General features: G+C 39.4%; 4 protein-coding genes across 14 annotated transcripts; 2 read left to right on the plus strand and 2 right to left on the minus strand.

Annotated features, from left to right (window-relative positions):
* The first annotated feature begins 2336 nt into the window (after positions 1–2336).
* LOC118845741 (60S ribosomal protein L14-like) lies at positions 2337–2971 on the plus strand. The gene has a single exon (XM_036753749.1). The coding sequence runs from the start codon at positions 2337–2339 to the stop codon at positions 2967–2969; it is 633 nt and encodes a 210-aa protein (XP_036609644.1). The 3' UTR covers positions 2970–2971.
* An 8855-nt stretch (positions 2972–11826) lies between these two features.
* On the minus strand, positions 11827–13464 carry LOC118845743 (60S ribosomal protein L39). Of its 2 annotated transcripts, none has more exons than XM_036753756.1 (2): positions 13026–13464; positions 11827–12140 (listed from the first exon to the last, which is right to left on the minus strand). In XM_036753756.1, exon 2 carries the CDS (start codon positions 12101–12103, stop codon positions 11948–11950), a length of 156 nt encoding a protein of 51 aa, XP_036609651.1. In that variant the 5' UTR covers positions 12104–12140; positions 13026–13464; the 3' UTR covers positions 11827–11947. The 2 variants fall into 2 exon arrangements, with proteins under 2 accessions (XP_036609651.1, XP_036609650.1); XM_036753755.1 differs by having other exon boundaries at positions 11827–12124; positions 13026–13449.
* A 458-nt stretch (positions 13465–13922) lies between these two features.
* LOC118845742 (GON-4-like protein) lies at positions 13923–57412 on the plus strand. Of its 5 annotated transcripts, XM_036753750.1 has the most exons (11): positions 13923–14196; positions 16987–17118; positions 46202–46416; positions 46870–46956; positions 48099–48297; positions 50986–51130; positions 51446–51596; positions 52190–52306; positions 52995–54644; positions 55444–55686; positions 56561–57412. In XM_036753750.1, the coding sequence occupies exons 3-10, from the start codon at positions 46330–46332 to the stop codon at positions 55645–55647; spliced, it is 2640 nt and encodes an 879-aa protein (XP_036609645.1). In that variant the 5' UTR covers positions 13923–14196; positions 16987–17118; positions 46202–46329; the 3' UTR covers positions 55648–55686; positions 56561–57412. The 5 variants fall into 5 exon arrangements, with proteins under 5 accessions (XP_036609645.1, XP_036609646.1, XP_036609647.1 ...); XM_036753751.1 differs by lacking the exon at positions 16987–17118 and having other exon boundaries at positions 13978–14196; XM_036753752.1 differs by lacking the exon at positions 16987–17118 and having other exon boundaries at positions 14030–14181.
* Positions 57413–66341: 8929 nt separating this feature from the next.
* On the minus strand, positions 66342–120214 carry DAP3 (death associated protein 3). Of its 6 annotated transcripts, none has more exons than XM_036754814.1 (14): positions 119003–119319; positions 116465–116604; positions 100569–100615; positions 82088–82210; positions 80756–80857; positions 77938–78046; positions 77734–77826; positions 76642–76772; positions 76217–76297; positions 75974–76132; positions 74947–75006; positions 74181–74270; positions 73736–73853; positions 66342–66739 (listed from the first exon to the last, which is right to left on the minus strand). In XM_036754814.1, the coding sequence occupies exons 3-14, from the start codon at positions 100611–100613 to the stop codon at positions 66654–66656; spliced, it is 1197 nt and encodes a 398-aa protein (XP_036610709.1). In that variant the 5' UTR covers positions 100614–100615; positions 116465–116604; positions 119003–119319; the 3' UTR covers positions 66342–66653. The 6 variants fall into 6 exon arrangements, with proteins under 6 accessions (XP_036610709.1, XP_036610712.1, XP_036610711.1 ...); XM_036754817.1 differs by lacking the exon at positions 116465–116604 and adding an exon at positions 118420–118538; XM_036754816.1 differs by lacking the exon at positions 116465–116604 and adding an exon at positions 118399–118538.
* Between the last annotated feature and the right edge of the window lie 23965 nt (positions 120215–144179).

Genomic DNA, 144179 nt, shown 5'->3' on the forward strand with positions numbered 1-144179 from the left:
ATGCAGTTTTGAGTCATATGCCACACTAAATTATGTGACATTGTTTGGTACTGGCAGTTCATTGTCAGCTGAAAGGCACTGAGACTAAAAATCAGTAAGATATTCTAACTTTTATGGACATTTTTACAAATTCTAGAGAACAGTGATTATCTCTGTGACTACATGATTACTGATATGATTTGGTGAAAGGTAAAAGCATAATTTTTGGACCTGGGGTAGTCGAGGGGAGGCTAAAATCCACGCTGAACTAATTACCTACTCCTTGTATGGCCTTGGGCAAGTCACTTAAAACTTCTGGGCCTCATCTATATATAAAATGAGGAGGGTAAATTAGATGATTTTTAAGGTGCCTTACCACTGTAAATCCTACCAATTGAGGTGTCTGGGGAGTTCAGGGAGGATTAACACCTCTGGTGCGAGGGCTTGCTGAACCCTTTTCAGGGCTGTTCATTCACCTTTGTTGTCCATCTGTCACCCGACTCTCACCTGTGGCTCCAAGAAGCTGTAGCAAGTGCAGTAGCCCTGGTGAAACCATCTTGGCAGAAGGGCTTAACAGTAACCACTTCAAATCTGTTGGTGAGATAGGGGGACGTCTACCTCAAGCACATGAAGACTTCCTTGGTGGAATGAGCAGATGGAAACAATCTGTGGAACTCTTAGAGGTCGGTCAGACGTTGAAGACAACAAAGTCATCCACTGCATCCTGGACTGTCACCCAGGATATCACCATCTTACTTCAGTGACTCTGGAAGGCAGAGTAAGGCTGATGATTTTGTGCAACTCTGCTTTACTTAAATCCCATTCACTCGAAAGTTAAGAATTGTCTTAGATCATTGCATTGCTGAGAAGAGCTGTCTGTCAAAGTTGGTCATAGCACAATGTGGCTGTTACTGTGTACAATGTTCTCCTGGTTCTGCTCCCCTCACTCAGTATCAGTTCATATGAGTCTTTCCAGGTTTTTCTGAAGTCTGCCTGCTCATCAGTTCTTATAGCACAGTGGTATTCCATTACATTCACACACCACAACTTGTTCAGCCATTCCCCAGTTGATGGGCATCCCCTCAATTTCCAGTTCTTGGCCACCACAAAAAGGGCTGCTATAAATATTTTTGTACATGTGGGTCTTTTTTCCTTTTTTATGATCTCTTTGGGATACTTGCCTAGAAGTGGTATTGCTGGGTCAATGGGTATGCACAGTTTTATAGCCCTTTGGGTATTGACTAAATGATTCTTGACTGATAATACAGGGATGGTATCAGAGCTGATGGTATCAGAGCATTACTGTTGACTGTCCCCCATCTCTTCCCTTTTAAAATTTTTAAAAATTAATTTTTTTAGTTTCCAACATTCACTTTTATAAGATTCTGAGTTCTAAATTTTGCCCCATCCCCAAGACGGCATGCAATCTGATCACTCCCTCCCTAAGTCCTTAAGGCTTGCAATTTAAGGGTTATTTTTCATTCCTAAACTCTGTTTCTTTCTCTATCTCAAGCCTTGCCAACTTTCCCTTAGTGAAGTCTCTGGGGGTTCATCCCTTCCTCTGCCTTTTCAGCCTTCATCTCATATTTTAGGATTTTAAAAAATCTGAACATAGCAATCATCAGATAAAATGAATATTTCCATACACAAAGTGAGCAGAAAATGAATATCTGAAATCTGAATAGCTATTACATACAGCTTGCTTTTCCTTTTAAGTATAGATTCAATTCAGTATGTTACCACCAAAGCAGTCCTGCTCCTGTTTCCTAAAGAACTTCCTTCTGTTTGCTACAGTTCAATAAAAAGTTATCTTTTCTTCTTTTTTACTAGCATTATTGTTAGCCTCATTCTCTTTTAAATTCCCTCCAAATTGTTAAAAAAAAAGGGAAAAACAAAAACTTTGTAACACATATGCATATTCAAGCAAAACAAATCCAACACTTTGGCTATGTTTGAAGATATATATCTCATTCTGTATCCTGAGTCCATCACCATTCTGCCAGGAGGAGGGCATCATGTTTCATCATTGGTCCTCTGGAATGAGTCATGGTGAGTCATTTCATTGTTCAAATTTCCTAAGTCTTTCAGAGTTTGTTTTTTTTTTTTACATTGTTGTTGTTGTATAAATTGTGCTTGTTCCTACTTCTAACTTCACTCTGCAGCGGTTTATACTAGTCTTCCCAAGTTTCTCTGAAATTGTCCCTTATATAATTTTTTTTGGCTTGATAATATTCCATTACATTTGTATACCATAATTAGCTTAGCCATTCCCCATTTGATAGGTACCTCTATTTCTTTATTAAAACAAATTAGCTGAGTCTTCTGCAGGCCCTTCCTTCTCGTTCGGCGCCGCCAACATGGTATTCAAGCGCTACGTGGAAATCGGCCGTGTGGCCTACATCTCCTTTGGGCCGCACGCCGGCAAGCTGGTAGCTATTGTGGATGTTATTGACCAGAACAGGGCTTTGGTTGATGGCCCGTGCAGTGGTGTGAGGAGGCAGGCCATGCCATTTAAATGTATGCAACTTACAGACTTCATGCTCAAATTCCCCCACAGTGCTTGTCAGAAGTATGTCCGGGCTGCTTGGGAGAAAGAAAAGATCAATACAAAATGGAAAGCCACAAGATGGGCCAAGAAGATCGAAGCCAGAGAGAGGAAAGCTAAGATGACAGATTTTGACTGTTACAAAGTCATGAAGGCTAAGAAAATGAGAAACAGAATTATCAAGCATGAAGTGAAGAAGCTCCAGAAGGCATCCAACCAGAAGGGCTCTCCTAAGAAGGGAGCTGCCCAGAAGGCACTTGCTGCAAAGGTCTCCACCAAGAAGATCCTCTCAAAGAAGGCTGAGGGCCAGAAGGCAGCCCCTGCCCAGAAGGGTCAGAAAGCCCCTGGCCAGAAGGCCCCAGCCAAGAAGGGACCTGCCCAGAAAGGACCTGCCCAGAAGGCAGCCCCTGCCCAGAAAGCAGCTGCTCCAAAGGCTAAAAAATAAGAGGCTGCCAGAAATCAAATAAAGATTTTGCTGCACACACACACACACACACACACACACAAAAAAAAACCAAAACAAAAAACAAATTAGCTGCTATAACTGTTTCTGTACGTCTAGGGGTTACCCATTTCTTTGAACTCATTGTGATATAGGTAGAGGTGTGCCAGCTCATAATCAGCTTGGGAGAGCTGCTTATTAAATTTTCAGTGTGAACATTTATACCTTGGAAACTGGTGAATGCTACAAATTAGCACTTAATATATTGTTTTGATTGGCTAGACTTAAAGTGATGGAGAAAATTTTTGTTTGCTTGTTTTTTTGGAGGGGGGAAGGCAGGGCAATTGGGGTTAAGTGACTTGCCCAAGGTCACACAGCTAGTAAGTGTGTCAAGTGTCTGAGGCCGCATTTGATATCAGGTCCTCCTGACTCCAGGGCCAGTGCTCTACTCACCGTGCCACCTAGTTGCCCCCAGAAAATTTTAATAGTGAAAATTAAACTTAAAAGTGTGTCCTGAATTTTTATCAGGCAGTTGTTAAACATTTATCAATAACAATAAAAATCACAAGATTATATCAGTAGATGAAAAAACCTTTGACAACATATAACACCCACTTCTGTTAAGAACACTAAAAAGCAAAAGACCTCTCATTAACATGGCAAACCAGAGGTCCTGCAGTCCATTTAGGCAGAGCAGAAAGGGGTTCCCAGGGGCTCGGGCACAGTGCCAGGGGGTCTGCTTCAGCGGTTGGGTGCTCTATGGGGCTGCCTGGCTGCATTGGAGCCCTGGCTGTGTAGCTCAGTGGTATGGGTAGGGCTCCAAGCATTTGAAGACTTGGCAGGGGATCTTGGAGTCCATTTATCTTGGGATAGAGGGAGGATAGGACCAGTCTGTGACCTGCTATGATGACATCTTGAGGTCACTATCAGCAAGTGGGCAGGCTCCAAGCTGGCAAGGAGGGGTGCTAAGATCCCTGTCAGAATGGGAGGGGCTAGGAGCTGCTCCAGAGAAGCAGCTTGTTAGTTTGAGCCAGGTGGGCTTGGCTCCCAGTAGTTTCAGAGGGATCCCTGGGTCTGGGGTCTGAGTAAGAGGGTGGGTCAGGGCCTTAGCGCTTCAAGCACAGTGGGGAGGGTCCATATCAGCTGATGACCTACTTATGATGTACACAGATAAGCAAGTGATGTACATATGATTTACATGGGATAATCAATCAATGTGCATTTTTTTTAAGTAATAATTTTAAAAAATTAATCTGTCCCTACTACTTTCCTCCTCTCTCTATTGGGCAAACATATTAAAAATTCCTTAATATCTGTTTACATAATCCAGAAAAAAGCCCCAAATTCCTACATTGGGCATGTTGAAAAATATAACTTTCTGTATATTAATTTCAGCATCTCTGTCAGGAGGTAAGTGCTGTGTTACATCATCGTTCCTTTGGACTCACAGTTTCACACTGCACTGATCAGAATTCTGAAGTCTTTCCAAGTTGTTTTTCTCTGTAATGTTGTTCTCACTGTACAAATTCTTTTTCTCCTATTCAGTTAGCTCTATATCATTACATAGAGTTCTTCCCAATTTCCCCTGAAATTGTCCTTTTTTATTATATAATAAGAATATTCCATCATATTCATATACCACAGATTGTTTAGCTATCCAATAATTGAGCAGCCCCTCAGTTTACAATTTTTGTAAAGTGTTTCTATGAAATATTTTAGTATGTAAGGAGCCTTTTCTTCTTAAAAATAATTATTTGTGGGGTATAAGGTAGTAGTGGTGCAGCTGGGTGTGACATTATGCCGAGTTTAGTAATTTTCTGGGGATACTTTCAAATTGCTTTTTAGTTGCTGGGATCAGTTCACAGCTCCCCCAATAGTGCACCTCAGTATGTTTTTCCATAGCTGCCCCAACATTTTTCACCACTAACTGATAAGTGTAATACTTCAGAGTTGTTTTAATGTATATTTATCTAATTATTAGCGACTTAGATTTCTTTTATATATTGTTGATAACTTGGATTTCTTCTTATGAAAGCTAGCTATTTATATCTTTTGACCATTTATCTGTTGGGGAATAGTTCTTAGTCTTATAAATTTGAATCAGTTCATTATATATTTTGAGTATGAGACTTTTATCAAAGAAATCTACTGCAAAGATTTTTCCTGTTACCTATTTTTCTTATAAGTTTTACATTAGCTCTGTTTATGTAAAACTTTTTAAATCTTATGTAATCAAAATTGTCCATTTTATCTTGTGTGATCTACTCTATCACTTATTTAGCCATAAATTCAAACTCTTCTCTTATTCATAGGTCTGAAAGTAATTTCTTCCTTGAGCCTCTGATTTATATGACCTTTAACATCTAGGGTATGCATCGATATGGAGCTTATCTTGGTGTATGGTGTGTGGTGTTGTTCTAAACCTAATTTCTGCCAGGATGCTCTCCAGTTTTTCCAGCAGTATTTGTTAAACAGTGAGTCCTTTCCCCAACAAACTGTGGTGTTTGGGTTTATCAAACACAATGCTACTTTGTTTCTAATTTGTTTTAATGATAGACCTTTATTTGCCAGTACCAAATCATTTTAATGATTATTGCTTTGTATAATTTGAGATCTAGTATTTATAGACCCCTGCTTTCCTTCCACTTTTTTTTCATTATTAACCTTTATATTCTTGACCTTTTCTTCCTTCATATGAATTTTGTTGTTTTTCCAAGCTCTATAAATTTTTTTTTGGTGGGCATAGCCCTGAATAAGTACATTAATTTAGGTAATACTAATGTTTTTGTTATATGCTTGACCAACCCATGAGCAATTAATACTTCTCCAATTATTTAGTTCTATCTTTGTTTCTGCAAAGAGTGTTTTAAAGTTAGATTCATGTAGTCCCTGGCTGAATCTTGGAAGATACACTTCCAAGTATTTTATAGCTTCTGTAGTTATTTTGAAAGGAATTTCTCTTTCTAGGTTTTTCTGTTGGAAATATGCAGGAATGCTGATTTTTTTTTGTGGATTTATCTTATATCTTGAAACTTTGCTTAAATTATTTCAACTAATTTCTTTGTTCTCTAGTTATACCATCATATTATCTGCAAAGAGGGGATTTTATTTTCTCTTCGCTTATTCTTATTCTTATTCCATCAATTTCTTCTTCATGTAGCTATAGCTAGCAGTTTTAGCATTATGTTATATTGTACTGGTGAAAATGGGCATCCTTGATTTACCACTCAGCTTAATTGAAAGACTTCTAACTTTTTATACATGTGTGTGAATGTTTTCTCATGGATTTAGATAACTTTTTTTTTTTTTTACTATACTAAGGAAAGATCCATTTATTTCTATGATTTCTAGTGTTTTTAATAGAAATGAGTGTTGGATTTTGTCAAAGGCCTTTTCAGCATCTATTGATATGATCATATGATGTTTATTATTTATATTAACATGGTTTATTATATTTATAATTTTTTTAAGGTTGAACCTATCCTATATTATGAATATAAATCCAATCCAGTCATAGTGTATAACCTTTCTAGTATATTAGTTTAGTGTACTTGCTAATATTTTGCTTAAAAATTTTACATCAATGATCACTAGGGATAGTGGTCTGTAGTTTTCTTTCTCTGCTTTGTAACACCCTTGTTTTGGGTATCAAAACTGTATCTGTAATAGAGATTTAAAGGGTACTTTCTTTTCTTATTGCAAACAGTTTCTGTAGAATTAGAATTAATTTTTCTGTGAATGTTTGATAGATCACTTCTGAATCTACCTGGTTCTAGAATTTTTACTTTGGAAATTTATTTTTGGTTTGCTTAATGTCTTTTTCTTTTTTTTTAAATTTCTTTATTTATTTTTAGTTTACCACACACGGTTCTACATAGTTTTGAGTTCCAGATTTTCTCCCCTCCCTCCCCAAGACGGCATGGAATCTCATATAACTGTCATGTATAACTTCGCATTGAATTAATTTATGCACTAGTCAAGTTGTGGAGAAGAATTTTGACCAATGGAATGAATCATGAGAAAAAAGAAACAGAACCAAAAAAAAAAAAACCAACCCAAAAACAAAAACAAAAGAGAAGCAAAAAAGGCAAGTTTGTAGTGCGCCTCGATCTGTATTCAAACTTCACAGTTCTTTCTCTGGATGAAGACAGCATTCTCCATCTTGAGTCCCCTTAGGTTGCTGAGAAGAGCGCAATATGTTAGGGTTGGTCCTCACGGGATCCATATATCTGTGGCTGTGCACAACGTTCTCCTGGCTCTGCTCCGCTCACTCAGCATTATGTCGTGTAGGTTTTTCCAGGTTGTTACAAAGTCCGCATCATCCCCATTTCTTATGGCACAATAGTATTCCATCACCTTCATATACCACAGCTTGTTCAGCCATTCCCCAATTGATGGGCATCCCTTTGATTTCCAATTCTTGGCTACCACAAAAAGAGCTGCTATAAATATCCTTGTACATATGGGTCCTTTTCCCGCTTGTGTGATTTCTTTGGGATACAACCCTAGAAGTGGAATTGCTGGGTCAAAGGGTATGAACATAACTATAGCCCTTTGGGCATAGCTCCAAACTGCTCTCCAAAATGGCTGGATCAGCTCACAACTCCACCAGCAATGCAACAATGTTCCAATTTCCCCACATCCTTTCCAGCATTTATCATTTTCCTGTTTTGTTATTTTAGCCAATCTGACAGGAGAGATGTGGTATCTAAGAGTTGTTTTGATTTGCATTTCTCTAATCAGTAGTGATCCAGAGCATTTTTTCATATGCCTATAGATAGCTTTAATTTCTTCCTCTGAAAACTGCCTGTTCATATCCTTTGACCATTTCTCAATTGGGGAATGGCTTGTATTCCTATATATTTGGCCCAGTTCCCTGTATATTTTAGAGATGAGGCCTTTATCAGAGATACTAGTTGCAAAGATTTTCTCCCAATTTTCTGCTTCCCTCCTAATTCTTGTTGCATTGGCTTTTTCTGTACAAAAACATTTCAATTTGACATAATCAAAATTATCCATTTTGCATTTTGTAATGCTCTCTATCTCTTGTTGGGTCATGAATTCTTTACTTTTCCATAAATCTGATAAGTAAACTATTCCTTGCTTTCCCAAATTACTTATAGTATCAGCTTTCACTCCTACATCATGAACCCATTTTGACTTTATTGTGGTATATGGTGTAAGATATTGGTCTATGCCCAGTTTTTGCCCTACCATTTTCCAATTTTCCCAACAGTTTTTGTGAAATAGTGAATTATTAGCCCAGAAGCTGGTCTCTTTGGGTTTATCAAAGAGTAGATTGCTAAACTTGTTGATTTCTCCTACTTGTGTACCTATCCTATTCCACTGATCCACACCCCTGTTTCTTAACCAGTACCAGGCAGTTTTGATGACTGCTGCTGTGTAGTACAGTTTAATATCTGGTGTGGCTAAGCCACCTTCTCTAGCATGTCTTTTCATTAATATCCTAGACACTCTAGACCTCTTTTTCTGATACTGAGTTATTTAGTCTATTCCTCTTTTTAAAAATCTGGGTATTTCATACTTTTGTAAATTTTCATTTACTTCCTATCTTACTTTTATTGGCATACATCTGGGCAAAAGTTTCTGATAATTTCATTTTCTCTTCAGTCCTCTGCTGTTTACTGTCACCCTCTATATAACATCAGAAATCCCTAGAGCTTCCAAATTGATATTTCTAAGACACAAGTCCAACCATTTTATTGCTCTTTTCAAGAAACATCAATAACATATCCTGTTATCTCTAGGATAAAATATAAACGCCTCAGGTATTTAAAGCCTTTCAGAATCTGGCTCCAACCTGTCTTTCCTGGATTCTACATTGCTACCTCTACATTCCAAACAAACTGGCCTAGTTGATATTCCCCATACATATTTCCATTTCTATCTCTGTACCTTTTAAGGGGATATTCCTCATCGGGAATGTTCTCTCCTCTTATCCTCTACATCTTTGAACCACTAGCTCCCTTCAGTGCTCAGCTCGAATGCCATCTTCAAAAGGCCTTTATTGATTCTCATTCCATTATTAATTCTGACACACTCCCCAAATTTTTTCTGTTCTTACTTGTCTATGTTGTTTCCTCTCAGTAGACCATAAAGCCCTTGAGGGGATTTTTGTCTTAGTATCTTCCATGCCTAGCACACAGAAAGCCTTTAATAATGTTTATTGAACTGAACAGACACCATCCAATGAACCTGATTTCAAAATTTTAACCACATCAACTATGACTACTTTGAATTTGAGGTATGTTCTGGTTAGGAAATCCTTTGAAATAAGAAAAAAAAGACCCATAAAAACCTTAACCACTTCCACTTCTCTAGGGAAAGCTTAAAGGTAACTACTAAGTCTGACTTTCCATTGATCTAAGCACCCATATTTTCTCTTCATAGTAGGATGCAGAATGCAAGGAGATGAAAAAGACACAATGGGAAAATTGGATAGCATGGAAATCTGGAATGACCTACTTAGGATGTACACAGATAAGTCTAGAAAGACTCTTTTAAGTCAGGCTACTGCAGAGTTCTCATTATTTTGTTTGAAGTGAATTCTCAGTTGGGATGGAGCCAAATTAAAACAAAGTGCATAAGCAGTATCTAGGGGTAAATACAAATGATTTAGGGATTGTCTATGCTCAATTCCTTCCACTGGTGGAAATAAGGAAGAGCCAGTGGTAAAAGCTTTACTGTTAATTTGTAAAAATTTAACACCTATATTCTGTTTTTATGTCTTGGATATTCATCTGAAATCTGTATGATCTTATGGTAGAGTATAAGCTACCTGAAGGCAGGGTGCCATATACTGCTAATTGTCTAGTATAGCATTAGCCCCATGTCTAATCATAGGCATTTTATAAATCATGATGATACTATAGGAATTCATATTCAATTTTTATTAATTTGCTAGACTACTATTAAGAAATAACCCAGTGATTTTTTTCTAAGGTATGCCAAATTATGCCCATTCTTGTAGGTAAATATATTTTCTTTTCTCTGAGACTATGATCGGCTACCGTAATTAAGAGTATGGCTTATTTCTAGAGCTTTTTAATTTACTCAATTGTATTCATTGTGCATACTGTCCTAGTTAGGCTTATGTCATTGTGCATGGTTATCTCTGAATTGTCATACTTGTCATTTCTGACCTCATGCTATTTTCATTACATTCATATACCACTTTGGTCAGTCATTCTCCACTTGTTAGGCTCCTTTCTACTTCCTTGTTACCACAAAAAGTACTCTTCTGCATAAGTGACAAAATGAGTGGTTATGGACGGTAAATGCCAGGAGAGATTTGAGAAAGATGGAGACTCAGTTTGATACTTAGCACCTCAACTCCATCAAGCTCCCTCTCCCTTTTGACTGGAGGGCTAAAGTGTAGAGCACTGTTTGTACTTCTGAAGGGGATCTGGGATCTGGACTTTCTGGAAAACCACTCCCACCCCAATTACCCTTTTTGTGTGTAGACTTCACCTGACAGGCTATAACTCCTCTGGGGCAGGAACTTTCTTTTTCCAAATTGTATTCTCCAGTACTTAGCACAGCGCCAGGGACAGACTTAGTAAATGCTTAATAAGTGTTTACTGAATTGAATTGATAGGCAGTATAGAGAGGAATTAAAGATTTACCTTCTTACCAAAAAGATACATCCATATTTAAAGTTAATATTTGAGTAGTTTCTTCTCACTAGAAGTGTTAAGGGGTAGGGTTTCTAAACTTTGCCTCATGGACTTCTCTGGCAGTCTGGTGAAACCTGTGGACCACCACTAAGACTTTCCAAATACATAAATGATTAAAAAAAAAAACCAACTAAATTGAAATGTTGTTCTGTCCTCTCCAATTCTTTGTGACCCTGTTTGGGGTTTTCTTGTCAAAGATACTGCAGTGGTTTGCCATTTCCCTCCTCAATGGATGAAGGTGAGCAGCAGTTAAGTGACTTGCCCAGGGTCACACAGCTAGGAAGTGTCTGAGGCTGGTCTTCCTGCCTCATTCCAGGCCCAGCACTTTATCTAAATGTGCCACCTAGCTTCCCCACCACGTCACATTCATTGCATCTGTATTACCTACACCCAACAGAGTACCTGCATATAGCAGGCATTTAATAAATACTTGTATGTGGCAAAGCCAAAATGTGAACTAAGGTATAATAAATCACATCCAGTAATCAAAACTGAGCACTATTTACACTTTACTATGGTGCCTACATGTGTCACAGCCCTCCATTACGTTGTCAATTTCTGAGGTGTAGGGACTGCATCCTTCTCCCACTTAAAGGCAGCACGGTATAGTGTAATGAGTTGTCAATGTGGAGTCAGCAAAGACCTGGGGAGCTTCCGAATTTACATCTCTAAGCCTTTGCTTTTTCAACTGTAAAATGGGAACAATCCCTTGTAGCACTTAGCTCCCAGGTTCAATGGAAGGATCAAATGAGGTAATTGGATACTCTGAAGATGCAGACTTCTGCCCATCCCAGGTGACTACTGTCCCAGTGATTCTTGCCAAAATGCTTGGGGCCTAGTTCCTAGGGCATAGGATCAATAGCAACAGGGCACCCCAGCTGTGCATGAAATGTTTCTTCATTTGTACCACTGGCTGCTTTCTTTTCCTGCAATAACCTTCCATGGATCTCCTTTCACAGCTTCTCCTGTACTGTTCTTGACTGATAATGTGTTTCACCCTCCCCATGCCAACAAGTGCCTCTCCTCAACTTTAAGTCTTTGGACCTTTCTGAAAATTGAGTCAGTTCCTGACAAAGCACTTTGTAAAGTTTAAAGCTTATGTAAACGGCGGTTAGACTATTAAAAATCATATATTAAAGAAATAAATGAAAACAAAAGGGCAATCTCTTTAGAAGAAGTTTCTTTATGTCTGCAGTTTTGCAATTTCCAGCATCAGGGCGGTGGCATGGTAAGGCCTTTTCGGACTAGGAAAGAGTAAATATAAGCCACCAGGGCAGCAGTTCTTTATAAGCCCAGCTTGGTTCTTCTCCAGTGTCTCCTTTTGGAGTTGTATCTGATCTTATTGCCAGTTTTCATTCGGATCCACTGCGGAATGGGACGATTTTGCTTCTGCTTCTTTGCAAGGAATCTCTTGATTCTGAAAGTCTTGTGGGAAGACATGGTGAGGTCTCAGCAGGGCAGCTAGAAAACAGCACAACTAGTGAGAGAATATCTTAGTGTTAGTGACCTTAACAGTCCCCAGCACAGGGCCTGCCACGTACCAGACCCTACATAAACATTTATTGAACCAAGCATAGTAAACTGTTAGGTCCGGCTTTGTATTCAGCTTTATCCATTGAATGGAAGAAGCTGCAAACAAACATACTAACACAGGCCATATTACACTTACCCAAAGCTTAGAGTTGATACTCCTCTGCAGCTCGCGGGGGGCACACACAAAATATATATAGCACTGTATTAAGTACCATGTTTATTTTTAATATGTATTTTACACATCACATGTAATATGTTTACATGGTATTTTCATTTTATTTTGCATTGTTTCTAAGCATTTTAAATATCTAATATTAATTTTTAATATAATGTAATTATTCCAGGAATCACCTGGAAGTTGTTCCTCAGTCTGTAGCTAGATGTAAGTTCAAATCCCACCTCAGATATTTACTAGCTGGGCAAATCACTTAACCTCTCCGTGCCTCAGTTTCCTCATCTGTAAAACAACGGGTTTGGCCTCCAAGGTCCCTTCCAGCTCTAACATCACTGTCCTACGGGATCCAGCTCCATTTCCATTACCCCTCAGAGTCTCCTGGTGTTTTACCGGCTACGGCCGTTCCCTCCGCCTGAGGGCGGCTGGTCCAGAGCCTCCACAGGCAGCGCCCCCTTCCCCGCACGCCTTCCCCGGAACCACGCGCCCAGCACCCCGAGAAAAGTTCCGGGGCCGGCTCCTCGTTCCCACGCGCAGAACGAGCCCGCCGCGGCCGCAGCGCTCGGCACTTTCTCGCGCACAGCAAGGTCGGCTTCCGTTTAAACGCACGCCCCAGCCCTCAGCCTGGCCCTGCCTGGCCCGCTAGGGCTCACTCACCCGAGGTTCCAGAGGCAGCGAGGTCCAAGTCTTACGGCAGGAACCTGCTCAGCGTCGCCTACAACCGCTCGCAAGCCAAACAGGAAGCAGAGTAACAGCCGGAGAGCCGAGCGAAAGGGGGCTGTGAAGCGAAGCGGCTTCCGCTCAGGCGGCGGGTTTAGGCGTTTCTCTCTACTTCCGGATCAAGGACGTCTTACGTGCTACTTTGCGCCTCCTATTTCATGGCGTCTCGTGGTGAGACCCGACTTGGCCTGCCGTACACCCCTGCAGTTGGCAGGCGTGGTGTTGTCCGAAGCTGAGGGCAAATTCTTTTTTCCCCAAAACACTGCAGTGGCAGGAATGGCATAATCTCGTGCTAAGGACAAGTCTTTTTTTTTTTTTTTCTCACACCCCTCCAGCGAGCAGGAATGGAATAGTTCAGTGCGGAGAACAAATCTGTCTCGCCCACACACAGAATAGTCTTCTGCTAAGGACCAGTCTTTTCTCACACCCCTCCAGTTGGCGCTAATGGAATAGTCTGTTGCTGTGGATAAATCTCCTTTGCTCACACCCCTCCACCGGGAGGGAATGGAACGGTCCGGTGCTGAGGACAAACCTCTCTTATCCACACACCTGCAGCGGGCAGGAACGAAATAGTTAAAGACCGGTATTTCCCCCTGCGGAGGCGGGAATGGAATAGTCTTGTTCTAAGGACCAGTCTTTTTTCACACCCCTCCAGTTGGAGCTAATGGAATAGTCTGTTGCTGTGGATAAATCTCCTTTGCTCACACCCCTCCACCAGGAGGGAATGGAATGGTCCTGTGCTGAGGACAAATCCCTCTTACCCACACACCTGCAGCGGGCAGGAATGAAATAGTTAAAGACCGGTATTTCCCCCTGCGGAGGCGGGAATGGAATAGTCCCGCCAGCTAGCAGGTCAGGGACTGTGCTGAATGTTCTGGGGGTGGCGCACGCGCTACGCGAAGGCTGGGGAGGGAGGTAGGAGGAGGCAAGTGGAGATTTAGGAAGCTGGGCGGGACCACTTGAAGTGGAAGCTGGAAACGGGGAGGTAGCGGCTCCTCCGGCTAACCAGGACCCAGGCTGGGCTGGTTTGTCCGGGGGGAAAGGAGGAGAAGAGAGGCCTGCTAGTGGCCCCTGACGAGAGGGCGCCGGCGTGGTGGGTGCGAAATGGGTGAGCCTTTGGAGTTGTGGGGAGGGATGGGGGTGCCCAGCGAGGGGGAGGGGGCGGGGCGTGCATGAACTTATGCATGTGTGTGTGTATGTATGTATGTATACACACGTGTATACGTACACGTGTACGTCTACCTTTTCTCCCCCCTGCTGGGAGTCCTTGCAGCCTAAGGGCCCCCAGCCGGGTGGGGGGCTGGCTTTTCAGATAGGGGAGAGTGGATGGAATTGTCGGGAGGGGGGCGGGACTTGCGGTCTTCCCTGTCACCCGCCTGGCTTTGCTCCACCGTGGCCTCCGGAGAGCGACCTTGCACCCTCTCTTCCCGGGGAATAGTCCGGGGATGGGTCTGGGGGCGCCCAAAAGAGGAAGGTGCAAAGAGAGGCGCTGTTGGACAGTGAATCAAGCATTCATTAATTGCTTACGGAGGTACCAGACACGGAGCTAAGAGTCACAGATACAAGGAAAGGCAAAACCGCTGCCTCTGCCCTCAAGGAGCTGATAGTCTAAAGGAGAAGACGTAGTGCAATTAACTAGGGAATGAAAGACGTTTGCCGATGAGAGGCAGTCTCGGGGAGTAACTGCTGACACCTACAGGGACCACGGAAGGCCCAGTCTTGAAGGGAGCAGGAGGCCCAGTGTGGGGGGGGGGGCAGAGCATTTTTGTGCATAGGTGTGATGGGGGCATCCCTAGCAGGCTGGATCTTTAGGTCCTGAGAATATCTCACAATGAGTATCAGGTAGTGGTTGGAGGGGGGAGGGCTTTTGTCTTGACCGACTAGTTTTCTGGTGTGGTCAGTGGCTAAGTTAACGTCTGTGTGTAAGGAGCATGATGAGCTGACCTGTATATGGACTCCAGAGTGGCCATTTTGTCTGTATGGAGATGTGTGCATGAACAAGCTGGTTTTTAGAGTTGGGAAGAACAGAAGTGTCCCCACTAATTTATGTATATGGGGGTAGTTGTGTGTAACCTAGATAGGAGGGATGTATGGAATATACTCTCTAATAGGGACTGTATGGGAATGATAAGGATACCTTTGGCATTGGGGCATGTAGGTGGCTGTAATGCCAATGCCATACCATAGCAGCTGCTATGACTATGCCGACATATTTCCAGGGTAAATTCAAAAACAAATAACTCATCATTAAATGCAAAAGCAAAGTATTCATTTGCATTAGAATACCAGGAGGTAATATTTGACAAGGTATTGGTCATCACCACTCCAGAGAGCAGTGACATCTTAAGCATTCTTGTTTGTTAGGCCTCCCCACAAACAAGTGTCCTTAGACTAGCTCCTCCCTGCTCATGCTGGCTTCTGTCTCAGCACTGTCAAGATCTCACTCCCTCCTCTGCCCCTCACACACTCCATCATTCTGTTTCAGTTAACATTCTGTTGTGCAAGCTCCTTCCACAGTGGGCTCCATGTGACTCAGGCCCTATCACAGCTGTCAGCCAGGCCAGAGCTCAAAGCAGGTCTTATAGGCCTATTAATGGGCCAGAAAGATTTTATATCCCATTTCATTAACACTACATTGGCTCAGTGAATGGAGCTTCAGGCATGAAGGGCTTGGAATCAGGAAGACTTGAATTTGATTTCAGCATCTGACAGTTAACTAGCTGTGTGACCCTGGGCAAGTCACTTAACCTCTGCTTCAGTTAATTCATCTGTAAAATGGGGATTATGATAGCACCTCCCTCTAGGGCTGTTGTGAAGATCAAATATGCCTAGTACAGTTCCTGGGGCATAGTAAGTGCTATATGTATCAGGTGTTATTATAAGGAGGGCCCGTTTCATGGGATTGTGTGTGTTTGTATAGGAATGGAAGTACTATAATGGCCTGTTTGTAGTAAAGGTGGTGGAGTGTCTTTTATGAGTGGGCCCACACATTTAATAGGCTTTCTGGTTTCCCTGGCAAGCAAAGTGGGACTTTTTGTTGTCTTTTGTTTTGGAGTGCTTCTCAGCAGTAAGGCAATCAAGTGACTTTGATTGAGTCTTGCCTTTGTTTGTAGGAAGGCCCACATCTTTTTGCTAATTAGGTCATGAGATGTTTGAAGCTCTCTGACCCTGAAGAAGTGTATATATACTCTGAGGTTAGCATTTTGTTTGGGGCTCTCTCACTGGAAGAGTGTCGTGTGATTTGACCGGACGAGACTCTGGATAGCTGTTAAGGAGCGCCCCCACGCCCACCCCCCTTGAAAAACCCAGATGTTGGTGCTTCTCTCTCTGGTAACTGTATGTATTGCTATGGTCAGACGGTTACAAGCTTGTCTGTTGATTTGTGTTATTTTTCTCTTCTTGTAATTTCTGTTTGTATTTTCTCTGAAGTTCAGGATGCAGACTTTTCCCCTGAACTAAGTGAGTGGTATATATATATATATATATTTAATTAAAGTGAGATTGTAAATCCCTTAAAGCTTCTTTCCTTAGAAAAGCAGATCAAAGAACCTATGCTAGCAGTCCTCTTGTGTGCTGGTACTATTGGCCTTACAGAGGCACAGTAGCTGCAAATAGCACTGTTGTTACACGGACATATTGGCTTGTGTGTATAAATAAGCTGGTTTTTTGGAGTTGGGAAGAATAGAAGTGTCCCAGATAATTGATATGTAGGGGGGTAGGTATGTATGCTTTCATACAACCCATTTTTGTTTCACTATTAGTTTGTACCTAACAGGATGCACTGGGTCAAAGTGAGAGACTAGAAAGTCTGTTTTTTTAATCAATTTTTTTTGATGTGTTTTGTTTTTTGTATCTTCCACTATTTCCAGTGTTTTATTTCCCTATCTCCTTCCCATAGATGAGTTCTTTAAGCAAAGAATAAAAAAGAGAAAATAAACAATTCGGGAAAAGTTAACCAACATATTGGACAAGCATGACAATATGTGCAGCATTCCACACTGATAGTCACCTTACCTTTGCAGTGAAGAGGGTGAGATGCTTTTTCATATTTCTACTTTGGTGTCAAGTTTGGTCATCATTTTGAAGCATTAAGCTTTACTTGTGTTTTTGTTATCCTTTCTATCTATGTTGCTATGGTCATAGTGTATATTGTCTTCCTGGTTCTGCTTGCTTCACCTCACATTAATTCATATATGTTTTCCCATGTTTCTCTGTATTCATCATATTCTTTTCAAAAAAGCTAGCTTAATATGCCATTACATTCATGAACTACAGCTGTTTTAGCTTTTCCTCAACTGATGGACATATATTTTGTTTCCAAGTCTTAGTTATCACAAAAAGTGCAGCTACAAATATTTTGGGGTGTGCGGCAGCTTTCTTTTTGTCATTGACCTCTGTACCTAATAATGCAATTTCTGGGTCAAAGGGTATGGACATTTTGTGCCTTAACGTTCTTAACAGGAAAGTCGGTAATGTATAAAAAATGGATAACTTATTTTGTATTCTTGTAGTTCCATAAAAATATCGTAAATTTGGATGGTACTTTTATATGTTTTCAATGTACTTTCTCGCTTGTCTCTTTGTGGACCTGTGATACAAAGAAGGAATCCACATTCACTTCTCAGTTGGTCAGGGTTATTCAATAGCAAGGATAATGAAGAGGAATATGTGTACTTTAGCCTGTAGTTCCCTTTCTCTATCAAAATTACTGAATTTTGGGCTGCATCCTGACACTGTGGCTGCTTTAGATGGTAAGTTTCAGTCTTTCAGGAATGGAGGAACAGTTGGCCAAGGCAGGTTTTTAGCTCCTAGGGTTGCTAGAGCTCAATCAGAAGTCTCTTGTCCTGAAATTTCCTCTGGCCTTCATCTGCATTGGACATGTAGGACAAAGGCAAGGTGATTCAAGGAGGGGAGGCTGAGTATGTAGGCTTTTTTTCATTTCTATAGTTGCATGTTATCAAAAGTCACAGTCCTAAATCATTCAGCCTGTAGTATTATAAAGTAATCCCACCCTGCCTTTCTGGGAGGGGGCAGAGGAAAGGACACAGTAGGAAATATTGTTTGTTGTTGCTCTGTAGTTCAGTCATATCCGACTCTTTGCGTAGTAAGTGTTTGACAATGTCTTGTTGATTGGTAGTATCTGATTGAGATCTCCAACTAGATGTTCCATAGTTCTCTCAAACTCAAAATAGAATTCGTTACCTTTCCCCTAAACCTCCTCCTTTTCCTATTTAAAATTTTTTTTTTTTGTCAAGGCTACCACCATCCTTTCAAGTCTTCTAGGTCTACCACCTTAGAATCCTTTTTGGCACTTTACTGTCATACCCCATATTTATTCAGTTGCTAATTTTTTGTTGACTCTCCCTGCATGCCATTTCTAATACCTGTTCTTTTTTTTTTTAAACTTACATAACCACCAGCCTAGTTCAAGCCCTCATTACCTCTTACCCAGTCTATGTCAATTGCCTCCTAATTGTTTTCCCTGCTACTAGCCTCCCCATCTCTCCATCTCACTCTTTACACACCTATGCTGTTTCCAGTGCCTAGAGTGCCACCCTCACTTCCGCCTCTTGGACCCTCTAACTGGCTTCAGGGCTTAGCTCAGAATCTCCTCCTGTGTGAGCCCTTTCCTGTCTTTAGCACAGTGGCTTACACATAGGTCAGTGCTTTATATTTGTTGAATCCACTGGGTTAACCTTACAGAATAGGCTGGATGCATACGGGGGATTGGTTAAATTGGAGGGAGTTCATCTTCCAGACAAGCAGGTTTGTGTGGAATTGAGTCTGGGAAACTTTTTTCTTCAAAGATATAGTGCAGCTATATGTGGTTCAGGTCTTTTAGATAGGTTTATATGGAGAAAGGTCTAGGAGAATTTACCCAATGGAGTAGTTGTGCTGTATGGTAGAACAGACTTGTATTGGCCATTTGTGTTGATTTTTAGGAGCTACTTACTAAACTTTGTGTTTATTCAAATGGATCTTTGATGTCTGCAATTTAGATGTTCCTTCTGCGGCTCAACGTTGTAACCCATCTGGGCCTACCTGTCCTTTGTGACACTTGTCTTTGTCTTGTAACTTTACCACAGTAGGTCCATCCAACATCCTGAAGACTTTCTTTGATTTCTGTTGATACCAGTGGAATATTCTGGCTCTTAACAGCCAATTCTTGTCCTGGACAGGTGATTAGACCGTATTTTTCTGTCATGCAGTTTCTCTGATGACATCCTTTACTTAGGTTATTCTTCAGAATATCTCATTTGTTAGACATTTCTGGCTGTTCACATCCACAATACATCTCTCTCAATCTCTGTAATAATAATTTGTAATTCTTTGCAAACTGTTGTGTTCTATGTCTCGTAGCTATATAACAGTATTGATGGACCATACTTGAAGCCTTTCCAGCGTGAGAAGTCTTGAGCTTTGCTGGCATGCCCTTAGAGAATCCAAGATGCCAGGATTTGGCATTGGAGTAGAACTTTGTAGGGGAAACTTTGTGTTCAGCAAATTGCAGGCTCTATCTTACAAGTAATATTCCTGGAAGTTGGATGTTTATAATATGAACCCAAGGAAACTATCAGGTTTGCAGTAATTATAAGCAACTTTGTGTTTAGATATAGCTTGTTTTCATGCTTCTGGAAGTTGGTGCTTAGTACATTTTGTGACAGGTTAGTGCATTAAAGTGAATAGCCCTTTTGTGACCATGAAGAAGTTGTCCTGAGCTGATAGGACAGTGCTTATGGTGTTTCCTTGATATTTTAGTTGTGACTTGTACCATTTATACGTAAATTTGCATTAAAATCAATGAAATTATCACTAAAACAAAAAAAGATATTTACACCTTAGGTGATGGACTATTTATTGAAGCATTATTTGTTGTAACAAAATCTTTCTACCTTCAAGAAATTATATAATCCTTAGGACTGAATTGTAATGGGATTTAAAGTGTTTACGTTTCAGGTGTTATCAAAAGCCCTGCATCTAGTGTGGGGAAGGGGAAGGGGAAGGGGGGAAGGGGAGAGAAGATGATGATTTTTGTTCTTTAAAGAATTTTCATTAATCACTTTTTATATCAACTGTATTTCCCAATATATCCTTCTTCCCTTTCTTCCTAGAGAGCCATTCTTCATAACAAAAAATAAAAAAGGGGAAAAATTGGTCAGCAGATCTAACCAACATATATAGAAAAAGTCTGACATCACTTGCAGTGCTTTGTAACCATAGTCCTCTACCTCTGCAAAGAAGAAAAGGAGTTGTACTTATTTTATCTCTTCTTTGGGACCAAGATCAGTCATTATAATTCCATAGCATTCCTATTTAATTGTTTTATTGTTATTCTTTCCATTTATATTCTTGTAGTTATTGTGTTTTTGTTTTTCTGCTTCTGTGTACTTCACTTTGCATCATATAAGTTCATATAAATTTTCCCATGCTCATATTATTTCTTATTGGTCAGTAAAATTCCATTATATTATTAGCCATTCCCCCTAATCATTGGGCATCTATGCTGTTTTTAGTTCTTTGTTGTCCCAAAAGGCGCTGCTATAAATATTTTGGTGGATTTGGGACATTTATTTCTATCATTGACCACCTTGGGGTTTTAGTCACTTTCTTAGCATAATGCCAAATTACTTTCTGGAATGTTTGTACAAATTCAGAGCTCCACTAACATTGTATTTGTTGCCCGTGTTTTCACAATCTCTCCAACATTGACTGTTCCCATTTTTGGTCATCTTTGCCAGGTTTCCAGGCGGCGGGTTTAGGCGTTTCTCTCTACTTCCGGATTTGAAGCTACCTTTAATATGACTGTTAATGATTTGAATTTAATTTGATAACTGTTTATTCATGTCCTTTGACCACTGGGGGATGGCTTTTGGTCTTAATATATTTCTTTTAGTTCCTTGATATTCATATTCCTGGGAGAGGTATTTGATGTAAAGATAAAGTTTTCCCCCCAGTGGATCACTTCCCTTCTTATTGTCGTTGCATTGATTTTGTTCATGTAAAATATTTTCAATTTCATGTAAATCAGAATTATTTAGTTATTTTTTGTGATCATCCCTGTCCTTTGTTTAGTTAAGAATTTTTCCTCCAGCCAAACCTATGAAAGGTACCTCAGATTTTCTCTTAATTTTTTTTTTAGTGGTATGACCATATATTCAACTTGTGTCCATTTTGAGCTCAAGGTAGCATATGGCATAAGATACTGGTTTAAATCTAATTTCCAACAAACACTTTGTAGTTTTCTCTGTGATTCCTGTCAGATAAGGAGTTCTTCCCCAGGTAATTTATGTTCGTGATTTTATTGAACCCTGGATTATTGGGCTCAATGGTTCCTTATTCTTCTTCCTTCCTAATCTACTGTACTGTTTTTGTTGTCCATTAAAAAAATTACTAAATAGTTTTAATAATTTTTTTCTAATATAATTTTAGTTCTAGAAGTGATATGTCCTTTTTGATCTTACTTTTTTTTTATTATTTCTCACGAAACTCTAGGTCTTTTCTTTCTCCAAATGAATTTTCTCATTATTTTGCCTAGCTCTCTTAAAAGTATCTCTTTGGTAGTTTAATTGGTATAGCATTACATCTATAGGATCTGCACCAGGGAGGTGGCAGTGTCAGAGGGGAGAAGGGAGCATATTTTAGAGATGTCACAAAGGTAAAATTGACAGGCCTTGATAATTGATTGGATGTAGAGGAATGAGAGAGGAGTTGGGAGTGACCCCTAGGTTGTGAACCCGGGGAATAGGAGGATGGTGGTAGCCTCAACAGTAATAGGGAAGTTAGCAAAAGGGGAGGAGGTTTTTGGAGAAAGATAAGGTGTTCAGTTTTGGACATGCAAAGTTTAAGTTGTTTTGTGTTGGGACATCTAGTTCAAGATGGAATGGGAAGCAAGGAGTCTTCTGACTCAGCTTCTGGGATCAGTGAATTGGTGGATCTGAGATTTGGTCCAAATGCTACTAGATAGAAAGTTCTGGGGTGCTGTGTCACCTAAGGGAAGCTGGGTTTTTCTGAGAGCTGGGTGATGGAAGGAGCACAAAAGGAAGAGGTCTGAAATGAGGGGAAATTTGTTAATTATAGATCATTAGTTCCAGAGTAAGAGGTGGGTACATTTGAAGTGGGATGTTGTGGAGGGTAGGGAAAGAAGGAAGGAGACAAGCAAACAAGCAAGTGCACCGAACACTGCTGTGTGAGTGAGGTTGTGGTGGATGGGGATCAGAGAGAGGTAGTAGCCATTCTGGGGTAAAGTATGACTAGGGTTCAGAGAATAAGGACATAGGAGCTTGCTCACCGCTAGGGAATGAGTCCATGCAGAGAGTCATCTGATGGGAGGAGCTGCTTTGATGAAGACAAGTAGGATCACCACCCCCCCCCCCATCTGTTAGTTGTGGGTGGTCGGTCTGGGTCCTGTTGGGAACACCTTTCTGCCTAAGGCAGGAGTAGAAGCAGTGGTGTGCTGGACCAGGAAGTCTGGGCAAAGCTGATGCTACTCCCTGCCTTATTTTTGTAGGTGACCCTGCAGTCCAGTAAGGTAGGGGTTACTTGACTGTGATCACTCTGGTTCTTAATTAGTTTCTTTTAATTCTTAGTGATCCCTGCCTCTTTCTCTGGACAGCTATGCGCTGGAACATAATTCTGATAGGAATGAGACCATGAATCATAAATGAGTGATTGAAGCTCTCAGGATAGAAGGAGCTAAGAGGGAAGGAGTATTTCTGGAAAATGGATATCCAGAGTGTTCTTAATGTGCCTTTTAATTGGCCAAGATAATTTACTGCATTCTGGTTCCATCACTGGTTGTCTTGACTTTGGTCCTGCCACTGGACTTCAGTGACCCTGGAAGAGAGATCAAGGCTGATGACTTTTTACAACTCAGTCTTACTTTGATCTAATTCATGTGTAAGTTGATATCACCTATCATCCACTATTTTAGTACATCATGATGTCATTGGCCTGCTTTGAAAACGAAGGACAAACAACAACAATGTGTCTTATTATTACCAACCCACGAAAGTATAAAGTTTTCAGTCTATATTAGCAGCTTTGTAGCAAAATGTGTTTTGGTAGCATCTGATATTTTTGGTTAAATGTGCCACCTGTACTTTGCTTTTCAGGAATCTAAAAGTTTTCCTCATCACCTTGAACCATATTTTTCTAGGGTTTTTTATGGTATAGGGTCTTAATCTTTTGGATTTGTTTATCTGTAGGAAACCCTTTAGAAATATCAGGGTTGAAATCTTGTTGCTGTTTGATAATTTTGTATATTCTGTCTAGGAATTTAGGACAGGATGCGAAAAAAGACTAAATATATTTGTCATTTCAGTTGATAAATTCAGGATGTATTGAAATTGTGATAGGACAGACTAGAAGTTTGGGGAGGAAATTACTCTGGAAATCTTTATGATTTAAAAATGACTGGTGTATCCAATGTCTTAATCCTTGCATTGTGATAGGAAGTTCAGAGTACAGGATCCCAGTTAATTTGCCAGGATATGCATCCCTTGTGACATTTCTTTGGGGTTTCCTTGGTGAATTGCTTCTCAAAAACTGATGTCCACTGTCCCCCCTCAGTTTAACCCAAAGTGATCTGATGGTAGACATTAAAGATTTTGTACTGTGCTTGCCAAGGGTTAAGGGTCTGATTGTTAGAGATGTCTACCAGTTAGAATCCATTGAGGTGTCTGCCTTGTGGAGTACTCTTAGCCAGCCTTTCCGATAATGATGACATTTCTTAAAACTAAGTTTAAATATTTGGTTGTCACAAGAGAGGAAAACACAGTGACTAAACAGCAGTTTAAGGCATAGATCAGCCTGCCAAGTTGTCTTGTTGGTATTTCCCTAAAATTATTAATAGTCTTCATTCATTGTTTTTATTCATTTATAAATTAGAGGCCTGGTTTTCCTTTTTGTTTTGGATTTGTTAATATCTTTGTAAATTCTGTTCCTAATCTTATAATTCACACTTTGGAAATCACATTTTTTAGACTTATCTATGACTTTGGTTAACAGCAGCCGAGTTCAGTGTTGACCCAGCTAAGAGAATACATAAGCAGTGAGTTCAAGTGGTGGCAGGAATTTAACTGATGACCTTACTCTGATTTGTGTTTTATATTCTTCACTGCATATTTTAATTTTTTCATTTCTTACGGAATTATAAAGTTTAGAGTACTTTGAAGTATCTCTGAGCTGCTATTTCTCTGAATTAACTGTCATCATTATTTTCCTAGTGATTAGCTATTTCCATTTAAATTGTATAGTTGAATAATCCTAGAATAATATATATATTTTCCCTTCATAAAGGCACAGATTAGGCTTATTTTTTCAAGGTCAATTTTAAAGACTTTTTAAAATAGTGTCTGTCGATGATCAGTATTAAATTGTTTATATTAGGTGAACATTTCTGTTATGTTGAACATTTTGATTGATACTAACAAATATCTTAACTTCACTTCTGTTTCAAGGGGATTCCCTCCCAAGTTAAAAAGAGGAGTAAAAACCAATATCAGTGCTTTTAAAATTTTTCTTTGAAAAAATGAGAACATTTACTTCTTCTGTTTAATGCCCCTGAATTTACCAATTTTCTTCAAATGCACAAGTAAGAAATGAAGTGTTTCTTTGTTATTGTTGCTGCCCCCCCCCCCCCCCCCCCGCCCCGACTACCAGTCATATTTCCAACACAGCTTTGGCAGGCATCATTGAGGAGAACAACTTATATGGAGCAGGGGGTCCTGCCATCAACACTGTCACCAGTACCAGCTGTCAGTGATGGGGCAGGCAAACCAGACTCGCTGAAGCAGCAAGACACTCTGAGAGACAGGAGGTAGCATGTACCAGGCAAATCAAAGCACCTCATCCTCAGAGACCTGAAAATATCAGCTTCTCCCCCTCCCCCCACCTACCAGTTCTGCTTCCTGCTCAGCCCTTTCACATACCACTGAGAGGAGCAACCTGTGCCTGCCATCCCTGCCAACCCAGCTGCCATTAATGAGCAGGTAAGCCCAAGAGTCACCGGAACAGCAGCCCTTTGCAGGCCGCTAGCCTTGTTTCTAGCTCGTCTTTCAAAGTCAGAGTCTAGGGAAGCAGCCCTTGTGGAGATACAGCTTCTGCAGGTGTTACAGCCCCAGTTACTGTAGACCTGGAAAAGAGTGTTTTCACAAGCACGGGCCTTAGGACTGTGAAGTGGTTCAACCTGAGGCAGTGATGAGATTTTATCAACGGAAATGAAAGTCAAGAAGATGCATCGCCATTTGCTTTGCTGCTGTACTCCTGGGACCGTACCGCTGCCTTGCGGCTGAAACCTCATATGTGTTGTCTTCTTGTCGAGATGTGAGCTTCTTAAGAGCAGGTTCTGTTCTGCTTTTCTGTTTGTATCCTTGACTCTTAGTACAGTGCTTTGTACATCGTTATTGTTCAATAAAATACCTTTTCATTCATTCATTCATTCATAGTGGTATATACTTTTAAGGCCATGTTCAACTGATGTTCTATGATTGTGACTTACAGAATACCATAGTCTCTAAGGAATTTAACTGACAATCGTTCAAAGAGCAGGGGAGAAGAAAGGATATGGTGGATTGAGGAGGCTGCCTCAGCGCTGTACCAACATGTTCTCATGAAGAAGGGATGTAAAGGATGTCATTGATGAAATGCATGATTCAAAAAAAATAGGGTGGGCTGATTATGTAATAAGGGCAAGAAATAGTGGATGGAGTGCTTGTATGTACCATTGTCATCTTTGGAATATCAGAAGGACTTGAGGAAGGCTCCCAACATGTTGGGTGGACCCCCTGAGATGGACTTATGGGAAAACATGGTCAAAAGTTAAGCTGGTCATAGAGAGGCACAGAAAGGCAGTAATTTGCAGTGGTGGAGGGAAATCCCATACTGACATGAATATTTGTGTATTGAACAAAAGAGCAGGTGTTCTAAGGCAGAGGTATCAAAGTCACAAAGTCATCAGAAGTATGGCCCCAGATCCACCTGAATCAGATTAAAATATAATTAAGAAATTTTTACCAAAGTAAATTGAAATATAATACAACATAGGTAATGTTTATTTATGGTTTTCCAAGCCAATATACAGCCCTCAGAAATCTTTTTCTACTTGAGTTTGACACCATTGCTCTAAGGGATTCCTCTGCGCTGGTTCAGAAGTGACACTGATTTTTGGGGACCCTAGCAGTCACTGAGTATCCCTTCTGAGGTATTATGGGACCAGATATACTGATCAATTCATCCAACCTCTGTACTGATGCCCAGACCCACAGCATTAGAACCATCCTGATTGGCTATTTGACATGAGAGCCAGTAGGGAGAACTTCCTCTGTTCTCTAAAATTAAAATTAAAAAGGCAACATTTTTTCATGGGAGTAAAATAATTCGCTTGGAAACAGGCAGCTCTTGCCCTTTGGCCATTGACCAGTTTGGTGATAAAAGAGGAAGCTAAATCATCCTATGGACTGAGTTTGGAACAATTCCTATTTCTCTAAGCTGTGGCCTAGACCTGAGAGGCAGTACTCATTTACAGTGATTCATGGATCACAAACCATTAGCATAACCATAGCAGAATGATTAGGGACATCACCTTAGGCATGGAAGATGAGAAAGTGGTATGGGATAGGACTTTTTAGGAGGATCTTGCAGAATGCAATTGTCCTTTAACCATTTATCAGTTCCATATTTTTGTCCATCAGAAACACTCTTATCTTCAAAGAAGTACCACAGGGTTGCATACTACCGAGATCAGAAGTAATTTGGGAGGCTGACCAGACTCTGGCTTTGCCTGATGGGCCTTTGAGGGGAGTGGACATGGAAAAAGAGATGGAGGACGTGCGTGGCCTAGAGAACATAGAGTTCTGTTAACCAAGTCTGACCTTGACACTGCAGCCCACTGCCTCACTGGCCAGTACAGATGACCTGCTTTGTACCTCCGTATATTTTGAAATCCTCCAAAGGGGGCACTCGTTGGTGGCAGATTGCTGATTTAGGGCTTCTTCTGTCGTAGAGGGGGAGGGATTTGCTGAGACTGCCATTGATGGATAGTAGGGATTTGACTTTGCATTCCCAAATACAGAGTAATGACAGAAATAACCATTAGAGGATTAACAAAATGCCATATGCACGGCCATAATCGATAGCTTTGAATCAAGGTACCACTAACTAGAAAGGAAGTGCAGGAGTGGATCTGGGAACATGGAATAAAATTGACATTCCACATACTGTATGAGCCTCAAATAATTGGCATCATAGAATGCTGGAATGGGCTGCTAAAAGCGCCAAACAGCTTCTGTTAAGACAAAGTCTATGAATTCTGGGTTGGCTTATTGCGGATAGTGGCTTATGCCATGAATCAGTGGCCGTCATATGGTTTAGTCTCTTCTTTGGGAAGGACACATGGATCTGGGAGTCAAGGGTTAGAGAGCCAAGGGAGATAAGACATAAACTGTTAAAAAAAATGTTTTTTGGGGGGGCCGCTAGGTGGCGCAGTGAGCAGAGTACCGGCCCTGGAGTCAGGAGGACCCGAGTTCAAATGCGGCCTCAGACTCTTGACACGCACTAGCTGTGTGACCTTGGGCAAGTTGCTTAACCCCGATTTCCCTGCCCCCCCCCCAAATGTTTTTGTTTCCCATTGAGCCCCTTTGGGGCTTCTGGCTTAGCTACGCCCTTCACTTTGCAGTGATCCAGCTACTCTGGCCTGTTTGTTGTTCCTTTTCTTGACTTGCTTGTGATTTGGATTTAAGTGAGGTGGAGCTGCCTTACTCTCTTCTCCAGAGTCATCAAACTCCACTGGCAAGACAAAAGTCAAGATGACTGGCAATGGCCGAGGATGAAGTGGGTGACCTTGGCCTTTCTAAAGTAAGGTCTTTCTCAGGTCTCAGTTTGTCTGGGGCAACGCCCATTCAATGACTTGAGAGCAGGGTAAGAATTGAGATGGGCAGCTAAGTGGCTCAGTGAATAGAGTGCCCGGCCTGAAGTCAGGAAGACTCATTTTCCTGAGTTCAAACCTGGCCTCAGACATTCACTAGCAGTGTTTCTGGGCAAGCCACTTAGCTCTGCCTCAGTTTCCTCATCTGTAAAATGAGCTGAAGGAGGAAATGGCAAATCACTCCAGTACCTTTGCCAAGAAAACTCCCAACGGGGTCACGAGGAGTTGGATGTATCTGAAACGACTGAGCGACAACAAGAAGAATTGAGACAAAAGATGGCCCGATTTATTAGCTGCGAATCCCTATGGCTGATCGTGTTGAGGAAGAGAGGGAAAACCCATTTTCCTCACTCCTCCTTACCTCTCAAGGACTAACTGCAGAGTTTAGCAAGCTAGCTTTCCTCAAGGTAGTCGGAGTGCGGCCAGTTCTCTACGTGTTGTGCAGTGTCTGTCTGGTTCTGCTGAGGAGAACTTTTACACTGTGTAAGGCGACAGCGGGGTGTTAGTACCCTGCTATATTCATAATCCATCTCTGTTATCTGCCCCTTTACTTTTTGTGATTACAGCTATTTTTATATGTAATTTAACACCTTATCATCTGTGATTATATCCTGGACTGGAGAAGTTAGTTTGTCAGGAGCCAACTTTCCCTTCTCCCCTTACATTTGTAATACTCGATTTTTATGATAACTGAGTGGCAACATGTAATTGGGTCGGTCACTAGAATTCTGGATTGATATGGCCACACTCATAATGATTTTTTTCTAATAATGTTATCCTATATAATATTTGATCTACGTGACAGGTGAGCAGTGAAACATAATAGGATAAATTAAACAGCTTTATGACACAAGGTTTATCACATGCATTCCATTGCTACCATCCTTATAAAATTAAATATCTAGTTTGTTCACTGGGGAAAAGTCTACCCAGTTATTTTCCCCCTTGATTGACCAGGGCATCCAGGGGTTTATTCAGATGATTTAGTGCACATTATCCTAATAAGGATCTTTCACAAGTATGGCAGAAGCTATGGCTTGGTGCTGTGTTTTGGCCAGGAAAAAACTCTTAATCTCTGATGGCAACATAATTGGTTTCCAAAGGGGAGAATGCAGTGTGGGATACAGAGGAACTATGTGGTATTAAGATTGAGCAAAAAGGCTATGCAAAAACAGCGTGGCTGAAAGTGTAAGGCAGGTTCTCCTTCCTTTATAGGGGGAAGGCCCTCGAGATGTAGAAGCCAGCATATACTGTTGAAATTGATTAATAAGTTGTACTGAACTGCTTTTTTTCTGCTTTGTTATAAGTGTACCTGTCTGGGGAGAAAGTGAGGAATGATATTTTGGGAAATGTAGAAGATATAAAAATAAAACATTTCAGTGGAATAGAATGAAAGGGATAAATATTTGCCTATTGAAAAGCTAAGACAGAGGTCTGGATGAAGAGTTGAAATTTTATCTGTGACATTTGGGAAGATTGTGATCAATCTGATATCTACAAATTGTAAATCATAGCAATCGTCTAGACAGAAGACTGGAGGTAGATAGGGAGAAAAAATATATGTATATACACATACACACATATTTCTAACACTAGGGTTATATAGCTAGCATGATCAGAATATTACTAATGAAGTTAAAGTGAACTCCATGTTTCTGTACTCATTAGTAGCATTGTGTTGTATGTGAAGACAGCAGCAGTTCTTTCTTTTCTTTTTTTAAAAATTCAGTTCTATTTTCGTGTCTACATTCTCACCTTCTTCTTTTCCTTCCTTGAGACAGCTAGAAAAACAAAACCCCTGTTACAAACATGTATAGTGGATCAGAACAAATTTCCAGCATTAAACATGTCCAAAAAAGAAATATGCCCCAATCTGAACTCGAGTCCATCACCTGTCAGGACATGGGTAGCATGTTTCATCATGAATTTCTGGAATTGGGATCATTTTTTTTTTTTGATCAGCGTTCTTAAGTCTTTCAGAGTTGTTTGTTTTTATAGTAGAGTTGTTATTGTAGGAATTATTCTCCTGGTTCTGCTCATTTCACTCTGTATCAGTTCAACTATATTTTTCATCATTTCTTATAGCACAATAGTATTCTATCACATTCCTTACCATAACTGGTTCAGCTATTCCCCAATTGATGAGTACCTCTTTATTTTCCAATTATTTGACATCACAAAAATCTATTATAAGTGTTTTGGTGTATATGGCTCCTTTTTCTTTGATGTCTTTGGGGTATATGTATATATATGTGTGTATGTATATATATATAGATATAGATATAGATATATAGTAGTTGTAGCTCTGGGTCTAAGGGTATATAGACACAGTGTAATAGTTTTGGGGGCATAATTTCAAATTGTTTTTTTGAAGGACTAATTCAAAGTTCTACCATCAGGCATTAACGTACCTGTTTTCCCACAGCTCCTCCAGAATTTGTTATTTTCTTTTTTTGTCAGCTTTACCAATCTGATGGGTGTGATTTGGAAGCTCAGAGTTGTTTTAATTTTTATTTCTCTAATTATTAGTAATTTAAAGGATTTTTTCATATGGCTCTTGGTACCTTGGGTTTCTTTCTTTGAAAACCAGCAGTTATTTCTTAATGTAGTAAAGCTTCATCTAATTGGAACTCTTGATAAACTGGAAGTTTTTACTTTCCTTTGAGGAGAACCCAGTGACAAGAAAGCAAGTGTATGTAAAGAGTTTAGTAAAAAACTAATCTGGGATAAGTTCAGTCTTCAGTGCCTTGCATCCTAAGATCTGTAGGATGATTGCATATGGGGACAAATAGTATTTGAGATGATTCTAAGATATATCAAATCTTAGCCAAAGAAAACTTAAGAAGGTTCATTGTTCCTAGCTTAATCATGGTTTTTACCAAGGCAACATAAAAGTTTCTTTTTGCATTTTAGAAACATTTTCAACAAGGAATTGAGTCCAAAAGGTTTTTCTGGTTAACTATTACAACGAATGCCTCCATTCCCTTGAACATAACTTTGGATCAAGATTTTAATGAATGGTATCCAACTCTATCCAGTAGGTATAATTGTCCACCTTAATAATGAGGAAGTCTGTTAATCACCACACTAGAGTTTTCTTTCTCTGTTTGAGGGGAACAATGCCATCATGTTCTCTCCAGGGTCAATCCCTTTACAGAATCCAAGATTCTATCTACCTCAGTCTCCTGGCAGATTACCCTGGTAGACATCTCCCTTCTCTTTTTAATCTTCATTTTCTCCCCATCTATTGGCATCTTTCTTTCTGCCTAACAAACATCTCCAGGTCTTTCCCATTAAAAAAAAAAAAACAACAACAAACTTTCGTGTGACCCTACCTACAATCCTTTATTTTTCTCCCTTTTACAGCCATACTCCTAGAAAAAGTTGTATACTCTCATTGTCTTCTCTCCTCTTATTGCTCAGTCCTTTGCACTCTTTGCTTCTGACTTCTTCAACTGAAACTGCTTTCCTCAAAGTTAAAAAAGATCTCTCTTGAAAATATTACAAACAAAACAAAAAAACTCAAAAAAACTCTTAAAATTATGAAGTACTTTTCTTGTTTAACTCTGTACTAGGGGAGTTACCCTTTGAAGACACTGAAATTGTGAATGGGCACTTTTTTTTTTCTCCTTCTGTCAGAGCATTAACACTGTATCATCTTACGGCATTGTCCAGTTCCTCAAATAAATTTACCTTTCTAAGGAGGCTTCTTTGGATTCTTGTGTTTTGTTTGTATTTTAGAGTATCTACTCAGCTTTTTTTTTTTAAATCAGAAATGCTTAAAATGTCTTCCCTTCCATTAAAGATGAGTTTTTTCCCCCTTCAGGATTATACTCAGCTTTTCAGGGTATGTGAATTTTAGTTGTAAGCCAGTACATTTTGCTATTTGGAATATTGTATTTCAAGTTCTCCTTTCATTTATAGTAGAATCTGCCAGGTCTTGTGTGATCTTGACTGTAGCTCTTTGTTTACTTGACTTGCTTCTTTCTGGATGCTTGTAGTATTTTTTCTTTGCACTAGATTTTTGGCTGTGGCATTTCTGGGACTTGTCCTTTTCGAGTTCTTTTCAGGAAGTAGTTAGTGGATTATATTAATTTTTACTTTATCCTCTGGTTGTAATAGATGTGGGCAGTTTTTGTTTATAATTTCTTGAAATAAGCTGGCCAGGTGTGATGTGAGTAGAATCAAGGCTTTAGAGCAAGAGAAGGCTATTGACTATCATAAATATAAAATGAGAATGGAAACCATTTCAAAAAATGTAAGCACTTAATATGTGCAAAGGCTAGTGGTAGGTACTGGGTGGGTATAAAGGGAAACCAGATTGTAGGTGGTTGGGGACAAGAAATGAAAGTAGTAGTGTTACCGTTCAGCATAATCTAGGCCTGTGTCTGTGGATAGGAGGAGGAAGTGGGGTGGAAGTAGATTGATGACATAGAGGACTGGAATAAGTAGCTGAAGGCTATTGGTTCATGAAGAGGGATCAGGTCAAACAGGAAGATGGAGGAATTAAGTTTTCAACGAGGGAGGAGAACCAACTCATACTTAGAGGTGGGAGGATACAGTTAGTTTTCTCAAGTATAGGTACCAGATGGACAATTGAGCGTTAATTTCATATTCCCATTTCTTTTTTTAAAATTAAATTTATTTTTTGTTACATTTTAAGTTCTGAACTGTATCCCTCCCTCTTTCCTTCCCTAGCATTGCAGAAGGCCACCATCTCTCTTTACTCTCTCTCTCTCTCTCCCTCCCTCCCTCACACACACACACACCCCCAAAATCATACTGTCCATACTTCTGTTTATCAGTTCTTTCTCTAGAGGTAGAGAGCATCTTTCTTCATAGGTCTTTTGTAGTTGATTTGAGTATTTATAATACTCCAAATAGTTTAGTTGTTCACAACTAACTTAGTTACTCTTTGAACAATATTATTGTTACTATATACAACATTCTCTTGGTACTACTTATTTCACTCTTCATTAGTTCATGCAAGTCTTTCCATATTTTTCTTTTCTTTTTTTTTTAAAGGGCCAATCAATCAACAAGTATTTATTAAGCACTTTCCTACCTTTCTAGTCTTCTTACACTTTACTCCCCTCCATGTACTTTGTGATCCATCAGTACTACTAGCCTTCTTGCTGTTCGTCATCTAGGATGGCATCTGACTGTCCCCCATGCCTAGAATGTTCTCCCTCCTTATCTCTGACTTGTGGTTTTCCTGGCTTCCTTCAAGACTCAACTCAAATCCTACCTTCTGCAGGAGGCCTTTCCTTGGTCCTCTCATCCCCCTCTTCCCTTTGGTATTACTGTCCACCTGCCGTGTGTGTGTGTGCGTGTGTGTGTATCTTTATGTATATAGAGGTTTACTCACTGTCTTCTTCATTAGAATGTTAACTCTGTTTTTGCCTTTATGTCTCTAATACCGAGTACAGTGCTTGGCACAAAGTAAACTCGGACCATCATTTCATGGGGTGCCCAAGCCATCTGTACTCATTTCACCCCTGGATCCACTCCTAACTTTCTAGACTTTCCCACATCCTCTTCTCCACCCTCCTCTAACCCCCAGCTCCTTTTTATGGGTTGCCATCCTCCATTAGAATGTAAGCTCCTTGAGGGCAGGCACTTTCTGCTTGTATTTGTACTTTTTTTCGCTTTATTTCTTTATTTAATATTTTTTAGTTTTCGACATTGATTTCCACAAGATTTTGAGTTACAAATTTTCTCCCCATTTCTACCCTCTACCCACCCCAAGATGGCATATATTCTGATTGCCCTTTTCCCCAGTCTGTCCTCCCTTCTGTCACGCCACTCCCCCCACCCCATCCCCTTTCTTGTAGGGCAGGATAGATTTCTATACCCCATTGCTTGTATATCTTATTTCCCAGTTGCATATAAAAAACTTTTTTTTGAGCATTTGTTTTTAGAACTTTGAGTTCCAAATTTTCTCCCTTCTTCCCTCCCCACCCACCCTCCTTGAGAAGGCAAGCAATTCAACATAGGCCACACATTTATCATTATGCAAAACACTTCCATAACAGTCATGTTGTGAAAGACTGACTATATTTCCCTCCATCCTATCCTGTCCCCCTTTATTCAATTTTATCCCCTTGACCCTGGCCTTTTTCAAAAGAGTTTGCTTTTGATTACCTCCTTCCCTGCTCTGCCCTCCCTTCTCTCATCCCCTCTCTCTTATCCCCTTCCCCACTACTTTCCTGTGGGGTAAGATATCCAGTTTAGTGTGTATGTTATTCCCTCCTTATGTCAAGTCTGATGAGAACAAGATTCACTCATTCCCTTTCACCTGCCCCCTCTTCCCTTCCAACAAAACTGCTTTTCTTGCCACTTTTATGTGAGATAATTTACCCCATTCTATCCATTTCTCCTTCTCCCAATATATTTCTCTCTCACCCCTTAATTGTATTTATTTTTAGATATTATTTTTAGATAGCATCCCTTCATATTCAATTCACCCTGTGCCCTTTCTCTCTCTCTCTCTCTCTCTCTCTCTCTCTCTCTCTCTCTATATATATATATATATATATATATATATATATATATGTATGTATGTATGTATGTATGTATATCCCTCCCACCAGCCTCCCACTCTCCTTGTTCACACGGACTATTCGTGCCTGACCTGTGGCAGAGTATTCTGAGCTCGTATTGGCCTGATGAGCCACAGTTGGACACATTGAATCTTGACTCAAGCATAGTGATGTCATTTTGGCCCTCTTCGCCAACGAAGGACAACAGCTACCACCATCATCTCTCTGCTTCAAATGTGTTTCTTGTAAACAACATATTGTGGGATTATGGTTTTTAATCCACTCAGCTATCTGCTTCTGTTTTATGGGAGAGTTCATCCCATTCACATTCACAGTTAAGATTACTGTGTCTTTTTCTCTATCCTGTTTTCTCCCATTTATACTTTTCTCTCTCCTTTCACTCTTTCCCTCCTCACCAGTGTTTTGCTTCTGATAACTGCCTCCCTCAATTTGCCCTCCCTTCTATCAGCTCCATTCCCTTTTCTTTCCACTACTACTTCTTCCTCCCTTCTTCCCTCCCTTTTATCAACCCCCCCTTTTTTCTTTACCCTTTCTCCTCCTACTTCCCTATAGAGTAAGATAGCTTTCTATGGCCAATTGAATGTGTATATTATTCCCTCTTTGAGCCAAATCTGATGAGAGTAAGGTTCAAACAATGCTCACCTTGCCACCCTTGTTTCTTTCCCTCTACTGTAATAGGTCTTTGTCCCTCTTCATGTGATGTAATTTACCCTATTCTGCTCCCCCTTTTGTATTCTCCCAGTACAATCCTTTTTTCCACCTCTCAATTAATTATTTTTATTATCACATCAAAATCAAGTTATAACCACACCCTCTGTCTATGTATACCCCTTCTAAATGCCTTAATAAAGATACAAGTTAACAAGTATCATCTTCCTGTGTAGGGATGTTAACAGTTTGACCTTACTAAATAACATGATTTTTTTTCTTTCTTGTTTACCTTTTTATGTTTCTCTTAAGTCTTGTATTTGAAGATCATGTTTTCTGTTCAGCTCCGGTTTTTTCAACAGGGATGATTGAAAGTCTCTATTTCATTGAACATCCATTTTTCCCCTGAAAGATTATACTCAGTTTTGCTCCATAGTTGATTCTTGGTTGTAATCCAAGCTCCTTTGCCTTCCAGGATATCATATCCCAAGCTCTCTGACCCTTTAATATAGAAGTTGCTAAGTCCTGCATAATCCTGACTGGATCCATGATATTTAAATTGTTTCTTTCTGGCTGCTTGCAGTATTTTCTCCTTGACCTGATACTTCGGGAATTTGGCTACAATATTCCTTGGAGTTTTCATTTTGGAATCCCTTTCAGGTGATCGGTAGATTCTTTCAGTGATTCTTTTACCCTCTGGTTCTAGGATATCAGGACAGTTTTCCTGGATAATTTCTTGAAAATGCTGTCCAGGCTCTTTTTTTGACCATGGCTTTCAGGAAGTACAATAATTCTTAAATCATCTCTCTTGGATCCATCTTCCAGGTTAGTTGTTTTTCTAATAAGGTATTTTATGTTTTCTTCTATTTTTTCATTCTTTTGATTTTATTTGACTGATTCTTGATGTCTCACAGAGTCATTAGCTTCCACTTGCCCAATTCTAATTTTTTTTAATTACGATTTTTTATTTTTAGTTTACAACACTCAGTTCTGCATGATTTTGAGTTTCAGATTCTCCTCCCCCCCCCTTCCCCCCTCCTCCCCAAGACAGCATGGAATCCGCTATATCTTCTTCTACATATAACTTTACATTAAACTTATTTACACAATAGTCAAGCTGTAAAGAATTATGACCAATGGAATGAATCATGAGAAAGAAGAAACAAAATGAAAAAAAAAACCCAAAAGAAAAACAAAAGAAAAAAAAAGGAGAGCAAATAGTTTGCCTCAATCTGCATTCAGACTCCATAGTTCTTTCTCTGGATGTAGATAGCTCTCTTCATCATGAGTCCTTTGGAGTTGTCTTTGAACCTTGTATTGCTGAGAAGAGCCAAGTTTATCAAGGTTAGTCATCACAGAATCCACATATCTGTGGTTGTGTATAACGTTCTCCTAGTTCTGCTCCGTTCACTCAGCATTATATCGTGTAGGTTTTTCCAGGTTATTATGAAGACCCTATCTTCCCCATTTCTTATAGCACAATAGTATTCCATTACATTTATATACCACAACTTGTTTAGCCGTTCCCCAATTGATGGGCATCCCCTTGATTTCCAATTCTTTGCTACCACAAAAAGAGCCACTATAAATATTTTTGTATATATGAGTCCTTTTCCCACTTGTGTGATCTCTTTGGGATACAACCCTAGAAGTGGTATATTGCTGGGTCAAAGGTTATGAACATTTTTATAGCCCTTTGGGCATAGTTCCAAATTGCTCTCCAGAATGGCTGGATCAGTTCACAACTCCACCAGCAATGTAACAATGTTCCAATTTTCCCACATCCTCTCCAGCATTTATCATTTTCCTGTTTTGTGGTGTTAGCCAATCTGACAGGAGAGATGTGGTACCTCAGAGTTGTTTTGATTTGCGTTTCTCTAATCAGTCGTGATTTAGAGCATTTTTTCTTATGCCTGTAGATATCTTTAATTTCTTCATCTGCAAACTGCCTGTTCATATATTTGACCATTTCTCAATTGGGAAATGACTTGTGTTCCTATAAATTTGGCTCAGTTCCTTGTATATTTTAGAGATGAGGCCTTTATCAGAGACACTAGTTGTAAAGATTTTCTGCCAGTTTTCTGCTTCCCTCCTAATCTTTGTTGCATTGGCTTTTTTATACAAAAACATTTCAATTTAACATAATCAAAATTACCCATTTTGCATTTTGTAATGCTCTCTATCTTTTGTTGTGACATGAATACTTTGCTTTCCCACAAATCTGATAGGTAAACTATTCCTTGCTCTCCCAAATTGCTTATAGTATCAGCCTTTATTCCTAAATCATGAACCCATTTTGACTTTATTTTGGTATGTGGTGTAAGATATTGGTCTATGCCCAGTTTCTATCCTACCATTTTCCAATTTTCCCAGCAGTTTTTGTGAAATAGTGAATTCTTAGCCCAGAAGCTGGCCTCTTTGGGTTTATCAAAGAGTAGATTGCTATAGTTGTTGACTTCTCCATCTTGTATTCCTATCCTATTCCACTGATCCACACCTCTGTTTCTTAGCCAATACCAGGTAGTTTTGATGACTGCTGCTCTGTAGTACAGTTTAATATGTGGTATGGCTAGGCCACCTTCCCTAGCATTTCTTTTCATTAATTCCCTAGATATTGTATACCTCATGTTCTTCAAGATGAATTTTGTTATTATTTTATCCAGCTCTGTAAAATAATTTTTTGATAGTTTGATTGGTATGGTGCTGAATAAATAAATTAGGTAAAATTTTCATTTTCATTATGTTAGCTCAGTCTATTCATGAGCGACTGATATTTTTCCATTTATTTAGATCTGACTTTATTTGTGTGAAAAGCGTTTCATAATTATGTTCATATAGGCCCTGGGTTTGTATTGGCAGATAGACTCCCAAATATTTTACATTGTTTACAGTAACTTTGAATGGAATTTCTCTATCTCCTGCTGTAGGGCTTTGTTAGAAATGTATAGGAATGCCAAGGATTTTTGTGGGTTTATTTTATATCCTGCAACTTTGCTAAAGTTGTTTATTATTTCAAGTAGTTTTTTACTTGATTGTCTAGAATTCTCTAAAACATCATATTGTCTGCAAAAAATGATAATTTAGTTTCTTCTTTGCCTATTCTAATTCCTTCAATTTCTATTTCGTATCTTATTGCTACAGCTAACATTTCTAGTACCAAATTGAATTAGAGGGGTGATAATGGACATCCTTGTTTCACCCCTGATCTTACTGGGAATGCATCTAGCTTATCCCCATTACAAATAGTGCTTGTTGATGGTTTTAGGTAAATGCTATTTATAATTTTAAGGAAGGCTCCATTTATTCCTATGCTTTCTAGTGTTTTTAATAGGAATGGGTGTTGTATTTTGTCAGAGGCTTTTTCTGCATCTATTGAGATAATCATATGGTTTCTGCTAGTTTTGTTGCTGATATCATCAGTTATGCTGATAGTTTTTCTAATATTGAACCAGCCTTGCATTCCTGGAATAAATCCTACCTGATCATAGTATATTAGTCTCATGATAAGTTGCTGCAGTCTTTTTGCTAATATTTTATTTAAAATTTTTGCATTAATATTCATTAGGGAAATTAGTCTATAATTTTCTTTCTCTGTTTTGACTCTTCCTGGTTTGGGTATTAGTACCATATTTGTGTCATACAAAGAATTTGGTAGGACTCCTTCTTCACCTATTTTCCCAAATAGTTTATAAAGTATAGGAATTAATTGTTCTTTGAATGTTTGATAGAATTCACATGTAAAACCATCTGGCCCTAGAGATTTTTTCCTAAGGAGTTCATTGATGCCTTGCTCAATTTCTTTTTCTGAGATGGGGTTATTTAGGTATTTTACTTCCTCTTCTGTTAACCTGGGCAATTTATATTTTTGTAGATATTCATCCATATCCCTAAGGTTGTCAAATTTATGGGCATACAGTTGGGCAAAATAATTCCTAATTATTGTTTAATTTTCTGTTCATTGGAGGTGAATTCATCCTTTTCATTTTTGATACTGGTGGTTGATTTTCTTCTTTCTTTTTTTTAATCAAATTGACCAAAGGTTTATCAATTTTATTGTTTTTTTTTTCATAAAACCAGCTCTTGGTTTTGTTTATTAATTTAATAGTTTCCTTGATTTCAATTTTATTAATCTCTCATTTGATTTTCAGTATTTCTAATTTGGTATTTAATTGGGGATTTTCAATTTGTTTTTTTTTTCTAGCCTTTTCAGTTGCATGCCCAATTCATTGATCTCTTTTTTCTCTATTTTATTCATGTAAGCATTTAGAGATATAGAACTTCCCCTAAGAACTGCTTTTACTGTGTCCCATAAGTTTTGGTGTGTTGTCTCATTATTGTCATTCTCTTGAATGAAGCTATCAATTGAAAATTAAAAGAAAAGGGAGGGGGGTGGTCAGAAGGGAGGGAAGAAGTAGCAAGAGGAAAAAGGTAAGAAAAGAGAGGGGAATCAAGAGGGAGGGTAAACTGAGGAAGGCAGCAGTCAAAAGCAAAACTCTGTTGAGGAGTGGAAGGGAAAAAGGAGAAAGAAAAGCATAAACAGGGGTGGAATAGGATGGAGATAAAGACGCAGATAGTAGTCATAACTATGAATGTGAATGGGATGAACTCTCCCATAAAATGGAGGCAGATACCAGAATGGATTAAAAACCATAATCCTGCTCTGTGCTGTTTACAAGAAACACATTTGAAACAGGGAGATACACACAGGGTAGAGGTAAAAGGCTAGTGTAGAATATATTGTGCTTCAGCTAAAGTAAAAAAAGCAGGGGTAGCAATCCTGATGTCAAACAAAGCTAAAGCAAAGATAGATCTAATTAAAAGAGATAAGGAAGGACACTAAATCCTGCTCAAGGGCACCATAAACAATGAAGCAATATCATTATTTAACATATGTGTGCCAAGTGGTACAGCACGCAGATTCTGAGAGGAGAGGTTAAGGGAGTTAGAGAAAGAAATAGACAGCAAAACTATGGTAATGGGGGACCTCAACCTCCCCCTCTCTGAACTTGGTAAATCTAACCTCAAAATAAACAAGAAAGAAGTTAAGGAGGTGAATAGAATTTTAGAAAAGGCAGATATGATAGACCTCTGGAGAAAACCGAATGGGGATAAAAAGGAATATTCTTTTTTCTCAACGGTACATAGTACATACTCAAAAATCGACCATGTACTAGGGCATTAAAAACCTCACAATCCAGTGCAGAAAGACAGAAGTAGTCAAAGCATCCTTTTCAGATCATGATGCAATAAAAATTATTTGTAATAAAGAATCATGGAAAAATAAGCTAAAAATTAAGTGGAAACTAAATAATCTAATTCTAAAGAATGAGTGGGCCAAGGAACCAATTCTAATTTTTAAGGAATTATTTTCTTCAGTTGCTTTTGTACCTCCTTTTTCATTTGGACAATTCTTCTTTTTAAGGGATTCTTCTCTTCACTGAATTTTTGTACCTCTTTTTCCATTTGGCCAATTCTGCTTCTTAAGGAGTTGTTTTCTTCAGTGGATTTTTTTTTTCCTATTTGGCCAATTGTATTTTTTAAGGAATTGTTTTCTTCAGTCAGTTTTTGTCCTTCCTTTGCCCTTGACTCCCAATTTTTCTTCTCTCTTATTTTTCTTTTAAAATCCTTCTTGAGTTCTTCCAAGAAGGCTTTTTGGGCTTGAGACCACTTCGTATTTCCCTTTAAGGTATCAGATGTAGGTGTATTGACAATGCTGTCCCCTTTGGAGTTTGTATTTTGATTTTCCCTGTTACCAGTGGTCCATGTTTGTTTTTGCTTTTTGTCCATCTTTTTTGCCTATTTTTCTGGCTTTTAAAGTTGAGTTCTCCTGCTGGAGCACAGGGGGCACTGTCCCAAGCTTCTTATGCTGGGGGCCAAGGGCCTGGTCACTGGCTTTGTGTGCTGGGGCCTAAGATGCTGGCAGCTGGAGACTGTAGGGGTCTGGCCCCTTACCTGGTGCTGAGCTGGGGTCCTAGTGGTGGTGTCTGGCATGCGCTGAGGCCGTGGGGAGTTTTTCTGTATTTCCCTGGGGCTACACTAAAACACATTTAGAACACGTGGAGGTCTGGCCCCTGGCACCTGCCTGCCTTGGGCTGCAGTGAAATCTGGTGGTTCCCTTGGCTATGTTAATGCACATGGGAGGGAGATCCTGATGTTGGCATTTGCCTGCTTCACCAGCTCAGGAGCGCCTGCTGGTTTGTTGGAGTTGGGCTTGCTGCTGGCTTGCTGGGACACTTCCTGCTTTGGAATGTGCTTCCCTTTTGCTCAAGTGAGACCAACCTTTCTTGTTGCTCCTCCAAGTTTCCTGGGCTAAAAAACTGCTCCATCCTGTCTTTCCAAACTGGCTCTGCTGTTCCAGGATTTGTTGTGGGGTGCTGTTTTATGGGAGAGCAGCATGAATATGGGCAATGAGAGAGCTATGAATGTGGGACAGCAACAGTGATTTCCTGCTTACTCTGGCATCTTGGTTCCCAGAAGTCCCAAGCCTCTTAAAAAGAATTCTTTCAAAGTGTATTGATATTTCTGTTGGGTTTTGAAAGCTCCTTCATGATATTTTTTGTTTAGTCTTGGCAAGCCTGTTGACATCTGTAATAAACTCCCTAGGTGAAGAGTAGCAAAGAATTATGTTGAACTGTGTGCTCAGCCTCGCTGTAGATTTTGCCTCAAATTTCTGCACTTTTCCTTCCCATTTTTCCCATATACATGTGGGTCAGTGGTTAGAAGTTGTGAGTCACTTAAGAAGTACTGATCATATTCCATAGAATATGCATCTGTGCCTTTAGAATTTGAGTTGCGGTTGTTTTTGTACATGAAGATGATGCTAGTGGGGTTAATTTTTTTCAGTAATGAAAACATGTTTTCATTTGTTTCAGCTATAATTATTCGCTTGATCCCATTGTGAACATATGTTTGCAGGATCTGTTGCTTGAATTAGGGCATCTAGGACAAACTGGACCAAGTGGGAATGGAACCCACTACTTTAGTTCAGTGCTCAAAACAAGCTGAGCTTGCTAGTTTTGCAGATGGAACAACTAAAGCCTAGACATCACCTACCTTTATGCAACTTATTGCCAATAGAATAGGTAACATAAACCAAAGTGTAATAAATAAGACATAGGCCAAATTCCATTACATGTATCAGTACAACAACAACAACAAAAAACTCAACATAACTGAAAAGCCTCTTAAGTCCCAGCATACATTTAGTTCAAACAATATCTGATAGAAAAAAATTCTAGTGCAGCAAAAGAATTGGGATCATTTCTTGGATTTTGTTGAAATGGGATCTGACAGGTATGTATATTATTCAACTCTAAATTGTTCGTGAATTGCATATTTTGTGCATTATCTCTAGCAAATTTTTAGTCCCAAATTTGCTTCCCTTTATTTTCCCAGTTACCCTTGTGATCAGCTAGGAATTCTCAAATATTAAAATACATGAGCCATGAGGGAATGGAAGGGCTACACACCAAAAACAAAAAATAAATGTAACAAATTTTAAGAAACTTGCCTAAATATACTGTTCTCCAAATCTGAATATCATGTTTTGCATATATACAATTTTGCCTCATTTGCCACACATTCCTTTTTGTTAGCTCCACTGCCTGTAGATCCATTAGAAAATGATTTTGATGTTACTTGTTAGTCTTCAGGTTTCCCTGCCTTATGCCATTAAATAGAACAAACATTACTTCAAAAAGGAAAAAAAAACCATTTTGATCCCAGAGGGGGTCGTAAAGAAATTAACAACTTTTGCCACATCAGGAGTACCTGAAACTGGCTAAATTAGTAGCTTAGAGAGCAGGTCAGTCAGGGCCTCATCCCAGTCCCTGGTTGTATCAATATGTTGCTGCCAGGGAGTTGTCTTGTTGCTCTACCCTCATTTCAAGGGAAAGCATTGAAGGTTTTTCATTTCTTGGTTCAGCCAGGAAAACAGCATCATTCAGGAGGTAGGAATGTAGTGGGGTAGGCAGAGGAATAGAGGCTTGTGGGGAAAGACATTACTAAGCTAAGGGGAGAAAATTTTATAATGGCAGTGCTGTTTTATGAGGGCTAAATGGGATCCATCTCCCCTTCCAGGGCTCTCCCAACATAGACAGTATGACACAATACCCCCGCTTTATACTGTTCGGACTTTTGACTTTTTGAGAAAAGAATGGCAGACATAGAAAGAAAGAAGGGGTGAGGAGGAAGGAAGCCCTTGTTTCACAGGACTAAGGAAAACAAGCCTTAGATGCCAAGGGTATACAGATAAGTTTGGGAGCTAGGAAGCAGGTTGTTTTTTGTGCTTTTTTTTTCCTAAAAAACTATAAATCACTGTTAGAAGGAAATTTTAAGGTGAGATATCAATGTATTGCAGGAATGTCAGCTGTCAGTTACTCAGGAGCTAAGTTGTAGTATTATATAAATGCCTCTTCTTTACTTGCTGCTGTTCAGCTAATTATTTGCTTATATGTACGTTATCTGGGGTCTTGGTTTCCAAATTTTTTTGATCACATACACAGTATAAATGTTTGTGCATGTACTTCCAACACCTGTATATTCATTTATAAATTATATATATATATATACACACACACATATATATATATATACTAATGTACTTATGTACATTATATAAATATAGAAATTTTAAAAGAGCAAGATAAAAATGAAATAAACAGTATTTAAAATTTTTTATTTTACTTATCAATGGTACAAAAAACCTTTTTGCTCTCACTAAAAATATTATGAGAACAATATAATTGTATATATTTCATTATTTTTTTAAAATGTCAGTTAAAATTTCATTATACAGCTTTTTGAAGGTCTGGTTTTAAGTTCATTGCTGAGCAACCTGGATAGATATGATCCATATAAAAGCTTTTGAGGTGGGGCTCAATAAATTTTAAGTGTCAAATGTGATCAAAAGTTTGAGAATTGCCAATTTAAATAAACAATTCTTGTGGTCATCCTTTCCCCTCTTTTGTGGATTATACCTTGATTTCCACAGTTGCTGTCATGGTGGGATTGTTCAAGGAGTCGGTAGGAGGAGAGGAGGATGATAAGGATGAGGAGGATAGCAGGGATGAGCAGGTAGTTAATGTTGGTGGGAACACTGTTCATAGAAGTTGTTCACCTGGATGTTGGCTGGGGGAGGGAGAGAGACTAGAAGCAAGGCTGATGCCTTGGGTTTAAGGCCACATCTTAGTTAATCTCAGGGATCTTGGGTGCAGAATCTGGGCTGCTGTAGCAACAATTCGGCTAGCAGCTGCTGTGGGGGTGAAAGACCAACACAAGCCCAACAACAGGAGCTGCCGGCACAGGTTCTTTGATCTGCTTTACTAAGGAAAGCAGTGTTAAGGGGTTAACAATCTTATCTCAATCCAACATACAAATATCATTCACTTAGTTCAGGAGGAAAAGCCAGCCACCTGAACTTCAGAACACATACAAACAAGTTACAAACATACACAATATAAACAGACCAGATCACAATTCATAGTTACCAGGAAAGCATCAACATCTGGATTGAAGAGCCAGGAGGTCCTTAGAGAGGCTGCCCAGAGTGCCATACCACTCTTCTAGTGTCTGAGAGCCCCAAGGGAGGCCAGCCTTTGGGTTTATACATCTTGTTCAGGGTCAAAGGTGAGTCACACATGCAACTCACCCATGTGACCTAAAAGCATCACAAACATGCGTCTTAAACCCATGTGGTCTAGGCTTTTCCTTGAGGCAAGGAGGTCATCAAAGACTCCTGATTTAATTAAAGAAACAAAGGCCAGACTCTTCAAGGGCACTTGATTAAATAAGTGCCAAAAGAGAAAACAGTAAAATAAAGTCCCACCTTAATTACCAATACAGCAGCCTTCACCAAAGGATTAGTGGACTTGATGGTTGAGGTGATAGTAGGTTTGACAGGAGATCTGTCTCCTGTATCCCTCAGGTTGTGTTGTTGCTTCAGTTAGTTTGGCTTGCCCTCCTGTTTATGGTAGTTGATGTTGGTGAGGGACAAGAAAGTAACTTAAATTCAGGCTCTCCGAGCCCTCTCTCATCTGGTCTGTAATGGAAAATGGGTTGTTATGATGATAATCAACCATAATTCCGGAGGACTTATAGTGAAGCATGCTGCTCTCCACCTGACAGAGAGATGATGGACTCAGAATGCAGAATGAGACATTTTGATAATAAGTTTTTATTGATAGTCTTCTTTACCCCATGTATCTCTCCCCCTCCCAGAGAGCCATTCCACATAACAAAAAGAATTTTTGTTATGGAGTTGTTCCCATTTAAGTCATTGTAGTTACTGTGTATACATTTTCTCATCTCTGTTTACTTTGCTTTGTATCAGTTCTTTTATGTCTTCCCATGTTTCTCTGTCTTTATTATACACATCATTTCTTACAGCATGGTAGTATTCTGTTGTGTTCATGTACCACAGTTTGTTTAGCCATTCTTCTAGTTGATGGTATCTGCTTTGTTTCCGATGCTTAGGTATCACAAAAAAGTCACATTATAGATATTTTGCATATGAGGACTTGCTTCTTATTGATGGAATCCTTGGGGTATAAACCTAGTAATGGAGTCTCAGGTTCAAAGGTTATGGACATTTTAATCACTTTATTTGTATAATCAAATTGTTTTCCACAATAGTTGTACTGTTTCACTGCTCCATCAATATATTAGTGCCCATTATTCCACAACCTCTCCAACATTGACTGTTGACAATTTGCATGATGAGATAAAACCTGTGACACACACACACACACACACACACACACACACACACACCCCTATTTATTTATTTATTTTGGGGTGTGGCCAATATAAAAATTTGTTTTGCTTGATTATACATGTTTTTACCAGGGTTTTTATTTTTCTTCCTTTCTTACTGGAGAGAAAAGAGGGAAGGTAAGAGGGAGAAAAGGGGACTTTTCAGAGGATAAATTGTTATGGAGCAAGGGAAATGTCTAAAATTATTCACTTTCTATTGGGGACAGGTTTGAAGAACTACTAATGAACTTGCATAATGAGCAAAATCATGTCATAAAATCAGTTGGTGGCACAGTTAGTGATCAAGAAATCTTGACCTAAGCAGAAGCAGGAAGCACAGAAGGCCAGACCAGAGATGTCCAAGCCCCAGGGTGATGCTACTGTGCCCACAATGGTTCTGGATGCAGCTCAAAGGAACAGACTCCAGCAACAGATGCAGCAGGTGAGATTCCACTTACAGGGGGATATTTGGTCCTCGTGGAGCCCCTGAGGCCAGTAAGAGACTTCTTAATATCAACAAAAACTAAATCGTAGCTTCTTTGGGATGGGATCTCCAAAGGTCTGTCATGAATGATTATGCCAAACAGACCTATAGTTTTCAGTGCGAGATAACAGACCTCCATCTACAGTCGACTCTGGAACTTCACAGCCCTCACAGAGCAAGTGGAGTTTTTCTTTATATCCAAACTGAAATCCTCATGCTCATTTCTTCTGCTTTTATATCTGATAAATGCAAGTCAAGGAAGCATATTAGAACTAGTCAGTGTCCTCCACAGGAAGCACAATATTTGGATTAAAGTTGCAAACACATTGGTAAAATCTACCCAGGTTGCTGAAACAATAACACCTTCCATGTCTCTGATGTATCTTGTCTTCTTTTTTTCTCCCTCCTCAGCATGTTCAGCTCCTGACTCAGATTCACCTTCTGGCCAGCACCAACCCCAGCCTCAGCTCGGAGGCCAGTACTACCAAGATGTTTCTTGTAAGACCCTGCCCTATTTATACATGAGTCTGAAAGTTAAAGTGCAAAATCAGCTTGGCAAATAGTTTTCCAAAGTCTCTCATCCTACATGATTTACTCTGATCCCTTCATTTACATTAACCAGTTCTCCTTGATCTTTATCTTAGCTATTTTTACCTTTTCTTCCTATTTCTTCCCATATTGGCTAAGGGTTCATAGGCATCTGCTTACTGCCTTGTTCCTCCCATGGCATCAGGTTCCTATGAAAGAACAGAGAATATATTGTTTCCACAGCCTCACTGATGTCTATTAGTTCTGCTTAATTTTGTATAGGTATGCTGGCTTTTTTTTCCACATCTTAGCATGTGTAGTGTTTTTAAAGCAGCAGTTACCACTAGTGATTTCTATACCAACCTTATTTTGTACAAGGCGAAAATAACATGACGTAGGGAGTGAGTTAAAGGAGAGGCAGAACTTTAAATCCTGAAATATCGTCCATTATAAAATTGTCCTTGAGGTTGGTAACAGGGGTTTGATGAATTGTTTCTTAGATACAGGCATTTGAATGATAAAGTTGGTGCTGGTCTTTTAACCTTTTCCATGGTATTATTTGAGCGCCTGTTTTCAAAGTGCTTTACGTACACTCTCATTTGAGCCTCATAACAACCTTAAAAATGTCGGTGCTATTATTTTCCGTATTTTACAGATGAGGAAGCTGAGACTAAGGTAGAGTGCCTTTTCTACAGTCATAGTGCTAGTAAATGTCTGAGGCAGGATTTGAACCTAGGTCTTCCTAGGTTCCAAGTTCAGTGTTCTAACTAGTACTGCACCTTGTAGTCCTACTTCTCAAATAGCTTATGGTCTAATTTGAAAGAGAACACACTAAAAAAAGACATTCACACTGAAAATAGTATAAAGAGGAAGCATACGTGCTTCTAGCAGTTTGACTAAAGGAAGAATCAGAACGGATTGAGGTTTATTAGGAAATACTTTTTTAAAGAGGCTCTAAATAGAATGTTTTGCCACTGAAATACTATTTTTCTCCACCTTATAACCCTTCTCTGTAGGTAGGAAGAGTTTTTTGACCAGGGTTTGTGGGTTGCGTGGTATTCCTTATGTATTTCTGTGACGCAGCTTAACCATTGTGTTCTGTGTTTTCCCAGAGGGAACTGGGGACCTTTGCTCAAAGCTCCGTTGCCCTTCACCAGCAGTTCAATCCCAAGTTTCAGACCACATTCCAGCCTTGTAACCTGAAGGGTGCTATACAGCTCATTGAAGACTTTCACTTACACGTCAACATTGACTTGAGCCCTCAAAAAAATGTCCAGAAGAGTGATGAGGGACAAAGCCCTGAATATCCAAGTAGGGCTCTGAGTGTGTGGTGATATTGATCTGTTGGGGGAACTTGTCAAATGTGACCAGAGCTGGCAAGAGACAGGACGGTGCTTTATGTTCTGTCCTCTTTTGTCTTTCTCCTTTGGGACTCTTCCACATACTTTACATAGTTTGGATGGTTTAAGCCAGGATGAAAACATGGGTGGGTGACAATTGAGAAAGCATATAGGGAGAAAAGTTAGTTTCCAAAGTGGAGATAGAGACAGGAGTGAGATTAAGTGTAAGAGCTTGGGCAAGGGGAATATAGGCCTAATAAGTGGGGGTATGTGAATTTCTGGGAGTTTTTCACGTTGTTACAATGTATATTCTACATTGAGTTCACCTGAGTACAAGTCTAATAAGAATCTTAATTTATATAACTAATTTCTATTTCAAAGCACCCATCTTTTTCACACATCTTTGCAAGGCAAGTAGATATCCATTTTGCAAATAGATAAGCTGGGACACAGGGACTAAGTAATTTTGTTTCTTTTATGTAGTTAGTAATGATGGAACTAGGGTTAGAGCCCAAGTTTCCTAAGCCCTAGAACAGGGTCCTTTCCAGTAACTCAGGTGAAATGAAATGTGAATTCTGGTCAGATATACCTGTAAGACATTCTGTGTGACTCAAAGTGCTATGTTACTACATCAGGAACCTGTGATTTCACTGGGTGGGCCCTTTTCGCACCTGTGAAGATTACAGCCTATCTATAACTTATTCTTAGAGAGTTGCTTGAAACGAAGATAGGTTAAATAACTTGCCTCTGGCTTCTCACTGAGTGAGAGGCAGGTCTTGGACCTACCAGATCTTCTGATTATTGGAATTCTGCCACTCATCACAAGTTGTATTAAACATAAAGTAACAGGTTTAGTTCTGGTTTACATTGGTTTACTAGGTACTTTTTTGGATGGAGTTGGGGAATAGAGCTTTGATTTGGCTTACTGTTCACCTAAAATAAACATATACATTAAATTTGCATCAATATCAATATGGTTTGGTATGTATCTTTGTTTATAGTTTGGTTTGAGTCAAAGTTCTTTGTTCTTTTCGTTAAAATAAAGTATGTGAAGGACATAACACTTACCAAGATACCCTCTGTTGAAGTCCTTCATTGAGAATTCACTGATGTCCATTCAAAGGTAGTATCCTGTATTTCTAGAGTCAAAATGATTTTTCTTCTGGGGACTTTGAAGCATTTTATAGAAAAAGAAATGAATTCAGCAGATCTGTCCAGAATGGCAGTGACATTTAGAAGTGAACAGACATTGAGGGACTTCAGTTGTTTCAGGTCCTTTCAGGATTTTCTAGTTACAGCTTATAAGGGACTCAGCTTGGTATGACAGTCAAACAGAGAACAGTGGAATATAGGAACTGTGAAAAAGGAAGGTTAAAAAAACGAAGACCTTTGGACCTTTTGGAGAAGGCTCTAGGGGATCGAGCAAAGTATAGTATTGTATTCGAGGGATGGGGTGGCAGGTGTATAACTTGTCTTCAGAGATGTGATAAACAATTATCTGGAAAATGGGGCCAATTTATTTTTACCTAAAAGGAAATGAGGAAACTTGAGTTGGTGTCTAGGGCTGGAGGAGGTATCTGAAGGATCCAGTCAGTTGCCAAATCTTGCCTTTTCTGCCTCCATAACATCTCCTGCATCTGAGCCCTTTTCTCACATGGCCACAACCCTTAGCCCCTCGTCATCTTTTGCCTCCTAATTCGTCTTCTTGCCTCAAGTCTCCTCACTCCAGTCCAGCCTCCACAGAGCTCCAAAGTAATTTTCCTTAAGTGCAGATTTGACCATGTCACTTCCTTACGCAGTCAATTGCAGTGGCTTCCTGTTGCCACTATAATAAAATATAGTCTCCTCTGTTTGGTATTTAAAGCCCTTCAAAAATTAGTCTGGACCTATCTTTCTAACTGTATTGTATTAGATCAAGGATGCTTAAATTGTGGTCTATGAACTTGTATTTAAAATACTTTGGTAACTGTAATTCAGTATTATTTGATTTCCTTTGTAATCCTCTGTATTTTATTTTATGCATTTAAAAACATTATTCTGAGAGGATTCATCAAACTGCCAAATGGGCCTATGACACAAAAAGGTTAGAACCCTTTTAAATAGACATTACTCCCTTGCCTGCACGCTTTGGTCCCAGTCAAAGGGAAGTATTGTTCCTCTGTCTCCTGAATCTGTGTCTTTGCCCTGGCTATCTCCCATACTTGGAATATAGTTTTTTCTCACCCCTACTTCACAGAATTCCTGCCTTTTACATGAACCTTTCCTGATCCTCCTCCCCTCCCTTTGCCAGGCCAATGCTAGTTTCTTCCCTAACAACTTTGCATTTAACTACTTTAAATTTCGTTCTTTAAATCTCAACGTATTTGTTTTGTCCGTACTTAATAAATGTACCTGTTGTCTCTCTTAAGGGAACTATAAGCTCCTTAAGACTTTAAAAAACAAACCCAGTATCTCCAATGCCTAGTATAGTGCTTGGCATATAGTAGACACTAAATAAATGCTTTCTGATTGATTCCACAATCTTCTGTAATTGCCTATTCTAAAAAATACTATATATGATTTAAAGACAACTTGGGCTTAAGAATTCAAAGAGATTTACTAGTTGATCTCTGAGCCCTTATAGTTCCAGCATTCTATGAACTGTAGATTCTTCTTACAGCCAGTGAATTTCCTTGTCTGCCGAAGCAAGTGGCCTGGATTCTGGCCACAAGCAAGGTCTTCATGTATCCAGAGCTATTACCAATACGTTCCCTGAAGGTGAAGCATCCCAGGGATAAGATATTCTTCACCAAAGCAGAAGACAAGTAAGTATTAAATGTTAGGAAGAAGGAAAAATTAAAAAACAGGGAGAAGTCACAGACTCTTCCCTTGAGGAATAGCCAATTTAATGGGGCAGATAGAACATAAACAATATGACAGACACCAATGACAGAACTGAGGGCAGAAAAACTGGTTGGACAGAGCGTTAGCCATCTTTAGTAGCTGGGGATGGAGAGAAAGATTGTAGAAATGGGTGTGGGTGAGGGGTGGGGAGAGGGATGGAAATGAGCATGGGGAGTTGGTAGAAGTATTTGGAATGAAGGGCAAGGCTTGTTTTTGAGTCTGTGCATCTTTTTCAGTTTATTAGCTTTGGGGCTGAAACATTTTGAAGGGACTGAGTTTCCAAAGCCTCTAATCAGTAAATACCTCCTGACTGCCAAGTCTGCTCACCAGCTGACAGTGAGAATCAAGAACCTCAACATTAGCCGGGCTCCTGACAATATCATTAAAGTGAGCTGCCCCTTCTTTATCCCTTACATCTCTATCACATGCTCTCTGCCTTTTGTGGAAAAGGGTAGCTTTGCATGATAGAATGTGGAATTGGAGACCCTAAGTTTTCAGTTGAACTCCTTTGTTTTGAAGCATTGTATTACACTTTGCCATCATGTACCTCTCTTTCTTCCTCTGTACGTACATACGTGTGTACAGGGTGTGCCCAGGGTGAGGGGCAGTGGGTACCCTTCTCTTGCCTTGTTATTGCACTTCCCCATGGGGAGTTGAGCAGGACTTAAGCAGTGTGACTGCTTCATCTTCAATTCCTCCCTTACTTCCCCTTCCCTCCCCTCTCCCAAGCTGTGCAGAGGAGAAAGAAACAGGACATTGGAACAAGGGTGGGATCATGCTGATTGAAGCATTAATTTAGCCTCAGGTGCAGAAATCCCCAACTTGACATGTGTGTGAATCCTTTGTCTACTTGCCTCCATAGGGAAAAAAAATGACCTTGATCTCCCATGTGTTAAACCCTTCTCTCTTCCCACCCTCCCCAACCCCAACCTGGCATCACAACATGAGGATTATCACTTGTGTTTGTTCTTTGTTCTCAGTATTATAAGAAGACAAAGCAGCTGCCGATATTGTTTAAGTGCTGTGAGGAGCTTCAGCCTGATCAGTGGAAGCCACCTGTGGAGAGGGAAGAGAGACATCTCCCATTCTGGTTAAAGGTACAGTCCTTATTGTTCCTCCTGGAAAGACTTCAGAGAACCAGAGGTATCATGGAAAATTCACTGCAAGAGGCTTAGAGGGTCTCGTTCAACCTTGCAAGGCAGCAGTCATAGAATTGGGCTGCAAGAAAGCTTAAGAAATATTCTCATTTACCCTGAACTTCTAACTAGGTGAGAATCTCTTTTGTGTTGGAAGTGCCTAACAGTGATGACACAATTTCATTTTGTTTCTAGCATAACTGGATGTAAAACTGGGTACTTTTGGAAAAAAAATTCTTTCTAAGCTTAGTGACCATGAATAAAAATGCCTTAATATTCAAACAAGAATAAAAATGATCAAATGTGAAATAGTAAATGCCATTATTTACGGTTTGTTAAACATGAATATTGTTTAAACCACATGGTAACACATTCCCTTTTTGCTTTCATGGCCCCTTCAGAACTTGTTTTCCTGACTTTGATACAATGGCAAGGTTTTCAGGACTTGGGGAAGGGGAAGGTGTCCAGAATACAGTCAGAATTATTATTGGGGAATAGACTTAGTAGAGATTTGTCAGTGGGGGAGGAATAGATATCTTGTTATTTTAGAGAGAGGCCTTAAAGTTCCACAAAGTGTCACATTCCTCACAACCTCCTTGTTTCTCCTCAACCCTAATAAGAAATAACCAGAGTGCTTGTCTTCCCACAGGCCAGTTTGCCAGCTATCCAGGAGGAAATACAGCATTTAGCTAATGATGATGGAAAATCAGGAAATATGTCTGGATTAGCTGAGACGAGTTCTGACCCAGGTCTGGAGTCAGGGAGTAATAGCCGATATCCCCTGCTGCTGCCCAAGGGTGTGGTGCTGACATTGAAACCACTTGCCAAACGATTTTCATCTAGGAGAATTTGGGGGCAGAGGTCATCAGTCCTGAAACCCCTCCTTATCCGCCCTGCCCCTTCTCTCCAACCTTGCTCAAATGACAATACTCGAGTCAGATTAGCCCAACCAGAAGCACCTCCAAGAAAAGTGGAAATCCCAAACTCTCAACTGATCCAGCCAGCCACCATCTTGCACACAGTGCCAGAGACTTCACCTTTGGGTGTCACTGGGAGTAATGGCATTGAGATTCCCAAGAAATTGCCATCTGTAGCCCCCAAGAATACAGCCAGGTCCCATACCTTCCTTTCTCGTGCCCCAGCAGCCTTAAAGCCCAGATTCTTGTTGCCATCATTTGTCACTTCGAATCGATGTGATCTAGGGATGAAGAAGCACCCAAAGAAAAAGTGGGCCAAGGGCTCCCGTCCCTTAAAACCTGCCCCTGTCCTTCCCTCTCCCCGGGTAATCCTCACTGTTCCTGCCACCATTATGGGTCTTAACAGTAGTTTTAATGTGATCCAGCCTCTTAGAGCTACATCTCAGAGCCCTCAGACTATCCCCATAACTACCCTCTTGCTTAGCCCCACATCCTTCATCTGTCCATTAAACCAGCCCCTTATAGCCTCTTCTATCCCACCTTTAATTGTTTCTGGTAACCCTGTGAATCTCCCTGTGCCACCTACCCTTGGGGGAAATACACAGGTGAAACCAAATATTCCTTGTCCTCAGGCTGAAGGGGAAAGTGCCTTTCCAGTCATGGAACCCAAACTGGAACCCCAAGAGTCATCTCCTCTTTGTCCAAATCCATACCCCAAAGAAGAACACAGCCCAGGGCCTCCCACACCAGACAGGGAAGGTCAGGTAGACTTGTTTGAGGGTAATGCTCACAGCTGGACTGTTGTGAAGACACTGGATGGCAGGCAAGTCCTAGAGCCACTGTCTCATACCTCTCAGAAAGCCATCGATTTTCTGCCAGGGGATTTGCTGAACATTGTTAAAGTAGAGCCTGAGGAACCCGAGGAGGAAGCCAACTTGACTTGGAACAGGTTTCCTGAGACAGACATTTGTGATGAAATAAAAAAAGAGGTCTTCATGGAGCTGGATGTGGGACCCCCATATGAGGAGGCAAGTAGTGCTCAAGAAGTGAAGAAAGAGGCAGATTTACTAAAGGAGGAGGAAGGTGAGATAGCAACAACATGCTCATTTCCCCAGGTGACTCAAGGTGAAGGGAACCCAGGAGGGGAGATTAGCAGAGGGTCTCCCAAGAATACTTTCTTTGCTACTAATCCTGATACCATACTCAGTAGTCCTCTAGGTAAGCCTGGAGACTCAACCAGTGTTGTTGGCCTGACAGTGAGGACCCAGCTTGGGCCAGAAACAGGGGGTGAGAAGGATAGGCCAAAGGAAGAGGATCTTGACCAAGATGAAGAAATGGCATCGATTTCTGAAGAAGCTGTGCCACTTGTCCCAGAGCTTCAGGTGGGAGTTTGGGGTATAAACACTGTAACTGAAGACTTAAATATATGTTTAATGTATAATTATCTCTTGATTATCCTGGAGTGGGTGTAGGGACAGGAGGGATGGATGGAGAATAATAGCACAGATAATCTGAAAATAATTTTATGTGGCTTTGAAATATATTGTGTGGTTGTTGTCCCCTTCCCCTTTTATAGTATACTGAGAATGTTAAAAATTACTGAATGACTTTATAGAAGAGAATTGGGCTTGCATATTTTCTAGGGATCAGCTACAACAGAAGCCATCTACATAAAGATAACTGAGTTTCTTGTGTATACAGTTACACAGGGGAGTGTGAGTGGGCATGGTTGGGAGTGCTGGAGAAGGGGGAGGGACAGTAACAGTTCAGGACAACAGGTCTAAGAGATCATCAAGCCTGAACCCTTCAGTTTTTATGGAAGATAGAACTGAGGTCAGGAGACTTGCAAAAGGTAAAGTAATATAGCTAATAGTAGAGCTGGGATTCAAACTTGGATACTGACTCCAAAACTTGGGTGCTGCCTTTCAGTTTCCTGGAGCAGATGCTAAAAATCTCCAGGAAAGAAAACACATTGAGCATTCATCTTGTCTCTCCCGTTACCTTTCGGCAGGCTGGCAGCTGCCCTACCCATTTATAGTCATCCTCTGAGCACCTAAATTATGAATCATGGCCAGATAGTGGAGGTTTTTTCCCTCTTGCCTAACATCTTTTTCTGTTGTATTTGTAAATTTGGATCCTCAATGGATGGAGATATGAGCAATGATAAAAAGGGTTTTGTAGGAGACCGTGGTGGAGAAGCCGACATGTCTGGTGTCTGGGAGGTACATGGGCCAGGAGAGTGATTCTGAGGAAGAGAAACCTCGGAAAGAGAATTGTGGTCCTGAGGTTGTGGTGAAAGTGGAGAAAATGGAAAGCCCGAAGAAAAATGCCGAGGGGATAGATAAAACGGATAGAGATCCTTCCTTCCACCTTCGCTTCACCTAAGGTGGTCCCCAGAAGCGACCAAAAGGACACCCAACCCAGGTGAGTTTGCTAGGTTCACCTCGAGGAGGTCTCCAGAAAGATGGCCACTCACTGCTCTTCTACCAAGCACTGGAAAGAGAGCTCAGTTCCAAACTTAGGTGCAGGATTTCCATTGAAATACCACTGGAAGTAATAAATGTAACTTCTTTGAGGGCAAGAACCATGTCTTACACATTTCTTCTATTCATCAGAGGGCCTAGCACAGAACTGAGAACACAATAGGTGATTCTCTACAAATATTTATTAGTTGAATCTCATCAGATGCCAGTTTTCCATTTCCTCTCCTCAGCTTCTTTATGTCGATCCCTTACCACATTCTTAAAGTTGAAGCTCAAAGGTATCTACCTGTTACAATAAAGTCCTTTCTCTACCCAAAAATAGAAAGAGATCCATGAGGCCTAAATACAAAGAAGAAATTAGAGTTGATTCAATTTGTTTGAAACCTGCTGCCCAGATCTCTGAGGCAATATGTGTTCTTGCCAGTTGGCAACATGCTCAAGCCGTGTCCCATGAATACTAGCCAAGAGGGCAGTTTTGTAGGTCTCTCTCTTCTTATGTCTTTCACTGTTGATTATGCTAAAGTTCAGATGATCCTTGGAGGTGTGTGCATCATTATCACAGGGATTTTTTTTTGTCTAGATCTGTGCCTTCATTAGTGTAAAGAACTCCTGATGAGTTAATTGCTTCTTCTAGTAGAGGTCAACATCTATTCTACAACTTAGTCTTAGCAGTGTCAAGTCAGTATGTGTAGGAGCCATGACTTGAATCCAGAGCTTCCTGAATCCCAGGTCAACTTTATACTATACTAAGCTACCTAGCAATTTCTCTTAAATTCAGTTTTTAATAAAGCCCAAACTTTCAACTGTGCTTTTAGGGGAAAGCACCAAAGCTGTTGGACATCCGGAGCTAGTGAAGCCCTGTAGGGGCCAGAAAGGACACCCTAAAGCTGCTCTCCCAGTACAGCGAGTGCATCCTAGAATGGAACTTCCCAAGGGAGAAGTACGTGGCGTGTTATTCCAGTGGACCTAGCTAGCATAAGACCACAGATGCCTATGGGACTTGCTTTGGACAGACTGCCTCTGTTTCCTGAATTGACCTACCTCTATTCAGATGGGTACTCACCCAGCCAGTTCTCAGATTTGTTCTTGTGCCTTGATCTCACCTTGTATTCCTGTATTTTTTTCTGTGTGTACATGTTGCAGCTGGTCCAGGTAATCCACAAATGGTGATTAACCCATCCTGTGTGATTGGCTACAATTTCTGTAACCTGGTTAGCTTATCACTTTGTCCTTGGCTGTTGAACTTTTGCTTTAATTGGTTTGCTTGCCTATAACTGCGAGAGCATGCCCTCGTTTGAAAGATGCAGTTGAAACACACTGTAATGTTATAAATTGACTGGTTCAAGCTAGTGACTTTTGCTGACTCAAGCTGCTGGAAATTTTATAAAAGTCTGCAATAGCAGACACCTCCTTGTGTGGTTTGCCAGCTGTATTGAGGCCAGAGGAGAATTCCCAATGCTGGGAATCCTAAACTGAAAGGGGCAACACTCCCATACCTGTCATTGTTATACCTGCCATTCCTTGACTGAGCATTCTTCCAAAGCAGGTTGTCTATAAAGGCCTACCAGTGTTATGGGGTTCTTGAGGTCCGGAGTGACTCTGGGTTTCAAATGCACGTGTTTCCTCTTGAGTATCCTTGTCAATAAATTCCCTTTATCAACTTGGTAGTGAGCGTGGCTTTCTTCCTTGTCTCATACCAGAATTAGAACACTGAACTTTCACAGACTTGCACACCTAGAATTTGTCTAGGCTTACAGCATCAAAATAAACACTCATCTGATGCTTCCAGCCCATCAAATCTAGGCCCTGAGTTTCTTCTTACTTATGGAATCCTGCCCTGGCTGCTGGGAGATCCAAAGGAAGTAATCATGATATTCAGAGATCTCTCAGTCTAACTGGGGATTCAACACATATGCTGCTTTAGACTCAGATAAAAGACACATGAAATTGGTGTTGATGTTGAGATGTTTTTTACAGGACATCCATTTTGAAATATTCAATAGGCAGTTGGTGATGTGGGACTAGGAGTCAGGAGAGAGAATTAGGCTGAATATCACTTTCAGAGATGGTAAGTGAACCTTTGGGAGCTGACATGGTCATCAAATGAGAGAATATTGAGAAAGAGAGCCTAGGAAAAGAGCCTTGGACTTGGTGGGTGCCATATGGATGATAATGCAGTAAAGAAGACTGAGAAGGAGCAGTCATACAAGTTGGAGAAGCACCAAGAGAGGGCAGCGTCAAAGCCCAGAGAAGAGAAAATCCACTTAGAAGCAGGCAGTAAATAGTGTCATAAAGACAGACGTAAATTAGGAAAAATAAAGATGAAGATTAAGAAAAGGCCGTTGGATTTGCAGTTAGGAGATGATTACTGACTTTCAGAGAGAGCATACTCAGGTACTTTTATGAGGTAGGAAGCAAGAATATGTAAAGGGCTGAGAAATAAAAACATTGGAGCAATGAATGTAGGCAGTTTGTACTGTAAGTTTGGTTGAGAAATGGACTTGACTGTATTCCTCCTCAATTGATTTTGAATCATTAAGGACTAAGTAATTTTGAGAAATGTTTTCTTTTTTCCACTGGGATATATTAAATACCAACTGGATAGAAAGAGGAACTAGATAAGGAATTTGGGAAACAAACCACAAGCCTGACATGGAACCACGAGATAGTACATTGGTGGGGGAATCTTGATTACATAGACATCTGTGGGAGTACATTTCTGAAAAAAAAAGTAGCTTACTAAATTCTTGACTGGCCTTAGAAATGATTCCATCCTTTAAGAGATTAAAGAGCCAACAAGGGGAACTTCTTTTCTGTATATGATTCTCATTGACAGTGAGGAACTGATTCCTGGGGCAAAAATAATGGAGGGAGGTGACTTAGTATTTGTAATAAGGGAGAGGATGTCTAGGTGTATTCTTATATTCGTGTACTCTAGATTTTGAGAAGGCTGGTTTTGAAGGTTCAGTGGAAGGATGGATAGGATCTAAGGGATTAAAATTCTCCATAGGGAAGGAAGGTCAGTCCATGAAGGATGGGCAGTACTTAAAAATGAAATTCTGAAGTCAAAGGGAAACAACTCTTTTATTTTTATTTTATTTTATTTTTCAAAGGGAAACAATTCTAAAGAGGAGGAAAAATAGAACATGTCTGAAGATGATGTGGATTTGTCAACAAGGAACCAACATCAACCAACTTGAATTTTTTTTTAAAGGACAGAAAATGTTAAGTAGTAGACAATGGCTTCATTTTGTTGTTTGTATTTTTTGGAGGGGGGAAGGCAGGGCAATTGGGGTTAAGTGACTTGCCCAAGGTCACATAGCTAGTACATGTGTCAAGTGTCTGAGGTGGGATTTGAACTCAGGTCCTCCTGACTCCAGGGCCGGTGCTTTACTCACAGCGCCACCTAGCTGCCCCAAGAATGGCTTCATTAAGAGGGTCAGGAATGGAAAACTTAAATGAGCAGCTGTGGACAACAAAAAAGTTATTTTTTTTAAAGCAACATTGGGAGAAAAGGGGACAAGATGACATTTTCTTGGGGGTGAATGGGATGAAGATCTTTGACAACAGAGAAGGCAAAGCTACCCCATCTTAATTTTGCTTCTTTTTTTTTTTTCTTTCCTGCCAAGTTGAAGGACCTCTGCTCTCAGATGACAACAGAAATGGCTTAATAGCGAGGTGATGACCTAGAAAAGTAAAGAAATAGGAAGGGAGCACCTGGTTGCCCTTGGTGCACTATGCCTTGTATACTAAGACTAGAGAAGTGTAAATTTCCCTATTAAAGAAAAGGGTCAGCATCGAACAGTCTGAAAACTCTTGGACAGTGAGCTTAATTTCAGTTCCCGGGAAAATTCTACAAAGATTGTGGAAAAGGTGGTTAGTGAACAAGCAGCGACAACCAAAGCCGGCACGGCTTCCGGACAGGTTGTGCCACAATAACCTTATTTCCTTTGACAAAGTTAGCACTAAACTGGTAGGAGGGTGATGCTGGAGATGGATTTTAGCAAAGCTTTTGGTAAAAACAGTATGATAATCTCACACTGTTCAGGTGGAAAGAGAGAGTATGTGAATTCACAACTGATGAAACGGTTGTATTAGAAAGCCTAGTTGTTTAGGGCTCAGTACCAAGTGGCAGGAGGTCTCTGGTGGATTCTCCTATTTGTGCTTTGCCAGGTGCTGTTTTAAGTGTTATTAATGACTTGGACAAAGGCATAGATAGCATGTTACTTAAATTTACAGATGAAACAAGCCAGGGTGGGGAGGGAGATAGGTAGCTAATACACTGGGTGACAGAAACACAAAATAGATTGACACGCTAGGGCTGAACAATAAATTATTTATAGAGGGGAGGTACCATTAGCAGTCTGAAGAAAGAATGTGGGGTTTAGTGGACTACAAGTTTAATATTAATTAGCAGTATGATGTGGCAGCCCCCTAGAATTAGTAAGACCTTGGACTTCATTTAGAGAAGCGTGGGTTGTAGGAATAAAGAGGTAAAAGTCTGACCATGCTTTGCTCATCAGACCATGTAAAATACTGTATTCTGTTCTGAGTGCCATAGTTGAACAAGGATAAAGGTAAGATGGAGAGTGTAAAGAGGAAGTCAACCAGGGTGATATAAGAACTTGAGTCCATGTTATACGGGGATAATCTGGAGGAACTGAGGCTATTTAGGATGGAGAGTAGTGGGAGGATATGACGGTCATCAGGCATCAGAAAGGCTGTCCTATGAAAAAGGGGATTGCATTTGGTCTGTCTGATTCCTTAGAACTGATAGAGGAACAATGAGCGGAATATGCGAAAGCTTCCCAAGAATTAGAACTGTCCACAAGTACAGTGGGTGGCCTGAGAGGTGGTGGTTCCACGTCTTCAAGCAGAGGGTTCAGTGACTATTTCCCAATTATGTTATAGTGAGGATTCCTTTCATGTATGGATTGTTTTGGACTATGCTCCCATCAGCTCCCAGTTCGATGATTTGGTCACTACTCTTCCTCCAACCACCTGGGAATCCACCACAGTCTACTGTGGTTTTCTTCTTATCCCTCCATCTTTTCCAGAATAATAGCATGGTGGGGTTGGACTCAGTGAAACACTTTGTTAAAATCTTAGCAAACTATATAGCATTTTCTGGATCCACCAGTCTGACCAAAAATAGGCTAGTGCATAACATACTGAAAGAAAAATCTTTTATTGATGCAATTTCTGGACTTGCCCTCCCCCCCACTGGATTTTTTAAAGTGAAAAACAAAATTAAGCAGCACCACCAGATACAGTGACCACATCTGATAACATACACAACATTATGATCAGTAATCTCATCTCTGTTAAAGGAGATAAGATTTTAAGCCTTGAAGCCTGGCTTATGTTCACACCTGAATGACACTCTTCAAATGCCCTCCTTTACTCTATATGACATTGCCTTCTCTTGGTTCTCTGGTTTCTCCACTGACCCTGTAAATGTCATTTCCCAAGAGTATTTCCACGTGCTCACTTTTGCTAGTTGTGATTAAGCAAACTGAAAAGGCAATCTAGGTTCAAATAGTAGCCTTTAGTGGGAGTTCTCAGCTGTGTGACTTTGGATATCACTTCTCTTACCCTGTTTCATTTATAAGAAGTTGATGGGAACATCCGCAAAACCTATTTCAGAGTTGTGAAGAAAGCACTTTGCAATCCTTAAAACATGCCACAGTGGTATGAGGTGTTAACATTAATCAGAATGCTGGACTCAAAAGCCGATCTCTCAATCCATCTGAAGTGAAGTGAGGAAAATACTTCTTTCTCACAGGGTGGTTACAAGCATGCCCTTTGTAAGTTCTGGGGTATCCTCGTCCTAATTCCAATTCACACAGATGGTGGGGTCCTGGAGCTGGGCCGGCTACGTATTTCCCTTGAGTTCTGAGGGTGCTCTTTAGGGGTGATAGGGTAGCTTTCTTTAATGTCATTGATTGATCCTCAGCTGGTCTGCCTTCCACCAAGATTGTCAGGGGAGAATCATTGTCAGCCAGCCTGAAGTAGTTTTGTTAGGATATTTACTAGGGTGAGTAAGCTCAGTTGGTACAAATATGCCACCTTCCCCAAACTCCAATCTGTGACATGCTCTCTCTCAATTGCACGTGGAATATGGGGCAAAGTGGGGTCAAGCTTAGAGAGCACATGTGACAAAGATGTAATTCATAGCTCTTGGTTTCTCTAAGGCCCTTTCTCTCACTCATGGAGTGCTTAAGCACAGTCAATCTTCATAACCTGTCCTGGGCCAGGCCCTCCCTATTGCCAGCCAATCTGGAGAAGCCGCTTAGGATACTTCTGGGAAGATGGGAAATTGCCACTGTCCCTATGAATACGATGCTAGAACACCTGCAAAGACTAAAAGTCTCCCAACCACAAAATCTTTCAAAGGTGGAAGGTCCTCTTCCGGTCAAAAAGGAGAAGAGAGGAAGGAGACTCTGCTGATGCTAAAGGCCCACAGAGCCTTTTAATTCCCCTAGGTGATTCCTTCTCAGAGAGTTTGGCTGGAATTTCACACTCCACTTTCTGGAATTTAATTCTTGATATGTGATCCCTGGGGTGTGGTCAAATTCCTTTGCCTTTTTTTTTTTTCTTTTTGTGAGGCAATCAGGGTAAGTGACTTGCCCAGAGTCACACAGCTAGTGTCAAGTGCCTGGATTTGAACTCAGGTCCTCCTGACTTCAGGGCCAGTGCTCTGTCCACTGTACCTCTTAGCTGCCCCTTCCTTTGCCTTTTTGAAATTTCTTGAGTAACAAACACTGAAGGCCTTTTATTGTTGATTGATTGAAACATGTCCTCACCTAGTTATTGTATCCATAATAAATGGGATAGGGTGTTTTTTCTACCTCATTTTGTGAAGAAATTTGCTGAATTATGAACCCCAAATACCTTGTATCCAATAAAGTATTTATTGAGTGCCTGTTTCACACACTGCTAGATATTAAAAAAACAACTCACTGTCTCTGGCTCCAAAATGCTTATATTTTCCTGGTGGTGGATGGAGGAGAGGAAAACAGTAGTATATACTTGATAATTCGAGGCAGGAGAGAGCACTACTTTGTTATTCAGTCATGTCCTGACTTCATGACCCCATTTGGGATTTTCTTGGCAAAGATACTGGAATGATTTGCCATTTCCTTCTCCAGTTCATTTGACAGATAAGAAATTGAGGCAGTCAGGGTCAAGTGACTTGCCCAGGGTCACACAGAAGTGACTGAAGCTGGATTTGAACTCAGGTCCTCCTGACTTCAGGCCTAGTGCTTTATCCACTTTGCCATGACACTGCCCTAATAATTGGTGAGGTGAAGGGTCAGAAAAATTGGGAAAAAGCTTCTTTCCTAGAGAAGGTAACAGCTGAAATGAATCTTAAAATGAAGTTTGAGGGGTATGCATTTCAGAGACTTGCAAAAAGCCAAAGAGGAGATATAACATAGAATTTGACAGACAGCAAGTACCCCAACTTGCCAGTGAAAGGGAATAATGTGAAATAAGCTGGAAAAATAGGCTGGAGGTAGATTGCGAAAGGCTTCAAATTCTCAACTAGGGAGTTTCTGTTGTATTGTAGAGGTGACAAAGGCCCTGAGGGTTCTCGAGCAGGGCAGCATATCTTGGTGACAGTGTGGGAGGTGGATTGAGTAGGGGAAGAAATGGGAAACCAGAAGAATAATCAGAAGGCATCTGTGATAGTCTGGGGAAGCCAGACTAGAATGATGGCCATGAGTGGAGAAGATATAATGTGCAGGTCAAAGTGTTGAAACTGATCGGATCTAGAGCGTGAGGGAAGAGTTCAGGATGACCTAGGTTGTAAACTAGTGGGTGGAAGGATGGAGATGCCCTCAACAATCAAGTTTATAGCAGGGGCAGTTGTGCTGTTGAGTTTGAGGTGTTTACAGGTAATCTAACTCGAGATGTTCAGCAGGCAGCTAGGAATATAGGAGGGGATTTTGAGAGTCTGGGCTGTATATATACATCTTGGGAGTCTGGCGCATGGAGATAATGAACCAACTGAGGCTGATGAGATCACTGAGAGACAGATCAGAGACTACGCAGACTAGGACCAGACTTTAAGGGACACCCATAATTAGAACTGTTTATCCAATTATTTATTACCTGTATGCAAATGGCTCCCAAATGTCTATCCAGATGTAGTACAATACTTCCCAGTGCTTGCTAGATATCTCTACCAGGGTATTGACACTCTAAAAATGAACATGTCAAAACCTGCTCATTCTCATTTTTTTTCTGTTCATGTCACACTGTTGTAAACTCAGAAATATCTTTTCTCATTCCGGTCCTCTCACATCATTATTTGCAGTCTTACATTTCTACCTTTGAAATGCCCCATCTCATCTGTCTTCATTAGGCAGGTTTGGACTCACAAGGCAACACCCAAAAGGGAACAATTCATAGCTTCTCCTGCCAGACTCAGACAGTGTACTTCTTCCTCCTAGGCAACTCGTATCAGGGAGAAATGTGAGAGAAGTGATCATGAGAGGGCACAATCTGTGTATATATGTGCTTCCCACTCCCAGGGAAAAATGGAAGCAATTCCCCACTCCCAATTCTGAAATTTTTGCTCATGCCTACACCAAGCTTGATGTCCCCATATAATATCGGATGAAAAATAAAAATCTCACATACAAGGCAGAAGGGATGAGTGGGGAAAAAAACCAAACCTAGGTATGGTGGTAAATGCTGATACAGTATCATACAAATGTATGATAGAAATACAAAAACAAGACAGCATCTGCCCACAAGTAGCTTACTATAATTTTTTTTGGCAGGGGGCAGTGGGGAGGAAGGCAAAGCAATTGGGCTTAAGTGATTTGCCCAAAGTCACACAGTTGGTGTGTCAAGTATCTGAGGCTGGATTTGCACTCAGGTCCTCCTGATTCCAGGACCAGCGCTCTACTCACTGTGCCACCTAGCTGCCCCTTCCTATATTTTTATAATATAAATATATGTATATATTTTTTGAGGACCTACTGGATTTTAGAAGAAAAAAGATTCTATATGAAACCCTGAATCTTTTACACTGCTTGATTTAAAAAAAAATTATGTAATAAATACATATTCAAAACTGCCTTGCTTACTTGGGCTTCCTTCTGAACTCCCTTCTGTTCTGCAGATTAAAAAAAAATACATGGCCCAAGAAAGGAAAAAATAAAACTCTGTAACAAATAAACATAATCAAGCAAAAATGATTCTACAAAGTGGCTATGTCCCAAAGTATGTCTTTGCTCTTCATGTCTGTTATTTGTCAGGAGGTAACATGCTTTATCATAGTTCCTTTGGAAACATGGTCATTGCACTGTTGCTTTTCTTTACAATATTAGTGTCTTTTTATAAACTATTCTGCTTCTGTCTACTTTAGTGTCAGTTCATATTGCCCCAGATTCTCTGAAATCATATTTTGTAATTTCTTTTGGTGCAATAACACTTCATTGTATTCACGTACCACAATTTGTTCGAACTATCTAAGAAACAATCTAAGGCACCCTCAAGGATTTTAGTCTTCCCCCGTCCCTTGAGAAGGATGTAGGATGTAGGATGTAGTAGGACTGCTTAGCAGGTGTGAGGGTCCAGTGGAGGTTATATAATATAAATTTGTAGTGGAAGCAGTCAGAATGGTGCCTTCATTCAGAAGCACCTGGGGGGAGAAAAAGGGATGAAGCTTGGTTGGGCATAACTGGCAATATGCTAAGAGGGCTAGGGATTCAAGAGAGTAGGATGGTGTAGCACTGGATCGGCTGGAAGGCACGAGTGTGTCTGTAGGCAGCAGGGAAGGAGCCAACAGATGTTGAAAATCAGAAAGAGAGAGGATGAACAGCACGAGGATTTGACAAGAAGACAAAAGATAACAAGAACCAGCAGAACCAATGGCATCAGCTGCCTTGACCATGTGTTCCCTGTATATGTGTGCCTCATTACCACTGTACTCATGGATACTGTATTTATGGGGGAATGAACCCATGGCATATAGAATGTTTTTAGACACTCTTCATACTTTATCTTACCAATCATCATGGTCTGATCCCTTCATTTTATAACTAAGGAGAGAGGCCCATCGAATTTAAGTGACCTACTTAAGATCACAGAGGCCGGAAATAGGGTTTGAACCCAGCACCTTACTCAGCATAGATTCTACACCCACAGTCAAGAGGGTTACAGATGAGGTGCACTTTTGTGCCTCAGAAGGGTCTCCTGGTTCACCCTTGAACCCTTCACTGCTCCAGTATCAAATCACTGAAGTCTAAATCTTTGGTTACTCTTTCAACTCATTTATGATCAAGAGGAAGAAGAGATGCTTACTGCCTTTTTAGATTTTTTCCTCTATGAAGTAACCATTCAAATCAGAGAATCCTAGTCAGAGAAAGTAAAAGCAGAAGGTAAACAAGAAAATGGCTAAGTTTATGTGAGGGGCAGGCCAAAAAGGAGTGGGTGTTGTCATTTCCACCTCCTGAACTGAAATGTAAACAGAAAACACAACGATCTAGGAATTCTCTTTAACTGAGGACAAGCAGGCACCAATACAGGCTCACCATGAACACTAAGACTTAGCCAATGCTTCTCATATTATACACCCAATGACATTCTTCTTTTAAGAAAAGCATTTTATTTTATTTTTTTTAAGAGGGAAGGATGATAGAATCCTGCTTCTGAGAACAATGTTCATCGTTCACATTTTGACACAAGTGACAAGACCAGGGATGGAATCTTCAGCTGTTGCAGTCACTTCGACAGGAAGTCTGGCTGTCCTTGGGAAGACTCTTCTCTGAGCGATAGAGGCCTGCTTCGGACTCCAAGCCCTGGGATCTGTTCAGACAGAGGAACTTGGCTGCCTCTGGAGGAAGACATTTCTTTCTGGTTCCAACCACCAGGCCTGATGGAGATGGGCATGATTTAGAGATAAGCACAGAGCCGTTCTAGCTGCCAGGGATTTGAGTTACTAAGGAAGAGCAGCTCCTTTTTTCCTTCTTCTGTGTGAGCTAAAAAGGAGACAGGTATGGGGTGAATGGCAAGTAATCTGCTCTTTGCAGCTTCTAAGACCATGAGCATTATCCCTGCCCCTTACTACTTCCTGTCACCTTCCTTCTCCCAGTATTACTTCATCACCAGCCACCTAAGAATGAATTATCCCCCAAGCATACCCATTCTCCCAATCTATGCCCATTCCCCCTCTGACTCTGGCCATCCCCCTTCCACCATGGTCTCTAGAAATCCTATACCATGGTGAACAAGCTTCCAACAGTCTGGAACTTTTTCTCATACTCTTCCCATTGACTCACCCTCACTGAAATTTAATTTCCCCAGATGACAGTGCATCTCCTCACTTATACCCTGACACACAGAGGGGAAGCTGGAGTACTAATTTCTCTCCACTGCCCTTTCCAGTAGGTCAATCAAGCTCTTATTAAGTACTGACTGTGTCAGGCACTGTGCCAAGTGCTAGGCTTACAAAAAGTTTTATAAAAGACAGTCCCTGCCCTCAAGGAGCTTACAATCTAACGGGGAAGACAACATTTAAACAAATATATATGTAAAGACGCTAGAGACAGGACAGATAGGAAATAATTAACAGAGGGAAGGCAGTGGAATTAAGAGGGTGTTAGGAAAGGCATCCTCTAGGAAGTGGGGTTTTAGTTGGGACGTGAAAGAAATCACTGAGGTCAGTGGTTAGAGTGAAGGAGGGAGAGTGTTCCAAGCATGGGGGACAGCCAGAGAGATGTGTCACTGGATGTGAAAAGTAAATGTCAGGGAATAAGGTATAAGAAGACTGGAAAGGTAGAAGGGGACTTTGAATGTCAAACAGTATTTTGTATTGGTTTCTGCAGGCAACAGGGAGTTGGGGTGAGGTGATATAATCAGGAAAATCATTTTAGTGACTGAATGGAGGATAGACTGGAATGGGGAGAGATGTCAGACAAGCAGACCTCAGCAGGTTATTGTAATAATCCAGGTGTGAGGTGATGAGAGCCTGCACTAGAGTGGTGGCAGTGTCAGAGGAGAGAAGGGGGCATATACCAGAGATGTTGAAGGGTGAAACCAGCAGGCCTTGGCAACAGACTGGATATGGGGGGTGAGCGATAGTGAGGAATCCAGGATGGCACCTAGGTTATGAGCCTAAAGACTGGGAGGAGAGTGCTGCCTCTGTGGTAACAGGGAAGATAGGAGGAAGGGAAGGTTTACAGGGAAAGATAAGTTCTATTTTGGACCTACTGGGTTCATGATGTTTACTGACTGAAAGGCAGTTGGAGATGCAAGACTGGAGGTCAGCAGAGATTGGGGCAGGACAGGCAGATTTGAGAATCATCATTATAGACATGGTAATTAAATCCATGGGAGCTGAGGAGATGACCAAAAGAAGTGGTGTAGAGGGAGAAGAGAAGAGGGCCCAGGACAGAACCCTAAGGGGCATCTCCAGTTAGAGGGTGTGATCTGGAGGAGGATCTAGCAAAGGAGACAGAGAAGGAATGGTCAGATAGGTAGGAGCAGAACCAGGAGAGAATGGTGTCCCAAATATCAAGGAGGAGAGTGATCAACAGAGTCAAAGGCTGCAGAGAGGTCAAGGAGAATGAGGATTGAGAAAAGACCACTGGATTTGGCAACTAAGAGATCATTAGTTACTCTGGAGAGGGCAGTTCTGGTGGAATAAGTTCAGGAACCAGATTGTAAGGGGTTAAGAGGAGAATGAGAGCAGAGAAAGTAGAGGCACCTATTGTAGATGGCCTTTTTGAGGAGTTTAGCTACAGAGGGCAGAAGAGATAAAAGACAGTTGTCAGCAGGGATGGAACATCAACTGAGGATTTTTTTTAGGATGGGGAGACAAGGGCATGTGTGTAGGCAGTAGCAAGTGAGCCAGTAGACAGGAAAAAACTGAAAATAAGTGAAAGAGGGGGATGACAGAGGGTAGAGCCTCTTGGAGGGGACGGGATGGAGTGGGATTGCTTGAATGAGCACGAGTTTTAGCCTTGGTAACAGTAGTGAAGGAGAAAGTGGCAGAAGGTACCTAAATGACAGGAGGACAAGGAAGGGAGAATAAGAGAGAGCACACAGTAAATGGCCTCAACTTTTCCTTCAAACTAAGGCAGGATTCTCAGCTGAGAGAGTGGGAGGAAGAAGAGCCAAGAGAAGCTTGAGGAGGAATGAAAAGGTGGGGAAGAGCCATTGTGGAGAGTGGGATGGGGAGCTGATAAGGGATATACAGTGGGACTGCTGAGCAGGGGTGAGGGCCCAGTGGAGGTTCTGGAACATAAATTTGTAGTGGAAGCAGTCAGAATGGTTGTGTGATTTTCTCTACCTTCATTCAGAAGCACCTGTGTGGCTGAGAAAGGGATGAATGGTGGGAATGATCCAAGGCTGAGGCTTGGCTGGGCATAACTGGCAATATGCTGAGAGGGCTAAGGATTCAATAAAGTAGGACAGTGTAGAGGTGAATTGGTTGGAATATGAGAGTGTGTTTGTAGGCAGCAGGGAAGACGCCAATAGACAGATGTTGAATATCAGAAAGACAGAGAGGATGATGGTTGGGGTAATCTAGTTTGGAAGACAAGCAGTGGAGATGATCAAGTGTGCATGTAGCAAAGTTTGCCTTGAGAAGCAGAGGGTTGCTGCTCAATCTCTTCTCCTTTGCTATCTACTAAATCAAAATTTTCTGTCTTATTCAAATCATGGTGGTTACTGTACACAGGCCTCCAGGTCATTCACTCCTTTCTCATGGGGGTTCAGCACCTGGGTCATTGTCATCTTTTCTGCAAATCCTCTTTTTCTTTAAATCCTACCAGCTCTTCCTTCATTCTATTTCAGCCACATCCTGGTTCTCACCCATTACTTACATAAGGCCCAACTTCTTTCATAAAAAATTATGACCTTCCTTAATCTGACCTTAGCCTCCGAACTATCATTCCTTTTTCCCTTATGCCTTGCTACCCTCTAACCTTATTATTATTATTCTTTGTCCTCACTCTGACCTCCACTCCCTCTACCCTCAGGACATCCTTGGGCCATTACCCCAGCTCTCTATTTTCCTCTATTCCCCAACTTTGGTTTTATGATCACATCTCCACACTATTATTAACTCTACAATGCTTTTGCCTCCTTGTCCTACTGTTGGTCTTCCCTTGCTGAACTGACTACCAACTGCGCCATTGCAGCTCCTGAGATGCTGGATGGATGAAGTCACGCAACTGCTGACTAGGTACACTATTAGGTTATTACACTGAGACTGCCTATTGAAGCAAAGCAATCATTTTATTTCTCCTTAATTGATTCCTGTTTTATTCTCCACAGAAATTATTCCACGTCTTTTTTTCTCAAGCCCTCTACCCCCATAATCTTTCAGTTATGGACCTTACTTCTTACTACACTAAGAAATTTGAGGCCATTCACTCTGAACTCTCCATTCTCTAATTTCCTTTCCTCACCCTTCTCTAATGATGAGGGAGCTGGACCTTTTCCTGGCTAAGGCCAGGTTCTCTACATATGTCCTTGATCTCATCCTGTTTCTCCCTTTCTTTTCCAGCAGATGATCCCATCAAGCATCCTCTCTTCAATGTTCCACCTTTCCCTCTCTACTGGTTCCTTCCTACTACTTAACCATTCTCAAGTCACTCCTAACTTTAAAAACCTTCACTGGACCATAAGCTATTGACCTAAGTTTCTCTTCCCTTTCTCAATCCAACTCTAAAAAACAGCTGTCTATCCTCACTCCTGTACTTCCTCATCTATTACTTATCAATCCTCTGAAATCTGGCTTCTGACCTAACTACTGCACTAGTGAACTCCCCAGAGTTAAAGGTAACATCTCCTTAATTACCCAATGTCTTTCCCTCCATCCTTATGCTTCGTGACTTCTCTGATGCATTTTCTACTGCTGACCGCACCCCCCCCCCACTGCCCCACTCAGTTTCAACACTGTCTTAAGTCTTTGACTGTTCCTTTCTCAGTTCTCTAGATGACCTAATCTACTCCCACAGGTTTAACTAGCATCTTGATGCAGACGATGCACAGATCTATATGTCCAGCTCCAGTCTCTCCTGAGTTGTTGTGTATCACCAACTGCCTCTTGTTCATTTCACACTGGATGGCGTAGAGATATCTCAAACTTAACATATTCAAAATAGAACTCAACATTTAACCTCCCCCCAAATCCTGCTCTTCTTCCATTCTCCCAGGTTCATAATCTGTTTTCCTCATTCCCTATATGCAATCACCTGCCAAATCCTACCAATTCTACCCCCATATCTTTCACATGCCACCCCATATCTCTATGAACACAACCAATACTAAGTTCAGCCTCTCATCACCAGTAACCTAGATTATTACAAGGCCTCCTAAATCGGTGTTCTTGTTTTCCTTGCCTGATCTATTTTTCACACAGAATCCAGTAGTTCCTTATTGCATCTAGGATGAAATATAAACTCTGTTTAGCTTTTAAAACCCTTCGCAGCCTGCCCCCATTCTATTTTTCTAGGCACCCCCCTATCCCCCCGCCGCCTTCCACCCTTGGACATTATGTCCTTTCCTGCACTGTACAGATCAGTTTAGCCAAACCAGTTTTCACTCTTTCACTCTGTTGAACACACACACAACCCCCACCCTCCCCCCAGTCCTCATCTCCCATCTTCTTGCTTTTGCATTAGCTGCCCAAAATGCCTAGAATGCACATTTTTCTCACTCTCACTTTATACAATCCCCTTATTTCTTAAAGAGACAAACACAGCTTTCTACATGAAACCTTTCCTTTTCCTAAATGCTAGAGAATTCCTTCTCTAATTTAACTAGTATATATGTTATGTTGACATGTTTTCTACCCCTGTAGAATGTAAGCTACTTGAGTAGAGATTTTTTCACTCGTATTTTTGCCCCCAGTGCTTAGCATAGTACCTGGTACTTATTAGATATGTTAAACATTTGATGTTTGACTATCACACTGCTTTTTCTTTCCTGTGAATGCTGCTGAAACTGGCTACATTTTCATAATTAACTTGTGATGCTGAATCTCTAAATCCCACAGATGCCCTCTTGGTTATCTTGTTCTCCAACTAAATCCCTTCACATCTCCCTCCCCCTTACTTCAAACTCCTTCATCCCAGCATCCCTGCTTCAAAATCTAAAAACACCTTGTGAGGCTAAAAGGCCTCTTCATGGCTTTACAGATTCCATCTCAGCCCCCCAAATAGTTTATATTACTTTGTCTGACCGTGAAACACCTAATTTCTCAATAGACAAGTTCCAAACTGAAGTGAAACAATATATTCAGACCCATTGATTTTTCTTGGCTTCCTCCAAGCCTTATCTAGAGGGTTAGGGCAAAAGTGAAAAAATGAACTGAAAACACTCATTTATTTGATAAAAGATCAAAGGGGACTGTATGCCAGGGTTGATGAGAATGGCTATACTATTCTTATTTTTAAAAAATACTGAAAAAAAAAAACCAGCTGGTTGTGATAATGGAAGAAGGCAGGTCTTTGAGAGTAATTAACCTTTGCTGGAAAAAGCTATTTATATTTGCTACCCTCTACTTAGTTTCTTTTGTCTTACTTAAAAAAAGGTTTTTTGGTGCTCTCTTTAAAGTCACTTTCCACCAACTCCTCCCCTTCCCTGCTGTCTCTCTTCTAACAAGTATAGTTAAACAAATCAACACATTGGCCATGTCTGAAAACAAATGTCTCATTCCCCCACAGCTGGTCTCTCTCTTATTCTCTTCCCCGCTCCTTCTCCCCCTTTTTTAATGTACATATGTATGTATAAACACACAGACATTTAATTTATTGATTTCTGCTAAGATGGAGGAGCTACTCACCTATTTCTCATACACTTGCAATCTGGCTTCTGACCTCTTCATTAACTTGAATGGCTTTTTTCAGTGTTACTAATAATTTCTTAATTGCCAGATCCTGTGAGTTATTTTCATTCCTCATATTCTTCTAGATCTCTCTGGAGTATGTGACACTGCTGATCATCTTCTCTTTTTGGATACTCTCTCTCTCTTTTCTAAGTTTTCATGACTTGAAGGATGCTCCCATTTCTCTTCCCTCTTGCTTGACTATTTCTTCTGTCTTCTTTGCTGATTTACCACCCATGTCACGACTGCTCACTATGGGTGTGCTACAAGGCTGTCTTTAGGCCCTCTTCTCGTCTGCTCTCTTACTTGGTGACCTCCTCGCTTCACAAGAGTTCAATCACCACTGCTCGGCCGATGAGAGCCAGTTCTATATACTCAACTATTGTCCTATGCTCAGTCCTGTGCCATCTGCTGCCTACTGGACAACCTGGAGACATCTATTCAACATATGCTAAACAGAACTAATTCATGCACTTCGCAGTGCAGACACACTGGCCTACTTGCTGTTCCCTGTATATGACACCTCACCTTTCCTTTCTGGTTGTCCATGTCTTCTATGCCTAAACGGTTCTCAATTCTTGCTTTGACTCTTGGGATTCCCAGCTTCTTTAAAAGTCCCTACCACTATGTTCAACTTTTCTTGAACTCAGTCCTACCTCACATTACTTTGTTTTTGCTTCATTTTTTACTGTTATGTGGATAAGTTTCCTCTGGCAGAATGTAATCAAATCAGATATGTGAACCTTATGGTGCTACATAAACAGTAAATTATCATTAGTGTAAATTTCTTAAGGGCAGGGACTACTTCATGATTATTTTTGTATCTCCTGGCTGGCACAAAGTAGACTTTTAATTAATAAATGCTACTTGATTGATTCCCCATATTCTCAGGTCCTGAAAGAATAGCAGCATTTTGAGCATCCTAGAAACACTGCCTAATGGCTTGGCTGCTTGCTGTCTAGTTTTCTTTCTCTGGCTCTTTTTTTTTTAAATTACCCAATTAACTAAGTAAAAACACTACAGTAAGAATATGAGGGATTGGGGGAGGAGGAGATGGAGGATAAACTACAATGCAGGTAGCAACAATGGTTAATTTTGTAGGTCAAGGCCCTGGAAAGCAGACTGAGTAGTAGCTTACCTTTTTCGTGCTGAAGCCACCTGTTTTCCAAATAATACTGAATACAACTTTCAAACTCTTTTGGGGTATAATTGTAAACTTGGATGGGAACAAAGGGGTCTAGGCTGTCGAAACCGTCCTGGAGGTAGAAATAGCAAAAACAGCACAAGAAAACACAATGTTAGCCAAAAAAAATAAAAACAAACAAAAAAAACCCTAAAAAACCCACAATGTTAGTTACAGGACATGCCACCAAGGAGAAAATGAAAATGTACTCCTTCATGGGGCTAACTCCTACTGACATGAACAACAGTTTGCTTAAAATAAAGCAGAACTAGGGCCCGAGACAGAATGAATAAGAGGCAACTCAACTAGAACAAAGCACCATAGGCTTTAGTGTAAGAAGGGAACTCTTTTATGACAAATGAAGCCTTTTACCCATGATGAAGAAGTAGCTTTTATTTACCTTTCCTAGCAAGTCCTGGGGCAGATAGGCAGCTCTGGGTTTAAAGAGAGAGCCAGTCTGGCTCAGACTCACCACAATAGCCCCTCCATGCTGAAACAACAAAGGAAAGACATGATTTGTTTTTGCTCCAAGGAGAAAATACATCTTAATCACCAGATGATGCCCACACTTCTCTGTACTGCTTTGTAGTGATACATCTGGAAATATCCCTGGGATGAGCATCAAGTTCCAGGTTCTAGTCCTGCCCCTGATTTACTGTGGTATCTTGTACACATCATTGAAATGGAGTCCTCTGCACGGATAGCAGGGCAACAAGTGAGAACAAAGAAAGCTATCTGGGCAACATCAGTCCAATAGCCAAGTCACGTACTCCAGTTTAACAGAATGGAGAAAAGGAGTCCAAAGACTTGGATTCTGATCTAGAGTTTGAACAGGCTTAGGTCTGATATTATAGGATGCTAGTCATCAACCATCAAGTCTAAACCTCTCATTTTGGCGATGAGAAAATGAAGGCTGAGAGACTCAGTGAGGTGCCCAGGGTCACAGAGCCAAGAGAAGGCTGAGGCAGGATTTGAACTCTGTTCTAACTCTAAACAATAAGCTATTTACATGCCTCTACTATGAGAAGACATTCTTGATCATAACAATAGAATCAGAGTAATGTTATTAATTGGGGCTATGGATTATATGAAACTGTTTTTAACAAGAGTGGTAAGTTAGCTGCCTGGGATGGAGTAGTTACCATGCTTCTACCCCCTGCACTCACCCAATCATTGGTCACCATTTTCCTCACATTATGAATGAGTGTCAGCTCCTCTGGGGCAACCTGCAGATCAGGCAACAAAAGACAGACCATCTTTTACCTGTTATGGATATGATTTAGAATAATTCAATTGGTAACTGAAAGAAGACAACTCCTCCCTGCAACTCCCCCCAAAAAACGACCCACCAACAAGTTTTTCTAAGAAGGCTAGCTTACAGTGCTTGTGCTGGACTTCAAAACAAATCTCAGGGCACTTCTGGGCTCCACCAGACTTTTGGAGGGACTATGGGTTGGGGTGAAGACCAAAGGAAAGGCAGGAAAAGGACTTGCCCACTGAAGCCAACCATCGGAGATGGCATAGACCTTTTCTTTGCACATTTTCTAGACCAGGGGTTCTAACCCTGAGGTCCATGGATTTAGATAGGAAAAATTAAATCTCATTTCAATCAAATTGGTTTCCTTTGTAATCTTGTCTCTTTATGTTATTCTAAGAAGGAGCCTATATTGAGGTTTAAGGCTGCCCAAAGGAGTTCACGACACACAAATGGTTAAGAAGCCTTGCTTTAGACTACTTAAAATTGCCATACCTCTTCTAATTCTCCTGGTAGACCTGTTTATAAGTGATAGAATTCCCCTCTCTGAACCTACTACCAAGCACAGTACCTGGCTGTAATAAATGCTTGTAGGGATAACAATAAATGTTTAGATGAATTAAATTAAAACCACCTCCTAGCTTTGATGATTCTTTTACCAATTTATAAAACAGTCCTTGGTTTCATTCTGTCTCCAAAACATTTTTCTTGATTTCACTTTTCATGGTTGAGACCCTTTACCCCTCCTTTCTTTGACTAGTCTGCTTTTTTAGTGATCAGGGACTTGCCATTTCCAGAAGTATAGGGTCTTCACACTTCGCTCTTTGCACTGAACAGTCAGATTACTAGGGCATGAAGGTACATCAAAAGATCATTAAGACTTTGTCCCACCACTGGGATTAGGAGGGTGTTAGAATTGTGAAACAAGATTTTTGTACCAGGCTTTTGTCTTCTTTTTTCAGTGTGGTCCTCCCCCATAGAGCATTGACACTATCCACTGCCACCAGAAGGCGGAAGGAACCTGAAGAACTTTGCCTCTTCAGTTCTTTCATCACAATCCCAACAGCATCACTGGCATTTTTCACTCGATTTAGGCCCTGTCAGAGATACAGAGAGTCAGTCAAAGTTTTCTCTGGTCATGAAAAGGAGCAAGAATGAAACTGAATGCCCTTTGTTCATACCTGCTCAACTACTTCTCCAAGGGGTCTGCCCTCCTCTATGCTATCTCGTTTGTTCCAGATGTACTTCTGTTGGATTTTGATCTGAAACAGAAAAAAAGTCCTTCAGGCGAAGAGTGAACTTGAGTGAAGTGGAGTGTGGGCTACATCTTAGTCTTTGGCTTTTCTTGTCACTGAATAAAAAAATTTACTTAGCCAACTCCAGACACGACTTCTTGCCTACAATGTAGGCATAAATAATGGTTGAGATACTTTTGTAATAGTTGTAATAATTTACACAAAAGAAACTTAAATTGTAGCATTATTATCTTTGTAGATGCCCCTTATGAGATCATAGGGGCCCATAGGAAGTTTATATATCAAGGCTACACAGAGGAAAAAAACCAGATTTTAAAAATCCCCCTAAATTTCTGGGGAGTCTTACTGACCTGGTTCAGGAACTGCTCATTTGAGGTTTTGAAATTCTTTAGCCAGGTTGAGGCTTTCAGGGGTTGATCATAACGTTCTTTGTTGTAGGTAGACCGCAGAAGATCCTGACAATTTTTCACCCAACAGTGAGCTACAAGAAGTCACAAGACACTAAGTAAGAATGTGACCAAAATGAGCTATTGGCCCACTGCAAACATTTAGACTATGCTGCTTTCATTTTTGGGAAACCACTTTAGTATCTGACTCATCTGTACTGGCAAGTCTTCTCCTATTAGCACTTAACTTCTTTGGTTCCTTTCAGAAGGCAACATCATTTTCATCATCACCTTTACGAAGAGACTGAGCATCTGCTGACACCAAGCCACTTGAGAAAGCACATGATCCCTGTTTTTTTGGGAGCTTACTATCTAAGCCAGATGATGTGAGAGACATAGCATTGAATGAGGATGCGAAGTAAATGTAGATAAAAGGGAACATTGTAGAGTTCAAAGAACCATGGATTCTGAGTAAGAGGACCTGTGGTCAAAGCTCCTTACTGGTGCATGGTTCTAGACAAGTCATTCAAATTCTGTTTTCTCATCTGTAAAATGAGAGGATCGTACTAGATAATAGCTAAGGTCCCTTCTGGCTCTATGTTCTATAATCCACAGGTAGGTCCAATAAGTCTAAAGGGTGGTGTGCATTTGGGGAGGGAGGGATTGAATCGTGTTGTTCACCTAGGCAGAAACATGCCCCTTGCTCATCCACCATGAGAGGGGCTCAAAGGATACTCAAAAAAAGACATGTAATGGGAACAAGGCTAGAGGCAGCTGAACAGGCTGGGATTCGTCCTCCCAGGCACTAGGTACCAAAGGAGACAAACTCGTAATGTTGAAGTCATCCAGGGAGTATTTATCATCACATTTCCTTCACCTTGAAGCCTGTTTGTCTCTCTAATCAAGGAGAAATCATGACAAAAGAGCTCAGACTCCTCTCCCTACTTGCTGAAGAGGAAGCCTTTTCCTAGTGCCCTTCAGTGCCCTGGCAGCAGATTAAAACCACAGGGTGACAGAAGAACTGAGAGCAAGACCAAGAATATCTGAAGCACTTACCATCTGGAACGTGCATTATCAGCCAGTTCTGTTTTGCACAGAAATGAACTGCATGACAAAGAGCGAGAGTTTTTCCTGTGCCCTTCTCACCATCTGAAGAACCCTCTTGTTAAAGAAAACAGTAGACCCAAGACTCATTCCAGCTCACAAAAGCAGTCTCCTATTTTCCTTATCCCTTAGCTCAGGGAAAAGTCAGAAGGATACAGAGGACATATCGGATAGCAGGGTTGGCAAAGTTTGTATTTTTCAAGTAATTCAGGAGCTCTAGGGCTGGCTCCCGTACCATCAGGCAGGCTTCATTGAAGGTCTTCACCTAGTTAGAGTGGAAGAAATAGAATTTCTCACTTGCTCTCAGCAGACACAATGTACCTCTTAAGGTAATTTAAGGGACCAAAACTCAGGGCTACAATTTTATCAGTATAGTCCAAGCAAAGTCTGTATTGTATTTTAAAATTAATCTGTGGGGCAGGTAGGTGGTGGAGTGAGTAGAGAACCAGCCCTGGAGTCAGGACAACCTGAGTTCAAATTTGGCCTCAAGACACTTGACACACTTACTAGCTGTGTGACCTTGGGCAAGTCACTTAACCCCAATTACCCTGCCTTCCCCCCTCCAAAAAAAAAAATTAATCTGGAACCTAAGAGAAGAATGAGTTGAAGAGTAAAACATGTTATAGTGAGTAATGAAATAGCAAGTCTTTGATTATTCTTATTGGGGGTGGAGGGAGGAAAAGGGGGATAGGGACAGAGATTGTATTGATAACTGAAACCTATAAACAATCCACATGCACTATTTTGGTCAGCATTTACCACCTCTCCGTCCAAAACTATCCTCAGGGTCTCTCAGAAGTAGAAGTAAGCAAATGAATTACTGATGTAAGCAACTGAGAGCCTGTAGGCCATCTCTGTGACCACTGGCATGCACCTGAGACACTATCTGGAGGGAGGGCAATATCTGAAACAAATGTTTAATGTGGGCTAGCCATTCCTGTTATCCAACAGGTATCTAGACTTCCTTCTAGCCTGCGTGTTCTGTGGAAACACGAAGGGATGCTGGGAAAAGAAATAACACACATTCCACAGCCAAACAGAAATAACTTTCAAATTAGCTATATTGTTTTTTCTTGTCCTTTCTTATGGTTTGTTACAAGTTGACTTTTTGGAGAGGGCTGTGTTGTGGTGGAAAGAGTGATTTTTCCCTCCAAAGCCAACTGGTCCATTCAAAGACTGGGCTTGTGCTGCTAACCTTAATACTCTTCTAATCAAAACTGAAATAATGAGCTGAGTTGTAAAAATTCTAGTAGAGCAGCCAGGAAACAAATGAAAATGAGTGGCAAAAGGAAAGAAAAATGCGAACAAGGAGTGCAGAGAGTCACCACACTGAAAAGAATCAGTCTCTGAAGCTGGTCTTGATTTTATTCCTCTAAATGTATTTAAAACACTATTTTCCCCATATAGCTAGAAAAGAACACAAATAATTTAAAGTTATATATAACTTTTATGCCTTTAAGAAGGAAAAATAGCAGTTTACTCATTTAAGACTACTTGAATTAGTTTTTATTATAATTTACCTCATAATAAAAGTAATCTAAATTCATATAAATGGCCAATAAACCAAGGCATTTCTACATTAGGAGTGGTTTTCTGAAAATGAACCCTGACTTCACTGGTTTTAGAAAAGGGAATGACTACCAGGAGCAGCTCTGACTAAAAAGTATTCTCCAAATAATATCCAATATATGACTTAAAAAATAAGAGTCATATTTAAACAAAATAAGGAGCAGTCCTGTGCCCAACCATATCATGAAGAAACACCAAAAGATTAAAGGCAGAGGGCCTTATGCCTGTGTGTAACACCTGGCCACGACTGTCTTAGAACATTCTGCAGTGCTGAGGAGCTGCTATGATCCCTAGGGCTTGGTGTACTGAGCAGCTATATTCTTGCCAGTAGCATTTTGAATGACAAGGTGATTCACGGCCTAGAATTACTTCTTTCACGGTATCCTTCTGATTTTTAGAATGACACATCATATAGAAATACCAAATTTCTAGCTTTGAACACTTGTTTGGTATTTCATTAATAAATTAGAGTATGAATTCTTGCACTCTTCACCAGGAGAGGGGGGGCTAGTCACCACAATAAAACATTGACAAATTAGTCAAGACACTACGTAGGGATCTAAGATTAATTCTCTCTTGGATGAGGTAATAACCCAAATAAAACAATGGCAACAAACATTTTTATAACCCTTTAAGCTTTGTAAAGGGCATTATATATGTTACCACATCTGGTTCTTAAAACAACCCTCTGAGATGCTTTACTATGTCCATTTTATAGACAGGGAAACAGGTTCAGAGAACTGTGTCCTAAGGCTGGATTTGATCCCAGGTCACCCTGACTCCAAGTCCATCACTCTTTCCACCACAACACAACCCTCTCCCAAAAAGTCAACTTGTAATAAACCCTAAGAATGGACAGGAAAAAACAACATAGCTAATTTGAAAGTAATTTCTATTTGGCTGTGGAATGTGTGTTACTTCTTTTCCCATCATCCCTTCGTGTTTCCACAGAATGCACAGGCTAGGAGGAGGTCTAGATAACTGTTGGATAATAGAGGAATGGCTAGCCTACAATTAAACATGTTTCAGATAATACACAAAATGGCTAACTTATACAAAGTTACTATCATGCTATAATGGGATTAGCACCATATTTGGAGATAAGATCTGGGTTCAGGTCCCAGGTCTAACTACTTTGTAACTATGAGATAGGAAAAGAGATAGTTGACTTGTGTATTAGTTTCTTCACCTGTATAATGATACTGCTATTATTTATCTTATAGACTTGTTATTAGCAATGAGTTTGTCAACCTTCAAATGTACTACCAATGAATTATTATGGTTTCTTTTCCTCAGGTTCAAATCTTGTCTTTCACTTTTTTTCTTTCCTTGCCTCTCTTTGCTGTCCCTTGGTTCCCCCAATTCCATTCCTTCTCCTCCTATCCCAATCCAATGCTTCACGTACCTGCATTCCAAAACGAGGGGGCAGTCCATGTGGGAAAACAGTCTTTAGTTCCTCCAGGGGAATGGTGTAGTGCTGACACAGGTGCTGCTCCCCATGCTTGGCCTGGGGAGGCAAAATGTGAACGCTCAGGATCAAGGGTGGATGGAAAAATGGGGTATGTTTAATCAACAGGCAAGTCCCCTGGAGAAGTGGGGAAGGTTGTACCAAGGTGGGAAAACACAAATTTCTGAGTGTTAGAGCAAGCATCCTGGACTGCATGACTAAAGATATTATAAAATGCTGGTTGTTGTGGCCAAACACAAAGTGTATTAGCCAGTGGTGGTCTGAATGATGAAGCTAGTTGCCCAGCAACACAAACCCTACATGTGGGGTATGAGAGACAATTCTTGCCATCTGGATTCTTCTGTGCTGAGTACAGAGATGCTCTAATCATGTGACAAGATCATCTGCATGCTGCTGTTTCCATAGAAACCCCAGAGGAATCAGCAGAGAAAGGGACTCCAATTACTGAGGAAGCTGAAAGGCACCTTTAAAGACTTTGTTCATTTTACTTCATTTTGTATTTGCGAGAAAGGTGAGGACTGAAAGCATGAAAAGCATGGATCCTATAAAGGTCACATTTTGGAGTGTGGAGATATATATTTTTTCTTCCTCATATTCTTCATTAACTTAGTTGAAAAGATATTTTCAGTGAAATGCGGAAGGGAAGAAGGAGTGTTGTTGAATGCCAAGTTTTTCACATTTAAAAGACACCACACTGCTCATTTTATTTATGATCAACAATACAAGGGAGGAAGAAAGAAGAGATCAATCCTTATTTTAACAGGACCTGTACCAGAAATGGCTCACACAAGACCACCACAGCCACAGTTTTGTCAAACTTCCCTGAATGGTTTTGGGTCTCACATTGATTAAAGTCCCTCTCCAAAGAATTCTATCTTGGTAGCATTATAGAGGAGAAGAAAAGGACAGTGGTCAGAGGACAAGGAAACCAAAATGTTTCATTTGTTATCCATGTGACCCCAGGCAGGGCATTTAATGCCCTAAGCCTTGAGTTTTCACCTCTGCACAATGACTATAATCCTACCCTTCAGTGGAACTGAAGTCTACAAGAATTTATTACATTCCATTACAGAGACCCGGGTCTGGTACCAAAGGATATGAGTTAAAATTTCACGTCTGCAACTTATTACCTGTATGATTTTGGACACGTTTTGACTCTAAAAGAGTCTCAATTTCTTCACCTATAAAATGAAGCGGTTGGGCTGTTGTTCTTTTAAACATCACATTCTACACACTGAAAACTAAATCAGAAACATAAAGGCAACTTACTGGGTCATTCTCCTGAGTTCGAGAAATGGCTCTGGATTTCTCACCTGGAACCTGGGCATCCAGACCGACAGCAATGCTTTGTGATGCCTGGGTGCCCACCTGCAGAAAGTGTCCTGGGTCCAACTGTAAACGAAATTAACCAGTTGTGACAATCTGGCCACCATTGGGCATTTTATGACTGCCATGAGGTCAGGGTGCTGTGCTGGCAAAATGTCACCATAGTGAGAAATATATTGGAAGTGATTGGGAAAAGGCTCTACTCATATTTCTATTTTTCTTCTTTAAGTTTCCCTCAATTACTCTCACTTCCAGTGATTCATTCCAATCCATGCGATGCCATTTCAGGTTTGAGTCTTGTACCCAAATAAGCGATCCCATTAAGAAATAACTTAAGAGCACAGTACAGCCATTAATGCCTCATTTCTGGGAATGTCCTGTAATGCTCTTACCTACAGTGATGAATGGTGGCTACAACTATGCAATTTGGATCTGTCTAGTAACTCGTAATCACCTCAATTATCAGGGGATTAGTGGAATGTTCCCCACTATTTGATATTTATAATTACACTCCCTGCATTGAATTTCTTGCTAGCACACCCTAGCATAAAGAATCTTTCATTAAAACCATGCAATAAAGGAATATCTGCTTCAAACTACTCTGCAGGAAATTCACTCTAGACCATGCTGAACATCTTATTGGAAGAGGCAGAATGCAAGAAGGTTTTGGGCAGCAAAGTTCAAGGAAAATGTCAAAAGGAGAACCTTTTACTTGAACTTGAAGATGACAGTTATGTTCAAGCAAAACACTGTTCAGAAATGACAATGGAAGGAAGCTGACAAAAACTCAAACAAACAAAAAAAGACAATCTATTCCTAAAGAATAAGTGGGCCAAAGAAGAAATCATAAAAATAATTAATAATTTCTAAAGAGAATAACAATGAGACAACACACCAGATTTTATGGGATGCTGCCAAAGAAGTAGGGGAAATTTTATATCTCTAAACATTTACAAAAGAAGTGGGCGGGCAATTAAAAAAACTAAAAAAGAACAAATTAAAAATATCCAATTAAACACCAAATTGGAAATCCTGAAAAATCAAAGGAGAGATAAATAAAATTGAAAGAAACACACTGAACTAATAAATAAAGCTAGAAGTTGGTTTTATACGGAACTAAAAAACCCCCAATCCAATAAAATAGATGAACCACTGGCAAATTTGATTTAAAAAAGGAAAGAAGAAAACCAAATTACCAGTATCAAAAATGAAAGGTGTGCATTTACCACCAATGAAGAGGAAATGAAAACAATTATTAGGAATTATTTTACCCAATTATATGGCAGTATATCTGACAATCTCAGTGAAATGGATATTTCCAAAAATATAAGTTGCTCAGATTAATAAAAGTAGAAATAGAAAAAGAGGTGAAGGAGTTCTACCAAATTCCTTTTATGATACAAATATGGTGCTATACATATACACATACATATACACGCACACACAAAATACAAATATACCTAAATATGGAAGAGCTAAAACAGATTAAGAAAATTATAGACCAATTTCCCTAATGAATATTGATGCAAAATTTTTAAATAAAATGTTAGCAAAGAGATTATAGCAATACATCGCAAAGATAATACATTATATGACCTGGTGGAACTTAAACCAGGAATGCAGGACTGGTTCAATATTAGGGAAACTATCAACATAACTGACCAATTACAGAATCAACAGAAATCATGTGATTACCTCTATATAGACACAGAAAAAGCCTCTGACAAAACATAACACCCATTCCTATTAAATACATTAGAGAGCACAGGAATAAATGGAACTTTCCTTAAAATAGGTAGTTATCTATCTAAAACCATCAGCAAGCATTATCTGTAATGGGGATAAGCTAGAAGCCTTCATAATAAGATCAGGTATGAAGCAAGGATGTCTATTATCACTACTATTAAATGTACAATTCAATATTGTTCTAGAAATGCTAGCTAGAGCAGTAAGAGAAGAAAAAGAAATTGAAGGAATTAGAACAGGCAATGAGGAAATAAAACTATTACTCTTTGCAAATGATATAATGGTTTACTTAAGAGAATGAACTAAAAAAACTAGCTGAAATAATTAACAACTTTAGCAAAGTTGCAGGATATAAAATAAGCCAATATAAATCATCAGCATTTCTACATATTACCAGCAAGGTCCAGCAGCAAGAGAGAAAAATTACATTTAAAATAACTCTAGACAATCAAAAATACGTGGCAGTCTACCTGCCAAGAAAAACCCCAGGAATTATATGAACACAATTACAAAACACTTTTCACACAAATAGTCAGATCTAAACAACTGGAGAAATATCCGTTGCTCCTGACTAGGCTAAGCCAATATAAATAAAAATGAAAATTAATCTACTTATTCAGTGCCACACGAAACAAACTACCAAAAAATTATTTTATGGAGCTAGGAAAAAAAAAATTCACCTGGAAGAAAAAAAAGTCAAGAATATCAAGGGAATTAAATTTTTAAAAAGTGAAGGTAGCCTAGATATAACATATCTCAAAGAGTATTATAGAGTGGTAATCACCAAAACAATTTGGTAGTGGCTAAGAAACAGAATGGCAGACCATCAGAATACATTAGATACACAATACATAGTAGTAAATGACCAAAGTAATTTAGTGTTTGTTAGACCCAAAGATACGAGCTTTAGGGATACAAACTCACCATTTGACAAAAACTGCTGGAAAATTGGAAAACAATATGGCAGAAACTAGGTATAAAGCAACATCTCATACTGTATACCAAGATAAGGTCAAAATAGGCACATGATTTAGACATAAAAGTTGATACCACAAATTAGGGAGGCATATAATAATTTACTTGTTAGATCTATGGATAACGGAAGAATTCAGGACCAAACAAGAGAGAACACTATGAAATGTAAAACTGTTAATTTTGATTAAGCGAAAACGTTTTTGCACAAACAAAATAGGTGCGATCAAGGTTAGAAGGATGCAAAAAACTGCAATTTTTTTTTTTTTACAGCAAGTATCTCTGATGAAGGCTTCATTCTCAGATATATAGAGAATTGAGTCAAATTTATAAGACAAGTCATTCCCCAACTGATAAATAGTCAAAGATGTGAACGAACAGTTTTCAGACAAAGTAATTAAAACTACCTATACTCATACAAAAAAAAAATGCTCGAAATCACCATTGGTTAGACTAGAGAAATGCAAATTAAAACAACTCTGAAGTACTACCTCAAACTTATCAGATTGGTTACATGACAAAAAGGGAAATTGACAAATGTTGGAGGGGATGTGGGAAAACCGTGACACTGACATACTGTTGGTGAAGCTGTGAATTGATCTAACCACTCTTTTTTCCCCATTTATTTAAATTATTAATTTTCAACATTCACTTTTATAAGATTTTGAGTTCCACTGCCTTCCTTCCCCCACCTCTCCCCAAGATGGAATGAAATCTGATATAGGCTATATATGTACAGCCATATTAAAAATATTTCACATTAGTTATGTTGTGAAAGATTTGTAACAAAAGGGAAAAATCACGGGAAAGAAAAACAACAAAAAAAGACAATAGTAAGCTTAGATCTACATTCAGACTCCATAGTTTTTCCTCTGGATGTGGATAGCAATTTCCATCATAAGTCTTTTGGAATTGTTTTATATCATTTCATTGCTCAGAAGAGCTAAGTCTAACAAAGTCAGTCACTGAATAGTGTTGCTGTTACTGTGTACAATGTTCTTTTGGTTCTGCTCACTTCACTCAGCATCAGTTAATGCAAGTCTTTCCAGGTTTCTCTGAAATCTGCCTGCTCATCATTTCTTATGGAACAATAGTATTCCATTATGCTGCATTCCCTCAATGTCCAATTCTTCACTACCACAAAAAGAGCTCCAATAAACATCCTTGTACAAATAGGTCCTTTTTCCAAAGGGAACTGTGCCCAAAGGGCTATCAAACTCTGCATACCTTTTGATCCATCAATACCCCTGTTGGGTCTGTATCCAAAAGAGAGGAAAAAGGACCTATTTGTACAAGGGTATTTATAGGAGCTCTTTTTGTGGTGGCAAAGAATTGGACATTGAGGGGATACCCATCAATTGGGGAATGGCTGAACAAGTTGTGGTATGTGAGTTGAATGGAATGGAATACTGTTGTACTATAAGAAATGACAAGCAGGATGATTTCAGAAAAACCTGGAAAGACTTACAAGAACTGATACTGAGTGAACTGAGCAGAACCAGGAGAACCCTGTATACAGTAATAATAGCAATATTGTATGATGAACAACCATGAATGACTTAGCTATTTCCAGCAATACAATGATCCAAGAAAATTCCACAGAACTCATGGTAAAAAAATGCTATATGCCTCCAAAGAAAGAACTGATGGGAGTCTGAATGCAGACTGAAGCATACTACTTTTCACTTTCTTTCTTTTTTGGTTATAGAGTTTTCCTCCACAAAATGACTAATATGGAAATATTTTACATGATAGCACATGTATAACCTATATCAAATTCCTTAACTTCTTAGAGAATAAGAAAGGGAGGAAGGCAAAGAATTTGGAACTCAAAATAAGAAAAAAAAGTATGTTAAAAATTGTTTTTACATGTAGTTGGGAAAAAGAATAAAATATTATTTAAAAAAATCAAAGATGACATCACAGCTAATGCCCCCAAATCAAAGGCTAACCTTCTCTAATGCTTTGTATCTCTCTCTTCAATCTAGCTGTGCCCTTAACAAATGAATCAGAGGCCATCTGTTTTACTCCTGGTTATGTGACTTTATTTACCCAAGTGGTACTGATATCTGCAGCTGAAAAGCGATGAGACTAAAATGCAGTGGAATATTCTAATTATTATTTTAGTTCTCACAAATTTTAGAAAAGAAAGCCAATATCACTAACTTGGTTTGGGGACAGAATGCAAATTCAAGTAGTTTTAGTATAGCCTTGGGCAATTAATTCTTTAAGCTTTAGGGAGGGAGGAAGTTAAGATACATATAATTTTTTTTTTGAGTCTGGACTGATTTTGAGCCTGTGCAAGTGTGCATGTGTGTGTGTGTGTTTGCTTGTTTGTAGATAGCTAGATATGGTATATACAGGGAATACCTCTCAGAGGAAAACTGCTCTATCAATGCAGATTAGCATCTTCTGCAACCTATAATCTAGAAATTTGCTTGGGGCACCTTGAACAATTTCATAGGAGAATTTGTAGAATTTGTCCAGGATCACATAGTCAGTATGGGTCAGAGGTAGACCTTGAATTTAGTTCTTACTATTCTAAGGCAAGCTATTTATTCCCTATTCTATGCTCCCTCTCCTTTGTAATCACACTCTATGAACCTTTTCCTTAGTGTGTGTCTGAGTTCCCCACAGGTACTGAGCACAGTAAGTCTTTTATCACTATTGTATCACCTAAATGAAAAAGACATTTTGAAGACAAATGAGATAAAAAGTCTTTTGCCTTCTCTTGTAAGAATCTGCATATTTATTATATAGAAAGGACTATATACTACAAAAGAATATGATGAACTTGTCCTTGGTCTCCAGAAACTTATAGTTAAAAACATCCTATCAATTTGAACATGGATCACAGGACCACAAATTGAGAGCTGAAAGGGGCTGTAGAGATTGTCTAATCCAACCCTCTCATTCTATAGTTGAGGAAAAAGAAGTGAAGGGACTTGTTCAAAGTAATACAGATAATAAGCGGCAGAAATCAGGCCTATTGACTCCAAATCCAGTGTTTTCTTGTACCACACTAGATAATGGTACCCTTTCAGTTTCAAGGCTTGCAACTCCATAATTATTTTGTACTCTCTTCTCTTTTTTATTCCACCTATCTAATCATGCCATTCTACCAATTTTGCTGTAATGTTTTGTCAATTTGCTCCCTTCTCTGTATTTCCACCCATCCATAACCACTATGGTCATTTCAGCTTAGAGTATTTTAAAAATTAGCTTTGTAGCAGGTTTCCCTAACTTCAACCCAGCTCTCTTCTACTCCATCCTCCCTCCATACACGCTGCCAGAATAATTTTCTTTAAAATACTATTTTCATATGTCACATGGTCTTTTTGACACTTCCTCCTCAGACATCTCCTCATTTCCCACTGGTCTTATTCATTTTAGATTTCTTTCCCCATATCTCCTCCATAGCTTTTCAGCTTTCTTTTGTGTGTGGTTTTCTCCATATGTAAGCTACTTGAGGGCAGGGACTGTCTTTCTTTTTTGTATTCTTATCCCCAGCACTTAGCACAGTGCTTTCCATGTAAATGTTCTTTGTCTATTGACTATCCAGAAGCTATTGTGGCTCCTTCATTTCTTTTTAATATTTATTTTATTTTTAATTCATGGAATGAAGCATTTCTATAACACAGTATAATACAGAAGATAATCGATTATGTACAACTTGCTATGTTGTCACATTGCTTGCAGCTGCTGTGCAGGTGTAAAGCCATTAACACCAGCACACAGGAGGGCTGGTAGCACAGGTTCTTTGATCTGCTTTTTAAAAGGAAAGCAACTTTAATGAGTTAACAATCTTACTTTAATTAAACATACATGTATCATTCACTTAGTTTAGGGGAAAAAGTCAGCACTCTGAACTTCAGGAAAAATACAAACAGAAATTATAAAGAGAAAATAACACAAATCAACAGACAGGCTTCTAACTGTCTAACCATAGCAATACACACACAGTTAACAGAGAGAGAGAGAGAGAGAGAGAGAGAGAAGTCATCTGGGTTTTCAAACCTGGGCCTCCTTAACAGCTACCCAGAGTCTCATCTGGCCAAATCACATGAACATTCTTCTAATGAGTGAGCCCCCAAGCAAAATGCTAACCTAAGAGTATATATACATTTATTCAGGGTCAGAAGGCATCAACCATGTGACTCAAACTTATATGACTTAGGCTTTCTTGTGACTTAAGCAGGTCATTAAAGACTCTTGATTCAAACAAAGGCAAGACTCACTCAAAGGCACCTGACTGCCTTAGTGCTGAGAAGCACTCCAAAAGAAAAAACAGCAAAAAGTCCCACTTTGCTTGCCCTTACAACATATTTCTATTTATCAGCTCTTTCTCTAGATGCAGATAGTGTTTCCCTCATAGGTCTTTTGCAGTTAATTTGGATATTTATAATAGTCAAAATGACTTATTCACTCAAAGTTGTCCTTGAAACAATAATGCTGTTACCATATACAAAGTTCTCTTGATTCTGCTCATTCTACTCTTCATTATTTCATGCAAATCTATGTTTTTTCTAAGATCACTGAGCTCATCATTTCTTATAGCACAGTAGTGTTCCAGATGCGCAATAAACAGAATTCATTTTGGTAGTAGTAAGACGGATTGGATGGTGGGGGGAGACTAGAGGAAGGGAGACCTAGGAAGCTACTAGAATAATGACAGGGCAAATGGGCCTGAATTAAGATGGTAGTTGTGTGTGCAGAGAAAAGCATCAGAAATGAGAGATGTTATGGAGGTAAAATGGCAAGATTTGGCAACTGATTGGATAGATATGGTGATGAAAGCAAAGTGCCTAATAGAATATGCCAATGTGATGAACCTGGGAATTTTGCTTTATATAGAAATAGGGACTTTGGAATTGGAAATTCAAAGAGAGGTGGGTTGCGGGGGAGGTCTGTGGGAGGAGAAATAATGACTTTAGTTTTGGATATGTTATATTTGAGATATTTCCAGGCAATAGTTTGGAATGTCCAATAGGCAACTGGTGATTACCGACTGAAGCTCGGGGGAGAAACTTTTTTTGGGGGGGTAAAATGTGGCTCCTTCATTTCTATCACATCAACTGGTATTCTACCTCTCTAGCCCCAGCTGGTTACTCTTTAATAGGTTCCTTCCACTGCATTCTAGCTTGACATTATATTTGCTATATATAGCTTAATCATTCCTATCTTCGTATCTTTATTGACGTTCTCCTTTAAGCTTGGATGTCTCTTCCTCTCCATGTTCATCTTGTTTCTTTTCCCAATCCATGCCCAGTGGTAGTTCAATTACAGAAGTTTTCCCTACCTAACTGCCCTAACCTAATGACTCCTTCCCTACTTTTGCCCTTTATACTCTAGTATAATTTATCCTTTATCACACAAAGGAATACATAAGCAGGAGCATTCCTCCTATTTCTATTAGAGACTTACTTATACCTATAAACAGCTATCCTTTCTTTTCTCCTGACATTGGAGACAGAAAGAGGTAATAGATGAAGGGTTCAGGAAAATGATTATAAGACTAGCATGTATGCACAATGTAATAGTGCTGGGGGGAACATTTAATAGAGCTGTCTGACAAAAGTAGAACACCTAAACATTTCCAACTTGCTTTAATGAAAACATCATTTAAAAGGTGGGGGAAACCAATGAGGGGAATTTCTAGTCTGGATCTGATTCTCAATCAAAAAAAGAAATCATTTGCTTGATTGCATCTTAGATACGAGAAAGAGGGCAGTCAAGTGAGTCTAACACATCTTCTATGTTTTGGCAGAGCAGATGCCAAAGGTTTCAGAGAAAGGACAAGTAGGATCCCTTGGCCTATAATTCTACAGGGAAAGCCAATTCAGGAGAAATGGACAATTTTCAAGAATGAAATTCTAAAGATGAAAAGGAAAACAATTCCTATGAAGAGGAAGGGTGAATGAAAAGACTGATGCAGATAAGAGGATTAAAAGGGATAAGCTACAGAGATAAGGTGGTGCTGCTCAATTTGCTTTACATCTGGTTTTTCTGACAAGGAACGTGGTTTTTAGACTAAGAAAGGGAGTGAACAAAGACATGACTAACAGGGATATAAATCAAAATATTCCTAATAGCACTTTGTGGTAGCACATACACTGGGGAATGGCTGAAATAAACTGTTATATGAATATAAGGTAATACTGTGTAGGGAGAAATTATGAATGAGGAATTCAAAGAAACCGAGGATGATCTATCCAGTGCTTCTTAAAATGTGGGTCAAGACCCTATGTGGGTCACACTGAAGGGGTCCCAAGTAGAAAACATTTAAGAAGCCCTGAATTCTTTTTTTTTCTTTTTATTATCTTTTTTTTAAAATTTATTTAACATATTTAGTTTTCAGCATTGATTTTCACAAGAGTTTGGATTACAAATTTTCTCCCCATTTCTACTCCCCCCCCCACTCCAAGATGGCGTATATTCTGGTTGCCCTGTTCCCCAGTCAGCGCTCCCCTCTGTCACCCCACTCCCCTCCCATCCCCTTTTCCCTTCCTTTCTTGTAGGGCAAGATAAATTTTTACGCCCCATTGCCTGTGTATCTTATCTTCTTGTTGCATGCAAAAACATTTTTGTTTGTTTTTGAACATCTGTTTTTAAAACTTTGAGTTCCAAATTCTCTTCCCTCTTCCCTTCCCACCCACCCTCCGTAAGAAGTCAAGCAATCCAACATAGGCCACATGTGTATCATTATGTATAACCCTTCCACAATACTCATGTTGTGAAAGACTAACTATATTTTGCTCCTTCCCAACCCATCCCCCTTTATTGAATCTTCTCCTTTGACCCTGTCCCCTTTTGAAAGTGTTTGTTTTTGACTACCTCCACCCCCATCTGCCCTCCCCTCCATCATCCCCCCCATTTTTTTTTTATCTTCTTCCCTCTTCTTTCCTGTGGGGTAAGATTCCCAATTGGGTATGTATGGTATTCCCTCCTTAGGCCAAATCTGATGAGAGCAATGTTCACTCATTCCCCCCTTATCCGTCCTCTCCCCTCCTCCCACAGAACTGCTTCCTCTTGCCACCTTTATGGGAGATAATCCATCCCATTCTCTCTCTCCTTATCTCCCTCTCTCAGTATGTTCCTCTCTCATCCCTTAATTTGATTTTATTTCTTTTAGATATCTTCCCTTCATCTTCAACTCACCCTGTGTCTGCTCTCTCCCTCTCTCTCTATATACATACACACATAGATATATACATACATACACATTCACCCATATATATACATAAACATATATGTATGCATATTCCCTTCAGCTACCCTAATACTGAGGTCTCATGAATCATACATGTCATCTTTCCATGTAGGAATGTCAACAAAACAGTTCAACTTTAGTAAGTCCCTTGCAATTTCTTTTTCTTGTTCTTTTTCTTGATTACCTTTTCATGCTTCTCTTGATTCTTGTGTTTGAAAGTCAAATTTTCTATTCAGTTCTGGTCTTTTCACTGAGAAAGCTTGAAAGTTCTCTATTTTATTGAAAGTCAATATTTTGCCTTGGAGCATGATACTCAGTTTTGCTGGGTAGGTGATTCTAGGTTTTAATCCTAGCTCCATTGACCTCCGGAATATCGTATTCCAAGCCCTTCGATCTCTTAATGTAGACGCTGCCAGATCTTGGGTTATTCTGATTGGGTTTCCACAATACTCAAACTGTTTCTTTCTGGCTGCTTGCAGTATTTTCTCCTTGATCTGGGAGCTCTGGAATTTGGCGACAATATTCCTGGGAGATTTCTTTTTGGGATCTATTTGAGGAGGCGATCGATGGATTCTTTCAATTTCTATTTTGCCCTGTGGCTCTAGAATATCAGGGCAATTCTCCTTGATCATTTCTTGAAAGATGATATCTAGGCTCTTTTTTTGATCATGGCTTTCAGGTAGTCCAATAATTTTTAAATTATCTCTCCTGGATCTATTTTCCAGGTCAGAGGTTTTTCCAATGAGATATTTCACATTATCTTCCGTTTTTTCATTCCTTTGGTTCTGTTTTATAATATCTTGATTTCTCATCAAGTCACTAGCTTCCACTTGCTCCAATCTAATTTTTAAAGTAGTATTTTCTTCAGTGGTCTTTTGGACCTCCTTTTCCATTTGGCTAATTCTGCCTTTCACGGCATTCTTCTCCTCATTGGCTTTTTGGAGCTCTTTTGCCATTTGAGTTAGTCTGTTTTTTAAGGTGTTGTTTTCTTCAGTGTATTTTTCAGTATTTTTTTGGGTCTCCTTTAGCAAGTCATTGACTTGTTTTTCATGGTTTTCTCGCATCCTTCTCATTTCTCTTCCCAATTTTTCCTCTACTTCTCTAACTTGCTTTTCCAAATCCTTTTTGAGCTCTTCCATGGCCTGGGACCAGTTCATGTTTTTCTTGGAGGCTTCTGGTGTAGGCTCTTGCACTTTATTGACTTCTTTAGGCTGTATGTTTTGGTCTTCTTTGTCACCAAAGAAAGAATGCAAAGTCTGAGACTGAATCCCGGTGCGTTTTCGCTGCCTGGCCATATTCCCAACCAACTAACTTGACCTTTGAGTTTTTCAGTGGGGTATGACTGTTTGTAGACTAGAGAGTTCTATGTTCCACGTTTGGGGGGGAGGTGCCAGCTCTGCCACACCAGCACTGCTCCTTCCCCAACCCCCAACCCGGACTGGGCTTAGATCTTCAGCAGGCTCTTCACTCCTGCTCTGATCTGCCACTTAATTCCTCCCACCAGGTGGGTCTGGAGCCGGAAGTAACAACAGCTGTAGCTGCCCCCAGGCTGGAAGCCTAACTGCGAATTCCTTCTACTCCTGCAGCTTTTCCCACTAACCTTCTCCGCAGTCTTTGGTGTTTGTGGGTTGAGAAGTCTCGTAACTGCCGCAGCTCACTGAATCAGGGCGCTAGGGCATGCTCCGCCCGGCTTCTGGTCTGGATGGTCCACGCTGTTCAGGCTGGGTTCTGCTCCACTCCGTTCCTAGCTCCCAGCTCCGTGTGGGATAGAACTCACCCAGAGACCATCCAGGCTGTCCTGGGCTGGAGCCCTGCTTCCCTCTGCTCTTTTGGGGGTTCTGCTGTTCTAGAATTGGTTCAGAGCCATTTTTTATAGATTTTTGGAGGGACTCAGTACGGAGCTCACACTAGTTCCTGCTTACCAGCCGCCATCTTGGCTCCGCCCCCGAAGCCCTGAATTCTATACAAACTGATGCAGAGTGAAATAAAGAGAACCAAAAGAAGATACAAAAACCAAAACAATCCAAGTGAAAAGATCAATAAGGGATACTGAATTCTTAGTTATTAAAGTCATGGGACTATGACTATTAAAAGGAAAAATAATAAACGCATTTTCAGATGTGATCAATGTTATACATGTATTGGGCTTAATGTTTTTGTTTCAAGGGAAGCTTTGACCTAGAGGAGAGGTTCTTTCCACATCCAGGAAACACATTTTTTATATGAGAAATAGAGACTTGAAACCCAAGATAGTTAAAAACAAAACAAGACAAACAAAATACAACAAACCTCAAGCTACCTAGCTCTTCTTGATAAGCCATCAACACCAGGCCCAACTGAAGTACTTTCCAAGGTACTAAAAAACATGGTACATGTGATTGTGCGGCCACCCTCAATTGTAACTGACAGATTATAAAGAATGGGGCAAGGACTGAAAGAGGCAAAGGGCAACTGTTTTCCTAATTTTCAAAAATGGGAGTTAATTGATCTCACAAACCTCAGGCAAATGGGCTTGATTTCAATATCTAGCAAAATTCTGTAACATACCAATACTACTATTACTTTTCTGTGATATATTAGGGGGATAGCTACCAAACAACTAAGAAAGGGAAGATGTGATCAGAAAGAGCATGCATTATTTTTAACAAGAATAGGTCCTGGCACATTAAAATTAATTTTCTTTAACAGGATTCACAAATGTGGGAAGGTTATAGGTATAATTTGCCTAGATATTAAGAAAACAGTTCACAAAGACACTCATAACATTCTTGTGGAAAAAATACAGTGGTTTAGTTAATAATTTAAACAATAATGATAGGGGGCAGGGCCAAGATGGTGGAGTAAAAGCAGGGACTCGCTTGAGCTCTCTCCCAAACCCCTCCAAATACCTGTAATAAATGACTCTAAACAAATTCTAGAGCAGCAGAACCAACAAAATGGCAGAGTAAAACAAATTTCCAGCTCAAGACAACCTTGAAGGTCGACAAGAAAGATCTGTTGCACCACTCTGAGAAAACAGTGTAATCCACAGACCAGGCCCTGGGTAAACCTGGAGCAGGCTTCAGAGGCCTGAATCACTGGTAGCTGTGGTGGTTTTCAGTCAACCCACAAATGCCAAAGACAACTTAGAAGGTCAGTAGGAAAGGTCTGTTGGACCTGGGTGAGAGAGGAACATGGTCTGGCCCCAGCTCCAGGCAAGGGTGGCAGCAGCTGCATCTGGAGCTCTCTGGCAAGACAGTGGGGGGGAATACGGTGGCTGGTCAGAGAGGAATTGCAGGGATCTCTGTTGGCGCTGAGGCAGGATTTTCTTGCTTTGCCCATGCTAGGATCTGGGTCACCATCCTGGGTAGAGGTCCTGGGATGAAGAGCGCTAGCATGGCGGAGCTTGTGATGGCAGTGGAGAGGGAATCCTTCTCACAGTTCCAAGGCAGAAAAGAATGCTTGTGGTCACTCACAGACAAGGGCACAGACTAGAAGAGGAGTAAACACCTCTCCTTTGATCATACAATTTTGGGAGAACTGAAAATTTACAGGTCCCTAGAAATATCTCTGAAAACAGCTGCACAAAACCCCTTAAGCTTGGGGACAGTAAACCCTCTACACTGGAAGGAGAGTCCTACCTTTAAAAAGAGCTAAAAAGTCAAGTAATTGGTTGGGAAAATGATCAAACAGTGGGGAAAAAACCTCAGAGTATAGAATCTTACTTTGATGACAAGGAAGATCAAAACATACAACCAGAAGAAGACAACAAAGTCAAAGCTCCTACATCCAAAGTCTCCAAGAAAAATATGAATTGGTCTCAGGCCATGGAAGAGCTGGAAAAAAAATTTGCAAATCAAGTGAGAGAAGTAGAGGAAAAACTGGGAAGAGAAATAAGAGTGATGCAAGAAAATCATGAAAAATAAGTCAATAGCTTGCTAAAGGAGACCCAAAAAAATGCTGAGGAAAATAATACCTTAAAAAATAGAGCAACTCAACTGCCAAAGGAGGTTTAAAAAGCCAATGAGGAGAATGCCTTAAAAAAAAACAGCATTGCCCAAATACAAAAAGAGATCCAAAAGCTCACTGAAGAAAATAATTCCTTAAAAATTAGAATGGAACAAATGGAAGCTAATGACTTTATGAGAAATCAAGAAAATATAAAACAAAACCAAAAGAATGAAAAAATAGAAGATAATATGAAATATCTTATTAGAGAAACAACTAACCTGGAAAACAGATCCAGGAGAGATAATTTAAAAATTATTGGACTACCTGAAAGCCACAATCAAAAAGAGTCTAGACATCATCTTTCAAGAATTTATCAAGGAAAACTGCCCTAACATTCTACAACCAGAGGGGAAAATAGAAATTGAAAGAGTCCACTGATCAACCTTCTGCAAGAGATACCAAAAGGAAAACTACTAGGAATATTATAGCCAAATTCCTGAGTTCCCAGATCAAAGAGAAAATATCGCAGACAGCCAGAGAGAAACAACTCAAGTACTGTGGAAACACAATCAGGATAACAACAAGATTTAGCAGTTTCTACATCAGGGAATCAGAAGGCTTAGAATATGGTATTCCAGAGGTCAAAGTAGCTAGGATTAAAACCAAGAATCACTTATCCTACAAAACTGAGTATAATCCTTCAGGGGAAAAAATAGACATTCAATGAAATAGAGGACTTTCAAGCATTTCTGATAAAAAGACCAGAGCTGAATAGAAAATCTGACTTACAAATATAAGCGTCAAGAGAAGCACAAAAAGGTAAACAAGAAAGAGAAATCATAAGGGACTTACTAAAGCTGAACTGTTTACATTCCTACATAGAAAGATGGTATCTGTATCTCATGAGACCTTTCTCAGTATTAGGTTAGTTGGAGGGAATACACACACACACACACACGGCACAGGGTGAGTGGACTATGAAGCAATGTTATCTAAAAAATAAAATTAAGAGGTGAAAGAGGAATGTACTGGGAGAGGGAGAAAGGGAAAGGTAGAATGGGGTAAATTATCTCACATAAAAGAGGTAAGAAAAAGCTTTTACAGTGGAGGGGAAGAGGAGGGAGGTGAGAGGGAATGAGTGAACCTTACTTGCATTGGATTTGTCTTAAGGAAAGCAGGGGAGAAGGGGATGGGGGTGGGGGGAATAGAAATGATAGAAGGGAGGGTGAATGGGAGGAGGGGGAGGGGGTAATCAGAAGCAAACACTTTTGAGGAGGGACAGGGTCAAAGGAGAGAATAGAATAAATGGGGGGCAGGATAGGATGGAGGGAAATATAGTTAGTCTTTCACAACATGACTGTTATGGAAGTGTTTTGCATGACTACACATGTATAACTTATATGGAATTGCTTGCCTTCTCAGTGAGGGTAGGTAGGGAGGGAGGAAAGGAGAGAATGTGGAACTCAAAGTTCTAAAAATGAATGTTACAAATTGTTTTTACATGAAACTGGGAAATAAGATATACAGGCAATGGGATATAGAAATCTATCTTGCCCTACAGGAAAATAGAAGGGAAGGGGATAAGAGAAGGTGGGGGGGTGTGACAGAAGGGAGGGCAGATTGGGGGAAGGGGTAATCGGAATGCACGCTGTCTTGGGGTAGGGGGAGAATAGAGAAAATTTGGAACTCAAAATCTTGTGGAAGTGAATGTTGAAAACTAAAAATAAATTGATAAAAAAAGACAAAAAACCCAATAATGATGGCTAACACTTATATAGTGCCTGCTCTGTGCCAGTCACAGTGCTAAGCACTTTATAATTATCATATCATCTCATCCTCACAACAACCCTAGGCAATAAGTACTATTATTATCCCCATTTTACAGATGAGGAAACTGAAGCAAATAGAGATTACTGTTTGAGGTCAAATTTGACTCTAGGTTCAGTGCTCTATCCACTGCACTACCAACTTCCCCCAACATGAGGACAACACCTAGGCTGATTGGGACATGGTGGAACAGCTGGAGCCATACAGTTGGTCATGAATGATTAGATGTTAGTTTCTAGCATCCTGCCTCAGGAATTTCTGTTTAGCTTTGTGCTATTTAACATTTTAATCAATGATGTGGAGACAGGAACACAAGACACAAAACACCTGGGAGTAGCTGGGGTTGCATGCATATTGAGATTAACTATTCCTATCTCAATATTTTGTCTGGGAGAACAGTCTACATGCCACAGCCTCCTCATAAACCCACAGCTCAGGCCAATACGATCAGTGGTACAGTTTAGCTACCTTGTGGATTAAATAAGATTTTGTGAGCTGCTACATTTACGATTATTATCTATATGGACAAAATGTACTCCAAGTTTCGAATAACCAAACCTTAGTAACACAACCTGTTTTGTAAGCTGCAGACTGCTCATATTGTATTGCACCACCACCCCTATATATCTGATTACAAGATTCAAGGGGATAGGTCATCTTTCTTTTTTATGTCCCCAAAGCACATGCATGTGACAGCAACAGATACTTAAATTTTTAGAAGAATGAAAAAATAACAAATAAAAAAGTAACATTAATGTATGTTTACAAAAGTATTACAACTATAACTGTTAAAATCCTAGATTCAGTAATTTTGGGAAATACTTACACTTTAAACTGTTATCTATTCTCTGAAAACCACCAGCGGATCTCTTAAGATTCTAAATTTGTTAAGGTTCATTTCTTCTGTAGCTACAAAAACAGCATTTTGCAGTGGGTGCTGTGCATACGATGGATGATGCTCAAATAATGTAACTGGCTGAGAAGAAATATATTTACAGCTATATTTACTTTACTGGTTATTGAAGCAATGACATTATTCCTCAAATTTGGCCTAAATGGGGAAAAAAAAAAACCTAACTGTGGCAGAAGTACTAATATAGGGAAAAAGGAAGATCGGATAGAAAAACACATGAACTTTTAAGCTTCTTTAATGGTAACACTAGCACTTGAAAACCAGAGAGATTCTGAAGGGCCACAGGGTGGTGCTATTTCTACAGTAATCCCATGACTTTATCAGTCATGCCCTTCTTCAGCAAATCAAAGACTAGGAAATAGGTTTTTTACTTCTCACAGGTTTATGTATGAAATATGGCATCACTCAGTTGGTTGCCTGTTTCCAGGGGAAACAACCAGCTGCATCCCTGCCTTCGTAGTTCCAGAACACAGATGCTGAGCAGCATTCATGAGTCAATTAAACAGAGGTCACCCTGAACTAAGTAATAAAAATCAACATCCTTTCACTGACACGTCATGGCCAGGGGCCTCTCAGAATCCAGGATTTTAATACAAACCACAAATACTTCTTGCTTTAATTTTGTAGGGCTAAACAGGCTTTTTTTTTTTACATTAAAAAATGGTATAAAGACTCCTCTTTTAAAAATCTCAATAATGTGCTCAACAAGAGACTAAGCAAACCACAGCTCAATTCCTTGTTTGCTCTCCCCATGTAGCTTTATTCCTACTCATCCAGTAATATTCAAGAGGGACATGAATATATATATATATATATATGTATATATATATATATATATATACACGCAATATTTTCTGATATGCACTGGGGGTTCAGAAGGAAATGACTGTTAAATTCCATTAGGGAAAGGGCAGACAATTATAAAGATGTCTTGGAGTGAATCTTGTCCATGGGACATGCACTGTTCAGAACAAATAAGTTCCTACAGGTTGAAATGGGCAGAAATGGAATTCAGATTCCTTTTTGGGTATAAATTTTTTTTTAGCTAAACTGCTTTCCCTTTTCTCCAGTAATTCTTGTCAAATATGGAGGTCTTTCCCAAGTAGTTTGCATTCGTGGGTTTATCCAACACTCGGTTATTGCTTTCAGTTGTCTCTGGTTCTTGTTCACTTAGCATGTTTCACTGATCTCCTTTTCTATTTTTTAACCAGCACCAAATAGTTTTGATGGTTACTGTTTTGTAGTACAGTATGGGATCTAAAGTGCATTACTTCTTCATTCCTGTTTGTTATTTCCTTTGAGATGTGAGAACTTTTTGTTCCTGAAAATAAATATTATTTTGTCTAGCTTTATAAAGAAGCCCACGGTAGTTTGATTAGCATAAAACTAAATTTATAAATTAATTCATATAATACTGTTGTTATTTTTGTGTTGGCTCAGCCCAACAATAAGCAATGAATAGAAAATTATCTAAGTTATTCTTTATTTCTTTAAAGAGTATTTTGTAATTGTATTTATATTAAACCTTTAAGTGCCTTGGTAGATTGATTCATCGGTATTTTTTACATTTAATAGTTATTGTGAATGAAATTTTATTTTATCTCCTCCTGGGTTTTGTTATTGCTATATGGAAATGATCATTTTTGTGGATGTTTTCCTAACTTGCTTCCTTACTGAAACTATTATATCAATTAATTTTCCTATTAATTCTCTAGGTTTTTCTAATCAAATCACATTATTTAAACAAAAACTATTTTGGATGTTGGATGAAAATTGCACTGAAACATTAACTTGGCAAAAGAATCATAAATCTGTTGAAGACTCACCTTATGGCTCTTGGAGATCAGCCTTATCACCTTTCTCAGCATCATTCCTAAAAGAAAGAAAAAAAAAAAGCAAAATTTCATTGGAGCCAATTGACTGTCATTTTTCTCTACAATAAGTGGAATTCCTCTTGGTTTTAGCCTGCAAGACGGGCCCCATGATCTTTGTAAATCCACAAGAAGTGGATGGTGACATCAATCATCATTCAATTTAAGATGAAATCTACTTTTGCTGTAGTTTAAAAGCAGACATTCTTAGACTCCCAGAGTTGGAAGAAGTCATCTAGCCTAATGTTGCACAGGGTGTTCCTAAAGTCTGGACACATAGGCAAAAATACGTATTTTCTTTTAAGAAATGAAATGAATGAAATTTTCAACAACATTTTATTTAGTTGGAATATTAACAAATAACATCTTCAGTATGATTTCCATCATTTGTGATGCAAAGGTTGATGCGCTTTGCAAGATTCACATGAACTCGATGCAGTAACTCCACACTGCCATCATTTTAGCACATTCACACTTTATGCGTTCAATCAAATGTGTTGCATCTGTGATTTTCATTGAGTACACCTTCTCCTTTAGCATACCCCAAAATAAGAAGTCAAGGGGGCTAAGGTCTGCCAATATTCCAAATATTTCAAAATATGCATTTTTGTCTGTGTCCAGACTTTAGGGACACCCTGTAGAATATCTTCTAAACATTCACAAGCAATGGAGAATTTATTACTTATAGAGCAGGCCATTCCAATTCTGAAATCTGCCTCCAATTGATACTTATATTAGCCCAAGGGTTGCCCTCTGGATCTTATACTGAAAAACTTGAGGTACCCCTGGAGAAGAAAGCCTCATTTGATAATTTATTCTTCAGAAGATGCCACTGAGTTTTCAGTCGGAATGGACTGAGGGAACTTTAGAATATGAGTTTCAGCTTCTGTTCATACTGGTCAGAAAGTTCAAACCTGTTCATTAAAGTAGTAACTTCGCCTCCCCCTCCTTCATTATTTGAAGGATGTGGATTTCTGTCATTAAACTGATATGCTAGTAATGAACTGTAACCAAAGTTCTCTTATGATATCTAATTATGTCATGGAGGTGACCCTGGGGCTTGAAGATTATGCCAGAAAATCTGTAGAATGTAAATTCCTTGAGGTCATGGATTTTTTTGTTTTGCTTATTTCTCTAGTGCCCATCATAGTCTTGCATATAGTTGGTACTTAAATGTTTGTGGAAGTGAATTGTTGGACTAGTTTAAATTAAGAGAGGCATAACCATTTAGTAGTTTTTTTTTTTGGCCACAGCAATTTATGAAACCATAAAAAGGCATGGAAAGGTTATGATCTGTATCTGAAAAATGAGTAACCACTAACCACATTTGTGAAATCACTTCTGAAATATGAAGTATGGAGGTAACAATCCTTAAAAAAAAGATTTAGTAGACATATCTTAAAACAACAAACAAACAAACAAAAAAAACCCCCAAGGTTCCAAAGGTGAAGGATACTATGCTATAGTGGAAAGAATGCTAGATTTCTTAGACTTGGGTACTAGTTAAGCCCAAGATGAGCTTCTGAAAAATTGACTGGAAATCAAATAACTTAAATCTAAAGAATGGGTGGGTCAAAGAACAAATTATACAAATGGTAATTTCATTAAAGATAACAACAGTAAGACAACATACCAAAAGTTGTGGGATTCAGCAGAAGCAATATTTAGGGGGAAATGTGTATCTCTAAAATGCTTTCATCAGTTAAAGAGATGAAGAACAGATCAATAAATTGGGCAGGCAATTAAAAAACTAGAAAATCAACAAATTAAAAAATAAACAAACAATTAAACACCAAGATAGAAATCCTTAAGTCACAGGAGAGATTAAAAAGATTGAAAGTTAAAAAACCCATTGAACTAGTAAATAAAATGAGGAATTATTTTTTCCAAGAGAGGAACCCCCAATGAAATGGATAAGCTATTACCTAATTTGATACTACCATATTACCAGTATCAAAAATAGAAAAGGTAAATTCACAACCAACGAAGAAAATAAAAGCAATTATGAGGAGCTATTTCATCCAACTACATATAATCTAAATAAAATGAATGAATATTTACAAAAATATAAATTACCCAGATTAATAGACCCAGAAATGGAATATTTAAATAACGCAACCATTGGAAAGAACTTGAACAAGCCATAAATGAATGACCAAAGAAACAAAAACCCAGGACCAGATGATCTTACAAGAGAAACCTACCAAACATTTAAAGAAACCCACTAAACATTTAAAGAACAATTAGTTCTATAGCAATATACTTAAAAAAAAATAGGTAAAGGAGTCCTACCAAACTTCTTCTATGACACAAATATGGTCTTGATACCTTAAACCAGCAGAGTCAAAACAGAAGTAAAACTATAAACCAATTTCCCTAATGAATATTGATATAAAAATTTAAATATTAGTAAGGAGATTACAGCAATATATCATAAAGATCATACATAATGACTAGACTAGACTTATACTAGAATGTCATGCTGGTTCATTAGGAAACTTATAAACATAAATGTCCATATGAATGACAAAACCCCAAACCATATGACTCAATAGATGCTTTTCACAAAATACAACACTTATACATGTTAACGTAACAGCAAGTGAGAACAATCCACTGGCACTCCAAATGAACTTAACTCTTGCAGCAGAAAAATATCTCCTTCAATTTCTAGGACAAGCACAAATAAGGACACTGAAAAAGGCCTATAGACAATGTAATTAATAATGAGGTATAGCTTTTCTTTGTGAATTTTTAGCCTTGTGATATGACATACTGACAATTACATTTTATTACAGTATTTTAGTATGTGGTATCACATTCTGTTTGTCCTGGGACAGATGTGTAATGTGTGAGGAAGGTTTCCTATTAAGACATTAATGGTAGAAATTAAGGATTAATGAGAATTTATTGGAGATCCTCTGGGTAACAAAAGGAAGGAAATAAAAAGGTACCTACATAAAAATATCAAAACGTTTCTCGGGGAAGCCAGGTGGGACAGTGAGTAAAGCACCAGCCCTGGAATCAGGAAGACCTGAGTTCAAATCCAGCCTCAGACACTTGACACATACTAGCTGTGTGACCTTGGGCAAGTCACTTAACCCCAATTGCCCTGCCTCCAAAAAAACAGAAACAAAACAAAAACATTTCTCTAAAATTGTTCAATTTTTCACCCCGGGACTCTCCATTATCTCTACTTCTCTAAGAAAAAAAAAACTTTCTACTTCCCAATTTAATAGTTTTGAGAATGTAATAATTTTGACATAAAATAAGCTAATCCCAGAGGTTAATTACTTCTTTCTCCGAACCATTTCAGAATTTGTGCTTTTTAAGGAAATACTTGGGAAGAATTCCGGAATTCCAGAGTTTGAAGGAATCTCGGTGGTGATTTACCTGGTGTACTCATAACATTTATTTACCGCACTACTGGAAATTCAGAAAATATTCTAATAAACCTTTCTCCAGCTAAAGCTAGATCCTACTGCTATAAACCCAATGGGATCAGTGCAAGGCATACTGAGTGAACAAGGCAAGGAACAGCTTATGCTATGCTCAGAAACATATATAGAAATATACTAAGTTAAACCATAGAATCTCACAGTAGGAAGACAACTTGTATGGTCCAACTTCCCACACAATGCAAAAATCCTTTCAAGGACATCCCTGACAGGTCAACCACTGTCCAGTGAATATTTTCAGTGAGAGAGAGCTCTCACTACTTTATAAGAGAGCCAATTCTATTTTGGGAAAAGTCTGGAAAATTCTTGCTCAGGTTGAGCTGAAAACAGACTGTCTATAACTACTATCAACTGATCCTAATTCAATTGTTTTAAGCAATACAGAATAATTCCTTTTTCACACGACCTGTGACATATTTGAAAATACTGATCACATCTTCTATCTTCTCAAGCATTCTCTTTTCTGGACAAAAGATATCTATTTCTTTTCAGTTGTTCATAAAAATTTTCATCCTATTCATCACTCAACTAAACTTTTATTAAACATCTACTATTTGCTAAGCACTAGGGGTACAAAGAAAAAAGTGGCACCGTCTGCCTTCAAGGAACTTATAATCTAGTGAGGGAAGACAGCTTGTATAAAACAGAATCAAGATGATTTTTTGGGGGGAGAGGAGCTGGCAGCTTGGGGGAGGGGGAAGAATAAGGGGTGGAAATTAGGAAAGGTTTCAAACAGAGGACAGTGGTGCCTTGAATGGAATCAGGAATTCTAAGAGGCAGAAGTGAAATTGCCCAGAGATGGAGTGCCATGTGTGAGGAACAGAAAGGTGGCCAGTTTGGTTGAACTGTATGGTACAGAAGGGGAATAAAGCATAGTAAGGCCGGAAAAAAAGGATAGGGACAATTTGTGAAGGGTTTGAAATACCAGTTTATATTTAATCCTACAGGAAATTATAAGCCACTTTAATTTATTGAGTAGGGGAGTGCGATGTGGTCATGCCTGGACTTTAAGAAAATTATTTTGGCAGCTATGTGGAGGTTGGATTTGAGTAGAGGGAGTTGGAAGCAGAGAGAACAATTAGGAGGCTGTTGCAATGGTCCAGGTGAGAGGTATTGAGGGCTTCCTAATTGATCTCTTGGCCTTTAGCCTCTCCCTATTCTAATCCATCATCCTTTTCAGCTGCCAAAGGGATTTTCCTAAAGCCCAGGAATGACAGCATCACTTCCCTCCTCAGTGAGCACAAGAGGGCTCCCTATTAAGTCCAGAATCAAATGCTTTTCTTTCTTTCCCTAAGGACCCAGCATAGTGTTTGGCATATACTAAGGCACATAGGTGGTATAGTAGATACAGCAGCAGGCTTGGAGTCAGGAAGATATTGAGTTCAAATATAACCTCAGACATGTACTGGCTGTGTGATCCTGAACAAGTCACTTAACTTCTCAGGGCCTCAGTCTCCCCAGCTGTAAAATGGGGATAAATAACAGCCCCTTCCTCACAGGGTTGTTGTGAAGATCAAACTGGATAATATTTGTGAAGCACTTAGCACAGGGCCTGGAACACAGCACTACAGAAATCCTGATTTCCCCTCTTCCCCTAAGTAGTTAGCAAATTGTTGTTGGACTGAATTCAGGGAGGGGCCGCACGACTGGAGGTGGAAACCGCTAGATTTAGTAACTGACTGAATACGCAGGGGTGACCAAGAGCGAGGAGTCACGGATAACAATGAAGTTGTTACTACTCTGTGTGACTGGAAGGATGGTGGCCCCTGGAATGAAACAGCAAAATTTGGAACATAGGTGGCATCCTTTTGGGAATAATAATGAATTGTGTTTTAGACATGTAAAATTGAGATATGTGCACAAACAGAGCTCAGCAGAGAGACCCTAGGGTTGGGCATGCAGATCTGGGAGCCTTTAGCATGGAGATGATAAGCTCATCAGAGCTGATAAGGTCACCAAGTGCAAGAGTGGAGAGAAATAAGGAGAGAAGGTGGCCCGGGAGAGCCAAACTGTCATTTAGGAGGTCAGTTAACTACCATGTGGCTGTACTAACAAGGATCAGGGAAGGGCTTCAAATCTACTGCTCACCTGACTCCAAATCCACAGCTATTATCATTCAAACTACAATTCACCACCTTCTCTCCAAGAATACTATGAGATATTGTGCTGAATGCCTTTCTGAAATGAAAAAATAAAGCTACATTATTCATAAAAGTTCCCTGTGGTGTGACTCTGGGTCAGGAAATGCAAAAGGCCAAAGTCTAGCAGGCTTTTCATAAGCCTGATGCCTGTATGTCGTGATATTTTCTTTAAGAGAGTTGGAAATACTGTAGAACAGAACAGCATAAAGAAAGAAATCTGACTATGACTTGAAAGAAAGGAAATGAATGGTTACAGACAGAGCAGTGATTTCTGAGTCAGTTGTGTGCAAAGTCAGATTACTAACTGGTTACAACAAAAGGTCAGAGTAAATACCAAATCAAAAGGCAAGGATAAAGATGAGAAGAATACAGTGGGTGGAATTATAACAACTCCAACCTAACCTCTTTAAACACTCAATCTATAAGTATTTAAAAGTGTTCAATATGTATACAAAGAATAAACAATCCTTACTCTCAAGGACAGAGTTCTAAGTTTAATGTTCTGGAAGACAAGTATATAAAGAACAAATACAAAGTAGTTAAATAAAAGGTGTCTGGGAGGGAGAGCACAATCAATGAAGAAATCTGACAATTTACTGATTATGAACAATGGGCTACTGATTTTGCTTAGAGAAACTAAACTGTTTCAAAATATATTCCACAATAAGAGGTAAGAAGAGCTCAGAAATCACTTTGGTTAAGTCAAGGGCAACTGTGGTTGAGAGAATACACTCTTTTTGTTTTTGCGTTGCAAAGCTCTACTCCAATTCCTTATATGGGTGTAGGTGTAACCCTAGTTTCTCCAAGGCTAGGGTATAAACTCTGGCAGGCTTGGTGTATGCTTCTAGCAACAGATTACGTCTGTTTTCTGCTAGTTAAGTAAAGACAGCCTCACCACTAGTAGGCTCAGCCACTTGGTGATGAATATGTCAGCTCTGTCAACCCCTGAGACAAAGCAGAATAAAAAACGTTCTTCAGTCCTGAATAACCCCCATCCCCTTTCTACACTGACAGTGGAAGAATGGCAAAAAAGGGGGCAGCAATAATCCAACTAACTTACATAACTAACTAACTTAACAGTTGGTACTCTAAATGTAATGTGAGATACCTGTCCACTGACTGAGCGGATATAATAATAATTAACATTTATATAGTGCTTTACAGTTGTCAAAATGTTTTATGAATACAATCCCATTTTATCCTCAATCCTGTGAAATAGGTCCTATTACTATCTCCATTTTACAGATAAGGAAACAGATAGTAAAAGAAGTGATTTGCCCAAGGTCACAACGTTATTAAGTGTCTGAAGCCAGATTGGACTTTAGATCTCCCTAACTGCAAGTCCAGCACCCTGACCATGCCACCTCAAAGGAAATGAATCATATCAATTTTGACATTCTCGTAAACGAAATCAAACAAAATGTAGCTATATGCAGAAGTTTGAGGCAAATAAAGGAACTGGTAGAGTTGGTTTTGTATATTGGTAATTAAGGTGGGACTTTTTTTCACTGTTTTCTCTTTTAGAGTGCCTTTGATTAAGTCTTGCTAGGTGTGAAGCCTCAGGCCCACACCTTTTTGCTAAGTAGGCCCTGAACAGGGTATAAAAACTCAGAGGTTAGGGTTTTGCTTGGGGCTTTCACTCACTGGAAGAATGTTCTGTGATCTGACTAGGTAAGACTCTGGGCAGCTGTTGTTAAGAGCCCCTCAGCTTGAAAACCCAGATGTTGATGCTTCTCTGGTAACTATGTATTGCTATGGATAGACTGGTATGTGTTATTTGTTCTGTTTATATAACGTACGCTTGTAATTTCTGTTTGCATTATCTCTGAAGTTCTGGGTGCTGGCTCACCTCCCCCCAAACTGAGTGATATATGTATGTTTGATTAAAGTGAGATTGTTAACCCCTTAAAGTTGTTTTCCTCAGAAAAGCAGATCAAAGAACCTGTGCTGGCAGCCCTCCTGTGTGTTGGTGTTTTTGGCAAGACATGGCAACTGAATGGATATATGGGATTGAAGGAGAACGAGCAGTTGAAGACAATGCTGAGGTTTTGAACCTGGTAAACTGGCGCCTTTACCAAAAAAGGGAGGCCAATTGAGAGGGAAAGATAATGAGTTCAGTTTAAGATATACTGAAGTCTGAGATGCCTATATAATATCCAGTTTGCAATGTGCGATGACCTCAGGGCTGGATATATAGATCTGGGAGTCACCTGAACAGAGATGATTAATTAAACCCATGGGATCTGATGAATTTACCAAGAGAGAGAATATGGAATAATAGTGATAATAACAACATTTAAATAATAGTAATAATAACATTTAAATACCTACGTGCCAGGCATTGTGCTAAGCACTTTAAGAATATGGTCTCATTTGATCCTTACCATCCTGTGAGGTAGGTGCTATTATCATTCCCATTTTACAGATGAAGAAACTAAGGCAAATAGAAGTTAAGTGACTTGCCCAAGGTCACACAAACAGTAACTGTCTGGGTCTGGACTTCACCTGTTTTCCTTATCTGTGAAATGGGATAATAATAGCACTTACCTCCCAGTATTGTTGTGGATCACAGCTCTGATGGGTCTAATTACTATTTCTATGAAGATGACTCCCAAACCTATATATCCAGTCCTATTCTCTCCTGAATTCCAATGCCTCATCATGAACTGCCTATTAGACATTTTGAAAGTGATACCTCATAGGCATCTCAAACTCAACATGGCCAAATTAACTTGAACCCCAAAGTCACTCCTTTTCCAAACTTATATCATCCTTCCAGTCACCCAGGTTCTCATGCTCATCTCAGTTCCATCCTTAGTTCCTCATTCTCATTCATTCCATATATCCAAGGCAGTGGTCAAATTTTTGCCATTTCTAACTCTACAATGTCTCTTGGAAATAACCCCCTTCTCTCTGCTCACACAGACACTACCCTAGTTTAGGTCCTTATCACTCCTCACCCAGACTGTTGCAACAGCTTACTCTTACGTATCCCCATCTCAAGTCTTTCTTCACTCTAACTCAGCCATGAAACAGTACCTGAAATGATTTTCCTAAAGCGTGGATTTGACCTTGCCATCTCCCTACTTAATACACTCCTGGATAAACCTTATTACTACTAAGTTCAAATATAAACTTCTGTTGGCATTTGAAGTTCTCTACAACCTGTCCCCACACATACAAACTTATATATTATTTCTTGCCATGCTCCCTGTGGTACAGTCATACAGGCCCACGTGCTATTTCTTACACACTACATCCCATCTCCATACCAAGAATCTTTTACTTCCTTTGATACTTGGCTCAAGTGTCATCTTCTGCAAGAGGCCTTTCCCCATCGGTCCAAAGGCTAGTAGTACCTTTCAAAGGTTATCACAATCCAATCTGCCAATATGTAGATGTTCCCCTCATTAGAATGTAAGCTCCGTGAGAATGAGGATTTTTTTTTTGTCTTTGTATCTCCAGCTCATAGGACAGTTCCAGAGAAGATTACGTGCTACATGCTTGCTAACTGTGCTTATGAGGTCACTGAAAGATACACTGAGAATGTATTGGATAGGAGAGGCTTATGACAAAGCTTCAGAATACACCCAGAGTTAGAGAGAGGACAGTATTATATAGATGATGAGCCAGTAAAGGAGATTGAAAACGAATAGTAAGTTAGGTTGGAGAATCCATAGAGCAGCAAATCCAAAGAAGGGGATATTCAGAAAAAAGTCCTTAAAATGTCCATTTTTTTTCTAAGAGGTAAGAATTAGAAGGATTTTGAAAAAGTCACCAGATCTGGTAATTAAGAGAATATTGATAACTCTAGAAAAGGCAATTTCAGCATACAGTTATCCCTTCCACATCCTGACTTTCCCCATCACAGTTTTGCTATTATTGTAGGTTGGCATAAGAAATTATTGTAAATGGGAATATTTTGGGAGTTTTGCAGAAGCCAGAAATGATACGCGAAGGCCAGCAGATGACAAAGAAAAAAAGTTCAGAAACTCAGAAATGCATAAAATATACGTATTGTATAATATAGACATTTTATCTTTTAAAACTGTAAATATACACAATTTCTTTTTTAAAGTTAAAAAAAGGAAAAAGTTAAGGTTTGCAAAAAAAACATGAAAGTTAAGGTAAAAAAATTTTATGTGGATTTTCCAGACTGCAGGAGTGCTGTACCTCTAACACTCACAGTGTGGAAAGGATAATTGATGATCACGTCAGAAGGCAGACTGTAAAGGCCAGAAAAACCAATGAGGGGCAAGGAGATTTTGTTGTTGTTGTTGCAGAATTTGTCTGCAGAAGGGAGAAGAGATGTTGGAAGATAGCTTGAAGGGATGACAGAGTCAACTGGGGAGTTTTAAGGATGAGGGAGACCTAGGCATGCTTGTAGACAGAAGGAACCAGAATAAAAGGAAAGAATACATTAGAGGAACTTAACTTGGCTAAGCTAAGGGCTACTTCTTTGGAGACTGGAATAAAAAGATGAGAAAACGGGGTCATCAAGGGCTTTTGAAATGTAAGAGGAGGAGAGGGAACCTAAGGAAAATAGTCTCTTTTTTCACAGCAGAGTATGAGTGTGAGGAGGGGATGGTGTATTGAAGAGAAAAATTTGTAAAGGATGCTATGGAGGGTGTTAGACAACCAATTAGGGAAGATTAAAGGAATTGCTTTGCTACATATTAATTAGGGAAGAATAAAAGAACTTACTTGCTACACTAAGAACCTAGTAGAGTAGTGGATCAGGTTTTGTGACCTCCTGGAGTATGAGTGATGTAGTGTTGGGATTTGGTGAGAAATGAATGAGGATAGACAAAAAGGGGAAAGAAATCTGAAAGAAGACAATGGTGCAATATTGAAATTGGTTAATTGCACAGGTGAGGCTCAGAGGAGAGGCAAGTTATTTAAGACATGGGACTGGGAATAAAAGGTAGGCCATTCAGGTCTGGAAACTGTCAACAATGCTGCAGTAGATGGCCCAAAAGGCCCATTTGTAGTGCATAGAAAAAAAGAACCTGGAGAAAGATTCTATTCAGTTAGTAGATCCTCTCTGAAGGATTACTTTAAGACAAGCACAAGAACTGCAGTAAGAAAGTGTATTGGAGAGAAGCCACACCGATGAAATGCTGGATCCAAATCATATCTAAAACATTTTCATGATTTACAAGTTTAATAACCTTATTGAAAAGCATATGAGGTTAACTTAGAATGTGGTCTTAGTGGCCTGAAGCTGATTTCTAGTGATCAAAGCTTTCTTTTCTAAATCCTAAACCATACAGAGAAAAAAAAAAAGCCACATTATCATTTTGTTTCTCTCTAAGAAAGAGTTCAGGGCAGAGAAGTCCAAATACACCAAAATATTAATAGCAGCACTTTTTGATTTAGTAAAAAACTGGAAACAAAGTAGATATTCATTGACTGAGGGATGGCTGAACAAATTGAGGCACATAAATGTAATGGATTATTGACCATAAGAAATGATGAATGGGGAATTCAGAGAAGGGGGAAGACATGTATGAACTAAGGCAGAACTAAAAGAATAATATATACGATGATTATGTAACCAATGAAAACAATACCAAAAGGCTGCTGAACTCAACCTGCAATGAAATATCTTGGTCCCTGAAAATAGAATGAAACAAATATCCCTATACTTTATGGAAAGGCCAAGGACTGGGTACAGAATGTTGCATATTCTGTCAAACAAGATTGATCTGTTGGTCATTTCTAGTTAATTATTTCTTTATAACAGGGAAGGATCCAGTAGGAAGAGGGGAGCATGGTGGTGCATGATAGGCTATGACTACAGGTAACAAAAGGCATCAATAAAACACATTTTTTAAAAAAAGCTTGTGGCAACTGACTCTGCAAAGTATACATATTAAGGGATACATTTTGTAGTTCTTTTTACATATTGTATTTATTTTGCATATTTTCTGTAAGAGGATACACTGGATAGTGAACAAGAGCTGGCTTTTGAGTCCGGAAAACCTGGGTTCAGGTTCAAGTTTGGGTTCAGGTCCAGTCTCTGACATGTACTGCTTCTGTGTCCCTGGGCAAGTCAATTAACCCCTCAGAGCACCAAGCAACCATCTAGACAGCAAAAACAGTGCTGATCTGTCTTGGTAGAACAAGTACTTCCTCACCTACAACTCAAAGGTGTGCCTCCAAAACGAAGGTTATAGAAGTTATATTTGCAATGGCAAGCATGAGATTCTCCCAACTGAACAGAATTTACACTTGCAACCCCGTGCTGAGTCTCCCAAAGTGTACCCTACCTCCTCATGCACAGGCTAAAAAACTTAACACCTGCTCTGCCCAACTTAGGGTGAAAAAACAGGTCTGGTCAAAGGCGTGTGTGTGTATTTAGTATAGACTTTTATGTATGCACACATGTTGGTTCTTCTGAAGGACTGTAAGCTGCTTAAGGATGAGAGGTGTTGTGTATTTATGTATCTTATGCCTAGGATAGAGTCAAGTACATAGTAGGAAGTATGGCTTCCTGGGACCTAATTCTATCCTCTCCATAGGCTGACCTATGGGGGCACCTGGAGGGCCCCTCAATCTTCTTGCTGATGTTTTTTCTCTTTTTTTCATCCTAGTCTGGCGCTGAAACTCCATTTCCACCCCTGCTAGAGGGAAACTAGAATACTCTCTGAATTCACCCACTCTCTCCATCCCAACAGTGATGAGCTACCTCTCTGGGGGCATTTTGTATTGTTGAGTTGTGTCTGAGTCTTCATGACTCCATTTGGGATTTTCTTGAAAAAGACACTGGAGTGGTTAGACATCTCCTTCTCTAGATCATCTGACTGAAGAGAGACCTGAGGCAAACAAGGGTTAAGTAACTTGACTAGGGTCACACAGCTAGTAAATGTCTGAGGTCACATTAGAACTCAGGAAGAGGAGTCTCCCTGACTCCAGGGTTGGCACTATATCTATTGTGCCACCTTGCTGCTCTCCTATGGGGGCAGACACCTCAGGGCATTATAAAGATTTTTGAGCCTTGCCATCTGCCCTGAAGGTGAACTCTGCCACAAGTGTTGTTTATATCTGTAAAGTACTTAGCATGATGCCTAGTACTAGGTGCCATATAAATGTTTATTTCAGGGGTGGGGAACCTGTGGCCTGGAGGCCACATGTGGTCCTCTATGTCCCCAAGTCCAAGAAGAACAAATTTGTCCTGTGAAGTTTGGATTCAGTCAAAAGGCCACACTTAAGGACCTAGAGGGCCACATGTGGCCTCCAGGCCCCAGGTTCCCCACCCCAGACTCATTCCTTTCCCTTCTCCAAATAGGAGTATAAGCTCTCAGAGATAGGGAACTATCTTCTTTTCCTATTTATATTCACAGTTCTTAGCACAAAGTAGTCACTTAGTATTGATCATTCATTTATCCATGGATACATTCACTTGGCTTCTCTGGAATGCAGTTCAAGGACAGAGAAGTAAAATCATTCATGAAACACTTTTAGTTAGACAAAGCCTGATTGCTCCCAAAACCTCTGGCCTATCAGGAATGGGAAATATGGTTCTAGGGACAGGAAGGACTGAATGCACACTACTTCTTCCAAATGAGGTAGTTAAGCAAGGCTGAGAAAGGGATTCTTGGTGCCAGACTAAAGAGATTTCTCAAAGAACTGAAGAAGCTGCTTTCAATAGTTAGTTAACAATGCAGGGCCAAGGTCTTGGATCTTGGAGAACAGAACCATGGTAGACACAACTGGAAATAACTTATGGTATAAGCATACTCAAAATAGATGTAGTACAAGCTGTACTTTTACTTGTATTTCCAGCCATACCTCTACATTCAAATAAAGCAATAATCCTTGGTAGGATGATTTTCAAAAAGGAAAAGAATGTCATAAAAGTAACCATGTCTAAAAAACAACACGTAAAGACAATAAAACAATTAAAATTTAGTTTCTGTTTGCATTTCTGTACTCACCGACCAATATTTTATTCAAAAAGGATACTCTGTTCTTACTAAGATCTCTAGTGCCCATGATGAAAGGGGAATATGTGAATGAATTATATATGCATGTTGGAATCTCACACTTTTCAATTTTTGAAGCAACACTTTTAAATACTTATAAGATCCTACTATAACATGAAGCTAATATGATTATTCCTCACAAAAGGACCACAAACAGATCCTAATGCAAGAATCTGTTTTTTTCTTAAGACTTTAAGCTCATGAAATTATTATCTATTAAAATCTTATGAGTTTCAATTTTTTTTATTTTACAAAGTGTCTAAAACATCTCTAGAAGTCTACAAAGCATTTTAGCTCCTTTTCAGAAGTGCAAGTTTTCCAGTTTTCCTAAGATAATAGTGAGCTGGTCAGTAGTATGAACTTGTGGAAACTCAATGCATTGTGAGATAAAGCTGAAAAGTAATATTGAAGACTTTTAAAATTGCCCTACCATTGTTTCCCTACTGTTAAAAGAAAATCTTTGTCCCTAGCACAAATTTCAGAAGGGTTTTCCTTTTGTTAACGCATAGAGTTTCAAGAGCCTTTCATGTTTAGGTAAAATACCTTCAGAGCATAGATTCCTCCCCTTCCCCCCCATTTTGTCATTGTTGGGAGCGCTGAACACAACAGGTACTTAAATCAGAAACAAACTGCAGTTTGATTATACCTGATTTCATGCAAAAAAATCTGATTTTAAAACTTTTTTAAGAGCAGTGACTCTGATAATTATTTCAAATGAAAGCTACATCCCTGCAAGAAAGTCCTTTGAAATTTAAAACAAACAACTAAAATCTCAACCACATCCTTTCTTTCAGGGTACTTTATGGACAGCTCTAAGAAAAACTCCTCTTTATGGCATGTCATAGAATGCTGGGAGTTGAACAAGGGCAATTGAGGAAACACGACAACTCTTCAAGCTTTCCTTCAAATCAGATCTCTACAGTCTTTATTATTTTATTCTCAGTCTAGACACAGCCACATTAAAACCTGGTAAAATCAAAGTGCAAAAGATTTTGGGGCTATTCCAGTAACTGACTTCCTCCATTAGTGCAAATAATCAAGAATAGATAATAAAAGGTTAACTGCACATCTGTGAACATTGCACTTTTAAAAAAATAACTGTTTTACCAAAAACCCAATATTGAACCTCAACACAGCCATTTTAGCTTGGCAAGTAACTACTCACATTCAAATCAACTAATTTCAACACAGCAACTATAACATTATTTTCATCCATACTCTCTTAGATCCCATCAGGATTCTTTATTCCTTAATGGTAATTCATTTTTCCTCTTCTGTGTTCCTTGCTAATAAGTATTCTGATTTTCCAGCTCTGCCTTTTAAAATATGGCTTTGTATTTCATAAAAGTCTGTTCTGACACCTCTGTATTCCTCAGTCTTGGTCTTAGTTGTGTTCTACTACTTTTAGGTACTAGATTCAAACATTCTTCTATTGTTGGACATTTACTTGCTTCTACTTTTTGGTTTGCAGTTGCAAATAATTTTAAAACAGTCTTTGAAGGGGTGGTTCTTTTTTTTTTTTTGGGTTGTTGTTGCTTTAAATCACACTTTCAGGATATATTCCCAACAATGGAATTATTTATTCAAAGGACAGATAAAGTCAGCTTTCATGGTCAGTTTTGTATTTGTAAAATACTTTACTGTATATTGCCAGATTTGTCTCTATAGTCTTCAAGTTTGCAATTCTTCAAGGAATGAGAGGACTCTGATTGCTTTTTAAACTGTTTCTATATCCTGTATGATTGGCTGAATCTGTGCTATCAGGTGGCAAAGGCTACCTAAAGTCAGGGGTTTATCTATATATAAAGGGTCTGCATAGAATTTCTAGTGAAACACCATGTCGAATTAGGCATTTTATAAATGTTGATGGTGAGGAATCCTACTATAGTAGATGACAGTCAATTAAACTCAGTTTGAGTGCCTAATACATGAATGACAAACATGCATGAGTACTACAGGAGGGATTCCAAGTGGTACTTGATGGAATCCCTATACTCAAAGAGATTACAATAAACTATATCAAAGACTTAAATAAATGACAAAATGAGGGACAGAAACAATAGGTGTTGTAGGAGATCAGGGCAAAAAAGATAAATGTGGGTTTCATGGAAGAGACAAAATCTGAAGGGATTTGAATGAGAAGAGTAAGAAGAAAGGCATTAAGGATGACTCACTCTCTTCCTTACAAAAAAATTCATCTATATTTAAAAGTAACGATTGCACCATAAAAAACAAAGGGCATCAATAAAACTTAGGACACTCACCAGTTTCTGGCAACTGGCTTTTAGGTGGACCTTCTTACCATCTGGTTTTCATGGGTCAATTATCTAGCTTGCAGATTCAGAATCTTAGGCCATTTTCAACTATTTCCCTGGGGTCTTTGTGGTATGAGTGCCTGTGATCACTAGAACAAGGTCAAGAAAAAGTGACATTTAAAAAAGTGAAAATTTTTCCTAGCTCAAATATTCAGCACAGAAGAAGTTGTTATTGGCTCATGGTTTCTATAATTATCTAGATTTCAATATTCAGGCTTCACTTGACCAGAGGAAAATAAGTCTTGACTACTTAAAGGTTGGTTCAGCCAGCATAAGAGACAATGTTTGTTGCTGCAAATGAGATCTTAGAAAAGAGCTGAATGACCCATGAGATCAAGGTTGACCTGGTCATCTTAACTTCAAGTCTGTGAACTTGCTTCTCCAATATTTTGATAACTGTATTTCAATATAATTGTTTTCCTCTGTAATCCTTTGTGTTTTATTTTATGCATTTAAAAACCTCATTCTAATTAGAAGCTTAAGGAGATTGCCAAAAGGGCTTAGGAAGGGGAAGAGAACCAACATGTATAGAGGCACCTATCATGTGCTGAGCACTGTGCAAAGCACTTTACCTCTTTTGATCCTCACAAAGACCCTGTGATGAGGTAGATTCTGTTATTCCCATTTTACAGTTGGGGAAACTTAGATTCTCAAAGGTAAAGTGAGCTGCCCAGAGTCACACAGCTAATAACCATCTAAAGCTGGACTTGAATTCAGATCTTCCCGGTTCCAGGTCCAGTGTTCCATTCTCTATGACACCTAGCTGTTTGTGTCCAGGACATCAAGGTCAAGAACTCCTCCCTAATTAAAAGCAACTCAATTCTAATTCACCAGACATTTATAAGAAATTATTTTGTGCATGGCACCATGCTACACACTAAACAAAGACACAGAGAAAAAAAGTCCTGCCCACATGGAGATTACATGTGTCTTATGAATTCTACCATGTTCCCTCCTCTCCCAGCTCTAACTATGCATTCATGAAGGCCATGTTCCAAGTTTAATAAGGACTGCCTCATTTTCTCCAGGTTTGAAATCCCTCTTTCTTAATTAAGGCACCTCCTACCCCACCTCCCTTCCTCCCTTCGAAAGTGCTATCTCACTTTTCAAATTTTTTTCCCTTACAAAGTCAACACATTTTTTTTTTTAAATAAGAAAAGGGAGTTTGGAAACATTTTTCCAGAATAGGCCCAATCTACCAAGTTTCTCAAGCTTGAGGTAACCACTTCGTTTAATTATTCTACCTCTCTGGAAAGTCAAAGGAATAAATACCAGGTGGTCACATATAAACAAATTCTAAATTTGAAAAAGGAAATGAACAGGAATTGTTGAAGACTATGACTCTCATTTTATAGAATTAGATAGTCTATAACAGAAAGAATAAATTTCCTAAGTTTTTGGAGACACTGGGTTGGTTTTTTATTTTAGAGGTAGTGTGTTACAGAGCAAAGGCTGGATTTGGAATCAGTTAAAAAAGACCTGGTTGTTAAAGTTCTGCCTCCCACGTTTAAGTTGTGTGAGAACGAGAAAGTCACCGTAGGTCTTCGACTCTCAAATAGAGTGATGTAAGGACAGCACTCTGTAAATATCAAAGGGCAATATAACCATCAGTAGTTATCTTTATATCCGAAGCTCAGAGCACAGGAGCTAGCACTTTATTAAAGTGCTTGTCGAACCAAAGAGGGGGAGCACAAAGACAACTAATTATACCCACAAATGATGTTAACATGGGCAACATTATAAACAACCATATAATGCTTACTTAAAGCCTATGAAAAGTCAGTATGAGCATATAAGTGGGTACGAAGTTCAGCTCGCTTACTTTACTTATTTTACAGATGAGGAAACTGACGCCCAGAGACGGGAAGCCCAAGGTTACATACTTATTGAGAGGTGAATTCTACCTCTACTCCAGGAAACCTTTCCATTACACCCCCATGTTCTCCATCGACTTTAAGAACGTGGGTGCCGCACGTCACCTCCAGAAGGCAGATCTAGGGCAGTTTTCCAGCCCACTTTTGCCCTAAGGAGGTACAAACAGAACTTGCAGAAGGTCAACCAGGACTGGCCCCCGGGGCCCAGACCGGTCTGCGACCGTCTCCTGCCCCAGCTCCTCTGCCTTGGGGCGGCCTGTCCGGGGCCTCCGAAGGCAGCGTCCCCTCTCCGCGCGCGGTCCCCCCAAATCACGAGTGGAAGGAGGGCTGCGCAGGGGCGGCAGACGTAGCCACTAAGTCGTAGCTCCTTGTATCCCGATTACCCCGCCAAAAATTCCGGGGCCGGTACCTAGCTCCCACGCGCGGATCGAACCCGCCGCGGCCACTGGACCAGGCGCTTTCCCACACCCACCTCCCCTCGTGGCGCAGCGCCCTCCGTCGCGCCGCGCGCACGTCGGGGTCGGCTTCCGTTTCAACGCGCACCCAAGCCCTAAGCCCAGCCCTGGCCGGCCCCCTCGGGCTCAGCTCCCTGGACCCAGCCCTAGTCACTCACCCGCGGTCCCAGCGGCAACCAGGCTCGAGCCCTACTGCAGGAAGCTGCTCAGCGCGCAGCCGCCGCTGCCTCCAACCGCCCGCAGGCTAAGGGGGCGCAAGGACGTCCCTGGCCGGCTCACCCAGGCCCAGAAGGGCGTGTGATCAAAGTGGCTACCGATAGCGCGACGGGGTTAAACTTTCTCTCCCTTCTTCCGGGTTGAGGACGTAGGTACGTGTTCCATCGCGCCTCCCAAATCATGTAGAACTGAGCAGAGGACAAATTCCGCCTGTACTCCCCAGCTCCCTTTACCTACGCCCCTGCAGCCGACGGGAATGGAATAGTCCCGCAGGGGGGATTGTGGGAGGCGGGGATTGTGGGAGGTGCACGCGCTGGGGGGAGGGAGAAGAGGAGGAGGAGGTGGAGGCGGCGGCCGCGGCGGTTGGTGGTGGTGGGGGCGGGGTGGGGGGGGGAGGACTGAAGAAGAGGCGGAGGCGGCGGCTACAGCTAGCACCGCCTGAGGTAAGCGTGTGGATCCGCGCCAGAGCCGGCTTGACAGGGGAAAATGAGGCGAGGGGAGACGCGAGAGAAAAAGTCCCTGAGCTAACGAAGCGCGTGTGGGCAGGAGCGCGGGGCAACGGAAGATAGTGGTTGGTGGGGAGCTCGTGAGCTAGGCAGAGCCGCGGGCGCGCGCGCGCGCTCGCCCGTCGGCCGGAGTTGGGCGGGGGGAGGAGCGGGGAAGGACGTGGGGGGAGAGCGCGAGGAGGGAGGAGTGGGAGGTGGGGGGGCGCGAGGCGCCCTTCGCTCCCTCCCTCCATCCCTCCCTCCCGAGGAGCTGCCGCCGCTGCCTCTCTGCCGCCGCCGCTCCCGCCGCCATTTTGGGTTCGTTTTGCGGAGGGGGAGACGATCCCCCTTCTCGGTTGCGGGCCCCGCCTCCCCTTAGCCTTACCCCCCTGCCCCAGTCCGTTCCCTTCTCCCCCTTTTCCTTCCCGCCAGTCTGCTCACCCGCCTGCCGCCTCCTGACAAGCGGGAGGGACCCGCCGGGGACCCAGGGAAGCGGAGGAGCCCCGAGGCGGCCGCCTACCCTCCCCAACTCCTTGCCCTCTCCTCATCTCCCTTCGTCCCCGGCCTCTGACACGGTGAGTGGAAGCCAACCTGGGAGGCCTCCGAGCCTGCGGGCTATTCCCCAGCGGCCAGGCCTCGGCCTCCTGGGAGCCACCGTCATCCCGGGTCCTGGACCTCTGGGAGAGGGTTGGCAGGGATGGGGGAGGGGAGGGGATCCTAGGCCGACCGGGAAGTCCCGCCGGGAGGGGGTCAAGGGGTGTTCCTGACAGGCCGGTTCCTGGGGTGGGGGGGAGGGAGGAGGAGAAGGAAGGGAGGGAAGGAGTGGAGGCGGAGTCGGGCGGATGTCCCTGACAGGTTGGTCTCCGTGCATTGGCATGGGGGGATCCCTGACATAGACTGGCCTGTGTCCGTTTAGGGAATAGAGTATCGTGGACGAGATTTGTGAGGGTGATTGGGGGTGGGGTGGGAGGCCGTGGTATTCTTGAGAGGGGGCAGTTCAGTGGTCCCTGTGTGAGTAATAAGGATGGGATGCCTAAGATAAGCTGGCCTACGTACACAATATTAGGTTTATAGACTAATGACTGGCTGGTCTGCGTGTTTAGAGATGTTAGGGATGACTTAGGAGACTCCTTTGGGGGTATAGACAGGTGATATTCATTTTATAATTGGACATATTATATAAGTGATGCAGGTACACTAGTGGAAGGGAAACCTATTTCATGGGACAACATGTATTTAATCAGGAATGGGGGGTCTAGAATCATCTGTTTGGATTAGGGGTGATAGAATCCCCAAAATAGATTGGTTTATGTATTTAACAGTTGTTGAGGTCTCCCTGACAAGCTGGTATGATAGGAATGAAGGATATTTCCTATTTACCAACCAGTTGATTATAGTTGATGGAAGAATGAAAATATCTGATTAGTTTTTGTTTATGGAGGAGGTTCTTGGGGTGATGCATTTTCCTTTTAGGACCAATATCTGCCCCACATCATGTATAAATGTGATGAGTATTTTCGATAGAATAGCCTATGGTGCATAAAGGAAAATGGTATCTTGTGTGCTGACGGGTATATAGAATTCAGTTGAATTGAAATACTTTTAAGTTTGAATGATATTTCTGCATCTTTTATGTCTAACTTTCTTTTTGTTGGAAACACTTTGGTAAAGTAGGGTCTGCCCTTATTTTACAAATGAATATAATCAGGACTAAAAAGGATTTAAATGACTTGCTGGCCACTCAGCAGGTTAGTTCTAGATTTCCTAACAGCCCACTTCCTGATTCCTACTCTGCTGCTCTCGTATATGGGGTAGGGGCCCCTTACCAATATGATTTGATTTTACATAGGAAAAAAAGTTATATTTACTTAGCTTGTATCTGAGAGGGTTCAAGAACATCACTGACATTATATGAATGTTAAAGGAATGTAGGTTGTTTTTTTGTGACTGATCCATCCATAAGTATTTAGAGAACCGAGATACTGTTTACCAAATTACTTTAATGTTAATGGAGGAGATGGCCAGGTGGTTTGTATGTATTTGAGTGAGGGAAATCCTTTACATTTTGGCCTGTGATCGGTACTATGGACTGACCCAGACTGTGCTTTCTGTTGGTGGGAAGAGGCATCATTGTTAGTTGGCCTATGATTAGATAGAATAGAATTGATATAATAAGTTGTATGGGTACTGCCTTGAGGGAAGGAAGTTCATCTACTAGACAAAGTAGCCTGTGTAGAATTGAGGCTAAGAAACTTTTTCCTTCAAAGTTTGTTTGCTATGCTTGGAAGAAATTAATATCTTTAAGCCAAGATGGCATAGTAAGGATCTAGGAGAATTTATCTGGCAGAGTGGGATGAGTATGTGGTACAGAATACTTGTATGCTCCGTATGTTTTGGGTTTAGGAGCCACTGTCTAAACTGTGTTAAAGAGATGGGCATTGCCATTTTTTAATACCCCTGGGAGTTGGTACTCTATATTTTTTGACACGTAAATGTGTACAATTCAAAACCCTCCTATAACTAAGTATAAGGGACATTTCCTGAGCTGCTGTAACAGTGCCTGTGGGAAGATGGGTGGTTTCTTGATTGGTTTGACTCTGACATATCTTACATATATACATGTATTTTATATATAAGTGTAAATATGTATACACACACATATATGAAATCTATATTAACAAATGCAAATGCCACTAAAACTTTTGCATAACACAAATGATATTCAAATATTAAAAGGCAGCCTATATGCACTGGAGAATATTTGTAACAAAATTGAACTCTTCCTCCCACCCTCATGTCCTTCTTACTTAATTGTTGTAGGGTTTGATGTGTGTGCTGAAGTGTTTTCCAGAGGGCTGTGCTTATATTTAGGATGAGAGAGGATGAGTTGAGAGAAGATGGTAGTATGTTTTTTAAAAAGGTCAGAAGATTCTGTAACAATATTAGGGGGTTTTGCTAGGACTGGTTAGGACTTTTTGAATCTTGCTTTATAAACTTACGGTCTTTGTATTATGGGTCCTTGGCAACAAGTGATATGGTAATTGCTTACCTGGGCCCTGCCTTGTTCTTACCTTGTTCCTTTTCACTTTCAGTGACCCTCTCCATCCTATCTCTCTATAGTCCTTCAGGTGAAAAGGAGTATTTTTTGTTCTTTGAGTCTATTATGTGGATAATTCCAGGATTTGAAACCAGGAATTGTAAAAGGTTGTTTGAACCTTTGGGGATAGTAGAAGGGGCTAGAAGCGAAATCATAACCCTGGAAGTTGTATATTCACAATATTACCAATTGCCTTTCCTTATGGTTTGTAAAGTGTTTAGGTTGTACGAGCAACTTTGTAGCTAAAAATGTGTTTTGGTAGCATCTGATGTTTTTGGTTAAATGTGCCATCTGTTTTAAAACTGGTATAAACATTGGTAAGGGAGCACTTATTAGCCCTTCAAAAATTTGATTGTCATGCTAAGCCCTTTTTCTCTAGGGAAGTTTATGTTATAGGTCTTAATGTCCTTTTGGATTTATATGCCTATAGGAAGCCCTTCATGTATCTCTGGGGTGAAATGTAACAGCTGTTTGACAGCTGTAGAGAGTATCCATGAATTTGGTACAGGAAGTGTTAAAAAAAAACACATTTTATTTAAGATGATAAATTCAGGAAGATATTGTAATAGCAGAAATGACAGGTTTGGGGAGGACAGTGAAACATCTTTGTGAAAAATGCTCTGGAATTCTTAAGGATCAAGATTGATTTTAGGCTGTTTAGTGTCCTTACCTTTGCATTTTGATATAAAATACAGGGCACCACTTACCAGGTAACATCCGAGGGCACTATTTTATTATTAATTTAATTACTATCACTTTTGGCATTTCTCTGGGTTCCTTGATTTATTGCTACTCAAAATTAGTATTTTTTTTTATTATGTAGCCCAAAGTGATTTGCTTATAGACATATGTTTTTTGAAGGACTAAGGTTCTAGTTACTTGAGAGTGTCTCATTGCTCTCTTGAGTTATGCGTACTGGTCTGATTCTTTTAAGACACTCTCATGGAGGAATCTTCAGCTTGGCTGTGCCTGCTATGTCGTCTCCTTTTTGCCAGTCTTCCTGGAAGCCTTGAGATTTCTTAAAATTTAGGCTTTAACATCTGGCTGCCACAAGAGAGGAAAGCATAAGAAGCAAAGAGCAGCTTAAGAAGTACTGCCAAAATTGTCTTACAGATATTTCCCTAAAATTTACTAATAGTTCTTATTTGTTCTTTGTGTTTAGTCACTGGTGAAAAGCCAGATTTTACTATTTTGTTTAGATTTGTCAGTTTCTCTATAAAGATCAGTTTTGATTTTATAATTAACATTTTGGAAATGGCATTCTTTTAGGCTGCCTCAGAATTTGACTGGTCATCGTCTGGTATTGACCCAGATTAATGAATGCATCAGCTGTGAATTCAAATTTTAGAAGGAATTTAACTGATGACCTTACTAATATTTAAGTTTTAATATCCATGTCTCAGTATTTCAAATTGTATTTAATAACTTACTGAATTAGAAAGTTGAGACTACTTTGAAGTATCTCTGAAGTAATCTTTGTGATATTTATTTCCTTTTCCTAGTTGTTAGCTAGTTACTTTTGTGTGAATATGAAAAGTATTTGAAATATCCTAGTATTATTTACATTCTTCCCCTTCCATGTCAGTTTTAAGAACTTTTAAATAGTGTATTGCTAACCAGTACTAAAGTGTTTATATCAGAGGCCAATACTAAAAATCATTCCAACTTCACTTCTGTTTAATGGGATTCCTTTTGCAAACTAAAAGAGATGAGGTGAGTAGAAATCAAGATCAGTGCTTTTAGATGTTTGCATTGAAAAATGAGAACAGTTAGTTCCTATGTTTGCCAAAAAAGCTTATCAGCTTTTCTCAAATGCACAAGTGAGAAATAAAGTGTCTCTTATTATAGTGTATTTTTTTTAGTTGTAGTGACAAGATGCTAAAACATTTTCTAGTTTTTAGTTCCACTTGATTTTCTAAATGGAGCCAGCCACCACCAAAGAAATCAGATGGTATTGGTAATGTTGAGCAAGAGCAGGCGTTTGTCTCGTCAGCCTGCCTTTTAAGAGGAAGAAATGCACATTGTTTTGAGCATTAATAGTTGCTGAATTGTAACTTCTTTGTGGATATTTGAGAATCTGTAACATTGCTTAAGTAGCAACACACATAAATGAACCACAGTGCTTCATAATGTGACTTTATCATGAGACGAGACATTATAGAAAAGGAAAGTAAATATTGCTGTTGCTTTATAAATAGGGTGAATGAGTTTTAGTGGTTTTAAGTGGATGCTAATTGTGTGGAATGTAGACTATGTATTTTTCTCCCACAAAAGGCAAAGGAAGTATATTAGAACTAGTATTAGCATGAGGCCCTTCAGTTGTGCTGCAAAGTTCTTTGATTAAAATTTATTGAACTCATTCATTTTGTGTTCCAGTGCTATGGTTAGTAAGACTTGAACTTTTGTTATTCCTTGTGCTACCATTCTAGTTTTTAGTACATTAAGTACTCTTACTAGCACACTTATTGTTTTAGCATAATCAAAGACTTGGCCATCAGGTTCATAGGCTGTAAAGAGAGAGTTTTGGACTAGATGACTTTTGAGGTTTCTTCATGTTTTAATTTTGTGGTCCTATAACTTTTTCTGCAACTTAAAGAAGAAATTCTGATTGGAATATTAGTTTTAGTATCTTAAGGACTGTGGGTCAGATTGTAACCTGGTCTACAGGGTTAATGGCATTGTATGTTACCATGAGGTAACAAAGTTGAACAGAGGAATATAGGAACTCTATATTGATAATAATTGAAAGATGCACTATTGATGGAGTGTTGCTTTGGTTCAACTGTAATGGAAAGCAATTTATGCTAAGAAAATGAATGGAATGTCCTTACCTTTTGACCCAGAGATTAACTTCACTGGTAGGTACATACACTGAGGAAATCAGTGTTAAAAAGAAAGGCCTACACACCAAAACATTTATAGCAGCACTTTTTGTAGTAGCAAAGAACTTGGAACAAAGATGCCAATTACCTTGTGGAATGCTGAAAAAATTGTGGTACATGAGTATAATAGAATATTGCTGTCCTGTAAGGATCAGTGAATATGATAAATATAGAGAAGCATGGTAAGGCATAACTGATTGGAAAGTGAAGTAAGTAGAACCGGGAAGACATATACTAAATTATTGGAACAATACAAATATAAAGAACTTCTACCATTGAAACTGAATGCTCTGGAATGATATTGACTAAGCTTGGTCCCAAAGAAAAGAGATATAAGAAGCCACATTTTCCTGCTTTTTGCAGACATTTGACACTCTGAGTATGGAGCACGGCATATGATATCAGACTTTTTTGTTGCATTAGATAACTTTTTCACCTTTTATATTCTGTGTTATAGGAGATGGCTCTCAGTGCAGGAGAGGCAATAGATACAGTGGGGAATGTAGATAATATAAAAACAAAAGATAGCAATAAAATTTTATTTTAAAAAGGTATGAGATGTGAAAGCTTAAATATTTGTTAATTGAGAAACTGAACAATTCTGAATGAAGTGACTGAAATGTTATTGGTAATTGTCTATTTGGAAATAAATGGCTCAATTGTGATTGCTGACCAAAAACTATTAAGTTATAGGAAAAGTGTGATAGTAGGAAAACTGAGAGTGAATGCAGATTTCATTAAATAAATGTGAAGAATATAGCTTGCCTAGTCAGTATTAGTAGTAAAGGTAGAGATTAGGGGCATGGATTCTTAAGCTTTTTTGTGTGATGGACCCTGTTGCCAGTCTTGTGAAGCCCATGGCCTCTTCAGAACAGTGTTGTTAAAGTAGAATAAATAGGACTGCAAAGGAAACATATTCTATTAAAAAAAAACAGTTATCAAAAATTTTGAAAAGTCCAGGGATCCCAGTTAAGAATCCTGGTTTATCTGGATGATAGATCTGGAAGAAGTGCTAAATTTAGAAGAGAAGATCATGAGTTTGAATCCTGACTCTCTTCCTTACTGTGTCAAACCTAGGGCAAATCAGTTAACTTCCCTGGACCTCATTTTCCTCATCAATAAAATTGCGGGGTTGGAATGAGTGATCTCTGAAGTTCCCTTCCATTTCAAGATTTAAAATGTATGATCTTACCTAGAGATCAAGGAAGAATTAACAGTTATTAAGATACAGTAAATCCTCAAGAAACGCTTTGCTTCATTTTGAAGAGAAAATCAGGTTACGAGAAACGTCATTACATGAAGTATGTTTAGTTAAGAAATTAAATGGGAGAAGTAAGCATTTGTCCAGACTTCTATACATTCTGTTGTCTCCCTATTGTCTATTGTCTCATTATTATAATTTTCTTCAGAAATTTTCTGTGATTTTTCTAATCTGTTCTTGTTTGATTTACCAGTTCTTTAGGATTAAGATACTTAGTCCATATCTTATTTTTTAAAATGCATTTTTATTGATATCAGGGTAATTTAAAAAATTTATAATTCTTAAAAGGCCCTTCATTGAATGATTTTAATTTCATTTTGGTTAGTAAACAATTTTAGGATTTCTGTTTTTTTTCTGCATATGTTTATTAGGATTTATACCAAAAAAGCATGGTCAGTTTTTTTTTTTTTAAGGTGCCATGCTGGGCTGAAAAACAAAATTCATTCTGTGCCATATAACTTCTTTCTTGCTTTTCTTTATGTTAGATTTATATTTAAGTCTGAGAGGAGTATACTGATATCTCTACTGTTAAATTTTATTGTCCATTTCCTCCTGCAGTTCATGAACTTTTCCTTTAAGTGTTTAGATGTTATACTGTTGGTGCATGTATGTTAAATATTGACATTGGATTTGTTGTGTATGGTACATTTAAGCATTACATGGTTTCCCTACTCATCCCTTTCTATCATGTTTATTTCAATTGTAGCTTTGTCTAAAATCATTGTTATCCCTGCTTTTTTTTAGTTCACCTAAAGCATAATAGATTCTGTGCTAGCCCTGCCTTTTTAACTCTGTGGGAATCTTGATGTCTCAAATATTTCTCTTGTGACTATTATAGTGTTAAGATTCTGCTTTCTAATCCAGTCTGTTATCCTTTTCCATTTTCTGGGTGAATCATCCCCCTCGGGCTCTTGGTTTTGATTCTCTATTTCCCTACATCTTGTCCTTTTTCTTCCATTTTTCTCTCCCTCCTCCCCATACATAGATCTCCCTTTACTCAAAAGGAAGTGGTGAAAGGAGGAGTTTGCTTAATTTACATTTGCCTTTTGCACTTACTGATGGAATATTAACAGTCTGTTTGGGCCTGATCTTGGCTACTTGGGCTTCTGCCACTGTCTTCTACTTCCTCAGATGTCCTTAGAGTACTGAGAGGTTTTATAGTTCCTTTGTTTGTCTAAGGCTGTGGTCTTCAGGACCTTGTGGAACCTCTCAGGTCTTGGTGCTATGCATCTTTCTTCTTTCCCCTGCCCCAGCACCCCCTTCATTGCTGAGAACTAACAACATTTTGTGTCCTTGGAGCATCTCTTATGTGAGTATTTGGCAGTTTTTTTTTTTTTAACCTGTGCTTTTGTTATCTTCTGTGGTAGAGGTGTTCAGGCTTCTGGCTCTTTTTGTGTAATCTAATGTTAGATGAAGGCATGTATTGTAGTTTCTCAGTGAATTTCTTGGTAATTATTTAGTATAGTGCTATTCTTAGATCTTTGCTGAGTGTATTCAGGAGAGCTAGGATCTTTTGTGACTTTTTATGCTGCCATCTTTAAATCGAAGTTTATTGGTCACTTTTCCAACCCATCTCCCCTGTGGTGCCTTCCCATAAAAATACTTCAGCACAACTGTCTAATATATATCTATAATAGGCCTATTTGATTATAACTAGTAGTTTATGTTATTTTCAAATTTTGTAGTGATTTGGCTTAAATAATTTGGAGCCAACATTGTCCATGCTTTTGGTTCTTTTAAATGTTGTTTTCATTTACATTGTTTAGGTCTTTGTGTATATTCTTTTCTGTTTTCTTCACTTTGCTCATATTTTCCTGAATTCATAGATTGTGAGGTGCAAGAAATCTTCAGAGTCTTCTAATCCAGCCTCCCTCATTTTACATTTGAGTAAACTATGGCTTGAAGAGGTTAAGTGACTTGCTCAGAATTTGAACTAAATCTGAATCCAAATCCAGCATGCTTTCCTCTGAACAAAACTGCCTTAACATTTATCATTCCTTTTGGCAGAATAACATTTAATTATATTCTCATGAGACAATTTGTTCAAGTCGTTGCCCAAACCTTTGGTAGAGTCTTAGTTTGAAAATATATTCTGAAGAATATTTTCATATGTATGGAACTTTTCTTTTATGGTCCACCTTTGAATGTAAACAGTACTGTGATCTTTACATCAAAAGATATGAATCTTTTAATATTTTTTCTTAGATAATTATAAATTGCTTTTCCGGAAGGTTGAACCAATTAATAGCTTCATCAGCATTAGATTGGTCTGCTTGTCTTTCTGTATGCCTTCCAACATTGCCTTTTTCCATCTTTTCCTGCCTTTTCTTAGTCTGAACCTGAAGTGATAACCTCAGACTTTTAATTTGCCTTTCTCAAGAAACACAAAAATTCATTTCCAGCTCAACAAAGATGCTAACAGACCCAGCAAGTGGGCAGTGCTCGAGACTGTCTTTGGGAAATTGCAGAGTTCCTTTAAAAGGACCCCAAGTTTCTCTCTAAAACATTAATTCATTTCTTGTAGAAATGGAATTCTGCAGTCTCTAAAGAATTAAAATGTTTATCACTCATAGAGCAATGAAGAGGTGCATGGTGAATGTGAACAGACTGCAACATATTAGAAAAAGGGAATTATGCTGGAGAAGCTTTGTAAAGAACATCATCAAAGAAATGTATAAGAGAATAAACGGACTGGTCATGTGGTGAGAAATGAGAAATAACTGATGTGCTCCATTTGGTATCCTCATGATGTCAAAGGAAACCTTACCAACATATTGAGTGGGAACCCCTATAGTAAACTTATGGAGGGTATAGATCAGAGTCTCAGTCAGCAAGCATTTGTTAGGTGTCTGCTATGTGCCTAATACTCTGCTAGGTGTTGGGACTTCAAAGACTAAAGGAAAACAGTTTTTGCTCTCCCGAAACTTATAGTCTAAAGTGGAAGACAACTTACATATATAGGTATGTATTATAAGTCTACAAGGTAACCTGATGGGATGGCAAGGGAAGAGCAATAATAATTGGAGGCAATCAGGAAAACCCTCCTGCAAAATGTGGTGCTTGAGCTGAGTCTTGAAAGAAACCAGCAGGGATTCTGAGAGGTGAAGAGGAGGGAATGCCTTCTACATTTGGTGGGTACCTAGTACTGAGAAAGGAGGAGAAAGAAGGCCAATTATGCTGGACCATAAAGTTTGAGGAAGAGAGTTATTTATTTATTTGTTTTATTTTTTGTTTAAAGAAATATATTTAAAGAAATTCAATTTGTTGCTTGCAGTGATGTGATGTTAGGTTATGTTGGTGTTTTTGTTGGTAAATAGAAATCTCCAATGATTTCAAATTTTCTCTTGATCTCAACCTGCAATTTCATTGGTGTAGGAAATGCCTTGTATGAAAGCTCTCTACAGCAATACCATCTTTTTTACAACTTAGTATTTTTGAGAGGTTCTTAGGGCACTGAGAGATTAAGAGACTTTTTTACTGTTGTACTACTTACTTGACTCCAAGTATGACTCTATACACAATGCAAGACTATTTTCTCTGTGTGTGTGTGTGTATTCGGGTGAAGTTTTTGTTTAAAAATTTTTTTTCAATGAACGAAAATCAATAGAATCTTTCTTCTACATCCCATACCTAAAAAATAAAACCAACATCATAACCTTTGTAACAAATATGCATAATCCTGACTTCCTTGGTTTTCTTGAAGATCCACCTAAAATCCAACATTGTATAAGAAACCTTTCCTGAACCCCCTAAATGCTAGTGCTTTCCCTCTGTTGATCATCTTCAGCTGAATCTGTCTATATCTGTTTGGACATAGCTGTTTACATGTGTTCTCTATGTTTTTTTCTATTTTATTCATGTAAGCATTTAGAGATATAAAATTTCCCCCAAGAACTGCTTTGTCTGCATCCCATAGACTGTGAGCTCCTTGAGCGAAGGGACTATCTTTTGTCTTTTCTTTGTATCCCCAGCACTTAGCACAATGTCTGACACATAGTAGGCACTTAATAAATGTTTGTTGACTGACTAACTTTATCCCTAATGTTGCTGGATGAAGTCTTCTAGTTTAATTCCCCATTACATATAATTAATGCTGGCTCTTGGTTTTAGATAAATGCTACTTATGCTAAGGAAAGATCTTTTTTCCCCCCAATGTTTTCTAGAGGTTTTTTTTTTTTTTAACAGGAATGAATGTTTTATCTTTTCAAAAGCTTTTTTTTTGCATCTATTAGTCATATTATTTTTGATGTTGTTGTTATTAACATAGTTTTATGTTGATAATTTTCTTAATATTGAACTCTGCATTTTTGGAATAAATCCAACCTGATTCTAGAGTATAATCTTTGTGATATGTTGCTATAGTCTCCTAATATTTTATTTGAAAGTTTTTATTTGAGCTCATTTGAGAGACTGATCCATAGGTTTTTTTCTTTATTTTGACTCTCCTTGGCATGTGTATGAGTGCCATATTTGTATTATAGAAAGGCTTTGGTAGGAATTATTTGTAAAGGTAGGATGGAACTGCTTTGTAAAGAACTTCAAATTCCAAAGAAGTTTATATTTGATCTTATAAGTAATTATGAGCAGCTGGAGTTTATTGCGTTGGTGGCTGACATACATGGTCAGACTACTTTAGTGTCTGTGTAGCAGTGATTGCACTCGGTGGGGAGACATTTGAGGCAATCAGGTGACTTTTGTAGTAGTCCAGTTAAGATTTGATGGTGACATGGATGAGTGGTGGTCTCCATCATGTTTCTGTCAATGTCATTGATTTCAATTTGAGTATTTTATGTGTTATCTGTGATTTTTTGATCACTTTTTTATATAGATTATAGTTTAAAAAAATAGAAACCAATCATATCTTTTGACTCCTTGTCTATTGAGGAATGGCTCTTAGTCATGTAAATGTGTTTAAATTTCCTTTTGATTATGATTTTAGATTTTAATCAGAGATGGTTGATGTAAAGATTTTTTTCCTCAGTCCATATCTTTTCTTCTTTCTTCTTTGATTTTGTTTGTAGCAAAATCTTTTTTATTTATATAATTAAAATAAGAAGCAACATGGTAGAGTGAAAACTAATGCTAGATTTGGTTTCTGGGAACTGGAATTTAAATCTTCTCTTTACTGTTTGGATGACCTTGGACAAATCATTTAACCTTTGCTTCAGTTTTCTCATTGATAAAATTATAGCTAGATGATCTCTTCCAGCTCTAAATTTAAACTCCCTTGGTCATATTCCCTTCGTCTAACAGTGATTCTCAACCCTGTGGTGTCATCATTCAATCTTTTTTCTTTTTTTTAATAGTACTTTTTTTAATTGAATGTAAAGATTTCAACATTCATTTTTTTATAAAAATTTTGAATTCCAAATTTTTTTTCTTCCCCCCTCCTCAAGAAGACAAGCAGTCTGATATAGGTTATACACGTGCAGTCATGTAAATATATTTTCACATTAGTCATGTTGTGAAAGAAGCAGCAGAACAAAAGCAAAAAGCCATGAAAAACAAACAAAAAAAAGTCAAAATAGTATGCTTCGATCTGCTTTCAGACTCTGTAGTTCTTTCTCTGTATGTCGATAGCATTTTCCATCATGAGTCTTTTGTAATTGTCTTGGATCATTGTATTACTGTGAAGAGTTAAGGCTGTCATAGTTGATCATCGCACAATGTTGCTGTTACTGTGTACAATGTTTTCCTGGTTCTTCTCATTTCACTTTCCATCAGTTTGTGCAAGTCTCCTTTGATTTTCAGAATTTCTAATTTGGTGTTTAATTGGGGATTAAAAATTTTTTTTCTAGCTTTTTAAATTGCATGCCCATGTATTACTGAGAAGAGCTAAGACTGTCATAGTTGATCATTGCACAATGTTGCTGTTACTTGTACAGTGTTTTTCTGGTTCTGCTCATTTCACTTTCCGTCAGTTTGTGCAAGTCTCCTTTGATTTTCAGAATTTCTAATTTGGTGTTTAATTGGGGATTAAAATTTTTTTTCTAGCTTTTTAAATTGCATGCCCAATTTATTGATATGCTTTTTCCTCTATTTTATTTGTGTAAGCTTTTAGAGATATAAAATTTTCCCAAAGGACTGCTTTGGCTGCATCCCATATATTTCAGTATGTTGTCTCATTATTGTCATTCTCTTTGATGAAATTGATTGTTTCTATGATTTGTTGTTTGACCCACTCATTCTTTAGGATTATATTGTTTAGTTTCCAGTTAATTTTTAATCTATCTGTGGCTTTTTATTAATGTAATTTTTATTGCATTATGATCTGAAAAGGATGCATTTAGTATTTCTGTCTTCCTACATTTGAATGTGAGGTTTTTATGCCCTAATATATGGTCATTTTTTATGTAGGCGCCATGTACCACTGAGAAAAAGGGTATATTCCTTTTATTCCCATTCAGTTTTATCGAGAGGCCTGTCATATCTATAACTTTTCTAAAATTCTATTTACCTCCTTAACTTCTTTCTTGTTCATTTTGTGGTTAGATTTATCTAGTTCTGAGAGGGGAAGGTTGAGGTTCTCCATCCCTCCCCTCCTCAGTATAGTTTTGCTATTTCTTCTGTAACTCACTTAACTTTTCTTCTAAGAATTTGGATGCTATACCACTTGGTGCATATATGTTTAGTATTGATATTACTTTGTTGGCTTTGGTACCTTTTAGCAAGATGTAGTTTCCTTCCTTGTCTCTTTTAATTAGGTCTGTTTTTGCTTTTGCTTTGTTTGAGACAAATATTGCTACTCTTGATTTTTTTACTTCACTGGAAGCATAATAAATTCTGCTCTAGCCTCTTACCTTTGCTTTGTAATGTGTGTCTCTGCTTCAAATGTGTTTCTTGTAAACAACATGTTGTAGGATTCTGGTTTTTAATCCACTCTGCTATCTACTTCCATTTTATGGTAGAGTTCCTCACATTCATATTCACAGTTATGATTTCTGACTGTATATTTCCCTCCATCCTATTTTCCCCCGTTATACTTTTCTCTCCTTTTACCCTGTCCCTCCTCACCTGTGTTTTCCTTCTGACCACTGCCTCCCTCAATCACCCCCCCATCCCATTTTCTTTTCCTCTTCCCCTCATATTTCCCTATACAGTAAGTTAGATTTCTTTACCCAACTGAATGTGTATGTTATTTCCTCTTTGAGTCAAATCCAATGAAACTAAGGTTCAAACAATGCTCACCTCCCTCCCTTCTTTCCTTCTGCTGTAAGAGGTATTTTATGCCTCTTCATGTGATATAATTTACCCCATTCTGCCTCCCCCTTTCCTCTTCTTCCAGTACAATCTTTTTTTTTTAACACCTTAATAAATTTTTTTTATCATCACATCAAAGTCAACTTAGACCCATACACTCTAAATATACTCTTTCTAACTGCCATAATAGAGATAGAGTTCTTAAGAATTACAAGTATCATCTTCCCATGTAGGGATGTAAACAGTTTAAACTTTTTTTTTCCTTTCCTGTTTACCTTTTTATGCTTCTCTTTAGTCTTGTATTTGAAGATCAGATTTTCTCTTTGACTGTGGTCTTTTTATCAGGAAAATTTGAAGGTCCCTTATTTCGTTGAATATCTATCTTTTACCCTTCAAGATTATGCTCAGTATTGCTGGGTAGTTGATTTTTGGTTGTAATCCAAGTTGCTTTGCTTTCTGAAATATCCAAGCCCTCTGATCCTTTAATTTAGAAGCTGCTAATCCTGTGTAATCCTGACTGTGGCTCCTTCATATTTGAATTGTTTCTTTCTAGCTGCTTGTAGTATTTTCTCCTTGACTCGATAGTTGTGAAATTTGGCAACAGTATTCCTCGGAATTTTCATTTTGGGATCTCTTTCAGGAGGTGATCAGTGGATTCCTGAATGACTGGTTCTAGGATATCAGGGAAGTTTTCCTTAATAATTTTTTTTTTTGAGGGGGGAAGGCAAGGCAATTGGAGTTAAGTGGCTTGCCCAAGGTTACATGGCTAGTAAGTGTCAAGTGTCTGAGGTCATATTTGAACTCAGATCCTCCTGACTCCAGGGCCAGTGTTCTACTCACTGCACCACCCAGCTGCCCCCTTAATAATTTCTTACAGATGCTGTCCAGGCCTTTTATTTAATTATGGTTTTCAGATAGTCTAATAATTCTTAAATTATCTCTCTTGGTTCTGTTTTCCAGGTCACTTGTTTTTCCAGTGAGATATTTTACATTTTCTTCTATCTTTTCATTCTTTTGATTTTATTTGACTGATCCTTGATGTCTTATAGAGTCATTAACTTCTACTTGCCCAATTCTAAGGAATTATTTTCTTCATTTAGTTTTTGTATCTCCTTTTCCATTTGGTCAAAACTACCTTTGAAGGAGTTTTTTCCAGTGGGATCCTCCCCCCCCAATTTGGCTAATTCTGTTTTTTAAGGAGTTGTTTTCTAAAGTCAGGTTTTGTGCCTTTTTTCTCCAAGCTGTTGACTCTTTTTTTTCATAATTCTCCTGCATAACTTTTATTTCTTTTCCCAGTTTTTCATCTGTCTCTCCTACTTGATTTTAAAAATCCTTTTTGACTCCTTCCAAGAGGACATTTTGGGCTTGAGTCCAATTCATATTCCCATTGTGGCTTCACATGTAGCCATTTTGCGATTGTTGTCCTCTTCTGAGTTTGTGTTAGGATCTTCCCTGTCACCATAGTAGTTTTCTGTGGTCAGGACTCTTTTTTGTTTTTTTGCTCATTTTTAAAAGTTGAGCTTTGTTTCTGAGCTACAGAGGGCACTGTCCCAAAGTTGTTGCACTGGGGCCAGGGCACTGGTTTTCTGTGCTGGGCCTCTGGGGTTGGCAGCTTGACCACTGCATTAGGTGACCCAGCCTAGTGGTACTTGTGTCCTGGGTTCTGGGGCTGGCAGTTTGCTTGCTGTGCTTGGCTCCTGGAGGTCTCATAGCTGGCCTACTGTACCACTGGCCTGTGAGTCAGGACTGCAGGGCCTCAGGTGCTGATATATGCTGTGGCTAAGAGCCTCCTTCTGACTTGCCTGCGCTGGACTGAATTCCCCTTTTACCCAAGTGTGACAGATCTTTCGTGAAGTCCTTCTAAGTTTTCTTGGGGTGGAAAATTGTTTCACTCTGTCTTTTTGTGGATTCTTATCACTCTAGAATTGTTTTGGAGGCTTGATTTAATATGGTTTCTGAGGAAAACTGGGGAGAACTTGGGCAACTTCCTGGCTTCTCTCTGCCCTGTTGGCTCCTTCCCCTGCTCCCCCACTTGGAATCCATCATTCAGTCTTGAGCCTCCAACCCCCACTGCCCTTTCTCTTCTTCCCATTCCCTGTCTCCTCTCCCAACTTTCCTCTCCTACCCCCAGTATCCCATTTTGATGCAACTCACCTCTTCTTTCTGGGTTGCCTCCTGCTCCATAAACCACAGACTTGCTTTCATCTTGAATTTTTTACCTTTACCAATCTGTCCATCTTTTGGCTCTCACTGTGATCTGGCTCTCCTGAGGACATAGCCTCCTTTTATAACCCTAGCTGCACTTTTACTCATTCCCCACCCATCTACCCACTGGGGTGGTGGAGTTGGAACATTTCTTGCTCTTCGTTGCCTCTTCAGTCTCTCTCTCCAGCATCATCATTCCCTCGTGTTAGGGGTCTTCAACATACATATTGATACTCCCTGAAACACTCTTATAAGCTTACTTATTTCATGTGAACTATTTCTCTGTCCCATCTCAGCTACCCACAAAGATGGTCCTGCTCTTGATCTTGCTGTCATTCACAAATGCTCTACTTCCATCTTCATGAACTCTGAAATTTCCTTATCTGATCATAATCTTTTATTATTCCACTTATCCCTCTATCTTATAAGCCCAGACGCTATTCTTGGTTCTCACCTCAACCTCCAGTCCACATTTCTTTCCCAGGCCATCAACTCTACACTAGCTACATTCTCCTCCTTTCCCCATCTTTTCCCTTTGGTGAAGTAGTTCTTTTCTACACTGTCTTCTTCTCTTGAGTTCCTTGCACCCTTATCGTATCACTGGTCTTGCTGTGCTACCCTTTAGCCTTGCTTCACTCCCGCCATCTGCTGCCTTTGCTCCTATACATACACTGTTGAATGAAGCAGGAGAAAAGCATGAAACCATTCTCCCTAGGCTCATTACAATTTTGTTATATAACCTCAAATGTGCCCTCAATGCTGCTTGGCAATCCATTTTACCTCCTTAATTAACTCACTCTCCCATTCAGGACATAAGGTCTTCCAAACCTTTTCATCCTTCCTCAAACCTCCTGTTTTTCCCTCTTCCCTTACCATCTCAATACTTTACTAAAAAAAAATTGAGGCCACTGGCTGAGAATTCCCTTTTCTCCCCTCATCATCATCTCAAATCATCCAGACGCTTCTGCCCCTATCTCCCCCTTCACCTCTGTTGCATAATGAGATAGTCCTTCTTGCCAAGGAAACTCCTCTGTATGCACAAGGATCCTATTCCATCCTGTCTTCTCCAACAGATCGTGCTTTCTACTATCCCCAGTATCTTACAGCTCTTTAGTCTGACTTCCAACATCATCAATCAATTGAAAATATTCTCTCTAAAGTTACCAATGATCTCTTAATTGCCAGGTCTAATCTCACCTCCCTCCTTCCTTTCTTGTTGATATTCTTTTCTCCGTAGGTTGTTGTGACACTGCTCTATTATGTTTCTTCTACCTGTTTGTGTTGGTTTTTTTTTTCTCTCCTATCTATTTGACTGTTCCTTCTCAGTCTCCCTTGCTGAACATTCGTCCTGAGCCCTGTTCTTTTCTTCTAAACTATTTTATTTATTTATCTCATCAGGTGCTATTGATTCAGTTATAATTTCAACATTGGTGATTCTCAGATCTACTTAGACCTCACTGCTGACTTCGAGTCTTGCAGTGCCCACTGCCTATCGGACATCTCAAACTAGATATTTCTTTATCATCTTAAACTCAGCATGTCCAAAACTGAACTCATCTTTTCTCCAGAACCCTCTTCTGTATTACTATTGAGCCTGCCACCATTCTGTCAGTCACTCAGGCTTGAAACCAAGTTGTCATCTCTTATTCCTCACTCTCTCTGCATATCCAGTGTTGCCAAAGTTGATTTTATCTTTGTGACATCTTATGTGTTCCCTTCTCTCTTCTGACACTGCTGCCACCCTGGTATAGGCCCTCGTCACCTCACATTTGGACTATTGCAAGTAGCCTGCTGCTTGGACTGCTTGTCACAAGTGTTTCCCTACTCTAGTCCATCTTCTACTCAGCTGTCAAAATTATCTTTCTGAAGTGAAGGTCTGACCATGTTATTATTTCCCCTACTCATTAAACTCTAGTGGCTCCTTATCATTTCTAGGATTAAATATAAAATTCTTGGTTTGGGGTTCAGTGCCCTTTACAACCTGGTCCCTTCCTACCTTTCTAGTCTTTTTACACCTTTCAGCCCCCCACCTCCACCCCAATGTACTTATCTCCACCTCCTGACTTCTCTGTCTTCCTTCTAGTCCCAGCTAAAATCCCACCTTCTACAGGGAATTTTTCTTGTTTCCCCTCAATTCTAGGGCCTTCTCAATATTGACTAACTCCAGTTTATCCTGTATATAGTTTATTTGGACATAGCTGTTTTCTTGTTATCTCCCCCATTAGATTTGTAAACTCCTTAAGAATAGTTACTGTTTTGTACCTTTCTTTGTATCCCCAGTAATTGCCATAATACATGCTATGTAGGAGGCGCTTAATTAATGTTTGTTTTTGATCCTTTGGAATTTTCTATTTTATAATTTGTCATTTGTTTTAAATGCTTGTTGACTGATTTTATATTTTTCCATTTGATACACAATTGCAAGATAGGATTTTTCATTTTCCTTCTGTTTTTTTTGATCTTTATTCACATTACATATCCTTTTGGAATTGATTGTGGTATGTTTGATATATGATGCTGGTCCAAACCTTTTTTTAATATATTTTTTAAAAACTTCAAACTTAAACACCAAAAATATTTCTATACATACAGTGGTACTCAAAAAATGGGTTTCGTATGAAATAATGCATTTCCATTTTACAGTGCTTGCCTTTAAAAACATATATATGTATATATGTGTGTGTATGTGTGTATATATATGTGAAATAAAATTCTTTATCGTACTTTAAAGACTGTTCTTGTCCGTGCTTTCTTCTGAACTTCCTTCTGTTTTCTTCTATGCATTTAAAATGTTACAATAGCTTTCTTCATCATAGTTGCTAACCTCTCTTTCTTCACACTCTTCCACTTCCCAAAGAGAGAAAGGAAAAATACAACCACCTTTATAACAAATAAATAAAGCTAAGGAAAACACATCCACAAAGTATCAAAGTCTAAAATGTTTTTCCATCTTGTATTTATCACCTCTCTATCAGGAGGTAGAAAACATGTTTCATCATAGGTCCTCTGTAGACATGATTGGTCATTGCATTGATCAGAGTTCTTAAGTCTTTAAAAATTGCCTTTCTTTACAATGTTATTGACCTTGTATAAATCATTCTGCTTCTATTCACTTTGTCAGTTCATACTATCCAGGATTCTTTAAACTCATCTCTTAAATCATTGCTTATGTTGCAATAATATTCCATTATATTCATATACCATAATTTGTTCAGCCATTTCTCAGTTGTCTAAAAAGCAATCCTAAGGTACACCTTTAGATTAAAGTTTTTTTTTTTTTCCCCACTTTTCATACCTTTAGGATCAGGTTGTTTGTTTTGCTTGTGACTCATCCTTCTTGGTAATTTCTTCCTCTTTAGCACTCCATCCCTTTCCTCATTTCCTTTTCTTTACCTGTTTTTTTTTTTCTGTATTTCTCTAGTAACTCTGTGTGCATATGTATATATTCAACTTTCCTTTGTCCATTTCATGTAAAAGTGATATTTATTTGCTGCCCACTCTTCCAAGCCCTTCCTCTTTGTATGCTCTTGTCATGAAAAACAGTTATAACAGGTAGCAAATTCTGCTCCCTTCTTCCTCTTTTGTACACTATTATATCCCTTCCTTTTATTCTCCCTCCTCTTTCTCCTCTTAAAGCTCTCAGAACAGAACTATTCCACTGTTAAAGGACCTTTGTTTTTCTTTTTTAATTCTTCAGTACCTTTTGAAGATTAATATTAAAGTTCTAAAGAAACTCTTATTTCTTCTCTATTAGAATGTTAGCACTATATCATCATACAACTCCCTCCAATTGCTCAAATTTATCTTTTTTAGTTTCTTCATTTTTTCTCCCAAAATTGTTATCCAACTCTTGTCTTTTTGTCAGAAATACTGAAAGTTCTCTTCCATTAAAAGTCCTTTTCCCCCTTACGCAGTTTTTCTAGGCTAGGTTATTCTTGTTTTAAGTCTTTTTTTTTTTTTTGTATTTTTTTTTCTGAAATCTCCTTTGGTATTTAGGAGAAGCTGCCAGATCTCGTGTGAATAGTGAGCATATTTCTATAATTACACTATCATCATCATCATCGTCGTTTGCATTTATAGAAATGTCCCATTTGATTCTCACAAGAATCCTGGGAGATAGGTGCTATCATTGTCCCTGTTTTACAGATGGGAAACCAAGGCAGAGAGCGGTTAATTTACTTGCCCAGGTCACACCTGGTAAGTGTCCGAGACTGAATCTTATCTCAAATCTTTTTGATTCTAGATCTAGCCCTCTATCCATTTTACCACCAATGCGCCTCTGAAACTTTTTTTCTTTCTATATGACTGAATTTAACCTACGTGCTTTGGATTTTGACTCTGACATTCCTGGGACTTTCAGGGGTTCTTTTCAGGAGGTGATTTTTTTTTTCCTGTCTTTTATTGTACCCTCTGGGTCTAATAAATTTGGGCAGTTTTTATTTATCATTTCTTGAATATGTCATCCAGAATTTTTTTTCTTTTCATGTTTTCCAGGGATGTGATTATTTTAAAATTATATTTCTATCTCTTTTCTGGGTCACTTGTTTTTGATATCAGATAACTTAAATTTTCTTGTATTTTTTCAATCTTCTGACTTTGTTTCAGTACTTTTTGCCATTTCATGTAATCATTGATTTTGATTGTGTCATGTTTTTCAAGGAGTCTGTTTCTTGCTTAAGATTTACTGTTTTTTCTTCTAAGCTACTTATTTTCTTTCTCTTCGCTTTCTTCATTCTAAATATTTATGTAGTCCTTGCAGGAAATCCATTTTTCTATTTGAGAATCTTACACTTATGGAGTCAGATGGGTGATAATTTTTATTTTGTTTTAATATTTTTCCCCAATTGCGTGGAAAAACAGTTAAAAATTTTTTTTTGAGTTCCAAATTTTCTCCCTTCCTCCTTCCCCTCCCCCTTTATTGAGAAGTAAAGCAGTTTGATATAGGTTATATATGTGTAGTTATGTGAAACATATTTCCATGTTAGTTATGTTGTGAAAGAAAACACAGGCAAAAAAAGACCCCATGAAAAATAAAAAGTGTATTTCAATCTGTGTTTAGACTCTGTCATTTCTTTCTCTGGAGATACATAGCATTTTACATCATTAAATCCTTCAGAATTGTGTTGGATCACAGTATTGCTAAGGACATCTAAGTCATTCACAGTTCATCACTATACAATATTGCTGTTATCGTTTGCTATGTTCTCCTGGTTCTGCTTGTTTCACTTTGCATCAGTTTATGTAAGTCTTTCTAGGTTTTTCTGAAAATATCCTCATCATTTCTTATAGCATAGTAGTATTCCATCACAATCATGTGCCACAACTTGTTTAGGCATACCCCAATGGATGGACATCCCCTCAATTTCCAGTTCTTTGCCACCATGACAAGATCTGCTGTCATTATTTTTGTACATATAGGTCCTTTTCCTTTTTGTATTTTATTTCTTTGGGATACAGACATATTATTGGTATTGCTTGGTCAGGGGATATGCATGGTCTTATAGTCCTTTGGTCAGAGATCCAAATTGCTCTTCAGAATGGTTGAATCAGTATACACCTTGATCAAGAGTCCATTAGTGTCTCAGTTTTCCCACATGCACTCCAACATTTGTCATTTTCCTTTCCTGTCATAATAACCAATCTGATAGGTGTGGGGTAGTAGCTCAGAGATGTTTTAATTTGTATTTCTATGATGAATAGTGATTTAGAATGATATAGATAGCTTTGATTACTTTGTCTGAAAACTGCCTCTTACAAACTTTGACCATTCAATTGAGGAATGGCTCTTATTTCTATAAACTCAACTCCTTTCTCTAACATATTTGAGAAACAAGGTCTTCATCAGAGAAACTTGCTGTCAAATTTTTTTTCCACAGTTATAATTACTATGTATTTCAAATACCTCCATCCTATTTCTCCCCATTTATCCTACTGTCTCTCTTCTTTCACCCTGTCCATTCTCAACAGTGTTTTGTTTCTGACTTTTTCCTCTCTCAATCCACCTTCCCTTCTATCAGCCCCTTTTCTTCCATTTCTTATCCTCCTCCCCTACTACTTTCCTGTAGAGTAAGATAGATTCCTATACTCGGCTCAGTAGCTCTTTGAGCTACTTCTGATGAGAATAAGGTTCATGCACTCTCCCATCTTTCCCTCCACTGTAAAAGCTCGTGTGCCTCTTTTATGTCAAATAATCTACCCCATTGTACCTCTCCCTTTCCCTTTTTCTCAGTGTGTTCCTTTTTCTCACCTTTTAAGTTTTTTGTTTTAGGTAATCTTCCCATCATATTCAACTCATACCCAAACTGAACTAATAATGTGAAAGTTTTTAGGAGTTATGAGTATCATTTTCCCATGTAGGAATGTAAACAGTTTAACCTTATTGACTCCCTTATGATTTCTCTTTCCCGTTTACTTTTTTTATACTTCTCTTGAGTCTTGTATTTGAAAGTCAGAATTTTTATTCAGCTCTGTTCTTTTTATCAGGAATGCTTGAAAGTCCTGTATTTCATTGAATATCCATTTTTTCCCCTTAAGGCTTATATTCAGTTTTGCCAAGTGCTTGATTCTTGGTTATAATCCTAGATCTTTTACCCACTGGAATATCATATTCCAGCCCCTCCCCCCCAATTCTTTTTTTTCTTGTAATAATTATTTTATTGTTTAGTATTTTAGTTTTCAACATTGATTTCCACAAGATTTTGAGTTACAAATTTTCTCCCAATTTCTAACCCCCCCCCCCACTCCAAGATGGCATGTATTCTGATTGCCCCGTTCCCCAGTCAACCCTCCCTTCTGTCACTCCACTCCACCCCCCCATCCCCTTTCCCCTTACTTTCTTATAGGGCAGGATAGATTTTTATGCCCCAATCCCTATATATCTTATTTCTCAGTTGCATGCAAAAACAACTTTTCTTTTTTTGAGCATCTGATTTTAAAACTTTGAGTTTCAAATTCTCTCCCCTCTTGCCTTCCCACCCACCCTCCCCAAGAAAGCAAGCAATTCAACATAGGCCATGCATGTATCATTATTTAAAATACTTCCACAATACTCATGTTGTGAAAGACTTAAGTATATTTTCCTCCATCCTATCCCGTCCCCCTTTATTCAGTTTTTTCCCTTACTTACCCTGTCCCTTTTCAAAAGTGTTTGCTTTTGATTACTTCCTTCCTTCCCTACTCTGCCCTTCCTTCTGTTGTCACCTCTCTCTTATCCCCTTCCCCCCTACTTTCCTGTAGGGTAAGATACCCAATTGAGTGTGTATGTTATTCCCTCCTTAAGCGAAATCCGATGTGAGTAAGGTTCACTCATTCCCTTTCGCCTACCCCCTCTTCTCTTCCATTATAACAGCTTTTTCTTGCCTCTTTTATGTGAGATAATTTACGCCATTTTATCTCTCCCTTTATCTTTCTCCTAATATATTTTTCTCACCCCTCTATATTTTTAGATATCATCCCTTCATATTCAACTCACCCTGTGCCTCTCCCTTCTCTCTTTATATGTATGTCTGTGTGTGTGTGTGTGTGTGTGTGTGTGTGTGTGTATGTGTGTATTCCCTTCAACTACCTAACACTGAGAAAAGTCTCATGAGTTACAAATATCATCTTTCCATGTAGGAATGTAAACAGTTCAACTTTAGTAAGTCCCTTATGATTTCTCTTTCCTGTTTACCTTTTCATTCTTCTCTTGATTTTTGAATTTGAAAGTCAGATTTTCTGTTCAGCTCTGGTCTTTTCATTAATAGTGCTTGAAAGTCCATATTTTGCCCTGAAGTATTCTACTCAGTTTTGCTGGGTAGGTGATTCTTGGTTTTAATCCTGGCTCATTTGACCTCCAGAATAATATATTCCAAGCCCTTGGATCTCTTAATGTAGAAGCTGTTAGATCTTGTGTTATCCTGATTGTGTTTCCACAATACTCAAATTGTTTCTTTCTAGCTGCTTGCAATATTTTCTCCTTGACCTGGGTACTCTGGAATTTGGCTACATTAT

Source organism: Trichosurus vulpecula, chromosome 4, assembly GCF_011100635.1.
Source record: "Trichosurus vulpecula isolate mTriVul1 chromosome 4, mTriVul1.pri, whole genome shotgun sequence".
NCBI classification, from domain to species: Eukaryota; Metazoa; Chordata; class Mammalia; order Diprotodontia; family Phalangeridae; genus Trichosurus; species Trichosurus vulpecula.

Bases quoted from the DNA above. Each gene is read 5' to 3' on its own strand.
- LOC118845741 (XM_036753749.1), top strand. From the start codon at position 2,337: ATGGTATTCAAGCGCTACGTGGAAATCGGCCGTGTGGCCTACATCTCC.
- LOC118845743 (XM_036753756.1), bottom strand. From the start codon at position 12,103: ATGTCTTCCCACAAGACTTTCAGAATCAAGAGATTCCTTGCAAAGAAG.
- LOC118845742 (XM_036753750.1), top strand. From the start codon at position 46,330: ATGTCCAAGCCCCAGGGTGATGCTACTGTGCCCACAATGGTTCTGGAT. The intron at 48,298-50,985 runs GTAGGGCTCTGA...TTCTTCTTACAG, and splicing joins ACAAAGCCCTGAATATCCAA to CCAGTGAATTTCCTTGTCTG. The intron at 54,645-55,443 runs GTGGGAGTTTGG...AGGGTTTTGTAG, and splicing joins CACTTGTCCCAGAGCTTCAG to GAGACCGTGGTGGAGAAGCC.
- DAP3 (XM_036754812.1), bottom strand. From the start codon at position 120,206: ATGACGGTGGCTCCCAGGAGGCCGAGGCCTGGCCGCTGGGGAATAGCC. The intron at 78,047-80,755 runs GTACGTGAAGCA...CACTCTAACTAG, and splicing joins CCCCTCGTTTTGGAATGCAG to GTGAAGACCTTCAATGAAGC. The intron at 75,007-75,973 runs GTACAAAAATCT...CCTGATCTGCAG, and splicing joins AAAAAGAAGACAAAAGCCTG to GTTGCCCCAGAGGAGCTGAC.